Genomic DNA, 142,890 nt, shown 5'->3' on the forward strand with positions numbered 1-142,890 from the left:
TCTAGTTGCTGTAAAGTTTTCTGCTCAGCCTTTATGTAAGGATGCTCCGCTTCAGGTTTTGCTAATCCTTAGCAGTTTTTGGTGCTGCAAAATGAATCCAACAGATACAGAAGGACCTTCACCTCCCGTCCAGTGATTCTGTGGTCACTGATGTCACATTAACAGGAGTATTTACACCTCAGAAATTGGCAGTGCCACAATCAGATCTACCCCCTGCCAGAACCAAAACTAAAACCCAGAGACCGCTGCTCACAAGCTGCTGGCTGACCTTATTCTTGGTGAAACTCATCGATTAGCAGGGGATGTAAGATGTTCACCAATGATGTCCCACCCAAATTTGTGTGTGGAAAAATGCCACGGGGATGGCACCAACTCAGGGTGAAGGAATGGGGAGGAGGGAGGTGTCAGCAGAACACCTGGTGGGAAAGACCCGGGGGCAGAAAATCCACCACAGGCTGGTGAAAAAACAGGGTGGCGACTTCAAGGGTGGCGAGAGAAAGAAACTCCATGTCGAGGGGCAGTGACACTACAGGTGACAGTTCAGATCGGGCCAGACTGGGAGAGAATGAATTTTATTAGGGAGGTGATGGGGAGCCGCTGAAGATTGTTGAGAAAGAGAGGGGGCCTTATGATAGCAAAACCTGGGGAAAATTATTTCTCTGAGCTTGCGCTTCAAAAAATTGAGGTATAATTCCCATGCCATTACAATTCACCTTTTTCAAATGTACAGTTCGGTCCTTTTAGTCTATTCACAAGGTCGTGCAACCATCACCATTGTCTAATGCCAGAACATTTTCATTATCCCCAAGAAGAAACTCCATACTCATTAGCAGTCACTCCTTCCTCCCCTAAAGGTTTGCACTTTTTGCAAAACACCAAATTTGGTTGTCTGTAAAGTGACTTGAGCTTGAACCCAGGAGGGCTGTGTACCAAACATAAAGAGGGAAAGGGAAAGGGCAGAACTGGCTTTTCCAAGGTTCAGGTGATGTAACCAGACATTATCTATCCATCTGTCTATCTATCTATCTATCTATTTATCATCTATCTATCATCTATCATCTATCTATCTATCTATCATCTATCTACCTACCTACCTACCTAGAAAGAGAAGAGAGAGAGAAGAGAGAGAAAGCAGTACTAGACCCACACATGGGAGCAGAGAGCATGGGTGAAGTTGATCTTCAAATGCAGCATCTGGGTGACATGGAAGCTATGGATGTCAGAAGAAAATCCTTTTTTTTTAACATCTTTATTGGAGTATAATTGCTTTACAATGGTGTGTTAGTTTCTGCTTTATAACAGAGTGAATCAGTTATACATATACATATGTTCCCATATCTCTTTCAGAGAAACTTCTCTAGTAACGAACTATAGACATGATCCCTGAAAGTATAGTCTTAGAAGAAAATTCCTGCATGGGCTAATATTTTTATTTCCTTGGCATCTCCTGTAGCGTTCATCTTCCTGTACCCTTCCAGACATCGCTGTTCCTGGGGAAGCCAAGGGAAAGAGAAGGCACAGGAACTTTGGAAGCCCTAAGAAAGACACTTGCTCTCCGTGACAGAGGTGGCCGCTGGGAGCAGGACAGGGGCTGGGAACCCAGGGTTTTGGAGGCTGAGCCACCCCACAGGCAGGGGGAGCATCTGAGTATCAGTAGAGGACCCTCGCTGGCATGCTTTGGGTTTAAAAATCCTTCGCAGGATGGGCATGTTTGACAAAAGAGAAGGATTTCAGTAAGATTGACACAGATGGGGTGCACCAAGTAATATGTTTTCTTGGGGTCTCTTCTCCTAAGGTGGGTCCCCCTTGCCCCTCTCCCCCACCCCTCCCCGATCACGTGTGGCAGGAATGGTTGGGGGCACGTCCATGGTGGCACGCAGCTCTTCGGCTCTTTTGAATGTCTGACACGTGGAATCCTGTTTTGGGGTGGCTGGTCTAAGTCCAGAGAGGCCTCGCTTTCTAGGGAGCGCTAAATCCCACTCTGCCAGCCTTCAGGCTGATTGAGCTGTGTATTTATTTACCTTCACTTATTAAAGTCATGTGACTTTCAAACTGGAGGGGAATTTTGAATTCATCAAGTCGGACTCTTTCTTATTACTACTGAGAAAGTAGAGACTTGGAGAGATTAGGTAACTTGATCAGATTCACCCCTCCCACTAATTCACAGTGACAGAAAGCAGGTCAGGGGTTGCCTGGGGACAGCGGGGGGAGGGATCACAAAGGGCATAAGGAAACTTCAGCGGGTAACAGATGTGCTCCCCATCTTGACCGTGGGTGTAGTTTCATGGGGGTATACATATATCGAAACTCATCAAAGTGTGCACTTCAGATACATGCAGTTTAGTGTGTGTCAGTTATCCCTCAATAAAGCTGTTAGAAAAGAGTCTCACATCCGGTGAGAGCCTGAGCAGGGACCAGAGCACAGCCTGGAGGCCTTCACACTTCCCCTGAAGCCCTCAGCTGTCTTAAAACGAAAGCCTATTTCGAGTTGTGAAAATACCTTTTCCCATAATGCCATTTTTTCCTTTTTTAAATTAAAATTTTTTTAAAAAAATTGAAGTATAGTTGCTGTACAATATTATATAAGTTACAGGTGTACAATATAGTGATTCACAATTTTTAAAGGTCATACACCATTGGTAGTTATTATAAAATATTGGCTATTATAAAGTATTCCCCATATTGTACAATATATCCTTGTAGCTTGTTTGATACCTAATAGTTTATACCTCTTAATCCCCTACCCATATTGCCCCTCCCCTCATCCCACTCCCCACTGGTAACCACTAGTTTGTTCTCGGTACCTGTGAGTCTGCTTCTTTTTTGTTACATTTACTAGTTTGTTGTAGTTTTCAGATTCCACATATAAGTGATATCATACAGTATTTTTCTTTCTTTGTCTGACTTATTTCACTAAGCATAATGCCCTCCATGCCCATCCACGTTGCTGCCAATGGCAAAATTTCATTCTTTTTTATGGCTGAGTAATATTCCATTGTATACATGTACCACATCATCTTTATCCATTCATCTGTCGATGGACATGTAGATTGCTTCCATATCTTGGCTATTGTAAATAGTGCTGCTCTGAACGTAGGGGTGCTTGTATCTTTTCGAATTAGTGGTTTTTTTTCTTTTGGATAAATACCCAGGAGTGGAATTGTTGGGTCATATGGTAGTTCTGTTTTTAGTTTTTTTTAAATTGAAGTAGAGTTGATTTACAAAGTTGTGGCAATCTCTGCTGTACAGTAAAGTGACTCAGTTACACACATATCTACATTCTTTTTTTTAATATTCTTTCCCATTATGGTTTATCCCAGGAGATTGGATGTAGTTCCCTGTGTTATATAGTAGGACCTTGTTCTCCATTCTAAACGTAGCAATTTGCATCTACCAACCCCAAACTCCCACTCCATCCCTCTCCCTCCCCCCTCCCCCTTGGCAACCACAAGTCTGTTCTGTCTGTGAGTTTGTTTCTGTTTTGTAGATAGGTTCATTCGTGTCATATTTTAGATTCCACATATAAGTGATATCATATGGTATTTGTCTTTTTCTTTCTGCCTTAGTATGATAATCTCTAGGTCCATCCATGTTGCTACAAATGGCATTATTTCATTCTTTTTTTATGGCTGAGTACTATTCCATTGTATATATAAACCACATCTTCTTTGTTCATTCATCTGTCTTGGTTATTGTAAATAGTGCTGCTATGAACATAGGGTGCATGTATCTTTTAGAATTAGGGTTTTTTGGGGTCTTTTTTTGTTTTTCTTTTTTGGATAAATACCCAGGAGTAGAATTGCTGGGTCCTATGGTAGTTCTATTTTTAGTTTCTTGAGAAACCTCTATACTATTTTCCATGGTAGCTGTACCAATTTACATAATTGTCATTTTTAAAAGGTCCATAGCTCCAAATTTTCTATAATGAAAAACAGTACTGCCCTTAACAAAAAAAGTTGCAGATGCCATTTACTCGTTGCAGCCTGACCTGCTCCACAGGTAGACAGAGGTGCACCCCGCGGAGTTGGGAAGAGGGTGGGGACAGAGGGAGGCGTGATCGTGTTCTGTTTTCCTGTGTTTATCTCTAGCCATGCTTGTGAAAAGTATCACCTCTGGATGCATCCAATGCATTTAATTTAGGAGAAAACAGATAAGGATGGGAGTTTTATTCTAGGACTGTACTTGGTGGTGGTATCTGGTAGCCCTTGCTGGGCCAAAATAGTTTCCGAACAATCCCCAGTTGATGAAGAAGCAGGAAACCTTCCAGAAAAGTTCCCCAAAGTTCCTCTTTTTCTCCCTCTCTCCCGGGTCAAGCACTCAGAGCCACACCAGGTGTGGTCAGCTTCTGAGGGTCTCAAGTAGCTTCTTGTGGAGAAGGTGAAAGGCAGGGAGAAGCGTAGGTGTGGGCTACGTAGGGCTCCACCCACACTTCCTTCCCTTTATTGCTGAACTGGCGCTGACCAGTGGGTGTGCAGAGAGGGTCTGTCCGCGGGCCCAGTGTGCTCACTGCGTGGAAATTAAGGCCCTCTGAGTTCCCTCCCAGAATATGTTTTCATGAGCTATTGCCTCTCTCAGGGGAGCTAGGAAGAAACATTCATGCATCTAAAGTTTTTTTTATATATATGACTTTTTAGAATCGCCAGTGTAATACACACTTGTGACAAAATGCAAACGAGACAGAATTATATGAAATGCGAACATGGCCCAGAGCACGGGCAGTGGCCCAGGGAGTCAGGTGAATTCAACGTGACTTCTGTCTGAGTCAGGGAGACATCTGTGCGGGGTGGGTGGTGCTATCACTGAGCTGTCCAGAGTGCTTGGGGACACAAAATCCAAGATCTGTGCTCTGGGCTTCCACATTATCGAAGACATTTAACCCATGGTGCTGCTTCTTCACGATTTGCCTCCCCTAAGTCCTTCCCACCCCCAACTCTTTGCCCTTCTCTGCCTGGCTGTGTGCCCTGGGAGGCTGATCTTGACAGGCTGCATCGCCGGGCCTCTATCACCCTCTGGCTTCCGGTCAGGACTGACAAATGGGAGGCACTCAGAGGAGAGAGTTGGGGTATTTATTCCGCCAGCACCCTTTCTAGCCAAGGCTGTGTCCCTCCAGGATGACAGCCCCTGCATGGCAGCCCCCCACCAGGGCTCCGGCTCACCATCCCTCGGGCCTGGGTGAGGGCAGTGGCGTCCCACGGTTGCTCGAACCCTGACCCCTCTAAGAAGGTCTCTGCCTGCAGGCAGTCTGAGGCATCCGTCATGGAGAGATGAACTGTTGATGATTCTGCCCTTCTTCCCAGTGTGGGAGGAGGGCACAAGGGCTGAGAGCAGGACGTTTTAAGTTTTATCTCCTGAGCACTAAGCACAGTGGACTGAACTTAATTGTTGAGTTGACCAGAGGTGTTGGGACATTTTCCTGGGAGGTGACCTTGGAACTGGGGTTTAAAGGGCACTGCTGTGTAAATGACCATATCATTGTGCTTGGATGAGGTTTATTCTACAGGGGCCAGGCTCATGGAGATCCCATTGTATGGTATCCAGGGCAGCAGGACCCCCATATAGGTCCCGAATCACACCTCTGTGTTGATGAAGAGGAGGCTGAGGATGACTATAGTGATGACAATGGTGATGGTGGTGATGATGGTGGTGATGATGATTAGATGTCCACTTACCTGACCGAGTCACAGGAGAATTTCATTTTAGCACGATGTCCCTCTGCTGCCTTGCAAGATAATACTTTCTTTTTTGGGTCAGTCTTTTTATTGAGGTATAGTTTACAGACAATGTCATGCTCCAATTTTAAGAGTACAGTTGGATGAGTTTTGACAAACATGATTACCTGTGTATAACCATCACTCCCATCCAGATATAGAGCATCTTAAACAACAAGGATTTACTGTAGAGCACAGGGAACTATAGCCAATCTTTTGTAATAACCTATAACAGAAAAGAAACTGAAAAAATAGACCAGGCAGCTAGCCCAGCAGGGACTTCAACTTTCCTTCTTTATTCTTCACATCCTTTCTTTTGTTAACCAACATCTTACCAATTCCACGTAGAATTTGCTTTTCCCCTAAACACTTCTAAACATTTTAAAAAATTTAAATTTTTTTATTGGAGTATAGTTGAGGTACAATGTTGTGTTAGTTTCAGGTGTATAGCAAAGTGATTCAGTTATACATATACATGTACCTATTCTTTTTCAAGTTCTTTTCCCATTTAGGTTATTACACAATATTGAGCAGAGTTCCCTGTGCTGTACAGTAGGTCTTTCAGGATTATCTATTTTATTTTATTTTTGCCATAAATGTCCTTTTTCTAAAAAATAATTTTTATTGGAGTATAGTCGTTTTATCTATTTTAAATATAGTGTTGTATATATGTTAATCCCAAACGCCGAATCTATCCCTTCCCCCCCTTTGTCGTGCCTTGTCGCCCTTCCTAACCGAAGTCCCATCCTCCTTAATGGCTCGCCCTCTGGGGCAGAGCCTCCCACGCGGGCCCCGGGCGCGCGGGGCTCACCTGTGGCTCCGCGGGCCCCGGCGGAGCCCGACACCGCCCCCTGGCGGCAGGTGGGCGCCGGCGCGGAGCACGCCCGGCCCGCGGCGCGGCGCGCTGATTGGCCGGCGCGGATTCGGGCAGCTTCCCGGGGGCGCCGCAGGCCGCACCACCCCGCCCGCGCACGGGGACGTCGGCGCGCTCTCCGAGGGCTTCTTCTTCCCTCCGGTTGTGTCCAGGTTCCGCGTCTGCCAGGGTCCAGGATGACAGTCCGACACCAAGGCCAGCAGTACAGGCCGAGGATGGCATTTCTGCGGAAGGTGAGCGCGGTGCCATCACCTGGGCCCGGGAGAGGCGCGGGGACCAACTCCGGGAAGTGCCGGCGGCGATGCGGGGAGGGGCGGGGGGCAGCCCTTGTGGTCGGTTAGTGCCGCTTGATGTCATTAAGTGACTTACTTGCCTTGTGTTTCTGTCTGTCCGTCTTTTCAAGACTCTAATGATTAGGTTTCCTTGTTACCTATTTGTAGTGGAGAATCTGCAGCCGAGGGCGATTGCCGGCTGGAGGCTGAAAACAACCTGTTACTTGGGAGAGCAGGCGCAGGAAGGCAGTTCAGCGAGGCTGGGTCAGATTTGAGACAGTCTCCTGATACTGTTAGAGGCTCCCAGATGTTAAATTAACATGTTTGCTGTTTTTCTGATTCAACACTGCAGTATTTTAAAGCGTGTGTGTGTGGTGAGTGTATACATAGACCGTGAAAACGGTGTGATTTGCAGGCTAAAGGGACACCCCACTTGCAGCGCCCCTAGATTCCTTATTCAAGTGTGTGTATTTGTGGATCTCAGGTCTCTCTGTGCGCAGCGGATGTCAGGACCCTCCCCATGCAAAGGCTTTCTCAGAGCAAGTGGCTGGGTACAGGGTGTCCATACTGGGGACTTGCGCAGGGTGGAACGCACCTTGTGGGGTGATGTATTTGGGGATGAAATGGCTCATTTTGTTCTGGGCTTTTGAGATGACCAGTATCAGAATAGGTCAGCAGAGGATTAGGTCCTGGGTCACTTGCCCGCCCTTCCTCCCATTTGCAGCCACTTTTCACAGTGTGGTGTCCACCGTCTTAGGCTTGTCTTGAGTAGAATTAGCTGAATGCTTTGTGACAGTAAGAGCCCTGCCCTGAGCCCTTGGAGCTCAGCAAATTGGCGTAGTCAAAACTGTCCTGATTTGTCTAAGACTTTCAACGCTAAAACCTGGTCAGTCCTGGGCACCCTGGGACAGTTGGTCACCCTCGGTCCACCTGCTTCAATAAGCTTGTGGTATTCCAGGTGGTAGAGGTGTGAGGATATAAAACAGAGGCAGAGTGTGGTCTCGCTGGGAAAGAACCCTGAGAGCCTCTACTGCAGACACCAGCGCCTAAAATCAGAGAAAACTGCCCAGACTGGATCTCTGAGAGCCGTCAGTCATCTTCCAGGATTTCCCAGAACTGCCTTCTTCTCCCAGACAGGGCAGCTCTGGCGCTGAGGCTCTGAGAGCAATTGTCTGGAGACATGCTGTTTGTTTTTGAACCTCAGACATTGTGTTTCATCATGACTGTTAATGTGGTCGACGTTCCTGTCTTCACCTGGGCCTTCTGACTGGTGTCTTGGTCTCCAGCCCATCCTCCTCCACCCCAGCCTCCTCTTTTCCACCCCAGTCTCCCGTCCTCCACCCCTGCCTCCTCTTTTCCACCCCAGCCTTCCGTCCTCCACCCCAGCCTCCCGTCCTCCACCCCGTCTCCTCATTTCTACCCCAGCCTCCCGTCCTCCACCCCAGCCTCCTGTCTTCCACCCCTGCCTCCTCTTTTCCACCCCAGCCTCCCGTCCTCCACCCCTGTCTCCTCTTTTCCACCCCAGCCTCCCGTCCTCCACCCCGTCTCCTCATTTCTACCCCAGCCTCCCGTCCTCCACCCCAGCCTCCTGTCTTCCACCCCGCCTCCTCTTTTCCAACCCAGCCTCCCATCCTCCACCCCTGCCTCCTCTTTTCCACCCAGCCTCCTCTTTTCCACCCCAGCCTCTCATCCTCCATCCCAGCCTCCCATCTTCCACCCCAGCCTCCTCTTTTCCACCCAGCCTCCTCTTTTCCACCCCAGCCTCCTGTCCTGCACCCCTGCCTCCTCTTTTCCACCCCAGCCTCCTGTCCTCTACCCCTGCCTCGTCTTTTCCACCCCAGCCTCCCGTCCTCCACCCCTGCCTCCTCTTTTCCACCCCAGCCTCCCGTCCTCCACCCCTGCCTCCTCTTTTCCACCCCAGCCTCCTGTCCTCTACCCCTGCCTCGTCTTTTCCACCCCAGCCTCCTGTCTTCCACCCCACCTGCCGGCCTCCACAATACCATTCATCAGCATGTCGGGTTTCTTTCCCAAACTGACGCGGATCCCCTCGACCTGAAACCCTCCGCTGATTTCCCACCTGCACAGGGTGACGTCCAGCCTTCCCAGCCCGGCCACTGAGGATCCTGCTCCCAGCCACCCCTCTGGCTTGACCTCCCGCCGGCCTCCCGCACCTGCCCTGCAGGGACACAGAACAGAGCAGTCCCCCTCACTCAAGGGGGCTCTGGCCTCTACGACCTCCTCGTCTTTCCAGGAACCCTGTGCCCTTCAAGCCTCAGATTCCTCCACTGGGAAAGCCCTTCTGCCCCTTCTCACCGGCCGAGCCCCCGTCCCCCCCACTCCCAGGCCCAGCTCAGGGGCCCCTCGCCTGTGACGGCCGGCTCTCCCCACCCCCTCTGCCCTGCAGACCCTGCCCGCACCTCAGCGCTGCTCTTTCCCTTTGCCTTGTTGGATGGGGGGAGACCCCCGTCTGTCTGTGTCTTCCGAGGTCCTCAGTCAGATCACAGAGCAGGTCCCAAGAGCCTGTGCCAGGGGGCCCTCAACCGTGAAGCAGCTGAGAAGAAGCAGCCTTCGGAGAAGGACCCAGACCTAAGGAATGTGGACTTGGGTGCAACTGTCACCCACTACTCAATGGATATTTTTGAAGTAGGCTGTGTTCCCAGTGGGAGCCTTACATGTGTGTTCTCGTCTATTCCATGAGACAGACTTATCATCACCATTTTACAGAGCAGGAAGCTCAGAGAGGTGAAGTCACTCTCCCCAGTCGTAGCCGCTAAGTGGTGGAACCAGGAAAAACACAGGTTGTCGCCAAGTGTGATCCAGTGCTGTAAGCTTTCCTGTGATGTTGGGTGCAGGAGAGGCCATGGGAAGGCCTGACCGAAGGTGCCTGGGGGACGCGGAGCTGAGAACTGAAGGATAAATGGGGGTTCTAGGTGGAGAGAAAGAAGGCTGTTCCAGGCAGGGCAACGGCGTGTGCTGAGTGCATGTGCGTGTGTGTGTGTCTGTGTGTCAGTGTGTCTGTGTGTGTCTGTGTGTGTGTGTGTGTGTGTCTGTGTGTGTGCGTGCCTGTGTGTGTGTGTGTCTCTGTGTCTGTGGGTGTGTCTGTGTCTGTGGATGTGTCTGTGTGTGTCTGTGTGTGTGTGTGTGGGGGGGAATGACGCACAGTGGACCACCTCCGGTGGCTCCTGTGGGCTCCTGTCCTAGTGCTGGCCCGTCCCCCCTCCATGCCCCCCCCCCGTGATGTCCGGATCTCCATACCAGCCAGGAGCAGCTGCTGCCCTTGGGATGTACCTCAGGACTGACTGTCTTGGTGCCTCATGGAGAAGCCTCGAGTGCTTTGCTTTCCTGTGTGGCGTCCATCATCTCCTTTTGCTGCGGGGCGAGGGGGTGCGGAAACAAAAGTGAGGAGACCCGGGCAGAGCACGGGATCTTTCGCTTGTATCATTCTTTCATTCAACAGGTGCACAGGGTCGTGCGTGTCTGTGCTGGGCGCCGTGCCTGATGCTGGGGACACTGTGGGATTAGGACACGGCCCCTTCCTCCTGGAGCTTAGGGTCTAATAGAGAAGGACCGCTGTATAAATAAGAAGAATGTTCTGTAGGTCATGGGAGACGTCGTTAGAGGAGATGCACGTACATAAAACACAAAGCAGGGAGTGGTCAGTGCCGTCTGGGGTGGGGACCAGCAGCCTTCACAGGGGGGCTTGTAACTGAGTGGAGGTGAGAAAAATTAGTAGGTGTTTTTTTTTTTGTCAAGAGGATGGGAAGATGAGTGGCATTTGGGGGAATGCAAAGCTCGGAAGTGTGGAATAGCGCTGTGCCATGGGAGAGTCTTCAGGGGTTGGGATAACTGGCTGGGGCGCAGGGGTGGGCAGGAATTTGGTGATGGAAAGGCTGGTAGTGAATGAGGCTCCAGAACTGGGGGCTTCGCACGTCCAGCCGGAGGTTTGACGCTTTCTGTGTTCGCTGAGAAGCCATTTGACGTTTTAAAATCGGGGACGAATAAAACGAGTTGGTTCCCATGTTAGAAAGATGATTCTTATTATAGGGTAGGAGTGGTTCTCTACCCTGGCTGCACTTTAAAAAACATTGTTATCAGGTCACCATCCTTAGAGTTTCTGATTTACTTAGGAGATAATTAAGTAGTTAAGTCAGATGGAGTCCAAACATTGTTTTTTTTTTAAAAAATATTTATTTATTTATTTGACCACACCGGGTCTTAGTTGCAGCATGCGGGCTCTAGTTCCCTGACCAGGGATCGAACCCCCTGCATTGGGAGTGTGGAGTCTTAACCACTGGGCCACCAGGGAAGTTCCGAAACATTGGTGTTTTCAAAGAAAAGCTTCCCACGGACTTCCCTCGTGGTCCAGTAGTTAAGACTCCGCACTTCCACTGCAGGGGGCAAAGTTTCCATCCCTGGTCAGTGAACTAAGATCCCGCATGCTGTGCGGTGCATGTATATATATATATGTATATGTATAAAATCAAATACAGAAAAGCTTCCCAGGTGATTTGAATGCACAGCCCAGAGGAAAGCCCCAGGACATTTGGCGACATCTGGAGACATTTGGGGTTGTCCCAGCTGGGGAGGGGGCTACCCCTGGCAGCTGGAGGGAAGAGGCAGGAACGCTGCTAGACACCTACGGTGCACAGGACAGCCGGCCCCAAATGTCAACAGCACCACCACTGGAGGGCACCCTGGAGGCTGGGGACCTGCCAGGCCCAAGGCAGAGGCCGGGTGTGCCGAGCCTGACGGTCCAGGAGGGAGGTCAGACGATCCACAGAGGCCTGTTAGGAGACAGGTCAGAAACAAAAGCAGAGTCCGCAGAAGCTGACCGGGGTCATGGAGGGTGCTTCCTGGGCTTCTGGCTGGGGTGGCCTAAGCACCGATCGGAGTGTGTGTGGTGCCCCCGAGGGTCCGAGAGGCTTCGGGGTGAGATGGCCCAGGGGTCCGCTGGCCTCTGGGCGGACAGGCTCCTTAGTGGGAGCCTCTTCTGTTTGCCAGACAACCCCGTGGTTCCAGGTCACTTGCTCCCTCCCTGTACAGAAAAGTACTGGTTATTATCATCCCTTGGGGAACCTTCTCCGGCTCAAAGGAAAATCCCAGCCCGAGATCTTGCACGGGGAGTGACAGCCAGGAGTGGCGTGGGCGTGGAAGGTGGGACGTCGAGGCCTTCGGAGCCGTTGTTCCTGCTGCTTGGTGACGACACGCCTGCAGTTGAGCGGAGGCACGTGGCATCTGACGCTCCCATCCCGCCCCCAGCTCGGGGTCACCCGGGGTTCAGCACCGCCCGGTTACCCCACCGTCCTCGTGCGGCCCAGGATTGCGGGGAGCTGAGTCTGGGAGACCGGAGGGGGCCTGACGTTTGGGGCGGGGGTGGCCGTCCCTTCCTGTCTCTGGAGGGATGCCCACCAGGCGCAAGGAGGAGGGGGTGAGAGTTGGCAGCAGTTGGGAGCAGACAGGCAAGGGCTCCTCACCCTCTGGGGACCTGGGGACACAACTCGGATTGTCCCCTGTCTGGGATGGGCAGAGGGGCTTTTCTGCTGGAAGCAGAGCTGAAGCCCAGAGCCTGTATGACTGGGCTGGGGCTGCCACGGCAGAGCACCGCAGGGCCCAGGCAAGGTGTGGGCGACTGGTTTCCGGCGGCCTCTCTCCGTGGCCTGCAGATGCCGTCTTCTCCGCGTGTCCCCACGTGCTCGTCCCCCGTGGTGTCTGTGTCCTCATCTCCTCTTCTTCAAAGGACACCAGTCACACTGTTACAGGGCCGCCCTAGTGACCTCCTTTTAACTCAGTTACCTTGTCAAGGACCCTCTCTCCCAATCCGGTCACATTCTGAGGTCCTGGGGGTTAGGACCCCAACCTTTGAATTTGAGAGGTGGGTGCCATCCAGCCCATAACAGAGTCTCTCAGAGATGGGACCACCAGCCAGAGTCCCATGGTTTCCTTGTTGGGTGCCTGGGGAGACCCCTCAGAGGAACTGATACAAGGAAAGTTCTGAGGAAAATGGATCCAAACCCCAATGGGCCGAACTCCCTCAGAATGTTCTCGAGGCCCCTGTGATGCTCCCTGCTCCCCCAGCCCTTCTCTTCTGTGAAGGTGACACACCTGCCAGAAAGAAATCTGACTCCCCTCATTGTGTGTTTAAAATAACTCTCATTACTCCTCCTCTGAAGGTTATTTTCGAACTCTTTATAACTAGATTTTTTTTTTTTTTTAATGCGGAGAGAAGGAATCAAATCCCCTGACTTTCGATCGGAGAAGCTCAGGTTTCTAACTCATAACGGGGGTTTCTATTTCTTCTCCAATATATGGGCGCCCTGACTGCATGAAGTGGTGATGTTTCAGCTGATAAACGTTTTGGAGCAAATGTGGACTTCCCTCTGGCAGTTACCATGGGCAAGGGGAGGCCCGGGCTCTCACGTCAGAATGGCGGGCACTTCTGGCGGAGCAGGTGAATCCGAGGCTCACGGTCAGTCAAGAATTCCAGAAAACCATAATGGGAGAGGATATGTATAAAAAAGAATGTCTGTATGTGTGTAACTGAGTCACTTTGCTGGACAGCAGAGACCGGCACAGCACTGTAAATCAACTGTGCTTCAGTTAGAAAAACAAACTCCAGAAAAGGTGACCCCTGCCGCCCATGGGGGAAGCAGCCGCCCTCCGGCCACCTCCTGGGGTGTCCCCTTGCCCCCTTCTCCGCTGGGAGCCGCTCGGTGCCCCCGTGGCCCGAGACGCCCCCAGGCCCCGACCTTGCAGGAGGCCAAGCACTGCAGCTCCGAGTGGAGCGGAAACGCATCATTTCCGCTCCAGAAGGATCCTGCGAGCCGAGAGCGCGTCTGTGCGCACGAGCTCACGGTGGGTCTTGCACGAGGAGCCCCGGGCGCCCCTGGGCCCCGGCCGGTCCCGCGGGCGGCTGAGGGGCCGGCGCTGGGCCCGGAGCGGCCGTGACCTTGGCCCTGACCTTGGCCCTGACCTCGGCCGCTGTCAGGATTGTGGTGCTGCTGCCGGTGCTGGTTTAGCAGCAGGTGGAAATAGGACCTCCCAGCCCTCGGCGCTGACCTAGGACGTCGTGCGTCCCCCCTCCTCCCGCCCTGGGGACGTGGGGGGCCTGCCAGCCTCCGGGGTGGCGGGTGCAGCGTCTCCAGTTCAGGGCTCCCTGCATGACCTTTCACCTGCAGCGCAGCCTGGCCATCTCTCTCTCTCTCTCTCTCTCTCTTTTTAAAAAAAATTCTGTTTTATTGTGGTGAGAACACGTCACACAAGAAACTACTCTCCTACATTTTTTTAAGTGTATAATTCACAGTGTTGTTAATTATAGAAACAATATTACAGGGCAGGTTTCTAGAACTTACTTCATCTTCTTGACTGTAACCTTATGCCCAGTGATTGCATCTCCCCGTCTCCCCCTCCCCCAGGCCCTGGCAACTGCCCTTCCACTGGTTCTGTGAATTAGCCGATTTTAGGTAGTGGAATCGTGCAGTCCTTCCGAGACTGGCTTATTCACTTAGCATAACGTCCTTCAGGTTCATCCGTGCTGTCGTGGGGGTCTGGCGGGAGGGGTGGCTGAGGTGGTCTGCCCGCCCCTTAGGTGGTGTTGAGTGCAGGGGGCATGCACAGGACCCTGCTTTTGCTCCCGGCTCTTCGGAAGTGGCAGTTGGGTTTTTTTTGGCCTTTTTTGTATCTTTTTGTCCAGAATTTGCCCCAACTGGGCATGCGCGCAGTCATTTCTTGTCCCTTATAGTTTCTTTGTGTTTTGTTGCTTGAGGCGACGTGTGTCCAGGTGCGGGCACTGCAGCAAAGGGCCCCAGGTCCCAGCCTGTCTCAGTTCTATTTTTAATTTTGGGAGGAGCCTGCATATATTTTGCATTCCCACCAACCGTGCCCGAGGGTTCCAAATTCAGCCTTTCACTTTCCTGCATCAAGCGGCGCGGGGGCCCCTCACACCGCCCCTCCCTTGCAGTACAGAGGCCGGCTGGGAAAATCCTTCTCACTCTCTGCGTGTGATTTTTGGGGATCATCTCAGCCATCCTCTTCTTCTCCTGGCTCTTACTCCCATCACTGCTTTCCCTGTTTTTTGGTGCATAATTCAGTCTGCAGTTGCTGTCTAATAAATTCTTTGTGCATAGCATGGTATTAGGTGCTTTCAATGCTTCGTCTCCTTTGATCTTCACAACATCCGTCTGATGAGGTAGGTACTGTGTTCATCTCTGCTTTGCAGAGGATGAGTCTTAGTGAAGTTTAGTGATTTACCTCGCCTACTGATTGGAGGGGGATTTGAACTGAACTTTCTTCGCACGCAGATCCCTAGTGTTTATCTTAGTTCATTTGTTTATCTTCATACCAATATCTTCCCAACTCTCTGAGGACTGGGAGGCTGTCTTTTACCAACCCCCCTGCCAGGGCTGGGCACCTAATACATGCTCAATAAATACCTATATTTGGATGATTGGTGGAGCAGGGTTTTTATTCCCAGGCATCTAAAGACAGCTCTGCGTGCAAAATTTTAAAGATGCACTGATTATACAAACACTACTGATGTTAATGATTCTAACCCACAAACACTAACAAATATCTCTCCTTATAAAGTATATATCTTTATGCTTATATATCTTTATATATCTGTCCCTACAAAGCACTTTTACACAATTACTTAGATTCTAAGAGGTAACAAAACGCTATCAGTCGCGAATATACTGTCACTTTATGGTAGAGGAAGGGAATTCAGAGAGGTTGAGCGGACTCCTGCAGTTAGGAGAGAACCTTGAGGTCATGAGAATCTTGGGTTCCTTGTCTCTGGGCCACCAGCACACGCAAACTCTAAAAGGACTCTGGAAATTGTAAAGGGCTATACAGTGTGAGGATGAGTTATTTTATGAAGCCGCAGGAGAATAAGGGTCATGTAACCAAGCTAGTTAAACTGGGGGAAGTGGTGGCTCAGTGAGCCGTTTTGCTTTGGGTCGTGGTTGGGACGTGGGCAGGTTGGGTTTGAGGGGCGACCCTCCACGAGCATCTGTCCAGCCGTGCGCAGCTGCCCTGACCTCAGGAGAGGGCTTCCAGCCGGAGGAGGACAGGAGAGGTCTTTGTTTCCACCTACTCGTTCGTATTCTGTGTTTTTGCTTTTGCTGCTCACTGAGCCTTAGGGTCCTTGCCTGCCATCCTTTGCCCTTTCTGCCTCCTAATTCCTGTTCGTCTTTTTACGACCACTCCAGGAGTGCCCCTCCCGGCCACCTCCTGGCACAGGTGTGTTCTCAGGACACCGTGGCCTCACCCTGGTCACTGTACTTCCCGTGTCGTCCTGTAGTATCCTTGCACTAGACGGTGAACTCCTTAAGCTCAGGGACCAGATCTCTTTATCTTTGGTTCCCTGAGTCCACCACGGCTGCCTGTTTGTTGAATGACGGACTGATCATTTGCAAGCACCTGGGGGGCTAGGGGTGTGCACGGTTTCCCCCTCGCGAGGAGTTTCCTGGAGGAGCATGAACTTTGAAGCGTCTGCATGTGAGGCTTTGTCGATGCCTGTCATCAGCATTGACCAGAGAAGCGCTTGGGTGTCTTTTTTCAATTGTGCCAACCCATCCGGTTTGTTTTAAAATATCCTTCAGTTAAGTTTACTCCCATTAATTTTTTCAAGTGGAAAAATATTTTGTATTCATCAATGTTAAAAAAATACTCTAAAGACAATCAGGCTGTCCTTGTGGGTGTCTTCCTGCACTTCCAGCTTCCTCCGATGGTTCATGGATTCTCTCTGGTGTCAACTGATGTTTGTGAATCGAGTTCGTATCTCTGACCATCGTGTCCTTTGAAATTGGGACATTCGTTTCCAATCGCCTTCCAGACGTTGTGGCTATCTCAGCAGCCCAGAGTCAGCATTCCAAAAGCAGAAGTGTTTGCTCTCTCAAAGTGCTCCTCCTTTTGAAATTTCTATTTTGGTAACTGGCAACTCCGATCGTGTAAGTTATAAACTTTGCCGTTATTCTTTGCCACCCTGACTGATCCAGTCAGTCACTTGCATGTACAGTTAGTTCTAGGTAATTAGAGTCAGAACGAGGGCTCTAAAAGCCATGCCTTCTTATCATCTTCTCTGCCCCTGCCTTTATTTATTTATTAATTCATGCGCCGGCTGTTTACTGGGTACTGTCCGTGTGCTGGGCGCTGTTCCAGGCAGTCAGAATACAGCAGCAAACAGCAACAGACAAAAGATTTGCCCTCGGGACTTCCCTGGCGGTCCAGTGGTCAAGATTCTGTGCTTCCGCTGCAGGGGACGCGGGTTTGATCCCTGGTCAGGGAACTAAGAACCCACATGCTGTGCAGCGGGGTCAAAAAATGAAAGAAAAAAAAAAAAAGATTTGCTCTTGAAGACCTATACTTTCTAGGAGCGAGGGAGACACATGGCAAACGTTATGATCAGCAGGTAGATTATTTCATACGTTGGAAGGTGAGTGCTATAGGAATGCCGGGGGGGGAGTTGGAGGTTGCAGCACTAATAAGTAGGATGCAGCTGGGGGTGGCTCCTGAGCCTTTTAGGGGGAGAGTCGGTGGGAAGTGATCCCAGCCATGTAGACCAGTAGGAGAACTTGGCCACTGACTGAGTGGAATGGCCCTTGCGGGGTTTCAAGCGGAGGAGAGATACAGCCTAAAATAATTGAAAGTCTCGCACGGGCTGCCCTGCTGAGGACAGGCCGAGGGGCGGAAGTGGGAGGGGTGGAAGCCCCGTCATCTTGTGCCCGGACTATCGCAGTAGTGTTGAACAGGCCCCTGCTTTTCTCTGTTGGGGCGGGTTTCTTCATGCTTCGATGCGCCTCTCTCAGGTGTGGGCCACGTTTCCAGATGCAGGCCCGATGGCGCTGCTCCCCAGCCAGAGCTGCTGGGACAGAGCCCACGCTCTGGGGGGGCATCCGAGGCCCTCTGAGACCCGGCCCCTCCCCTACCCCCGTCCTGCTCCCACCCTGGGCGCTGTCGTTCTCCCGTGCCTTGTTGCTCTCTCACTTTCTATCCAACAAAACCCTTTTTTTGCTAAGTCTCATCTTCTCCTAAAAGCCTCTGCAGCATCTCCTTGTCAGAATGAATCCGTCCGAGCTCTCACACCTGGGCAGGTGTTTGTGCCTCTGATGCACGCGTTTAGTTCTGGCTGCCCGACAGCTGCGTGCTGCCCATCTAGGCGGTGGGCTTCTGGTTATAAGTGCCCCGTGTTCCGCTTTGCATCTTTTGCTCCCTCGGTGCTGCCAGAAGGGCCTCACTCAGCCTTCGAGATGGTTCTGCTTAGCCAGCTTTGGCGGTTCTGTCTTGCAGATTGAAGCCCTCGTCAAGGACATGCAGGACCCAGAGATGGGGGTCAGAGTGCAGAACCAGAAGGTCACGGTCATCAGCGTCCCTCACGCCATGACGGGTAATGTATCTTGTGATTTGGTCTTGGCCTGGAACGGACCGTACACAGAGGTTGGCAAACTATAGCTCGAGGGCCAAATGCGCCCCGTGTTCTGTATCTGTGAATAAAGTTTTATTGGAACAGATACACGTCCCCATTTATGTATTGTCTGTGGCTGCTTTTACTCTGCAATGGCAGAGTTAAATAGCTGTGCAGAGACCGTACCGTGGCCCACAAAGCCGAATATACTTACTGCTTACTTGCCGATTCATGCACCACAGGCTCCTTCTGGGCAAGGAGTCAGAAAGGAAAGAGAAAAGAATCCAGTAGGTCACCTTGTGAAGCCATTCCTCCTCCCCAGGAGGTCATTTAAAAAACCTTTACTGTTGTTTTTTATTTGATTGTCTTGTTTGATTTGTTTTAATAAAATCAAGTAGCAGAAAAAATACTATTTGGCAAAAAAAAAAAAAAGAAAAAAGAATTGGCCTTTGTTTTCTCCATCCTTCCCTGTCTTCTAATTCACATTCAGACCCTTCTTGACTCCCCCAAGGGCAGGGCACCTTAGTCTCCTTTCTCTGGGGGTGGGATAAAGGGCGTCATTTCAGGATATCGGCAGAAGGGGCTGGACCCCCAAATAAGAATGCATTTTGATCCGTGCGTTGCGTTGGTTTTGTGATTTTGGTTTTGCAGTAAAGAGTCCCTTTCCCACCGAGTCGTGTTGTTGGCAGAGGGGGGCAGCTTCTCAGAGCACGTGCCTGGGACTCGCCGCTGTGCTGAGTTCCCTGTGAGCCCTCGCTCTTGACCTCACCCATGACCTGAGTATTTGTCACTCAAGGTACTGGGGTCTCTGCAGAGGCAAGCCGGCCGGAAGGAGGCGTGTCCCAGCCAGCACAGCGTCTCCTGGGTTCCCTGAGTATGAGTGACAGAAGGCCAGCTCTGGCTGGTGGGAGCAGTAGAGGAATGGATTGGCATGAGACAGGCTAGCTCACAGAAGAAAAGAAAACTCCAATGGTCTAGACTTGGGAAAGACTAGGACCCAGAGGAGCCTGGGCGCCCCAAGACTTTGCAGGCTGTCTCTGACCCCTGACCCCACCCCCTCTCGGCTCCTGGTCGTCATGAATTCTGGCTTGAATTCTCCACTGGATTGGGCAGCCCTCGAGGGGAGAGATCTCGTGTAGCTCATCTGAGTAACCCCTGCGCTTAGTGCAGCTGGGGGTCAGGGTGGAAGTTTAATAAAAGTTTATCGAGTGCATGAATCAATCCTGGTCTCGAACTGTCCAAAGGGCGCTGACGTTGAGTCAGGCACCCTGGGATTGAATCCTTTGGGTGCCTTTTCTTTTTTTTTTTTTTTTTGCTGTGTAGCCCTAGTCTCCATTTCCTCATTTTACAAGCAGAAGTAGTGATCCCTGCCCCAGGGGATGCCTGCAGGAACCAGACAAGGCTCTCGTGTACACGTGGCCGGTGCTCAGTGACGCTCCACGGGCCCCATAGCTGGCAGTGTCCCGCGCTGTCACCCACGATGAGCGTAGGGAGAGATGTGACCCCCCCCAGCCCTTTCTTGCAGCCGGGGACACGGAGATGCAGAGTTCCAGCATCTTGTCCCCAGGTCACTAAACGCACCCAGGGCTGAGCGTGGGCTTGAGCCCAGCCACACAGCTCCAGCGTCCATGCTCCCATCCCCTGTCCGGGTTTGCGAGATGCTTTCCTTCCTGGCACATGGGGCCCCTGGTTTCCTGGATTGGGTCGGGGGGCTGCCCACCCAGCCATGTTCTGCCTTGTTCCTCCTACTCGGGTGAATCCCAGCTGCAGTTGGAACCCAGGAGGAGCCCTGTCCTGCAGCGTCGGCACTAATCAAAGCAAACTGCATCAGTGCCACCCGACTCCTCAGAGGGCAGGTGACTTAAGGGAACGACGGTGGCCGACGGGGGCGCTGAGCAGCCTGTGGTGCTGTCAGCACAGATCGCGTGGTGGACACACCAGGACCCCCGTAATCTCATTCCATCTATTTCAGGGAGCGGTCAAGTGGACGAGAAAACCTTCAGCCCCTTGGTGGGGAGCGCTAAGCTGTCTGCTCTCCGCCGGGGGCTCTCTTTCCTGGTCTGCACACCACCGTCTAGAGACTTGGGGTGGAAAGTCTAAAACACCCAGTCCTGGGATTTTTAAGTAGGGTTTTAGGTGAAGAATTTTGCTTTTGAATAAGCAAAGCGCTGACTAAAGCCAGGAGCCACAGGGGACCCTCTGAAAGCCGTCGCGGTGGGCACGTGGGCGTGGAGAGCTGTTGGCTGGATATCTGTGGCCCAGGGCGAGCGCAGGAAGGGCAGTTACAGGGGGTCCATCCTCAGCCACACTGTGGGCAGCTCCTTCAGCCCAGAGAGTGGGGGAGGGGCCCTAAGCCCTCCCACCACCCCCCCCGCGGGCATCAGAAGAAACGCCCCTTCGCCACCTCCAAGCAAAGCAAGGAAGTGTCCTTTGTGACAGTCCAGCTACAAGGACACAGGCAGTGGGGTTTCAGACCCTGACCCTCCTCCTTGGTGTGTTTCGTGGGCCGGTTTCCACGCAGGCAGGGGATGCAGCTCGGCCTCTGGAAAGCAGGCTGGGGTGGCTGGAAAATATGGTTGTTGGCATTTGCAAGATGATGTCGGAGTTGGGGTGCATCTTTCTCCCGAGATGATCCCGCCCGCCTCCTACAAGGAGTGTCTGTTCTGCCGATGGGGCCAGAGGGCCCGGGCCGAGGAGGAGGCCGCAGCTTCCCTGGGGTCCTGCATCAGCTCTGGACTTGGTGGGACCCGGCTTGCCTTGGCCCTTAGATCGATCTGAACACTTGTGAGGGGCGGGGGGGTGCACATTCCCTCCTGATCTTATACCCGTGTGCCTCCCCCGATTTCTTCCACGCCGGCCTGCAGTCTGCGTTGTTCCCAGGCCAGCCCCTGGGCCTCGCAGGGCCCAGGGCGAGAGGGCACACGGAGCCCGCGTTCCATGGTCTGAAGTTGTAAATCAACCCACAAAGTGTTCCTAAAAAAGTGTCTCATCTTCCTGCTTTGACAAAAGCGTCTTTACAACGACCTGGGAAGCCAGGTTTGGATTTAGAATTCTCTGACCCCTCAGAGTTCTGCCTGGGAACTTGGGGGTGTGGGAGAACCAGCCCTGCCCTTGGCGCACCCCTTTCCCCTCCCATCCCTGGCTCTGATTTACTCCCCTGGGTCCGGGCTTCATCCAGAGTTCCACAGACAGCTTGCTTTGGGTCTGTTTTTTCACTGTTAAGTCTTAGTCTGTTTACTTCCTACTCGGTGAATGACAGTCCAGGCACCAATTATTGTAAGGAAAGAGAATAAGTATCACAAGAGAGGTGAAACCTGAAGGGTGTAGGGGATGTTAGGCTGGAAATCTGGCCAGAGTCGGATCATGGACGGCCCTGAATTATGGGCTGCAGGGTTCGGACTGAACTTTGTTGGGGGGAGCGGGGGAGGGGCATCCCTGAAGGTTTTGAGCGGAAGGATGAGATCACGGCTGAACAGGGAGGAGGCCAGTTGGGCAACCATGTGGAGGAGGGCATGGAGGTCGGGGAGGCTCTGACGGTGGCCAAATGCTTCTGCTTTGCAGGGAGTGATGTTCTCCAGTGGATCACCCAGCGGCTGTGGGTCTCCAGTCTGGGTGAGAGCTCATCTTTTCCTCTGAGACCAAGGGCTGCTGTATGCGCGTCACCCTGGGGGCATCTCTGGAGGGTAGAAGCTAAACGGGGGCTCAGCCCGCGTCTCTGAGAAATTGACATTTTAATTGGAGAGATGAGAACTTCATGGGTAATCAAGAAAGACTTCCTGGAGGGGGTGATGCATACGTACCCTTGGTCTCGAAACAAGTGATGCCTGTGAATACTGGAGGGAAGCTCAGAGGGTCTGTCTGCCCAGCGGGGAAATTAGCAAAGACGTAAACATGGAATGAACGAGGAATGGAGCGGTAACAGGGGAAATGGGGAGTAGTGACTTCAGCTGGGTGTGGAGGGCAGTGGACGGGTGGGGTGCACCTGGTACATTCTTGGATTCCAAATTTTATCTGGGAGAGAGGCAGTGTAACCCGTGGAGGGTTTTGCAGCGTGGCGGTGTGTACAAAAATCAGATTTAAGCTGGGATGTTAGGCAGCAGTCTGAAGGATGGATTGGAGCAGAAAGACTCGGGGACCTGACTTGCCACTAGCGAAAGGGCTGTTGGTACAACGAGGGTCTGGTCTCTGATAGAGGGAGGGAGGGTGGGGAGGAAGCCTCCCCACTCCTGGGAGGCTGAGCTGTGGGATGGGATGTGGGTTGGGTCCCTGGGCCTGCAGGATGGGAGGGCTGGGATTCTCTCTTGATGGTAGAAAGACACCTGCTCTCATTGGTGCCTCTGAGAATGAACCAGAACAGTTTTCCTTTAATTGATGCAAATCCAGAACCAACACTGTGTGTCTGAGCAGACTGGAGGCGGGTGGGAGTTGCAGGGAAGCGGCAAGGAGCCGAGGGTCTGGACCCAGCGTGCAGGAGCCGAGGGTCTGGACCCAGCGTGCAGGAGCCGAGGGTCTGGACCCAGCGTGCAGGAGCCGAGGGTCTGGACCCAGCGTGCAGGAGCCGAGGATCTGGACCCAGCGTGCAGGAGCCGAGGGTCTGGACCCAGCGTGCAGACAGAGTTCAGCTTGGGGTAGAAGTTGCCCATAAACACAGCCTCCCCTTCCTGCCCCTCTCGGGATGAAGATGTTCTCTCCCTGCTCCTCTGGACTTCTCCGGACCCAAAGGGCCCAGCGATGCTCCTCCAGGATTTCCCCATCCGTCACCCCAAACGCCTGCAGTGGATGACCTGTGGCACCGTCAACACTGGGGTCACTGACTCCCCTCCAGACTTACTGAGTTGTCATTCGGGGGTTGGGCTGGGGGACCCTCCTTTTAGCCTTGGCTACCCAACTGGTACCTGCCCACAGCTAAGGTCAGGAACCACCGTCCCCACTTCTTGGCTGAAGTGCTGTTAGGATGGGGGTACCTGCCCTGAGTTTGGGGTGCTATGCGGGGGCGGGGCCATGAGCTTCTGCCCTTGGCCTCCGCTCTTAGCTTCCTTGTCTCAACCGCTTCTCCCCAGAGGCACAGAACTTGGGCAACTTTATTGTCAAGTACGGCTACATTTACCCCCTGCAAGACCCCAGGAACCTCGTTCTCAAGCCTGACAGCAGCCTCTATCGATTTCAGGTGAGCCTTGGCCTTGACCTTAGGTGTTCACAGGGGGTTAGTGTCATCTGGAAAGATAATTGGTTGGCTTCACATCCTCACAGATCTTTAGAAACAGTGGAGGGGGCTGAGGCAGCTTTATGTTTTAAGCTACAGGGCTGGGGGCCAGGGGTTCACAGCCCAGTGTGTAAGCCTGGTTCCCTGGTTTCTCTTGTAGACACCGTATTTCTGGCCCACCCAGCAGTGGCCGGCTGAAGACACAGACTATGGTAAAACTCCGCCCCTCCTCCTATGCCTTGGGGACGGCTTACCATGCTGCTTATTTACTCGCTGCATTTTGGTGACATTTGTCTTGCTGTCATCGCAACAGTCAGTTCTTTACGTCAGTTCTCGTCTGTATTAGGAGTGATTCCCAGGGGAGGGACTGGGTCTGCTGAGTGTCCTCTTCACTAAGCTGAGCGCAGCAGGCTCACGCACGGAGGGGTTCTGGAATATGATGATGATGGAAAATGTCATTGTTTTCTTTTCCAGCCATCTATCTGGCCAAGAGAAATATCAAGAAGAAAGGGGTTTTAGAAGAATATGAAAAGGTATAGAGATGCTTTCAAGTATAGGTTCTTATAATTGAGTGGAATATAGTCTTGAGCTGTTTTCCCCTGTTCCCCCCATTAATCGATTCATATGTACCCTCATCATCCCTCCATCCCTCATCCATCCATGTCTCATCCCTCCATCCATGTCTCATCCATCCATCTCTGCATCCCTCATCCATCCATGTCTCATCCATCCATCCATGTCTCATCCATCCATCCATCCATCCCTCATCCATCCATCCCTCCATCCCTCATCCATCCATGTCTCATCCATCCATCCATCCATCCCTCATCCATCCATCCCTCCATCCCTCATCCATCCATCCCTCATCCATCCATCCATCCCTCATCCATCCATCCATCCCTCATCCATCCATCCATCCATCCCTCATCCATCCATCCCTCATCCATCCCTCCATCCCTCATCCATCCGTCATCTCTCTGTCGATCCCTCATCCATCCATCCCTCCATCCCTCATCCATCCATGTCTCATCCATCCATCCATCCATCCCTCATCCATCCATCCATCCATCCATCCATCCATCCATCCATCCATCCCTCCATCCCTCCCTCATCCATCTATGCCTCATCCGTCCATCCATCCATCCCTCATCCATCCATCCATCCCTCCATCCCTCATCCATCCATATATTTAGAAGCAGCCGGCTGAAGTAAATTCTCCTTCATGTTGAGGTTCAGTTTCTCCTGCTGTAACTTAAGCCCTTGCCTCAGTAACTACTGGGCACACAGTAGCTACCACTTTCCTTTTGCTGTCCCAAAATAATAAGACTTAATTAATATGTGTGATAATGCATATTACAGGATGGACAAATTTGAACTTGAGTTTGAGATGGGAAAACAAGAGTGCAGACTTTTGTTTTAGACAGGATGAGTCATATTTCTCAGAGAACACACCCTAACCCTCAAAAGGCTAGATTTCTGGGCAGAAAGCAACAATCTTGCTGGTTTTTTTTTGCTTTTTACAAACATGTTTTTAGAAAGCCAGCATCACACCAATGTTAGGGCTTAGCTTTGTGGATTTGTTGTGCTCTGTTGTTGAATATTAAGTTCCCATATTCTCCTCCACGCTACCCCCCTCTTCCTTATCAGATTTGGGATACATTTATTAAAACAAAATCCAACCCGAGGGTTAAAAACAAAAACAAAAACAAACAAACAAAAAATCCAAGCCAACTTGTGGCTTCTGTTGTGAAGGCTTGTCGAGAATTCGGTGCTACCCTTTGAATGACTGCCTTTGCACAGCTGGGCTGGGAGACCGTTTGGCTGGGTCTCGTTGTTGACTTAGGACTTCCTGCCCTCTGCACACAGCATAGGTTGTGGGGCTCAGTGTTCTCATTTTGTGTTCCTCCTCTAGGAAGATTATAATTTCTTGAACAAAACAATTAACTACAAGTGGGACTTTGTCGTCATGCAGGCCAAAGAGCAGTACCGGTGAGTCAAAGATCCTGTTGGTCCCCTGGTTGTCTTTCCTCCTCCCTTCCTTCTTTGTTTCTTTTTAATAAAATTAACTTTTATTGGGTGTGTATGTGTTAAACAGTGGGTGAGGCATAGGGAAGGTAGAGGCATCGTCTAGGGAGCCCGGCAGACAAGCAGACAGGCCGTGATGCCTCAGTGAGTTGAGAGCCACACGTCGGGGTTTGGAGAAGGAGCTGCAGAAACAGCATTGAATCTGGAGGCTGCAGAGGGTGTATCCAGGTGAGGGATGGTGGTGGTGGATGGAGAGGAGAGGAGAGGAGAGGTGGGAGAGAGGGTGCTCTAAGCAGACAACCAGAGTCTGGGGGCATGGGAGTGCCCGCCTGATGCCATCCCTTGGAGCTGGCACAGAGAGTGCAAAGCCCCAAACTGGCGGAAGTGAGGCTGGATGTGTTAGCAGGAGCAGATCGGGAGAAGGTTCTGTGCTCAGGGCTGTGGGGAGCCATAGAAGGATCTTAAACGTGGGAGAGCTGTCATCAGAGTCACCTGTTAGAGCCACTCACTGCTCGCCCTCATTTGTCGGTTCAAAAGTGGACCTGAAGTTCCCCCTGGGGGCCCTGCCTTGTCTGTAAGGGCCAGCTGTACCTGTTGGGGAGCGTGTATCAGGACGAGGTTAGGCTGTCGTAACAAACATCACCCAGCAGTCAGAGGCATGAAACCACAAGGCTCATTTCTTGCTCGTGTCACGTGTCCACCGTGGGTCAGCTGGGGCCCTGACATGCTTGCACCCACTCCAGGACTCAGGTCACTTTTGCTCACAATTCACTAGCCAAGGCAGCTCATGTGGTTATGCCTGCTTCAAAGGAGGGTGCACGGGGTGTGCAGTCCTCCTGTGTGTCTGAGATGCAAGAGAGTCAGGAATATCTGGGGACCAATACCAGTGATCACCAGAACAGTGAGTCCAGCCGGCCCGGCCTCACTCACCCTGGCAGGTCCAGACCCCGGGAGGTCTAGAGTGGCTGGCACATGGTTGGGCTGGATGGTGGAGACCCCGTCCTCCTTAAGCAGCCCTGGAAGAAGAGTAGTGGTGGGTGAGTCAGGGTTCTCCAGAGAAACAGAATCTCGATGTATTCATCTAGCTAGAGAAGAGGTGGGGGAGGGGAAGGAGGGGGGAGAGAGAGGAGAGAGATTGAGATTGAGATTTATTACAAGGAATTAGGTCACACAGTTATGGAGGCTGAGACCACCCAGTACCTGCAGTCGGCCAGCTGGACCCCCAGGAGAGCTGATGTTTCAGCTGGAGCCTGAAGGCAGGAAGAGACCGATGTCCCAGCTCGAGGCCACCAGGCAGGAGGCACTTCCTCTTATTTGCAGGAGGATCAACCTCTTTGTTCTATTCAGGTCTTCAACTAAAAGCACCCTCATCCAAAGACACCCTCACAGACACCCCCAGAATAATGTTGACCAATCACCTGGGCACCCCTGGGCCCATAAAATTAACCATACCAAGTGGTGAGCACTGTTATGCAGGAGGGCCATCCGGGAAAAACAGAAATCCGAAAGGCAGAATGGCTTTATTGCTCACGTGGGGAAAATTTGTTCTCAGGCCTTAATTCATGCGGAGGGGCATTATGGGGAGAGCTGGCTCTGCCCTTTCACCACGAACATGCCTCTGCCTGGGTATTTTTGAGACAGAGCAGCAGGGGGGCAGTTTGCTAATCTTTTGTCGCGTGCATTTGTGTGTGAGGCTCCACTGGGTGGGTTCCGTGCACTGTCTCAACCCACGCTGGGGCGAGGAAATGCCTGGAGCAGTAATTCTTGTCGCCCCTCACATCTGCAGCTGGGGAAACGGAGGCTTAGAGGGGTCAGAATACTTGGCCAAGGTCACTTGGTGAGGTCGTGGTCCAGCCTGGCCTAGTGTTACTCCCATTCAGTGGGCGGTTTTTAGTGCCTACTGGGTTCCAGCACTGGGCAGGGCCCCAGGGACACAGAGTTGACTGGGATGTGCCCGCGTCCCACCCCTGACCCCTCTCCATCTTCCTCTGCCTCTCTGCTCCAAGCAGGATGAGCCCATGACCCAGAGGACTGTGGACCCCCGAGCTGCCTTGCAGCACAGAGGTACCCCCAGTGGCCCCCGCGAGCCCCACCACTCAGGCCTGAGTGTAAAGCTCTGAGCTGCCCACATCATGGGGCAGCCCCTTGGCCATTCGCTTCTAGACGCCTTGGGATGAGCGCTTCCTGAAAGCCACTCTCCTCCTGAGATGCTGGCTTTTCCCCACTGATTTTGTTGCTTCACTCAAAGGCTGCCTCAGATTTCAAGTTTAGGATCTGTGATGGTTAATTTTATGTGTCCGCTTGGCTGGGCCACAGTGCCTAGAGAGTTGGTCCAATACCCATCTCAGATGTCACTGTGAAGGTGTTTTTTAGATGAGATTAGTATTGAATCAGTAGACTTTAAGTAAAGCAGATGACTCCCTGCAATGTGGGTGGGCCTCATCCAAACAGTTGAAGGCGTTACAAGACTGAGGTTCCCAGAGGAAGAAGCAATTCTGCCTCTAGACGGGCTTGGACTTGAGTTGCCGCATCAGCTCTTTCCTAGTCCTCCAGCCTGCTGGTGTGTCCTGCAGAGTTTGGACTTGCTAGCCTCCTCAATCGTGTGAGCGAATTCCTTGAAATAAATAAATTCTGTCTCTGTCTCTCTCTGTTTATTCTCCTACTTCTTCTGTTTCTCTGGAGAAGCCTAACTAACACAAGTACAAGATCTCACCACAAAATCAGGTTGGCCGTGTAGTCTGGTTCATGAGGCACCCATTTCATTCCCCTGAGTCTCTGCACACAGACCTCTCTCCTGAATCCCAGACTCAGCATCGCAGCTATAAACTCAACATCTCACGTTGACATCACACCTCAGCCTGACCTTGTCCATACTTGAATGTTTCCCCCTCGCTCCCCAAGCCTTCTCTCCCTTCAGAGTTACGCGTATCAGTACAACGAACCCCCATTCACCTCTCCCCGACCCGTGTCCTGTGTTCAGTCATCCAGTCTCGCTGGTACCGCTGGCAGAATCTCTTCTGCCACACCTGTCCACTTCTGTCTGCTTCCATCACCCTGGAGCCAACCTCACTGTCAGCTGGACCATGGCAGCATCCTCTGCTCCCATATGCCCCCAGTTTTGAAACACAAACAGGATCCTGTCCCACCCTTTCGAGAGAGAACCCTCAGTTCAAATGTCATGTGCTCAAAGAAGCTTTTATTTCTTTTTTTTTTGTTTAAGTTTTATTGGGGTATAGTTGGTTTACAATGTTGTGTTGGTTTCAGGTGTACAGAAGAGTGAATCAGTTAGACATAGACATATATACACTCTTTTTTAGGTTCTTTTCCCATTCAGGTCGTTACAGAGTACTGAGCAGAGTTCCCTGTGCTGTACAGTAGGGCCTTATTAGTTATCTAGTTTATATACGGTAGTGTGTGTATATCAATCCCAATCAAAGAAGCTTTTCTGATTAGCTGTTATTCTGCACACAATCATCCTGAAACTCCATGGCTCAGAGTGGCAACAGTATTTTATTATCTCTAAAGTGTTCTGTGGGTCTGGAGTTTGGCTGGGCTGGGCAGTTGTGGATCAGAGCCTCTCAAGTGCTTGCAGCCAGAGGGCTGGAAGGTCTGCCTTGGGCTTCCTCACAGCACCAGGCATATAACACTGCCTGCAGGTGGTTGGAAGCCCCAAGGGCAAATACTTCACTGAGGAGGGTGGCAGCTGCCCCACCTTCGATGGCCCAGCCTCAGAAATCACACAGTGCCGTTTGTGATATACTCTGTTGGTCAACACAGCCACAAACCCCATCTGGTCTCAGTGGGGGAAGACAGAGACCCACCTGGCAATGGAAGGAGGGTCACAGGATGGTAGACATACTATTTCAAAAGTACCACACTGGCCATCCCTGATGCTGCACTATAGTACACTGAATGTGTCCTCACAGCTCACGACACAATTTGTAATTTTATATTTATTTCTTGACTATTTGTGGAATGTTTAGACCTAAAGGTACTCAAGGAAGGGCAAGAAATATGTCTGTGTGTCAGTCTGCTTAGGCTGCCGTATCAGAGTACCATAGACTGGGTGTCTTAAACAACAGACATTTATTTTCTCACAGGTCTGGAGCAGGGGAAGTACAAGATCAAGGTTCTGGCAGGGTTTGGTTTCTGATGAGGACTCTCTTCTCAGCTTGCAGACAGCTGCCTTTTTGTTGTGCTCTCACGTGGGGGAGAGAGATGGACAGACAGAGAGACAGAGAGACTCTTCTGGTATCTCCTATTACCAGGGCACTAATCCTGTCGTAAGGGCCCCACTCTCATGACCTCATCTAATTACTTCTAAACCCTAATTCCTTCTTAAAGGCCCCATCTCCAGATACTGTTGCATTGGGAGTTAGGGCTTCAACGTATGAGTTTCTGGGGGATGCAAACGTTCAGTCCATTACAGTCTATTTGGTTCACCCGAATTCTCCCAGTGTTTGGAACATAGTGGAGATCAGTAAATACATGATTGAATCAAAGTGTCATTGATGAAGGGATACTGTTGCTGTAAAGATCACAACATGACAAACTAAGATAATTCTTCGTTTACTGGTTCTCTTGAACGCCGTTCATCACCACTCTCCTCCAATAACCTCTGTCACACAAGAGCACAAGAGCAAAGCCAGAAAGGGCATTGCAGTAAATTAGCGATCAACTCTATTGCCAAGGTGGTCCAGCATTATGGAAAGTCCACAGTGCCTCAGGCCATCTGCAGCCCATCTTCCTGAGGACACGGGGTAGTTAATGCGGTAGAAAATCCATTTCAGTTGGCAAGGGGGAAGTTGGAGTGACAGTGTTTATAGTTAATTTCCAGAGGAGGCTGCAAAACACCCCACTGGAAGGGCACTCTCCACCCACCTGGCTCTCTGGATATTATGTTACTCACAGTACATGAGCTGGCACATAAATCCGCCGACTCTGTCTCGAGGAGGGCGCGTGCGTCATCCTGCGTTGCCTGGGCAAACAAGCATCACCGAGCGGAGCGCAGGTCGCCGTGGCAATGGCACTGGATGGGGTATGATAATGAGCCCTGCCTCACCCCTGTCATTTCCTACCTGTAATGGGAAAGAGGGAGACTGGGAGATGAGAGGGAGCATGAATAACCTTTCACAGTAATCAGCTGGGCTCAGAGAAACCCTGACTTGGTGCGAACTCTTTGAAGTGACAGAGTGGAACTGACAGAGAGAAACCAGAACTCCCCAGGGCCCGCGTTTTCCCCATCCCAGGCTCTGGCATTGCCGTTGCCTCCTGACTCAGGTGTTGATTATGTTGTTTATCAGAGCAGGGAAAGATCCGGAAGCCAGGTGGGCCCAGAATGTCATCCACGCTCACTCCAGTGGAGACGCTGGTGGAGGTGGTCTGATCACGGTGGGACGATCGCATCTCACGCTGGTGCTCTCAGGGGGAGCTGGACTCTGGGACCAGATTCCTGGTTCAGGTCCCACCTCTGCCCCCTGGTGACAGCATGACCCTCAGTGGGACATTCAACCTCTCTGTGCTTCAGCCCCTGAACTGCGAATTGAGAATTGCTCACTGGGAGGATCCGAGTTAATATGTGTGAAAGTATTTAGCACATAAGTATGATATTAATGTTCGCTATTTTCATTATTCTCGTTATGGCAAAAGCACAGATTATTTGGGCAGATTGGGAGAGTGGTCCGGAATGGGGTCCAGCAGGAAGGGGGTCCATCAGTGAGCAAAAGATGCAAAACCTTACTGGCCTTTAACGTGGCTTTTGGCTTTTCAGGGCTGGAAAGGAAAGGAAAACAGCGGACAGGTACGCACTGGATTGCCAGGAGAAGGCGTATTGGCTGGTCCACCGATGCCCCGTGAGTGCCATCCTCCCTGGTTTCACCCATCTCTTCTTGCGCCTGACCACTCCCAACCTTACTCCCCATCCCCCTTTTGTGGTTCATCTCTGCCTGGAGCTAGAATTGAATCTGCAGGAGTTGCTGCTCAGTGTTGATTAACATCCAAGGGCCTCTGGCTGGAAGAGGAAATTCACCATCTGGATGGAGTCCGCCGGTGGCCCATCCTTGCTGTTAGGACTGAGTGCATTTCCATAGCGGAGGGACCTAAATGAGTCTGCCTTGTGTGAGGGCTAGGACTCGATGCCTTAGAAGAGGAATGTAAGAAGAAAAAAGTAGGACACAGGCTCCACCGCAGGAAAAAATCACACGTGTAGGGAACCGGAAGCCGGCCTCGCCACGGCCATGCTGTGTGTCTCTTGCTGCCCTCCTTTTCCTCTCTGGATCTTGTCCCCGGCGGAGATGGGGGCCAGGGGATAAATGTGTGCTCAGCCTCATGGCTTAGAACATGTGGCGTCTCTGGCTTTGGGATGTTAGGTGGCCTAGAGGCACAAGCTGTACATACGAGATGCGACTTGTAGCAGCTCATTACTTGGGAGGGAAGCCACATCCCCAGTGCGGAGAAGCAGGCTGTAACCGCCACCCACCGCGGGGGCCTCTGCCGCCTCGGTTCCCTCCTGTGTCAGACCCGTGTGCTGCCTACCAGGCACTGGAGGTGGGAGATGTGGAAGGAATTCTGCAAAGTGGAGCATTCGGAACACACGTTCCTCTCTTCCTCCTTTAGTTTTCTTGCCTGACCGGGAACCAAGTTCTCAGAACCAGAGAGCGAACTGCGTCCCTCACAGGACCAAAGCTTCTGGAGTTTTGAACTTGGAGCCCATCAGATTTGGGCCGTTTTGCTGCTTTTCTTTCTGCATTCAAGACAGGCAACCCATAAGGTGTTCCAGCTGCGATGGCATTGGTTTGGATGCCTTGTTGCCGAGGTTAAGGCCCTGGGGTTGAGGCGTGTTTGGTTTTGCTTTGTTTCAGGGCACCTCCTCCAGCTAGACCACTTGGCCGATGCCCGACCCAGGTCCCTGGGGGCCTGAGCGGAAGGCTGGTTGACCGAGCACAGGGTCCTGGAGGTCAGAGCCCACACCCGCCGTCCCGCTGGTAGCGCAGGAGTGAGATCTTTGTGTGAGAGGGAGCCAGACCTTGCTCAGCCCATATTGTCATCTGATCCTGAAGGGGGGGGACCCTTGGTGAGGAGAATGGCGAATGGTGGATAAGCCTCTCAGATGGTAAGAGGCGCTGGTGCCCTGTGGCACCCGTGACCGAGGCGGTCCTGCTCCTTGTAGGGTGGAAAACAGCCTCCGTATCATGTGTGGAGACTCCATGCTGTGGGATGCCCGTGTGCCTGCATCCCTTGCCAGGCGACAGAGTCTGACTGTGCACGCGATCTGCCCTGGGACCCTCTCCTCCCCTCTGTCCCTGCAGCCAGGAGGTCTACAGGGACACGACGAGAAGCAGATTATCCGCGTTGTTCCCAGGCCTCCTGGGGCAGCTCTCAGCCCCGACGCCGGGCAGGTGGCCGAGTGGCTCTTCCCTGTGTGATACAGAAGCACAGACGTTCAACAGTGTGTCCCTGACAATGGCTTCTACCACCACCTCCCCCATGGTCCCCACCTCCTCCACCTCCATCACCTCCGTTGTCACGGTCACCGTCACCGCAGACCTGAGTGGAGACCTTACGGTGCCCCGGGCTGTGTGCCAAGCATCGTTCTGCACACACTTTCTCGTTCCATCTCTGCGGCCCTACCTGAGAGGCCACGTAATTAGTCCCGTTTTGCTGATGAGGAAGCAGAGGCCCAGGGCTGCTGCTGACTTGCCAGTGACAGCCAGTGAGTGAGCACCAGGGGACCTGGACCCACAGACTGCAGAGCCTTCCCTCCTGGTCTCCATGCTCCTTTGCCTCCGATGACAGTGTCACGTGATGTTGTTGTGCGTTTAGGGTCTTTTGTCACCTGCTTGGTCACTAGAGCATCATGTGGTTGCTGCCACTGTCATGCACATGGTGCAGGGTTCAGAGGTGCCTGTCCCTTACTGGCGGCACTGGGGAGCCCACGTTCAGAAGGAGGCCTGATGTGCTTGGAGCAGACATGAAGCTCCCCAGACACAAAACCTCTCTCCCCGCCCGGGCCCTCTCACCGCCGATCCTCTCTCGCCCAAAACCGGACCAGGAGTCGGGGACGGGGCCCGGTGGCCCTGGCTCCTTCTCTCCCTGACTTTCGTAAAACCTTCAGCCTCTCGGTGGCCCAAGAGCGTCAGGATGAGGGACGTGTCCTGTTTGAAGAGCATCTGCTTTGAGGTCTGTCTTGGCTGGAAACTGAGCGATCTGACTGATAACCCAGCAGCCCAGGCGCTTGGGGGCTGTCAGACCGTCTCCAGGGGCCCGAGACACACTGTCAGCTGGGCGGGAAGAAGCCAGCCGGGCAGACAAAGCGTTAGGCTGCGTGGGGTGACTGTAGCCAGCTGCCGTACTTACTGAGCAGATTCATCCCCTGTTCGTTGGTCTGTCCCTGAATCCGCGGAACCTTCCTGGGGCCCTGAGTCTGCGCCAGCCGAGGAGCCGGGCGCTGGGCGTGAGGTAACAGCTGAAGGCCGCTGAGTATCTGCCACGTGCCTGGGTTAAGCTCTGGCTTAAGTGCCTGGCTGATCCCATGGACCTGACGAAAATGCTGTGACTTACGGGTGTCATTGCCCCGTCGTTCAGGTGGGGACATCGAGGCTCGGGAAGCTGCAGCGGCCCGGGCAGCGCTGGGACGTGAACACACCTCTGTCTGACACGCTGCTGCCATGGAAGGTGCACCCACGGGTGGGCCCCTCTCTCAGCTCAAGCAGCTCCAAGTCCAAACTGCTGACCCTGGTGAGCCACGCCCTCCCGGAGCTGAGACCTCAGTGTGAGGGGCACAGCGAGGGGGGATGGATTCAGGGAGTGGGGGGCATCCTGTCATGAAGAAAAATGAGGTTCCTCTCTCATTTTTCCCCAGTGGAACAGGGTACAGATCTGGGCACGACGCAAACAACGGTTCACTGTGTAAACGAACAGAGGGAGAAACGGTTCCTTTAGAACAGTCGTCTTGGGGCCTCCCGTGCATCGTTGCCGTGGCATCCGTGTCTCCCCAGGATACAGGCCGCTGACACGTGGGCCATGGGTACAAGGAGGGTGTGGTCTGGGGACAGAGGCGGCCTGTGGCACGTGTGCTCTAAGTCGGGCGGTTGCTGGTCTGAGCGTCGAGCTAAACGGCCTTTGTTTCAACCACAAGTGCAGACACTCACCCGAGAGGATGTCTGTCCTCCACTTCCCGCTGAGGCTGGACTGAATGTCCAGAGAGGGGCAAAGTAAATTAAGTTATAGCTCCATGACTGAACGCTGTGACACTATGAAAATAATATTTTCGAAGGCCATTTGTGAACCTGGGGAAGTGGTCTGACATACAACGTTTTACCATTAAAACAGGATGGGAGAGTCCATTGACTCTGATCCAAATTAAGAAGAAAACCCCGAACATCTGTTTTGTGAATTTCCACTCTGTGCCAGGGGCTTAGGAGGCAATGGGGGTCTTTGCCCTGGGAGCCGAGACAGACGTGGCCCTCAGGGAGCTTACAGTCTGGTGGAGGGTCTGAGACTAGAACTGCTGCACAGTGAATGTGTCCTGTGCGGATGCAGGGACAGCTGTGAGGGGCGGGGTCCTGCTTCAGATCCGGGGTCTGGGACCAGCTCTCCGCGGAAGTAACGTTCACGCCAAGGTCAGGCTCCTCCAGCCCTTCCCTCCAGTTCTGTCTCTCCCTGCGTCAACCTCGTCTCTCTCTCTGTCCCCTGTTTTGTTTTGTTTTTAAAACGATCTGGTGTTTTATTTGTTATTTGTTTTCTGTGCCGCGCACCAGAAAGGTCCAAACTGTACATTAGGGGAGAGAGTGATGGTGAGAAGAGGAGAGAACAAGACAAGGGGCGGGAGGGATGTGGTGCAGCCACGTGTCACCAGGACGTGGCACCAGCGCCCACCCCGGCCCTGCTCTGGATGCTGGCTCTGGGACCGTCCCCTCCTCGTGGGCAGCCCTTGGGGGTACGAGGGTCCTTTCCCAACCTGAGTTAAGGAACCGTTAGCAAATTGTCTCTTTGGCTTTCGTGTCAGGGATGTTCTCGGGCACCACGCCCTGGCGTTCACACTTCCTCCGGCTGGAGGCGGTGGTGGTGGGCTTGGCATCTCTGGGCAGGCGGGGCTTCCTGCACTTGGCCCGGGCTGCACGCGGCTGCACGGCTCCCTGTCTGCTGACAGCCCACCGCCAGGCCACCGTGGCCCTTGTGTGCTGTGCGCTGACGGTCAGCTCTGCAGTGTCTGCGTTCCGGCTGCCTTTTGCATCCCAGAAACTGTGTCAGCGGTGGCTCTGGTGACTGTTGTGGAGAACAGAGACCCCCATGCTACCTGGTGAATGAGTGGATGAAGGAATGAGTGGATGGATGAATGAGTGAATGATGAATGAGTGAGTACATGATGAATGAATGAGTGGATAAGGGAATGAGTGAATGAATGAATGAGTGTGTGAGTGAATGAGTACATGAGTGGGTGAATGAATGCATGCCTGAATGAATGAGTGAATGATGAATGAGTACATGAGTGAATGAATAAGTGGATAAGGGAATGAGTGAATGAATGAATGAGTGCATGAGCGAATGCAGCCTGGGAGTCTCCCAAAACAGCAGCAGGAGAAAGGCAGCCCCATGGAGAGGTCTGAAGGCAGGGCCCCGGGGTGGGACTGCAGCTGGATGGGAGCAGCTGAGAGGTGAGGAGGGGCAGCGGGGCGGCCAGAGGAGGCTGGAGGGGCTGGCGGGGACCGGCCGGCAGGACAAGGCCCGCCGCGCGGCACCAGCTCAGGGTCCTGCGCCGATTACACAGGTACACCGTGCAGCAGCTGAATTCACATCAGAGTGTGGATCAAGTTCAGAGCAAAGAGTTGGAGAAGGGGCCCAAGACGCGAGCAGACGACTGCGCGGAAGCCCCTGAGGCTGGAGGGCCCGCTGGGGGGCAGGGGCCCCGAGGGCGCGGGCCGGGGGGGAGCGTGTGTGTGTGCGTGTGTGTGTGTGTGGCTGTGCCGGGACGTACGTGTGTGAGCTGCAGACGTGAGCACATGTGGCTGCGTTCGGGCGTGAGTGCACACCTGTGAGAGTGCGGAAGAGTGATGATGTGAGTTGTGAGTGGGAGGGGGTGTGTGCACGTGATTGAGTCTTTGAGTGTGGGAGTGAGTGTGTACGTGTGAGTAGTGTGAGAGTATGCGAGTGTGCGTGTGTGATGTCCGTCTTCCGTCACCCTGGGGGGATTTCTTTGTCCCAGACGGGTGCCCGCACCAGACAAACAGAGGAGGTGGAAGACCCGAATTGCTGGCCCCGAGGGTCTGAGAGACAGAGCAGGACTGGCTGGGGAGGTGGCTGCCTGATGGAGACAGACAGACGCTGAGGCCGGCTTTGGGCCAGGTGTTCACACACATGATCTTACGATGAACACAGCCTTTGCTTGGTAACAGGGACGCTCTGCTGAGGGCTTCATACTCCATCGTGCTAAATCCTCACAAGAACCTGACAGGCAGGAGGGATCGTCTGCAGTTCTCAGGGGTGGGAAGGGCAGAGAGGAGAAGTAGTTTCCAGGATCTTCCTCACAGCTGGGAAGTGGCAGAACCGGGATTGGAAACTCTGGGTGGCTGATGGAAGCCTGGACTCTCCAACACAATGAACTGTAGAGCGGGAAGGGAGTCGGGAGTCCCATGTGCTAATCCCAGGGAACTCTGATTGAGTTTGCATGTTGTTTATCCATCTGTGCACCCACCCACTCATTCATCCATCCCCCTACCCACCCCTCATCCATCCATCCATCCATCCATCCACCTACCCACCCTCCATCCATCCATGCATCCATCACTTATCCATCCATCCATCCATCCATCCACCTACCCACCCTCCATCCATCCATCCATCCATCACTTATCCATCTATCCATCCATCCACCTACCCACCCTCCATCCATCCATCCATCCATCACTTATCCATCCATCCATCCATCCACCTACCCACCCTCCATCCATCCATCCATCCATCCACCTACCTACGCACCTACCCACCCTCCATCCATCCATCCGTCCATCACTTATCCATCCATCCATCCACCTACCCACCTACCCACCCTCCATCCATCCATCCGTCCATCACTTATCCATCCATCCATCCATCCACCTACCCACCTACCCACCCTCCATCCATCCATCCGTCCATCACTTATCCATCCATCCATCCATCCATCTACCCACCCTCCATCCATTCATCCATCCATCCATCCATCCATCCTCCCTCTCTCTATCCCTCTGTTTTAGGCTCTGGGGATGCTGTGGTGGTGGAATAGCCCCATGAAACTCACCAGCTCACCTGGAGAATCGTGCACACCCCTGTAGCTCCCCACAGGCTGGGCCACGACCCTCAGCTTGGTCTCACGATTGGCAGCTTGACCAAGATCCAAAGTTGATCAGAAACTGGAGACTCTCCCAGCAGTGGTTCTTATGTTGTTTTTGTTTTTGTTTTCCCACTCAGCCGGGAATGAATGACGTGCTGGACTATGGCCTGGACCGAGTGACCAATCCAAATGAAGATCAGGTAAAACAGGTAGGTCTCTGCTGCATACGTTGGGCGGGGCCTAGGTCAGGGTCTCAGGCTGGGAAGGTGTCCACATGTCTGTTGTCTATTTGTGTCTGTGGGACACTCGTACCTCCCCTTTGAGACTGCCAAAGAGGGGAGGCCTATGGGCTGTGTGGTATCAGAGCAGGGAGGCCATGGCAGGGGTTCTGGTCAAGAGAGACCGGAGTCGGCAGCGTGCAGGTCAGAGCCAATGGGATCTAGATGGTAGGTTTTCAGACTTTTCTGAGTCACTTCCCCCTTTGAAAACCTGATGAAAGTTATGAACCCATTTCACCCAGAGGTGCACAGACAGGCATTTTGCACACAATTTCCGCCAGTCCCCCCTCCCCCGCCCCGAAGTCTATAGACCCCAGGCTCACAACCCTTGAATCAACTTTGGGTTTAAACCTTAATCCACGTGACTAGACCTGGACTGTCCCACTTTCTTTTGCATCTCGTTGGGTGGGATCTTTGCAAAGATTCTCCTGTGCTTTTTATTTTAAAAGGACCCTTTCCCCCCGGTAGGCCACCATTGATGATGGATGGCCGATTTCCTAAGATGGGTTTTTATTTAAAGAAAGGTGGTGCAGAAGCTTCTGAAAGAGTGGGCATCCGGTTAGGGTTTCCCGACCGTGGCACTGTTACTTGGGGCCAGACCGTGCCCTGGGGGCTGTCCTGTGCGTTGTGGAGTGTTCAGCAGCATCCCTGGCTTCCACCCCCTGGATGCCAGTAGCTCCGAGCCTTTCCCTGCCTGCCCCTCAGTCCCAACTATCAAAAATGTCTCCAGACTTTGTCCGGTGCCCCCCAGGGGGCCAAGATTGCCCCAGCTGAGAACCACAGATGCCAGTAAACCAGCCTAAACCCACGTAAACTAGCGGTAGATGGTTTCCTTGCTTTCTGTCTACTGTTGTCTTTGGGCAGCAAGGGGTCAGGGGCCTTGTTAGCCTAGTGTGTCATCCGTGAGCCAGTGCCTAAAGCCCTGGGTGGGAGCCGGGGGGGTGGGCCCGGAAAGGAGGAGGGAGGAAGTCGGAGGGGCAAGAGGAAGGAGCAGGCAAAAGGTGGCCAGGAGGCTCTGACTTGTGTATGCTGCCCACCGGGACCTGGAACTCAGGATGGCTTTGGGGACCCCCCCACCAGTGTGTGGGCCAGAGGCCCAGGTTTCGGCTGGAGTCCACCTGGAGGGGACGTCGCGTCCCCAGAGGGCATCCCCCGGGGACGTTGCTGGGATCCTCATCCGTAATTCAGAGTCACCCTTCCTTTGATGCACGCTTGGCACTGTCAGCCTTCAGCGGCCTTTCCTACGTTCCGCTCGTCAGATAACAGATAATTGCCGGGGCCTTGTCAGGCTTGGTTACCAAGGAAACAGAGTCATCAAGGAAAATACTGAACCGGGCTGGAAGATTTGCAGTTATTATGGGTCAGGCAGCTCTGGAAACCTCTGTGGTGTGGAGGAGGGGAGGGTGGAGGGGGAAGGCCCATCACTCGCTCTGACCAGGCGCTGCTGTGTGTGTGTATGTGTCTGTGTATATGTATGTATGTGTGTGTGTGTATGTGTGTGTGTGTGCATGTGTGTATGTGTGTGTGTGCATGTGTGTATGTATGTGTGTGCGTCTGTACGTGTGTGTGTGTATGTGTGTGTCTGTGTATATGTATGTATGTGTGTGTATGTGTGTATGTGTGTGCACGCGTATGTGTGTGTATGTGTATGCGTCTGTGTACGTGTGTGTATGTGTCTGTGTGTCTGTGTGTGTATGTATGTGTTTGTGTGTGTCTGTGTGCATCGGTTTGTGTGTGTATATGCGTGTGTATGTGTATCTGTGTGTATCTGTGTGTGTCTGTGTCTGTGTGTGTCTGTGTGTGTGTGTGCGTCTGTGTGTGTATGTGTCTCTGTGTGTGTGTGTGTATGTGTTTGTGTGTGTGTGCGCGCGTCTGTGTGTGTATGTATGTGTATGTGTATGTGTCTGTGTGTGTGTCTGTGTGTGTGTACGTGTGTGTATGTGTCTGTGTGCGCGTCTGTGTGTGTATGTGCGTGTATGCACGTGTCTGTGTGCGCACGTGTGCGTGGGGCGGGATCTCTAGCTTCAGCCCTGGCAGGACAGCGCAGATGCTGGGGAGCTGCTGCCTCTCGGGCGCTCTCTGGGGCGCCTTCCCAGGAGGGCGGCCAGGCCCCGCCGCCGAGGAAGTGTATCCAGGCTCCCTGGCGGGCAGGCTCGGGGCCGAGATGCCTCCTGCTCTCTGAGCCCCTTTCCTGGCAGACGCGGGCGATGCTCTCAGCCCGGGGTCCGTGCACGGGCCGGGGGTGAGGCTGCGGCCGCGGAGCTGTGTGACCGGGGTGCTGTCACTGCCGTTTACGCTCTGTCTTCTGTGTCTCTCTCCCACCAGCTCTCTTTCTCCTGTCTGCACTCTGGCTGCCCTGGTGCATTAAGAAGAACAAAGAACCGTAATCCTCCCGCACACGGGGCCCCTCCGTCCTCCCCTCGGCCAGCGCAGGTCACAGCCAGCTGTTAGGTGCTGGGTTTTACCTGTGTGACCTTCCCCACAGTGGGACCCAGTGTCCCCTGCTTATCTGGCCTGAGAGGAGAGGGTCCAGAGGACGGGGCGTGTGTCCAGGAGGCCTTGGGGGTGCAGAGGTGTCGGATTGCTGCCTCGTTCAGAGAAGATCTCTCGGTGTTGGTTTGAAGAGACGGCCTCTGAGAACTCGTAAATTCTTGAAAAGATCTCTTTTTTCCTTAAACAGGGGCAAATGATCCAAGAGCCATAAACACCATCGAGCACAGGAAGGAGGCTGTGGGGTTGGCAGGTGTCCACGACCTGGGGTGACCCACTGCCTCAAGCTGATGGCCGCTGGCCACTGGGGCACCCAGCCCTGGGAGGAGCCAGCCAGAGCCAGGGTGACACGTAGGGAGCGTGTCCTCTCTCAGTCCTGATGCCTGAAGGTGGGGGGCCACCTTCCCGTTATCTCAGAGAGGATTTGGCCTTGCAGGGAGGGGCTGAGTGGTGGCCGGGCCCCAGCCTGCTGTGGGCAGCAGTGCCCAGGGCCAGCCCTCCCTCCCCGACCCTGACAGGGTCACCAGGGTCATTTTGTGACGAGGGCCAGTGCCGTGTGCTCGAGGGAGCTCTGACACCAGAGTGACTACAGCTCCGCCAACCCCTGGAGCTGTGACCTTGGACAAGCTCTTGAGCTCAAAGCCTCAGTTTCCTCGTCTATAAAATGGGAATAAGAATAATAGTTCCTTCTTCAGGGGCCTCAGCGAGGTCATTCATGTGAAGTGTCTAGAATGGGATCCGACGTGTACACAGCAGCTTTCACTGTCATTATAACAGTCTCCCTGCTGCCAGAGAGCATTTATGGGGTCTGGAGGCCCTCGACCCTGCTTGGGGGACTGTCCCTCGCCAGTTTCCTTCTTGTGCTTCTCGCTTCTCATCCTTCTGCCCTGGCTGGGGGTGAGGGAGAGGCAGGTACACACCAGTGTCCACACCCCTGCCTGGTGCCTCCAACGGCTGCTGAGAACAGCACTGTTTACACTGGCGGCCACACCGGCCTTTGGGCGAAGGACAGAAGTGTGGCTGCACAGATGTAAGTACTGTGCTCTGCAGAGCCGCCGGCCTGGAGCCCTCCGTGAGCAATAACCCCTCCCGCCATGTATTCCCCCCAGCTGGGGACAAACGGCTGTCTTCCTGGGGCTCCTGCGTGACCGGTGGTAGCAGGCGCAGGGCTGAGGCTTGCCCACAGCTCCCTGTGTGCCGGCCACGGGGCCGGCCGCTTCACCCCTGGTCAGGGCTCTGAGCAGATTCGGCAGCTCACGAGGTAGAAGCTTTAGCATCTCTGCTCCACAGTTGAGACAGGCCGAGGGACCAGGCAACGTCTCCGAGTCACACGTCTCGGAGACGGTGAAGCTGGGGTTTGTGCCCCAGCGGACGGGCCCCTGAGCCCACTCCGTGTCCTGCTGACGTGCCCTGATGTCCGTCACGCAGCTTCTAGAAGCTTTGCTGGATTTTATTACCTTCTCCCAGCAGCTTGGGAAGTGAGGCTTATATAAGTTCCCTTTTTCAGAGGACAAAACGGAAACAGACAGATTGAGCCATTTGCCCAGGCTGGGCCAGCCACGGGGACATTTAGGGCCTCTGGGTACCACCTCTGCTCCCCGACCGCACCCTTCGGTGCTGCACCCAGGGCCCCTTTCAGGAGCAGACGGCCTGTGCTCAGGCCCCCAGCTCCACGCTCAGCAGGCCCGCACTTGCCTTGATGTTCTGCTGTCTTAGAATTCTTACTACTTTTTCGGACCAGGGGCTGGGCATTTTCATCTTGCCTTGGGCCCTAGAAGCTGTGTGGTCATTCCCCCCCGACCTGATCGGGAAGGACATGGCAGGACAGACCTCCTTCGGATGCTCACAGCCTCGGATTCTCGGCCCCTTGGCCGGCCGGCTGCCCCCATCTCTTTCCTGTCTGCTTTGCGATAAGCGCCTCAGTTCCCGGATTTCCTTGTTTCTGGCTTTTGACCCTTTCTCTGCTCTCAAGGCCTGTGTTCCCCGATTCCCTTTGGTTCTCCCCACCTTGCGTTTCACTCCATGGCTTGCCCGGCTCTCAGCCCTGTTTGCACAGATTCCTGCCTGGCTGCCTGACCCCAGGGTCCCTGCTCACCCCTCTCTGGGGCTCCCGCGCCTCTGTCCACTGTCACCCCAGGGTCTCCTAGGGCACGGCCTTGACCCCTCCTGCCCTGTGACAATCATCTGCAGCCTGCATCTGGGTTTCAGGGCTGGCAAGCTGGCTGCAGAGCTGTGTAAACAAGATCTTGTTGCGTCCCTATTTGGGCAACTCTGCAAGTGAAAAATCATAAGTCAGAATCCCAAGAATGCAGAGTATTTGACAATTCCTTAGGCGGAGTGTTCCTGTTGTAGCGAAATGTGTCACTGGGATGAAGGATAAAGAAGTGACTTCATCCCAGGTGGACCAGCTGCTGAGAAAGCCGGGGTTTGTGCATGCCTTCCAAGGTGCGACAAATGTTTATTTCTTATTCTACCATGAGGTGGCTTTCCTTGAATTGCTTAGAATGTGTGTGTGTGTGTGTGTGTGTGTGTGTATATTTTTTAATAACTGCACTTTAATGTTTCTTATGGCCTTTGGCTAGGTAATTATCATATTGAAAGTAGGTTTGTGAGGTTTAGCAAGTAAAATACAGGATGCCCAGTTAAATTTAAATTTCACATAAGCAGCGAATAACTTTTGTTGGCGTGACTATGTCCCCAGTATTGCCTGGGCATCCTGTATTTTATCTAGTAATTGGGGTTAATGCCGTACCCTGTATCTTCTCAGCGGCAATATCTGAACCCTAATCAGTAGCCAGGGTACGTTGAGTCCCCGCCTTATGCCAGTCACTTAAGGATTCTGTCATTTAATCCCCCCTTTTCTATTCCCTTTTACGAATGAGAAAACAGAGGCTTTGAGATACCAAATAAGTCATCCAAAGTCAGGTCACCGATTAGTGACAGAACAGGGATTTTGACCTTTCTGACCCCAAAGTCGATACTCTTTCTTATAACGACTCCTACCCCCATCAAATTCTCTCTCCGTCTTTCAGAAAAGTCCGAATCCCTCTCCGCCACTGCCCAGATACACATGCACTCCTAAAAGCACAGAGATACCCTATATGTCAATCCACAGGAGGCAGATCCTATGTACAGCTTTTTTTTTTTTTTAAAGTATTTATTTATTTATTTGTTTGCACTGGGTCTTTAGTTGCAGCAGGTGGGCTCCTTAGTCATGGCTCATGGGCTCCTTAGTTGTAGCATGCGAACTCTTAGTTGAGGCATGCATGTGGGATCTAGTTCCCTGACCAGGGATCGAACCCAGGCCCCCTTCATTGGGAGTGTGGAGTCTTAACCACCACACCACCAGGGAAGTCCCTGGACAGCTGTTTTTAAAGCTAGAAATGCTGAAATCCACACGGACAATCCAGGGTGGAGGTGGGCAAACAGACTCAATCAAATCCACTGCAGTCTGATTCCCAGGAGACAGCTGGTAATCTGGGGACTCAGAAAACCCACAGCAAGCCACACCTTCGACACAGAGCCCTAAAAGGATAGCAAAGTCAAGAAGAGAATTAAAATATAAACATTTTAAAACCCTGAAGCTTGAGATAATGACCCCAGAAATAAAGGTATTAAGCCGAAGTCAGACCACGCTAAGTAGACTGGAAATGAGTGTGCTGGAGACCGGTTTGCAAGCACAGCTCCCCGGGGAGCCCAGAGACCATCGGACAGGCTGAGAGTCTGCCTGTCTTGTCTGTGTTCGTCCACGCAGGGTCCCCGAGGCCAGAGGACAGTGGCCCACAGGATGGCTCATTCTGGGGCCTGGGCACTTCGAAGGAGGGTGTTTATGATGGTGCCTGCTTGATAGTACAATTGCCATCTTTATACCAATGTTTGTGCTTCCGGACTCCAGCTTCATAGAAGTATCATTGGCACATAACATATGTAGGTTTCAGGTGTACAATGTGTGATTAGATGCATGTAGATATTGCAGAATGATTACCGCCAATAAGGTGAGGTAACACCTCCATCCCCTGACGTAATTGCGATTTTTGTGGTGATAACAGTTAAGCTCTACTTTGTGACCAACTCCCAAGTATCGTTAATTATAGTCACCATGCTGTGCTTTAGGTCCCCAGATCTTATTTCCCTTCTAGCTGGGAGTGTGTTTTCCCATCACTAGTGTTAATTACAGAGTGTCTTCTGTGTGTGTGCTTCCTCTTGTGATTGGGGCCCTAGCACTCTTTTTTGTTTTAATTTTAAACTAAATGGCCGGACAGAGAAGACATTTCGTTTGGCGGTATCCTCAGCTTCAGGGCAAGGAGGAAGGCATTGGTGAAGAGAGCAGATCATTTTCTGTCTTTCCTGGATCACTCCTCGGCTTTGCAAAGGGCAGATCTGGGTTTGAATACTGCCTCAGCCAGTTACTGACCAGAAGATGTCAGGGCCTTGGTTTCCTCAGCTATAATCAGAAAAATAAAACCTTCCTCCCTCAAACTCTGTAAGGGCTCAGAGAGGTGTAAATTGCTTTGTACTATTGCTTGGTGGTTATTATTACACAAAAGTCCAGCTTCCCTACTCTGACCCCAGGGTTCTTTTCTACCTGAAACATGTGTCTTCTCAAACAGCCCTATGTTAGGGCTGTTAGAGAATTAGAACAGATAATCAGTGTGATTGCCAAAATATTTGGGGAGTGTTCTCAATTTTTTAAGTAGAAAAACATTCTGTTAACCTTAAAATACATCTCCATTTTTCTAGGCCTCCAAGCACACTGCAGTCATCATTTGTTTGACATTTAATGAGTACCTACTCTGTGCCATACATTATGCTCAGGAAGATAAACATGGTCTTCCTGCTGTTAATGGTGCTTAATGGGTGATACATAGATTGAACAAAGAGTCACACAAACAAATATCTAATTATACTGTGATCAGTGCTATGAAGAAGGAAGTTTGGGGGGGGGCGGCAGATTAGAGAGGCCTACCTGAGCATTACCTTTCTGAGTTAACTCTCCTTACCCCACCCAGGAAGAAGGATTTCCTGCGAAAAGCAAGCACATAAAAACAATCTAAGGATGCAAAATGAAACCCAGCGTGGATTAGAAAGGAGAGACTTGCGTATGACGTTCCAGATCAGACCTTCCTTCATTCCTCGTTAATGGGCTCTGGTCCAGTACTTATTTTACTAACTGGCTAAGGGAGGTCGTGTCCTCCTTGGACTTCTGACTCCATTTCAAGCACAAACCTGGCGGCACTCAGCAGCATGGGTTTTAGCAGCCAGCAATTAGATGCTCAGCTTGAAGTATAAGAGTCAGCACCAGGCAGCCCCTGGACCAGACCTAGGAAAACTGAATTGGAATCACCCACCGTGCCCAGCCTCCAAGAGTTGCATGGGGCAGACAGGTGGTACCAGGGAAGCATGTCAGATGGTAGGAGAGTTTAGTAGGAGACAGGTCTGAATGGTTTCCAGGAGCTTCTAAGACCCTAAACATGGAGCCCCTCTTGGAGCCATCCTTCCTCGGCTATGACTCGAAAAGTCCAGAGAGAGGATGCGAACTTGATTCAGCGGCTTCAGAGAGGATAGGGCCCGGTGTGAACTCTTCCATGTTACAGCTCAGCTCTTGGACTCAGCTTGCAGTGGAGGCTTCTCTTGAGTCTTTTAATTGTGTGCTTTGTTTTTGACAGCGTGGCTTTCCCCCCCGCAACATATGGTATTGGTCAAGTTGCTAGTTTCTCCCCCTCCCCCATTCCATTTCAGACGTTCTGTAGGCGCTACGGTGGGTTGGGAGCAATCCCAAACTTAGTCTTCAATTCATCTTGGCTTTTAGGAGAGTAGGATAAAGTTACAGTGGTAAAGCATCCCCTTCCCTCACCAAACCTCTTAGCTGATCTTATTCTCTAGTAGTTGTGTAGAATAGGGTGGAAGGAGTGGTGATGGGGAAATTCTATCTTTTAAGTCAAAAGAGACGGGCAGTTTCCTCTTGGGGAAGGGTTTTTATTTTTCAAATGGGTTATTGGACTGTAATGATTTCATGACATCTGTTTAATGGTTTTTGCTTCTTTGTTTTACAGAAACAAACAGTGGTTTCTGTCAGAAAAGAGGTAATTAGTCTCCCAGTTTCAAGGGAAGTCTGATTTTTAATCCTCTAACAAATTATATGTACTTTGGCTTCTTGCTCTGCACTCAGTGATGAAATGAAAACCATGTGTAACGTTCAAACAGTTGTTTCCCAATTAACGGACGGCACAGAATGCCAAAGCATCTCATGTAAGATCTGGATGGGGCTGATGCTGAGGCTCAGGATGTGAAATGCCCTCCGAAGGCACAGATCTGAGGGACGTGGAACAGATGCATCCACCCTGGTCCCTGCTGCTACCATTACAGGGCCGCTCAGCATCTGTCCAGGGTGACAGGCTACCTGTGTTGGCAAATCTTGTATCCGGGGTGCAAGACAGAGAGCCCTGGGAAGTGTTGGCCGTGAGGTTAGTTAGATCTGCTTCTGTGAGTCAGAGGCATTTGGGGGAAAAGCTAAGCTTCTGTGTCTATCCCATGTCTCACTTTAACGCACCTTAGAACTTTTTTTTTCCCAGTTGGTGCCTTTTCCGAGACTAACACACGATGAGATGAGTGAAGGAGGCATGGGGGCCACCCATCTGCTGCAGACCTGAGCCCTGCTGGTCCTGGGGTGGCCGGCTTGCGGGAACGGAATGGGGTGCTTTGATGGGGACATGGCTTCTGGTTTGGAGCCATATATATGTGTCGGCGTTGGCGACACCCCGGTGGGGCAGTTGGACATCTAACAACTGTGTCTCTTCCAGATCATGTATTACCGACAGGCCTTAATGAGGTCCACGGTGAAGTCTTCCGTGTCCCTTGGCGGGTACGTCCCTGCTTTGTTGGTCTTGGTGAGGTTTGCACGATAGGCAGGAGGAGAACTGCTTCAAGGTGAACTTGACAAGTCATAGATTGACGTAAGAGCCTGAAGGACTCAGAGGGACAAAAGCAGTCTCTTGGGGGTTTAGTGCCTAGTTCTTCACTCAGTGCTAGTCTCCAGGTCTCGGGCTAGGCAAAATCAGGGTTGGATGAGGCCCTAGACAAGCCTGTCTGTGTGGATGGGAAAGTGGGAAGAGTCAAAAGTTCACCGGCTGGATTCTGTGGTTCAATGTACTGGTAAGTATCCGTTGTTTATCTTTGATTTAAAATTCCATTGGGAGAAACTGGAAATTTATGTTTGATCCTTGAACGTTCAGGCTACTTTGATCCAGTCTCCCAGAGGGCATTATTTGGAAGACATGAAAAGGTTTAGTGCCCCCCAAATGTAAGCAATTACCCTTTCAAAATGTGGAATTCCTTGGAGGATCACCTTTCTAGCTCTGCCATTTTTCTGCACACTTGAAAATGGACTTGGCTGATTTCTGGGGACACACAACATGACTAGTCATTTATTCTGACCACAGGTGCTGATCGGGGTGGGAGATACTGTGTTTTGTCCAGTGCCTTTCTTCCAATGTGGTTAGGGTTAGGCTCTTGTAAAAATCTTCAAGTATCTTTTGACATCCTCCCAAACCCCTAGTTTGCGAAACTACCACCTGCCCGAAGATACATGCCCTGACCTCACCCACCTTTTGCAGTGACTTCTGTCTGTGGCTGCTGGGTCACAGGTGGGTCTGCACCCGGGTGCTCAGTGGGCGCTCACTTTGGGTTATAACGATGCTCATTGTTCTGTGATAAAGTCAGACCCACCTACTCTGATGTTCCAGAAACCCAGTTCCGTGAAACCAAATAGAAAGTCCATTAGAGGAGGTTGAAAGGCTACGCTGGATACTTCGTAGGCCCACTTTCCAAGTTTTATTTGTCTCAGAGCCTCATTACCATAATTTTGACATCATTATAGTGTTTGGACCTGTGGATGCATTTTTTTTCCCCTTCCCTTCAGCTGCTCCACTGTAAAGGTCTGATAAGAATAAGAAGGTCGTGGGGGAAATGGAGCCCAGGGGCTTGAGTTCGGCACAGAACTGTAAACCGAGAGCTCTGGTGTATCCCTCGGGCACGGTCCTGCTCTATCAAACTCTCATGGCTGTGGGCAGGCTTCGTGGCAGGTGTCTTACGTGTATACTACGGATGCAGTCCCCACCTATAGGGTGAAGGCATGCCAGGTTTTTTCCAAACTGCCAGATACCAGGACACGTGTTGACTCAGAATATCTAACCCGACTAGGAGGAATTAGCTCTTGCCCACATTTGTCTCAGTGAGACCACCGTTTTGAATACTGGGTCTGAGTTCCCAAATGCAGGCATTATTTGACCAAGGGTGGACCCCAGGGTGGCAACAGAATCTCACCAAGTCCGTGGCGACCTTGTGCTTCCAAGACGGTGCCAAGACACCTGTGTGAACACGTGCAAACAGAGTCAGCTTTGCATTTTGAAAACTCGTGATCAAATGTAAAGAGGCTGTATTTTAATGAAATACGTACAGAGAAGTTGCAAAGAACTGGTTTGGGAGACGACGTTTCATTTCACGACTAGAATAGGACAGATCTTGTTTAACACCTGCCAATCCCGAGGGCTGTTAGAGCGTTATTCTAAGAAGACAGGAACAAGTATGTAACTAAATCCATCAAGTTGAAGGAGGACAGCCTGGTCAGGTTGATAACCTGAGTGTTGATTTGGTCTCTGGGGTGTTGAACTTCTAGGAAATCGCTTTCCATTTGCTTTTCAGGATCGTCAAGTACAGTGAGCTGTTTTCGTCCAACGACGCCATCATGTCGGGCTGCCTTCCTAGCAATCCTTGGGTAACGGATGACACCCAGTTCTGGGATTTAAATGCCAAACTGTATGTATTCGAGATATCGGGGTCCTTTTAAAAGTAACTTTTTGAGTTAGAATTCACACACCATATAATTCACCCATTTAAAGTGTACAATTCAACGGTTTTTTACTATAGTCATAGAATGGTGCAGCCATCACCACAATTTTAAAATGTTTTCATCACCGAAATAAGAAACCCCCTACCCTTTGGCTATTACCCTCCAAATCCCCCTCCCCCCAAAACCCTCCAGCCCTCGGCAACCACTAAACTTTCTGTCTCCAGAGGTTTGCCTATTCTGGACATTCATATCAATGGAATCATACAATGTGTGGTCTTTTGTGATTAGCTTTTTTCACTTAGCATAATGCCTTCAAAGCTTATCCATGCTGAAGCAGGTATTCATACTCAATCCCGATTTATGGCTGAAAAATATTAATTTATATGCATATGCCACATTTTGTTTATCCATTCATCAGTTGATGGACATTTGGGTTGTCTCTGCCATTTAGCGATTGTGAATAATGCTGCTATGAACATTCGTGTGCTAGTTTTTATGTGGACATATGTTTTTCATTTCTCTGGAGTATGTACCTAGGAATGGAACTGCTGGGTCAAGTGGTAACTCTGCTTTAACAATACATAGATCGTTTTCGAAAAGAAAACAATCATCTTTATGGCTTTGCATTTTTGACTTCTGATTAGAGTAAAAATAAGTTCCTGGAAGGCAGAGCCCTAAACCTGCCTTGGGGAATTACACCCCTCACTCCTTTGCTGTTTGTGAAATTTGAACAGTTGTTGCTGCTACCTGTGCCTGCATAAATCTGTCATCTGGAAGAGGGGGCAAAGGCCAAAATGCAGAAGGGAAAAGCCCAAGCTAACATAGGGAGGAAGAAGAGAAGGGCAGCTCAGAGGGAAAGGTGGTGGAGGAGGAGGAGAGGGGAGAAGGGGCCGGGATGAGCGTGTGAGATGGGTGGGGAGAGATTGGAAAGACAGAGGGCGTCAGGTACGTGCCACAGCTGGGTCAACGCCAAGGCCATCACCACCTAAGCCATGAGGAACACCCAGGAGGCACAGATCCGGCCAGGTGAGCAGGCGTAGCTGCGGAAGCCTTTCACCCCCTCCGCGTAGCCTGCTATGGGCAGCGGACAGGTGAAGGGGGGCGCTCATCTGGAGTCGGGGGTCCACCGCAGAGCCCAAGACTCTAGAACCATCTTCTGGGGAGTCTTCCGGGGCCTCTAGTTATTAGGACAGTTTTCTGGAGCTTGTGTCTCTCTCGCAGTTATCAGAAGGGAGAGGCGGCCTGAACCTCCCCGTGCACAAGGATATGCAGAGGTCGGCTCTTGGGGGGGAAAGGCAGGGCCACCTGGTCAGGACGGGCATTGTCCTGAGAGGGTTTGGGAAGGAGGCGTGGATGCTGCCGGATGCTACGTGAAATGGAGAGTAGAGTATGGAAGCTTGAGGTAGAGATTTGCTGGTGAAGAAGAGAGGTGATGCTTATGTAGGAGCCCTTGATCAGAGGGTACTGAGTGGATGCCAGATGACCCCCCCCCCAAAAATGGGAGGCCTTCTTCTTAATGGTTTAGATTTTAGAACGGTATTAACATCACCTGGGAAGCTTAAAAAAAGTACAAAAACAGGGACTTCCCTGGTGGTCCAGTGGTAAAGACTCCGCGCTTCCAATGCTGGGGACGCGGGTTCAAACCTTGGTCTGGGAACTAAGATCCCACATGCCGCGCAGTGCGGCCAAACAAAACAAAACAGACGAAAACCCAATATCCAGCCCTTATCTCCAAAGCCTCTTGTTAACTGGCCTGGCTTACCTCCTCACCCCCATCAGCCCGTTGACCTCAGTGAGCAGTGAGGGTTCACAGGACGGGCTCGGAGCGTCCGCCCCCAGGGTTGGCCACGGACCAGCCGCATCAGGATCCTCCAGGAACTCGTGGGAAATGCAAGTTCTTGGGCCGCACCCGAGACTGAATCAAGAAGTTGGGGGATGGCACCCAGCAGTCCGTGTTTTAATGAGTCTCCCAGGGGATTCTGATGTCCGCTGAAGTTGGCACACCTGTTTGACACCGGGCCCTGCTTCTTACTGTGTGGGCCCGGGCAAGGGTTTACCCTCTCTGAGCCTCCGTCGTCTTGGAAATACAGTGGGGACGATGCTATCCAGCTGGCCGTGTTCCCTTAGGGACCCAGCGATGGGTGTGTGTGTAAAGCACAGTGCGTCACAGATGGTGACTCCGTAAGTGGTAGCTGTTATTCGGGGATTCTTACTGTTTCCACGCTGATGTTAGGGAAGTGTAAGCTCGCCTGACCGACTTGAGATCCCACAGACATCACTTGTACCCAGTCACGGTTTCAGCTGTTGCATCAGTGGGCAACGTGGTGTCTGGGACTTGGGAACCTCTGTTTCCAAGGGGCTGTGTTGGGTTACGGAGAATTCCATAAGGAATAGGAGAAAAGCCAACAGTTTTCCGGATTTTCTAGACCGTGAGACCCATCCCATGCTAGCTGGGCTCGCGTGTCCTTCCTGAGATTGAAGCATGTTCAGAACAAGGGGGGGGTGGAGTGGGCCTGGCATCGTAGGGGAGGCTCTGGGAGAGGGTGCACGGCTGGCAGGGCCTGTGGGGTGTCTGCCTGGGGGCACGGGGCCTGAACAGGGCAGGAAGGGTCACCAGATGTTCCTGTGGGGAAGGGGCGTCGAGGGGGTGGCAGTGGCCGCAGCACCCATCACTGGGGCCGTTCTGGGGTTCTCTCTGGTCTGGTGTGGCAGCCTGGCCCCCTGGTCTCCACAGGCCTTGGAGGAGGCGTGCATGGCCCTCTGCCCTGAAGGGTTAGCGTGAGGCTCTCTGCTGGGGGCCTCCTTCCCCCCGCTGGGGAGGCCAGATCCTGAGACGAGGCCCAGGGGACGTGCCTGAGGCTGCATTTTCCAAGCAAGGGGTTACTCGGCTTGTTTGTGCGGGGATGGGGGAGGGGAGGGTTGGGTCGTGCCCTGGGCCGGGGGACTCGCGGAGGTTAGCAGGGGCTGAAGCCCCCTCGCCCCACGCAGGCTGCCCCCTGGCACAGCCCTGAGTGTCTGGAGCACTTAACAAATCGTGGTCCTTGCAGGGTGGAAATCCCAACCAAGATGCGGGTGGAACGATGGGCCTTCAACTTCAGCGAGCTGATCCGAGACCCCAAGGGCCGACAGAGCTTCCAGTACTTTCTCAAGAAAGAATTCAGTGGTGGGTCTCTGAGTTTTTTAAATAAAATATTTGCTTTTAGAAATATTCCTGAACGTCTAGCCTAGGGCTCCGAGGATGCTCGGAAGGTGTTTCCATAGCTCTGCTTGGGCCGACTCTCATCCTGGACCCGGCCTCTCCATTGGCTCCTGGGGGCCCCGCAGTCGGGGGAATTGCTTTGCTCACAGAATCCACGTGGACATGACTCAGGTTTCCAAGGCTCCGTCCCCTCTGGCTGCCCTCACTGGCTCGCCCTGATCCCTGGCTCTCCCACCCCCGAGCTCCCAGGTGTGCTGCCGCCATGGGCCTGGTTTTCTTCAGCCCAGGGCTCCTCTGCCGTGGCCGCCCGTTCAGTTCACCTGGATCCCATCCCCAGAGGTTCCTTTTTAGTTGGTTTGGGGCGGAATCTCTGAAGTCTTGAAAACCCCCCACGTGATACTGACATGTGGCCATGATCGAGAGCCACTGTCTCAGCTCCTGGTCTGCTGCTTCCTTGGAGGATTTGAATGGAATGGATGGGGCCACATTTTATACCCCAGCTCTGGGCGGCTCATTGTGGGAGGCCCCTGCAGCCTCGTAAATACACTGCAGTGGGAGACACCTGGGAAAAGCAAAGGCCAGATCAGGACCAACTTCCCTAGGCGGAGCATTCCATGGGCTTCACCACCTTCCCTGAAAGATTTACTTTTATGGGGTTCCTTTATTTCTCTCCAAGTCCCCAGTCGTGGGGAGCATCACACTTGAGCCTTGACACAGCCTGGCTCCCCAAGACCCACTGGCCTGTGAGGTTGCACCTGAAAGCATCCCACGGGACTTGCCATGAGCCTGTTTGACTGCCGGATGCACACATTACATGCTAAGATGGATTCTTGAAAATCGCTTTTTTCTGATTAAGCCTAATTGCCGTGAGGTAATAAAACCCGGAACAGTTGGATGGGAAAGGGAGCTGCTTTTAGGCCGGAAGCAACTGGTGAATAAGTGGATCCGGCGCCATCTAGTGGTCGGCTAACAAACTACACCCTGAGCTTATCCCACCCACGCGTTACTTAGTGTTGGTAAGAATCCATCCCCAAGATTTCCCTGCGTTATTAAAAGAGCACTATTGGTGATCTCGGGATGAGATTCCTGAGGCTTCCGGTACGAACAGAACAGGTAAATAATCAGTTCATTTAATTAAAATTTTAAAAATTGAGATATGCTTCACATGCTATAAATTCACAGACCGTGTCATTCGCATGCCCTTTTAAAGTGTGCCGTTCAGTGCTGTGTAGTAGAGTCACAGAGTTGCACAACAATCACCACTGTATAATTCTAGAACCTTTTCACCACCTCAAAAAGAAACCCCGGACCCACAGAAGTCGCTCCCTTTTTCTCTGTCTTCCTCTGCTCCCAACTCCCCGGCCCACCCCCCCAGCTCTAGGCAACCACTAATTTACTTTCTATTCTCATGGATTTGCCTATTCTGGACATTTCCTATAAATGGAATCATACCATATGTGGCTTTCTGTCCTCTTTCACTTAGCATAGTATTTTCAAAGTCTGTCCACGTTGGAGCATGTAATGGTGCTTCATTCCTTTTTATGACCAAATAATATTCCATTCTGTGAAGATACCACATTTTGTTTATCTACTTCTCAGGTGGTGGACATTTGGGTTGTTTCAACTTTTTGGCTATTATGGGTAGTACTGCTATGAACATTCACGTACACATTTTTCTGTGCTCATTTAATTTTTTTTTTACCCTGGTAAAATATTCATAACGTAAGACTTACCATTTTAACCATTCTAAGTGTAGAGTTCAGTGAAATTAACATCATTGTGCAACTGTCACCACCATCCGTCTCCGGAACTTTTTTATCTTCCCAAACCGAAACTCTATCCCCATTAAACACGAACTCCCCACTCCACTCTCCGCCAGCTCCTGGGAACCATTCTACTTTCTGTCTCTATGAACTTGACGACTCTAGGGACCACATATAAATGGAATCATACTGTATTTGTCCTTCTGTGTCTGGCTTGTTTCACTTTGCATGCTGTTTTCAAGGTTCATCCACATTGTAGCTATGTCAGAATTTCCTTCCTCTTTAAGGCTGAATAATACTCATTGTATGTATGCACCACATTTTGTTTATCCATTCATCGGCTGATGAACGTGTGGGTTGTTTCCGCCTTTTGACTAGTGTGAATAATTGCTCATTTAATTTTACCTTTAAGCAATTAACCGTCTTGCCGTGGGCAAGGTGGTCTACGGGGCACTTGCTGTAAGACCAATGGCTGTCACACCAACGGCTGTCACACCAATGGCTGTCACTTAAGAGCACTGCTGGCCTGTTTACTCATGCTTGTGACCTCGGTGCCAAGAACACCCTGAACTTTATGCTGAAGACGAAGGAGCTCTATAGAGTTACGGGACAGAGGTCAACTAGCTTAGGATCGTGCAAACTTTTCCAGTCTAAAATGCCTGGGAGCCTTCTAGAGAATACTGGGAATGGAGAGGAGGGGATGGTCTGGTCCATTTCCGCCCACCATGGCATTCCGTGATTCACCTCCCCCCCCGCCCCACATGCACACACAGGCACACACACACATGCGCACACGCGAATACACAGACACGCGCACGCACAATGTACACACATACACATGCACACGTAAGCTCTTGCTCTCCCACTGGAGTGACCCCCTTTATTTTCTCAGGCGAACACTGGCCACCTGGGATGGTGCACCGAGGTGTTCGCACTACTGGGGGCTGGGAGAACCCGTTAGAGAAGTTGGAAGGAAATGGGGCGGGGCGGCAGCTGGCTTTCCTCCTGGGCCCAGAGGCGCAGACTCTCTGGCTCAGGTGACCAGGCCTTCCTGAGAGCCAGCCCGTCAGCATCGCCGCTTCGGCAGCATCTCCGTGAGGGTCTTTGGCTGGAATACGCCCCACGAGGAGCCCTAAGAGACGGGCTCTCTGTGCACAAAGGAGGTGGGAGTCACGTGCGTCATTGACCAGGAGCAAAGTCACCAGGACCCTTCACGGAGAAAACCTACAGAGCAGCGACGCATGCGTCCCAGCCTAATCAGATGTCACTTGTCCAAGCAAGGTGTGCGACATCCTGGATGAAGAGGAACGAGACCGCCTCTGGGGGTTCATCTGAGCTCTGACTTGTGTGCCCTGGGGGAAAGCGCAGGTTCCCGGCAGACACGTAGGGCTGCACACAGGGCACGTGCCCCCCTGGTTCACTGCCGGAGCACGTAGGTGCGCTCACTGGGGTAACAAGCCTCTCCGGGGCGCTGGACGGAGGACGGGCTCCTTCTCCCCAGGAGCGTGTGGTCCCGCCCCCGACATGCTCGCCGCTCCAGGATGGGATGTACCCCAGCTGACCCGTTTCTTTTCTTTCCTCCCTTCCCCTCCCATCTGGGCTCCTGTCCGGCTGTCGCCGTGGACCCTCCCCCCGCCCCCCGCACCCCCCCTCCTGGCCCGCGCAGGGGAGAATCTGGGATTCTGGGAAGCCTGTGAGGATCTGAAGTACGGAGATCAGTCCAAGGTCAAGGAGAAAGCGGAGGAGATTTACAAGTGAGGATGAGCCAGATTGGTGGGGAGGCCTCCCCGCGGCACCCCAGCCGGCCCCCCCAACCCCGGTTACGCTTGAGGTCGGAGACTGGATGGAGGCCCCCCCACGCCTCGCGTCCCCATCGGTCACCGCACCTCGCGCTGTGGACACCTCACCCCTGCTCCGGGAGGCTGGAGGTCCTGGGAGAAAGCTGGGGGAGGGTCACCCCACCCACTTTTTGCTCTCTCTCTGTCAGAGGTTGGGAATTCCAAAGTGAAACACAAGTTCACATTCCCGATGCTGGCAGGGCTGTTTTCTTGCTTCTAGGAAACGTTGCTTGACGCCCTGTTCAAATGCTTTAGTGTCTCCTAAAAAAAGGACCACTTTCACCCCGGGGGACCCAAGCCACGTCTGTCAACCCCTCGCTCCCAAGCAGCTGTTAACTTTTCATCCACTGACTTGGTCTGGCTACTTTTGCTGACATTTTCTTCCCCGTCTCAGGCTGTTCCTGGCCCCAGGGGCGAGGCGGTGGATAAACATAGACGGCAAAACCATGGACATCACGGTCAGGGGGCTGAAGCATCCCCACCGCTACGTGCTGGACGCCGCGCAGACCCACATCTACATGCTCATGAAGAAGGTAGGCGCGGCCGTGGTGAGGGTGCACGGAGGCCCGGAAGCCCTTCCCTCCCCAGGTACCGGGAAGGTTCTTTAGATGTGGGGAAAAGGGAGAGAATGTGTGGTTACTGCTTTGCTGGTGTTAGATGCAGAGCTGTCAGCTCTCTTTTCCTCCTGCCCGCCCGGCTGGCCCCTCCGTGTGCTCCTGAGCCCTCTGGCCAGGGAGGACTGCCTGCCTGCAGAGGCTGTGTGCCCTTTTTTTTAAAAATCTATTTATTTATTTATTTATTTTTGGCTGCATTGGGTCTTCGTTGCTGTGCACGGGCTTTCTCTAGTTGCGGCGAGCGGGGGCTACTCTTCGTTGTGGTGCGCCGGCTTCTCATTGCGGTGGCTTCTCGTTGCGGAGCACGGGCTCTAGGCACGTGGGCTCAGTAGTTGTGGCAGGTGGGCTCAGTAGTTGTAGCTCGCGGGCTCTAGAGCGCAGGCTCAGTAGTTGTGGCGCACGGGCTTAGTTGCTCCGCGGCATGTGGGATCTTCCCGGACCAGGGCTCGAACCCGTGTCCCCTGCCTTGGCAGGCGGATTCTTAACCACTGCGCCACCAGGGAAGCCCCTGCGTGCCTTCTTATGGCTCCTCACTCTGCAGTCGTCGTGTAGACCGTCATGACATAGTGGCTGCACCAATTTACATTCCCCCCGCCGTGTAGGAGGGTTCCCTTTTCTCCACACCCTCTCCAGCATTTGTTATCTGTAGACTTTTTGATGATGGCCATTCTGACCAGTGTGAGGTGATAACTCGCGGTAGTCCTGATTTGCATTCTCTAATGATGAGCGACGTGGAGCAGCTTTTCATGTTCCTGTTGGCCATCTGGATGTCTTCTTTGGAGAAATGTCTATTTAGGTCTTCTGCCCATAGCTCTCATGACTTTGACTGCTACTACTTAGTCTTTAGAATGGTACCGTTTCAATAGATTTTTTAAAATTCTCAATTGGTTGTTGAGAAATTCTCCTAGATGTTTCTGTGGGCTTTGTCCCATGTATGTCACGACTAGAGCTGGCAGTCGGCTTGCGGGGAGCAAGCGTTCAGGAAGCGACTTCCCTGAACCTGCCGAGGGTCCCAGCAAACAGCCACACGAGAGGAGTCGGAGCCTGGGGCTTTGTTTGGTTGGGCTGGGTTTGGTATTCTTTTGCCTTTCTACTGAAATTCAGGGGAGAAGGGGTTGTGAGTGGGCTTTGAAGTGGAGGTACTGGGTGGGCAAGGTTGGAAGCAAGGGTCTGCTGTTCCATGCGTACTTCGCTGAAGAGCCCTCGAGATTCTTTGGGGGTGGCTATGGGCCAGGGTTCTCTAGCGCGAAGGGCAGCAGCATCTGGCCAAGACTCAGCGTGTCCCACACCCCGGGTCTCTGATTCAGCAGGACTGGCGTGGGCCTGAGAATGTGCATTTCTAGCAAGTGGCCAGGTGAAATGGATGCTGCCGGCATGGGGACCACACTTGAGCACCGTGGCTTTAGACACACATCTGAATGCCTTGCACACAAGGATACAAATCCTCTTAACTTTGCAATCTCACTGCTGAGGGAAGGCTGGGGAAACGGCAAGTGTATTCGTTTGATGTGACACTTTCCCTCTCATAGTAACTGCTTTTCTCTTGTTCCCGCTAGGACTCTTATGCCCGCTACTTAAAATCCCCAATCTATAAGGAAATGCTGGCCAGATCAGTTGAACCTCAGGAAACCACCAAGAGAAGGCAAGTGGAATGGGTTGCAATCACTCATTGCCTGCTGCTTTGTTTACAGGGAAAGGAGGGTCTCTTTCAGCCAAATGGCTATTATCAAGATATTTGCTGGATGAAAATATTGGGGACTGGGAAGTATTTCTTAGGGTCTGACTGCCTTATTGTCTTCACCATCCTCTGAAATCATGCTGGCAAGATGTACATAGTAATTACCGCCAGTAAGTTCTGTTTCCCTGACACTGGCTTCAAAGAGTTTTGATTATGAGCTGGGATAATGACCTTTATTACAAATGGAAGCATCTCATTGGCTTTTTAATTGCTACACTTCTCCACCTCCAAACTGATGTGTAGGAATTAATTTAGCTACATCCTGGTAATGTCCTCTGTAACGGCCTAAGACTGTGGAGAGAAGAGCAGATTGCACCCCAAGAAAAATATAGACTCTTAGGGAAAATGTACAGGAAAACTCTAAGTATTCTTGCTGACCCCGGGGGACTGCCTTCTTTATTCATTCTCACCTTCCTCATTGGAGATATGGAGCATCCCATCTGGCAGAGCCCTTGGGCAAAGGATGAAATGTTCTGAGGGGCAGTTTGAACTCCTTTTTTGGGGGAAAAAGAAAACTCTACAGGGACTGAAGATTCAAAAGAGTAGCCAAACGGCAGCTTGAACAAAGACGCAGGACTTTGGCGGAGGTTTTCCCAGCGCCAGCGCATGTCCTGTCCTCCCCTCCCCAGGCCCCCCCTTAGTAGATGTCCCCCCCCCCCCCGTTTGCCAGCTCAGCCCACGCTGGGCTCTTTTTCCAGAGTCTCCAGTCAATTCAAAAGACGGGTGGTTGGACCAGAGCCTTTGTCAAAGGAGCTTAAAAAAAACCCCAACTTGGTTTCATTCTTGAGGATAATGGCCCTGTTATGAAAAGGAGAGAAAGGAGGTCTTTGTGGTGCTATTCTTCTAGGTTCACGGGGTAAGGAAGGGAGTTCAGTGTCCCTGGGGACTTGAAAGCTTTTCTTTAAGCCACAAGAAAGGGCCATAATAGCTCCAGAAGTTCTGCCAGAAAGTAGTGGGGAAGGGAGGAGAGCCTCGTATGTCTCTCTCCAGATGTTTTTTAAGTTGGCACAGACCTGAGAAATCAGCTGAGATCTTTTGTGGGGCATCCGGGTGCTTGGCTGGGGTGGCACTAGACCACAGGTGCAGTGCTCGGCTGTGAGGTCGGGTACCGCGGTCCGGTGATGCTGTCACCGCTACCGGGAGTGAGAACACCCCCGTGGGGCGTGGGAAGCCCGGCTCGGAACTATGTGGGGCTGACAGGGCGGGTATGAGTTTGTCCCGTGACTCTCAGGCGTGAGACAGCGCACAAAACTTAATTTTTCCAGGACAAGTTAAATGGAGCTCCAGGAAGTCAGGGCTCCTGGGAGCCCTGACTTACGGGTAGCGGAGCCCTCTTCCTCCCTAGGGTGGATGCTAGAGTTCCAGGGGCTTACGTGGTCCTGAAATTTGGGGAGGTCCTAGGTTTTAAGTCTTCCCTTGCTGCTGAAACGCTTATTTTCCAAGCCTGCTCTCCATCGCCTGCCTCACTTAGATACCTGGAGCTTTGTCGTGGCTCCCGAGGTCGTGGTGGAGAGTTTGGGGTCGCGGATCCACGCTTGGCTTTCGGGGAAAGGGCTGACGGCTCGCGCATGCGCACGGCGCTTTGGAGGAAGGGTCCGCCGGGTCTGGTGCATGCGCACAGCGCACGGCTCCTCATCAACCCTCTTCCGGACCCTTCCCCTTGCTCTGCCCGTGCAGCCTCGCTCTTCGATGGCCTCGCTCTTTCCTTCCTTTCCAGAACCTTGGCTTCTGAAAACAAGCGTTCCAATTCTCCCTGGAGGCAAGAACCCCTGGGTTTCCAGTATCCAGACCCTCCTTGTCCGCTTCTTTCTGGAAGGGCCTCCAGGAAGATAAGATGCCTCGTTGATTTCTAAACCTCATGAAAGGTGGTCTTACTTGGCACCATCTGAGCCTTTCTGGCCGCGTCTAAGCCTAAGATCTGATGGCAGCTGGTCCTCAGTCTGGTCCCATCCTCCCAGCGGGGAGAAAAGAGCCACGGCTGGATGTGCCTCTGAGGGCCCCCCTTGAGGTTCCCCGCGGGGATAAGGGGCCGATCCGGAGTCCGGCCTCACCTCCCGCCAGGTGTGCCAGTGTCGCTTCGGGGAGCGCGTGGCCCTCCACCGACCACCGTTCTCTCCTCCCGTTCAGATCGAGCCTCCCGTTCATGCGGCGTCCCCTGCGCTCCAGCCCAAGCCCCGTCATCCTAAGGCAGCTGGAAGAAGAAGCCAAGGCTCGGGAAGCGGCCAACACGGTGGACATCACCCAGGTCATGAGCAAGCTGGACCGCAGGAGCCAACTCAGAAAAGAGCTGCCTCCCAAATAAATCCACAGTTACTTATTTATTCCTGGGGGTGGCGGAGGCACGCGGGCGAGGGCGGCAGAGGGGGTAGGGGGAGAGTCTAGAGGGTTCTGCTCCCCATTCATGGGGCGGTGGGCCAGTCGGGTTCACCCCCGATTCCTCGGACCCCTGTCTTGGGCTTCCTCCTACCCCTCCAGATCGCCAAGGGGCCGGGCGGGCACGGGGGAGGGGGGGAGAGGGGGGCTGCACCTGACTCCGTTGCTGCGACATCGCCTGTCTTACCCTCCGGAGTCCTTGGGGGTGAGAGCCAGAGAGAAAAGCTGCTTCGTGAACCGCCATTGGCGAGAAGGGCGTAGTTAACTACCCCCAGGGCATCGTTCCGCACGTTTGTTTCCAGTAGCTTCATGAAGCTCCTCCTCCCATCTCTCCAATTTAGACTCTGCCGCTAAAGCAGCCAGGGACGGGCCCCCCAACCAGGGGCTGGCTGCAGGGCTCCCCAGTAGATGCCCTTTCCTGGGGCCCCTCTGTCACACCTGCCTGGAGAAGCTCTGCTGAGACATTTCTATTGAGCTTGTTCTTAGTCCTAAGTTTTGAGGGTTGGTGGGCTCTCTCCTTCGCTTTTGCCTCCCCATCCCCCTTTTACATGATGCCAGGGGAATTAGTAGCTTGTAGGAATGAAGGACTTAGGCCAGAGGCTTCCAGAGAAGTCCAGGTAAAATGGAGCATCTTTTTGGTTAAAGGACAAAGGTGCTGATGTCTTCATTCATGGGAGGAGGGATGGTTAGAGGTCTGTGACATTTTCAAAATGAGTCAGGGTCAAAGATAGTACTCTTTGGGATATCTAGATGTTGGTGCTTCCCTCCTCCGTAGCTTTAGATTAGGCTAGCCTGTGGTCAGGGGTGGCGGGGGGGTGGGTGGTGGTCAGGACAGTTCCATCTCTGACCTTGGAGGCCTAAAGGTAATTCTTGAAGTTGGGTTTGCTCCTGTACACCTGTGTAAGAATGCAAAAGAGATAAAACAAGTGGATGAGCAAGGTACCGACCTTCTACATCAAGAAGACTCACTCAGCAAATTAACTGAGCACCTATTATGTGCCAGGCATTGGTGAATAACATAGACATGGTCCCTGCCTCATGGAGCTTATAGTCCAGGACTGACAAAAAAATAAGGTGTATCAGGTAGTGTATCAGGTAGCTGCTGCTGTGTAACAAACAAGCACACAACTAGAGTGGTATAGAAGAATAAGTGTTCATGGCTTATGCATATAGGGTCATCTCTGTGGCTCTGTTGATCTTGGTGGGGCTCATTCCCACACCTGGTGAGGGTTGATCTGTGGCAGCCTAGGCCGAGATGAGTTGAAGGATTCTGCTCACATGTTTCTTATCCTTCAACAGCCTGGCCTGGGCATGACCCTATGAGGATGGCAAAATTGCAGGGGAGTTGGTAGAAGCACGTAAGATTCTTGAGATGAAGGCCTGGAACTGGTGCCTCATCTTAATAACCAAAGCAAGTCACAAATCCAGCCTAGAATCAAGGGCTGGGGAAATCGATTCTACCTCTTCAGTGAGAGAAATTTCAAAGTCTCCTGGCAAAAGACAGGGAGATGTGGAGGGCTGAAGAACTGAGGCCATCCTTGCAATCGGCAACTCAAACAAAAATATGATAAAACCCATAGAATGTGCTTTAATGCATATGGTGCTGTAGTAGGGAGGATGAGGCATGTGTGGACTCAGGGGGTCTCTCTGAGGTGGTGGCGGATAAGCAGAGGATGCAAAAGATTTGGCCATAGAAGGAGTGCAGGTGAGGCAGGAAGAACTTTCCAGGCAGAGGGAGCTGTATGAGCAAAGGCCCAGAGGTGGGAAATGGCTCAGACTGAAAGGCCAGGTGAAAGGAGCCTGGTAGACAAAGGAGCAGTGGTACAAGATGAGGTTCAAGAGGTGGGCAGGGCAGGCCATCGAGGGCTTTCCAGGCCATTGTAAGAGGTTTGAGGCTCTTGGTTTCATGTTAGCAAAGGGATTCTATTACTCTCCCCGTCTTCCCCAGTCATAGACTGGTTTACACTCTGGAAGAGCAACTAGAGAGATGCTTTGTTCATCTCTCTTTTGAAGAATGTTGGAGTCCTCCAACTCAGGGGGAGTGCCTCAAGCAGAAATTTCAGGTGATGAACCATTGTAAACTGAGTGACATGAGGGAAGGGACCGTATCTCACTCACTATTTGGAATCTGATGCTTTAGATCTAGTGAGTTCTGCATAAACACATTACATGGATGGATGGATGGATGGATGGATGGATGGATGGATGGATGGACGGACGGACGGATGGATGGGTGGAAAGAGCCCTGGGTTTGGAGAAGGCCTCTTAGGCTCTTGTCCTCATTCTGTCGCTAGCCATGTGGTCTTGAGCAAGTCACTTCACCTCCCTGCTTCATAATTTTTGAAATGAGGGGTTGGGACCAGATCCATGTTTCTCAAACCAGACTCAGTGAATTCCAGGAGCATACCCAGCCTGGGGCATCAGTTTTACTTGAAGATTTGCAATGGAAGGAAAGTTAGATAATTTTTAAAATTTCACATTAAAATAATCATGAATATATTACGAATTAGACTGCAAGATGTACATGAATTTTTTAAGATAAAAGCTGAGACATCAAAGATATCTCATGCCTGGCTGTGGCAGGTTCAGGCTTTTGCCCTCAGACTCCTGGGAGAGCATGGTTGCCCAGTTCGCCTGCTGTTTGGCCTACTTCTGTGGGGAAGTTTGAGAAGCATGGAACTGGAGGTATTTGCCATCCATCCTAGTTACCCCTGTATGAGCTGAGGTTACACACCTAGCAAAATGGTGGTGGGGTGGTGGGAGAGTTGAAATGCACCTTGAATTCCTCAGGACACAGAGCATGTCTTGTTCATCTTTGGCTCAACGATTCGCCAGCCCACTCCTCACTCATGAGACATGTCTGCCTCATGTGCCTGTCAACCTCCTGCAGAGTACCCAGTGTTCTGTGTCAGACGCATAGTATGTGTGGCGCACGCATTGATGGAAACCTTCTCAGTGTCAGACACACAAGGATCCCCAGTCAAAGGAGAGGCACAGACATGTCAACAGAGTAGGTTATCGTTCCTTATTGGACGGATGAGTGCTTCCACATTACCCTTCTGAAGGAAGGGAGATGACACATGGCTTCACTTCTGGATGCGTTCCACAAGTGTATTCTATATATTTTTTATTATTAAAGTATAGTTGGTTTACAATATTATATTAGTTTCAGGTGTACAACATAGTGATTCAGTATTTTTATAGATTATACTCCGTTTAAACTTATTATAAAACATTGGCTATATTCCCTGTGCTGTACATTACGTCCTGGTATCATTTATTTTATACCTAGTAGTTTGTACCTCTTAATCTCCATCCACAAATGTATTTTAAACACCTGTTTTGTGTGAGAGCCCATGGTGGGTGCTATGGCACAGATGCAAAAATGGCCGAGGTGTTCTCTGCCCTCAAGGGGCTGACAAGGGTGCATGGAGGCGATCTAGGCTGGGTGGTGTACAGCACACCCGTGGAGCACAGAGATGGGGGAGAATTGTCTGGCCTGGGGGGTCGAGGGGGATCCACCAGGAAATTCTCATGTTTGGTAGAAAGGAGCCCTACCCAGTTTTGAGGTTTTGGAAGTGTGTCTGCTTCTAGACTCCAGCCACTGGTATCTGCTCCTGCCAGCTTTGATGCACTAACAGTAGCCCCACAGGGTCCATTTGAATCTCAAATGGTGTAAAAATAGTATTTATTTGGACAATAGTATTGATACATTTAAATTACTATGATATTCTCTATTCTGCTACGTACTTAGGCACCGTCTTAATTCCATTAATGCCATATTGTAAACAGCTTGAGTTTCTCTACCCATGTGGTGTATATCTGATGCTAGAATATAAGTTATGCCATAAGGTATACCAGGATTCATTTCCAGGCTTGGCTTTTAGAGAAAAGACTGCTTTTGTTGTGAGGGCTGAGTGGAAATACAAGGGCTGGGGAGTAGAGTAGAGTGCTTAGGAAAATGCCTGGCATATAAGTGCTCAGTAAATGCTAGCTGCCGTGATCATCGTCACAACCATCATTATTATTACCATCACCACCATCATCCCCATCATCCTTACCATCACCATCATCAACATCACCATCATCAGCACCATCATCATCATCAATATCACTGTCATCACCATCATCCTCACCATCGTCATCACCATCACCACCATCATCACCATCACCACCATCATCACCATCGTCACCACCATCATCATCATCAATATCACCATCATCATCACCATCATCCTCACCATCCTCACCATCACCATCACCACCATCATCATCATCAATATCACCATCATTGTCATCACCATCATCCTCACCATCATCACCATCACTATCGTCATTGTTGTCATCAGTATCATCATCACCAACCCTAGTAGCTTCATGGTCTTAAAGTAAGCTTGTTCTTCCTTGCATTTGTCAGTGTTGCACAATACAGTGGTTCATTATTCTTTATTATTTAGGGCATTTCCTGAGGTGTATTTAAAGCCTTGTTGACCCAAACCATCTTACTTCTCTTCTCTCTCAGAGTCTAGCTCTCCAGGGACCATTAGGATATATTTGAGGGGAAGAGAGTGGGGAATTGATGTCATGTCGCATGTCCGCAGTTCCTAGGAGAGGGCTGACCAGCAGCAGTGTGGTGACTGGTCAGTCCATGGGTCCCCAGTTTCGTCTGTTCAAGATGGGAGGGTCTTGCGCTGGGCGGTGGCAGAGGAGCTGACTGGTAGGAGAAATGGGGTGTTTGCCCACGTGGATTTTTCTCCACGGGGCCAACTGTGCTCATTTGCTTTTGGGGTCAGCAGGGAAAGGGCGAGTGAGAGGGGCTGGGAAGGGGGGACCGGTGCATGGCATGCGGCCCCCGGAAGGCGGCCCTCTCCGCCTGCCTGCTCCCAGGAAGTGGCCACAGGGTCTCCTGCAAATTCTCAGCCAGTTTCTGTACGGAAAGTGAGTTGCGTCTCTGCATCATCTGCTTTGCCTTTCATGAAAAGCCTGTGCTCGTGTTCTCGTGCCACTCAGCCCACTCCGTGTCATGCTCCTTCCGCGGCAGAATAAAACAGCAGCACAAAACAAAGCCAAGCTCTCCTTCACTGTGTCTCTGTTGTGTCATTTCTTTGCCACGTGCCTCGCACGCCGCTGCTTTGCTGCTTCACACCCGTGGTGGGTATAGGAGGGGCCAGGGTCGTGGTGGGAGTGGGTAGAAAAAGGCATCTTGCTCAGAGTGTCCAGGGCCACGTGGGCTGATGCCTGTTTGCCCAGAAGAAGGGACCTTCTCAGGCCAGGTAAGTGAAGCAGGACAGTAGCCACCTTCCTAACGTGTCCTGTCATTCATCCTGGAAAAAAGCAGGCGCTGGGGGGAGGAGTGGGGTGGAGAGGAAGGGCCAGAATTGGGCGGGGGGATGTGGCGGGGCTTGGCTGTCCTAAGCTGTATCGTCTTGGTCAAGCTGCATCATCTCCATGAGCCTCTGTTTTTTAATCTGTAAAGTGAGGATTATAGCAGGAGTTGACCGCAAATTCTGAGTGAGTGAGATTTAAGGTAATGAACTGGGGGTGGGTGTGTCCTCGCTTAACTCGATGGCTCTCCAACTCTCTGAACAAAGCCTGGTTCCTAGTTTGGCGTTTTGGCCCAGGACCCCAAGTCCCATCCAAACCCCCCAGGCAATGGGCTGGCAGCGTGGACCAGTAGGAAAAGCAAAGGCTTTGGGGTTACACGGACCTGGGTCAGAGTCTCATTTGGTCACTGTATTAGTGAGCGATCACTGAGGGACAGATTAGCACCGACAAGCACCATTTATCAGCTCGTAGTTGGCCAGGTGAGACTGGGCAGGACCCTCTGTTCAGGGCACGCGGTCGAGGTGTCGCGAGGCTGTGCGTGCTCTCATCTGGAGCCTCTTCCACGCTGTTGGAAGGATTCTGTCTCTTGTTGTGGGACTGAGGGCCCCATTTTTTTTGCCAGCTGTCGGCTGAGGGCTGCTCTCAGCTTCCAGAAGCCGCCCGAACTCCTTGCTGCACGCTCCCCACCCTCCATCTTCAAAGCCAACCGTGGAGAACTCCTCCCTCGTTGAATTCCTAATCGTGCTCCGAACCTCTCTGACTTCTGTCTCTCTGGCTTCTAGACTCAGATTTGAAGGGATCAGGTGATGGGATCAGGGTCACCGGGATAATCCCTTTTTGGAGTCGCCTGTGCCGTATGCCATAGGCTGACCTTGGGGATGACTGCCCCGTGACTTCCACAGCTCACACCCATCCTGAAGGGCAGGGGCAGGCATCTTGGTGCCACCTTAGAGTTCTGTGTTCCACAGTCACTGGTTTGTGATGGGAGCATGGGGACGGTACTGAACCCCTCTGGGCCTCAGTATTCTGGTCTCTAAAATGGGGTGGTTATAGATGCGTTGAGCACCTGGCACATCATAAGTGCTTCATAAACTGCAGGCCCGTACACCTGACGGTCATCGCCCAAACCCTTCATCGGGGCCCAGCCGTCCCTCTTGTTATTCTCCTTTGCAGGCTGTGCCCTGTAGGAGACAGGTGTCGGAAGTGCAGTGCACAGCTCCCCGAACTTACTGGGTCTTGCTTACTTGCAAAGCATCTCCTTCTCACAAGCAAAGTTTGTGAGACTTTGCTTTCCCTGAGTGCCCCCCGTGAGGTTCTCCTCCAGTGGGTCTGGGGTGGGGCTGGGATCTGCATTTGTAACGGGCACCCTGCGCGATTCTGACCTGCAGCCTGCACTGAGACATCCGGCTGGCGTCACCCACGCAAACTACGGAGCCAGTGAGCCTGGTTTTGCAAAATCTGCTCACCGTTCCCCGCGTTCCTGGGGCTTGGCTTCTGGAAGCCTTAGTTTTCTCATCTGTAAAATGGGCATAATAAGAGTTGACTGCCTCACCGAGTGGCTCTGGGAGATAAATGCAATAGTCCACATAAAGTGCTCAGCCCAGAAACTCACATTTGCTAAATTGTCACTGCATGTTAACAATAATCACAATGATGATTAGTATAATAACCCAGTGGCCTCAGCTCTGGGCCTCGGCTCTGGTTTGTCGGCCTGTCTGAGCAGTGGAACAGCATCAGTGGCTCCGAGCTGCTGTTTCAGAACCGAGTGTTGCTTGAGCTTCAGGGAGCTGGTGGGAGAGAGTGGAGACGGCCCTCCCCCACCCCGGCGGCAAAGCCCCCTGTGGCCCCCTGGCCTTGCTTTTCCTCTCAGGGCTGTTCTCGGATGTGCCCTTCCCTCTTCAGGTCGGGACCAGCACGCTCCTCAGAAGCCAGGAGACTCCAGCTCAGCGCCCGGAGCTGCCCTCCTTCGGCCCCAGGGCAGTGCCCAGGCCCCTGGGGACAGGTGGCTCCCTCTAAGCGGGACGTCTGTGTGGCTGTGACAGTTTCAAAGAGGGTTTTTCTTCCCTGAAGGCATTTCTCTCTTGGAGGCAGTGTTGGTCCAGCTGTCCCGGGAGCCCTCTCCCCGCCAGGACCAGCACAGCCCCCAGCTCCGTCCACACTGGACTCTGATGTGTCACGTGGCCAGGGCAGGCCTTCGGGGTAGGGGGGGCGGGACACAAAGCAGGCCGAGGAGAGGTGAGAGCAGAGAGCCTTCCTGCTGAGGATTCGGATTCTAGCTTCCGCCGTTAGCGCAGATGAAGCTCTCTCGGGCTCCTTCCCGACAGCGTGCCTGACCCCATGCTCCTGCCCCCCTGGTCGGCCCCCGTGGCCCAGGGAGGCTGATCTGCTGACCTGCTTCCCCTTTCCCCACCGATAACCTCCTTGTCTGTGTTTCCAGGCTCCTTCTCCGCGGAAGGTCCAGGTCCTGCTGCGCTGCCTGCGGGGAAGGGCACGGGAAAGGGTGGGCCCGGTCATCCCCAGGGGTGACCCGTGGACATGGGCTGGGGCTCGGGACCAGACGGGTGGTCTTAGGCCTGGGGGGGTCAGCACGAGCGCCTCGTGCCGCCTCCGCTGCTCTGTGGAAAGGGTGTTAGATGCCTCCAGACTCGAGGCGGAACCGAGGACGGAGAAGGGAGGGGATGATGGACCGTGCGTGCAGGCGGTGCTCGTTGCGGGCGGAGTCCAAGGCCGATTGGAAGTCCAGCCTGGCCGCACCCCGTGTCCCAGGCCTGGAAGAACGTCCGTCTGTGCCCTGGGATGCAACCCCCCAGCTCTGGGGACGTGGCCAGGGCTTGGGGACGGGCAGGCCCCTTGGTGGGAGGTCTGTGTGCGGCGTGCCCTCGGCCCAGGTGGCTGGGTCAGCCGAGCGCGGCCCGCGGGCCGTGGACCAGCCACACGGCTCACTCGGCGCTCTCCCCCTCCTTCTCTGCAGCCGGGCGACCGCGTGGCCCCCAGCCCTCACCTGGCCGTGTACACCGGGACCCGCCTGCCGCCCTGTCCCTCCAGCCCCCGCTCGCCGCGGAGGCCCTTCCCCTCGCCCGGCCGCTTCATCCGGCGGCCCAGCAGCACCGTGTGCCCCTCGCCCATCACGGTGGCCTTGGAGGGCTCCCCGGGCGAGGGGCAGACGCGGGAGGCCGCCCGCGGGCGCTCGGATGCTGGGACCGGCGGGGCCTCCGCGGACCAGCCCCGGCCCCGGGCCCCTCCCAAGGCCCGCGTGGCCCTGTCCCTCGGCCGGTTCCTGAGACGAGGCTGCTTGGCCTCCCCGGCCTTTGCCAGGCTCTCCCCCAGGTGCCCCCCTGTGCCCCACGGGAAGGTGCAGCCGCTGGGGGACACGGGCCGGCAGCTGCCACGACCGAGGTCCCGGAGAGCAGCCAAGTAAGGATGGAGGGGGGGGTGTGTGTGTGTGTGTGTGAGTGTGTGTGATGGAGGGGTGTGCGTGTCTGTGTGCGCACGCGCGGGCACGTGGATGGTGAGGACCGAGGCTCTGGGGGCTGGGCTGGGGGGCAGTAGGGGGCTGGGGGCTGGGCTAAGGGGCAGTAGGGGGGCAGTATGGGGGCTGGGGGCTGGGCTAGGGGGGCAGTAGGGGGCTGGGGGCTGGGTAAGGAGGATTCTGGGAGAACAGACACCACCCACAGGCCCATTAAACTCCTCGGCCTCTGAGTAGTTTCCAGACACTCAGTGCTGCCCTCTCCTGTCTTTCTGAGGAAAAGGAGAAGAGTGCCTTTCTTTTCCATCTTCTTTTCCCCTTTTTATACTCTTCCACCCACCCTGCTCCACCCGCAAAACGTTAATCTAATGAATCCGTCGCATTTTTAAAAGGGCCGAAAAGGTCAGTGGCAGCAGTGGGACCCACAGGCGGTGCTGGGGCCCCGGCACCCCCTCCCCCACCCCCTCCTGCACACACCCGCCCGGTGGCTCAGAGGGGCTGCAGGGGTGCTGATGGCGTCCAGTCTCTGCGCAGGGGCGGCCCCTCTAAACCGCACTGTGGGTGGTGCTGCTCCCACCTCTGAGGACCCCCTGCCCCGAAGCAGCTCTCTGGGTGCAGAACAGAGGCTCTGAGGGGCGCTTGCTCACTCCCGGACCAGGGGCAGAAAGAAAAGTTACAGACAATGCAAAACAAAGAATCAGCCCCCATCTTTATTTGGTTTGGGGGGGAGACAGCAGGCGGGGGGGCAACCTTGCGCCAACCGACAGGCTCCTGCGTTTGGCCCTGCCAGGTCTATGGAGAAAGAAGGCGCCTGCTGAGGTCTCAGGTTGCCATGGAGACCCACGTATCTGGCCTCTGCTGTGCGCTGTGCATCCGGGCATGGGGGAGGGGAGGGGTCAAGATCCAGGGTGAACATATCTGTTGATTCCTCCCAACTGGCTCTGCTGAGGGAATGTTCTAGCTTTGTGGCCACAGCCAGGCCACACGTACAGGCTTGGGGCTTTTAAAACTGTTCTCAGTGGCCACCACTTCATCAGAAGGCAGTTGAAAGGGGCTGAGGATTAAGTCCTGGCATGTTCTAGAGGAACATCCTGAATTCATCAAAACCATAAAAACTCAAGCCCCTTGAAAATGAAAGTAAAGCATTTTCTGAGTTATCCTTCATTCAGCAGGAAAATAGGAGCCTCCCTCCTTCCCCAATGAAAGGGATCCGCCGAGCCAATCCCTGCACACACAGCTTTTGGCAAATGCACCTGTGTCCATGCTTCTTCAGGGATGTCAGGGTGAGTTGGGGATTTGGTGACCTCCTATCCCCACACACCTGCTTTCCTCTTGTGCCTGAAGCTTCTTCCAGATCAAAATGGATGTGCCTATGGGGAGCGGGACCTGCCTCATGGACTTGGAGGACACGGAGACAGGAGAACGGAGTGACCAGGCCATAGAAAAGGAGGTCGTCTGCCCCTGGGAGAGCCTGGCCGAGGGCAAAGCTAGCTGAGCCCGGGGCCTCGGACTAGGCAGTCGCTCCCGCACACTCGGCTGGATGGGGCCGCGGGACATGCTTGCTCTAAACCAAAGCGCATTAAGATCATACTTGGGGATTGGAGAGACAAGATGGATGGATGATGGAGAAGAGTGCTGTGGCTGGGCTCCCCCTGGCCAGCCCCTTCCCTCGACCCTGACCCTCGGTCAGAAGAAAGGCATGTGGACCAGAGGACTTGACTTGCTGCCTTAAAACCGATAAAAGGTTACCTTGTCAAAGTGTTTTTGGATTGGAATGTTAGTGTGTGTCTGGTTTTATTAGGTATTTATGAGATAATCTCAAGTCTTCTTTGGTTTTCTGGACCAAGGGAACTGAATCACTTCCAAGAACTCCCTCCCTGTCTAAACTGGTTTTTATGTGATGCTCTCATCAACGGAGCCCCCCAGGAGAAAGCCCCAGGCTGTGGCATCACACAGGAAGAGGGGGCTGGGGAAAGGCATCCTTCTAGAATGCCAGGTGTGCTCCGATCCGCCCAGAAGCAGAGGCCAAGATGGGATGAGGTGGGCAAGGGGATTGCTGGTGGAGACACCTGTGAAGGATGATGGGTGGAGGCTGGAGAACAGGGTGAGGGCTCTCGGACCACGGTGCGGGGCTGACCTCTGGGGAGGCGGTGGGCAGGGAGTCTCAGATGGCGGAGCATTTCCAAGAACGTTTTGGCCAGGCTGCCCGGGTGTCCTTGAGCCTGTGTCTTGTGAGAATGGTTCGGAACCCCACCAAGCAAGGTCATTGGCTGGGAGCCCCTGTGGGCAGCCTGGCCCTGGTGTGGACGTGCTGGGGCCCCTCAGTCCATTTGCCCCCTGAACGCACATTTTCACGTCCGCTGCACGAACGTAGGAGGCACTTCTGCAGGTTTGGGCCTCGGTGCACCCCGCCCACCTCTCCTCCAGTTATTAACTCAACACGCCTTGACGGAGCCCCAACAAGCATTGACGGAGCACCCCCTATGAGTGCAGTCTGCGCTGAGCCCTTGTGGATGCATCTGTGACTTCTCAATGCGTGGAATTCATCTAGAGCACCGGTTCTCAACCAGCGTCCAACTCTGCCCGCAGGGGACGTTGAGCAGGGCCTGGAGACATTTTCAGACGCCATGACTGGGGCGGGGAGCGGTCCTGGCATCGCGCGGGCAGAGGCCAGGGGTGCTGCTAAACATCCTGCAGCGCACGGGGCAGCCCACACCCCCCGACGGAAGATGATCTGGTCTCAAATTTCAGTGCCGCTGTGGAGGAGCCCTGGACTCGAAGTTACGGGTTACGCCCTGTGCTGCTCGACACTGTCATTGGTTTCTGCCCAAAGCCCTGAAGTGTTGCCCCAAAGGGTCCCGCTGGCCTCATACTTGGATTGGACAGGGGGTTGAGATTAAGGGTTACGTGGTGAATAAAACATTTCTTAAAAGTTGCCTGGAAAGTCCTCGTCGGAGAAAAGATAGTAAGTGATTTGCCAAACACTCATTATATGCCCTTCACCGTTTATCCTCAGCTTCAGCAGAATCCAGGTAGCAGGTAGAGCCCCTCACTTGCTTGTAACCTCAGACAACTTACCTTATTTAGCCCTTACGTACTGGGGCCGCTGAGCCATCTCTCTGCACGCCTCTGAAGATGAATGCAGGTAGGTGTGTGCCCAAGACCCGGACTCACTGCCCCTTCAGGGAACACAGATGCTTCACCACTGAAAGAGTGTCTCATCTTAGATTCTACAGAATCCACTCTTTGGGGCTCACAAGAGTCCCCCGTCTAGGGGAAAGGAAACATTTCTCCCAGAGAGTAAGCAAAATCGGCCAGATCTTTCTTGGAAGGCAAGCAGGCCAATTAATTTGATGCCTTTACTTGCAAAGCTCGTCTACAATGAGATTAAAGGCAAATCCATACCCTACCAGCAGCCAGTGTGTCTAGAAATCAGGAGAATTTCAACCCTGGACTTGCATACTTGTGTTAGGGGGCTGTACTCCTAGGCCCCCAGGGTCCTACAGAGAAACCAAGCCCAGCATCAATTATGGGAGACTGGAGGATTCCCTGGTTGGACTAGGTGAGGTCCAGGCCAAAGAGCAGTAACAAAGAAGCCTGGAAGGGAGGCAGTGGTTCACACGTGGAGGAGTTTCTGTCTCTGTCACATCCTTTGCTCAAAGGCAGGAGGCAGCCCAGGGTGAGTGGACTCCAAGGAAGAGCGGAAATCCGGGGACCGAGACGTTTTCATCTTGCTGCTCCACCCCTCCCCTCGGCGCTGGTATGATTATTCTCTGTCTTGTCTGGACATTAGAATCTTCTGGTCCAATCAAGTCAGAATCTGGAGGTGGAGCCCTGGCATCAGAGGGCTTTTTTAGAGCCTTTGCCTAGGTGATCCCAAGGTCCAGACAAGGTGGGCAACCACTGCCCTGGGGTAGTGACTGAAGCTGATTCACCACCCCCACGTCCATGGTCATGCCTGGGAAGACAGTGGGAAGAGAGGAAGGGGTGGGTGTCATTTCCACCCACCTCCCATTGGCCTGTACTTGGTCACGTGGCCGCACCTGGGTGCAAAGGAGGCTGGGAATTGTAGTCTTTCGTTAGTCCAGCTTGTGACTAGCTGAACTTCTGGAGGTTCTAATACTGGGAAGGAAGGTGGGGAGAATGGATATTGGTGGACACATAGGCACTTCCACACTGGAATGGTTACACTGTCTTGGTTGGGGGATGGGAAAATGGGAGGATGCAGGAGGTGGGGCAGGAGAGGATTGGAGTGCTGATTAGTTTTTATGTAGCCAAATAGTTTGTAAATATCTATGAAATGCAGTCATGCTCTATTCCATGGCTGGGTGGCTTTTCATTCATTCAGATGGAATGCCTGTGAGGTGCCAAACACCAAGAAAGGGCGTAGGAAAGCTGCTTACCTATGGAGCTCTGTTCTTGCTCAGAAGAAGGTGGGGAATTTGGGTCTGTGGGTCCTTGGTGGATCGTAAGGTTGTGAGATGCTTGAGCTCCCCCTGCCCCTTTCCAGCTTGGGACAGCTCCTTGATTTCTGTGAACCCAGGGTGACCATTTGACCTTCTTCCTAGGGTTATTTGGAGATACATAAAATGAGGTGATACATATGTAACTTTTTGTCTGTTCCGAACTGTGTAGGGTGCAAGAAGAAAACAACTGTATTTCCCCCCCCAACACACACACACCCCATTCTCCCTTTAAACCTACACTGTGCATTCTTTCTTTTCCTAAACCCTGAATGAAAGCTCTGGCAAGTCCTGTATCTTTTCTGGTCCCTTTCAGAAAACAAATCCTCCAAGCACTGTCCGTGACAAAAACCATCTCGAGTTAATTCTGTTTGCAGTTCAAATGTTAGCGTAATGAGCAAACTCAGAACTTCATCCGGAGGTCAAGCTCCTTCCTTCCTGCAGCCTGCATTGTTCCAGGCTGCGCCGCCTGGGGTGCCCGGGCTGCGGAGACAGGGGTCAGCTTCTTCTCTCTTGTCTGCCTTGCTCTTCTTTCCTTCCTTTCCCACTCATTGTGGAGCCTCTGGCCCCTGGAGCGGGGAGGTGGGAGAACAGGGAAGCACTTAGTTGACTGACGCAGAAACCACCCGTCCTGCTGACTCTTACTCGGGTGGGGGGTTTCCTAGATCCTTGAGGGCTTTCTGGCTTCGGCTTCCGTAGTCAGAAGGGACCACGAGTCCCCTTGCTGGTTGCATGAGGGCCTCTCTGGGCCCTTGAGCGTCCCCTGGTCCACATCTTAGTTGTGGTCGCATCTCCAGTAGCCTGGGGCGAGATTCAGATGGCTGCAGCCACTCCCTTCCGCGCAGCCCCTCTGATGCCAGCATCCTTGCCCCAACAGGGCACCTGGTCCTCCCTCCGTCCCCTCGGCTGCGTGGTCTCAACTGACCTTCACTTTCCTCCGGTCCTGCCCTTCTCACTCTGGAGCACAAGCCAAGCCCCCTGAACGGCCCTGTGACACCCCCTCACTTAACTGAAGAGAGGGCACAACCCCTCTTCCCCAGCAGGCTGGACGGCAAGGATGCCTTTTGGTCCACCAGGTGGGCACACCTGTCCAGCACCTTGTCTGGACCTGGGCGAGTGGTGGGCACCTACCGGTTTATTCTCAGTCTTTGGGGCCACAGCAGAAACAGAGACAGAATCCCGTTACCTTTGTCAGAGTTTTGGGAATGTGCTTATTTTCCTTCTTTTGAAAATTGACCACCAGGGCCATTTCTCCAGGAGTCCTCAGGCGTTTGTCCCTTTGCCTCTGGGGAGGGGACCATTAGTGACCCCCCTGGAGACTGTGAAGTCGTTTATCCTTAGAGGAGACAGTGCTGCCCGTTGCTAGTTTTCAGGAAACGGAAGAAGGATCGTGACGTCTGCGTCAGCCAAGGGCTCTGGGGTCCCAGGGTGCAGAGAAGGCAAACCGGGGGTCTGTGTGTCTGGGGACACGGGGCCTCCCTCTCCTCAGCCTCAGAGGCCCTGCCCTCCGCTCTGGGGACAGTCCCCTCCCCACACTTCACCAGAAGGGGGCGTCCCAGGCTCATGGATCCCCAAAGAGGGGTGGCTGGGCTTTCCCCTTAGGGATTCAGGGACCTGTTGTGGAGAAAGTCCTTTCCTTCTTGGAAAGCCGGATTGGGGTGGCGTGGGAAGCAGAGGGGCCTGGGCTTCCCCACGCACCCCGTCCTCAGCCCTAGGGCTCCCGGAGCCGGCGAGGTGGGAGCTGATGGTGGCGGGGGGGGGGGGAGGGGGGGGGGTTGTGTCGCCGCAGGGTCTCCTGGCTGCTGTGCCCTGAGGGGATGAGGGGCCTCTGCCCTGTTTCTAGGCTTCCGATAAGTGTTGAGACTCTGCCGAAAACCTCGTGCAGAAAGAAAACTCCCTTCCTGGCCTGTGGACCACGGCCAAGAGAATTCCTCCCTTTGAGGGTCATCTCTGTGTGTCCAGCTCCAACTCCTGGCACTGCAAACTGATCAAGCCCCCTTCATCTCCCCTCCTCAGCCTGAGTGATTCGTCAGCCCCTCCGCTGAGCAGGTGAGGTCGGGGGCTGGGGCGTCCGGGGGCGCCTGCGCCGGGTGATGTGCAGGGGGAATAAGTGGTGTCAGAAAACAAGCTTTTTCCGCTTCTGGTGGGAGGGCGCTGTATGGCCACACGATAGGGGATTGAGGGAAGAGACGGCTCATCTTCTTCTCAAGAAGTGAACCAAGGGTCTCTGAAGGCCGCTGCGGCTAGAAGGAGCGTATTAGGGACGGCGGGGTGAGTGTACAGGCGCCGGTTTATTGGCGTCAGCCACGGAGGGGAGGGAGCGTGTGCGTGACAGTGTGCGCGTTCACACGTATGCACGCACACACGTATGCACACACAGGGACCATGTGCGAACGCCCTGTCCGCGTGCGTAGGGAGTGCCTCTGTGCTGCCCACATGGGATGCTGCGGGTGTGAGCCAGGTTCCGGCTGCAGTGGGCGCACCACGTACACCCAACACAACAGCAGCTCAGCGGTGAACTTGGAGACCACGATGCACGTGGCAAACATCACAGGATGTGTCCTTGAGATGTTGATGACGAATGCCTCCGTCTTCCTTCAATTCTTTCCCTTCCGTCCCTCATTATTTAATTAATTTATTATTATTATTATTTTTATTTCTTGTGGCATGCGGGCTCAGTAGTTGTGGCTCGCGGGCTCAGTAGTTGCGGCACACGGGCTCTAGAGCGCAGGCTCAGTAGTTGTGGCGCATGGGCTTAGTTGCTCCGCGGCATGCGGGATCCTCCCGGACCAGGGATCAAACCCGTGTCCCCTGCACTGGCAAGCGGATTCTTAACCACTGCGCCACCAGGGAAGTCCCTGCCTCTGTCTTCCTGATCCCAAATGTTTAGGGAGAGGGGGCACTGCATGTGAGACAGGGTGCTGGGGTCCAGTGAGATTCAACTGACCTGACCAAGCCCATGCTCTGGGCTGGTCCTGGGCAGAATTCCTGCAGGACTCTGCTCAGAACCTTGAGAAAGAAATCCTTTTTCCATCTTCTAACCGGCTCTTCTTCCTCAACCCGTAGGCAGCCACCAAGCTGTGTTGTCCTGAAGTTCCCCGTCTTGGGGAATTAGGGATTTGGACAACCACGGCTTCCAGGCTTACATTGAAAGAGTCCCTCCGTGAATTCTTGCTTCATTTCATTCTCACTACAGCACTGTTGGGGGGGAGCATCTCTACCTTCATTTTGCAGGTGTGATTTCCCCACTTGTAACAGGTAGAAGCACTCCAATGGAATCTAATGCACCTTATTTTCTTTGTGTGTGTGTAATTATAATTCAATTTTGGAATTAAAACATACATAAAAATACAATGAATAACATAACAAACATCCATATGCACATCACCTAGAATTAACTCATGTTAACATTTTGCCCAAATTACTTCTAATACTTAATAAAAAAGCAAAACAATATTTCTATACTCCTCCCTGCATCCATCCTCCCTTCCATCTTCTATGTCAGCAAAAATGAACAGACAATAAAGATATGAACGGATGCTTAACATCACTAATCTTTATGTAAATGCAAGTTCAAACCACAACGAGATACCACCTCACCTCTGTTTGGAGGGCTACTATCAAAAACCCCTGAAAACAACAAGTGTTGGCAAGGATGTGGAGAAATTGGAGCCCCTGTGTATTGTTGGTGGAAACGTAAAATGGTGCAGCCGCTCTGGAAAACAGTATGGTTGTTCCTCAAAAAATCAAAAACAGAGTTGCCATGTGATCCAGCAATTCAATTTCTTGGTCTATACCCCAGAGAACTGAGATCAGGGATTTGGACAGATATTTGCATATTCATGCTCATAGCAGCTTTATCCACAAGACCCAAAAGGTGGAAACAACTCAAGTGTCCATCAGTGGAAGAATGGATAACTGAAATGTGGTCTATCCATACAGTGGAATATTATTCGGCCTTATGAAGGAAGAAAACGCTGACACAGGCCACAACATGGATGAACCTTGAGGACATTACACTGAGTGAAGTAAACCAGTCACAAAAGAACAAATACGGTATGATTCCAATTATATGTGGTCCCTAGAGTCGTCAAATTCATAGAAACAGAAAGCAGAGTGGTGGTTGCCAGGACCTGAGGGGCAGAGGGGAATGGGATAGAGTTCCAGTGTGGGAAGATGAAGAAAGTTCTGGAGATGGATGGTGGTGATGGTTGTACAACAACGTGAATATACCTAATGCCACTGAACTGTTAAAAATTGTTAAAATGGTAATTTTTATGTCGTGTATTTTACCACCACACAAAAAAATGGAAAAACCATTTTTACCACAAGGGCCATATGAAAACAGGCTGTTGACTGGATTTAGCTCCAGGGTCAAGGTTTGCCAACCTTGATATTATTAGTACCATCACGGTTTTAAACAAATGAGTCATTGTGACTGTTATTATTGTTTATTATAGTCAATGCTGATTTAGCTTCAACTGCATGTTTACCCAGCTCTTTGCTCACCGTCACCCCTAGGATCCCACTTCCTCTTTCCAGGTCCACTTTCTTTTCACTGGAGTGCATCTTTTAGTGATCTTTCATCAATGGCTTTGATTAGGAAACTGAGTTTTCTGTCTGAAAATGTCTCTGTTTTACCCTCATTCTTATTGTACCCTAACATTATTTTTTTCTTTGAGTATTGCTTTAGTTTTATTTATTTTTTATTTTTATTATTATTTTTTTATTGAAGTATAGTTGATTACAATGTTGTGTTAATTTCTGCTATACAGCAAAGTGATTCAGTTATGCACATATATATATATATATTCTTTTCCATTATGGTTTATCATAGGATATTGATATAATTCTCTGTGCTATACGGTAGGACTTTGTTGTTTATCCATTCTATTTATATATAAAAGCTTACATCTGCTGACCCCAAACTCCCACTCCATCCCTCCCCCAACCCCCTCCCCCTTGGCAACCACCAGTCTGTTCTCTATGTCCACCTGTCACGATTTTTATCATTACCATTAAACGATTATTTAGCTGAATAAAGAATAAGTTGAGAGTAATTTCCTCTCTGCATTTCAGATATTATTTCATCCTTCTGCCCTGTCTTGCTGCTGATGAGAAGTCCAACTGTTGTTATTTTATAGATTTTCTTCCCCATTTCACTTCCAAGAAGAGGTCTTTACCTTGAGGGTCCTGCAGCTTCCCTGCCGTGTGTCCAGAGGTGGGCGCGCGTCTGTGTGTCCTGCTCAGAATGGTGCGTCTTCAATCTGAGGAGTCACGTCTTGTTTCCATTCTCAAAATTCTCATCCACTGTCCTTTGAATAACGTTCCTCTGTCCTCTTTCGGCAGCTCCTATTATATGTTTGCTATACCTTAGGGAGAAGTCCTGTCTTTTATCTGAGCCCCCTTTTCCTGTCCTGGGCAGCCCTTCAGGTATTCCAGCTTGATGGAGGGGACCTAGGTCTGATCCCCCAAGTCTCTGAGCGTCCTGTTGTTCTCCCCCAGGGCCTATGTAATTGTTATCTTCATTTAGGATTATTTCTGCATTTTATAGCAGAAGGGAGTCCGTGTTAGCTCAGCTGTCCTGTTGCTGGAACTAGAAGTTCATCCAGGGTCTTCTTTTCCACTACAACACAGCTGTCTGACATATATATATATATATATATATATATATACACACACACATATATATAGATAGATATGTATGTATATTATATATATGTATATATACAATATAACATATATAATATATATTATTATACACATATATTTTTAAGTATACATTTCATATAAATTCTCAAATTATACTATTTCCCTCTCTATTGTAGCTCCATTTAAACAGGGATCTCTGGCTCAAGAAAATGCATCTCCAAACTTAGGACTGTAGGCACCTCAGCAAGCTGTGGATGTAATTTGGTGGCAGGGAGGTTTATACGGAACGTCTTGTGAGGCTGACTGTGGCTCTGGCCCTGATGTAAAATGCCTCTTTACTCTCCACCCCAAATGCACAGATGAGTTTATACCATCCACTTTCATCATTCCATCCACCCCTCCATCCACCCACCCGACCATCCATCCACCCACCAATCCACTCATCCATCCATCTATCCAACCATCCATCTGATAGTATCCACTTGGACCCACCAATGTGATATGAAGCCTATTTTAAGCTGAAAATATCTGAACAAACAGCAATAGCAGCAAAAACCTTACCTGATTTTTTTTTCTTTCTGACTTAAACAAAGCCTCAAAAATACAGCTGCCATAAATCCCCTCTCTGGGAGGTTTACAGCCAGAAAGGAGATGGACCACTTGCACCTGCATGAGAAATTACATAAACAAAACCTTATCAAAACTTTCCATACCCTTTGCTTGTTTCTCCTATTTGTTTCTCGTTAGTTTCCCACCATTTGCTTTCCCTTGAAGTCCTAACCTCCCTTTTGATTAAGATGACATATAGACCCTTAACTAGTTGTTCAGGAGCCATTTCTTTGTGTGCTCTCATGCTCATGAATAAACTTTGTCTTTTCTCTGTCAATCTGAGAATTAACCTCCATTCATTGATCTGTTAATCTGTCCTTTTGTCAGTTAATTTGCAGGCCCCCAAGCAATGGACATAAATTGGTAGAGGGAAAAGGTTTTTCCTTCCTATCATTTCCATCCATCCATCCATCCAATTTCATAGAAGGCCAACTAGGCATTTGGTATGTTGCCATGAATAAAATTAGGTCCTGCTCTCAAGAATTTATAGTTTAGTTGGGAAACATACTTTCAAACTAAGAATTAGAATACACTATATTAAGAGGGGGGGGGCAGAGCATGACAGCAGGAGCACACTGCCTGGTGCACAGCACCTCGGGGCAGATCCAGGTTCTACCCTTTCCTAGCTGAGTGACCTTAAACATTTAATAAAACTCTCCAAACTTGGTTCTCTCATCCATAAAATTGGGATCTGTGTAATATCTGCCTCATACAGGGGTATGAAAATTATGGGAAATTTTATGTAAAAAAAAAACTCAGTTCAGTGCCTGGTACCTAGTGAATACTTGATGACTATTTGCAATTTTTACATGCAAGGTTGTATTGATGCAAAGAAGAGCCTTCATAAAGTCTTTCTGGCCCCAGAATGTGGCTCTCTGTGAGTTGGGCTTGTATGGGGAAGGATTTCGTTCCCTTGAGGAACATGTGAAACATATCAAAATAATCTCAGAGAACTGACCTTCAATAAAATGCAAAACAACGTGGTGAGATGTTATCCGTATAAAATGAGAAGGCATAGAATGAAGGAGACACCCATCTCGGTGAGGAGCTGGCATAAAACACCTTCTGGGATCCAGTTTCTAGAGGCCCAGGGAATGAGGACAGACCAGAGCCTATTTCAGCCAGCAGGGAAGCATGGCTACCTATTCTGGGAGGAGAGCAAGCTTCATTCCCAGTAGGGCGCAAACCTTTGACCCAAGCCGTTAGCTTCTATTATGTATTGATATGTTATTAATTAGATGTTAGAGAGACCTAGGTTATGGGTTTCTACTTTCCTTGCAGCATCCCTGGTGCTGGTCCTTCCCTGTATTAATCCTCTGTATTCTCTCACTCTTTGGCTTTGAGGCAAAGAGAACTTGAAGCATTTGTACAGCTCATTACTCTAACCTCAATCAGTTTCAACAAAGGGAACTTCTCCAGGGCAGGAGTCACGTCTATAACCTCATCTTTGTACAGACCCCAAGGCTACACTTAGTTTGGGGTTTAGGGGGTTGAGGATGTCGGGTCACCTGTTAAAATAAAAATCTCCTGATTACACAGCAAATGTCCAGATACGTCACTACACATTGAGACTAATACTGTGAATTGGTGGCCCTATTATTACCTCACTTTTACATCTCATATTACTTTCTATTATTTTTGTTGAAATAGGTGAAAAGTCAATGACTTCCCAGCAGTTATGGGTGTCCAAATTTTTATGTCTTTAAAAAAAAAAATCCCAGGACTTCCCTGGTGGTCCAGTGGTTAAGACTCCACGCTTCCAATGCAGGGGGCACTGGTTCGATCCTGGTCAGGGAACTAAGATCACAAATGCTGTGCCGTGCAGTCAAAAAAACAAAAAAATCCCTAATGGTGAATTTACTGAAACGTTAGTCATGCTGGATTAGGTTGGGCCCTAAATCCAATGAATGGAATCCTAAGAAGAGGAGACGATACACAGAGACACACCGAGGGAACATGAAGACAGAGGCAGAGATTGGAGCGATGCAGCGACAAGCCAAGGGATGCTGTGAATTGCCAGGGCAACCAGAAACTGGAAGAGGCAAACAAGGACACTCCCCAGAGCCTTCAGAGGGACACTCCGCTCTGAAAACAAGGACACTGCCCTGCCTGCACCTTGATTCCAGACTTCTAGCCTCCAGAACTATGAGAGGATGCATTTCTGTTATTTTAAGCCCCCTAGTTTGTCGTACTTTGTCACAGCAGCGCTGGGAAACCAATACATTTAGTTTGTATCATGGTTTGATTATTCCCCTGTAGATGAACTTTAAGTTGTTTCCAAGTTTTCATGAAAACAAACAATGTTGCAACCAACACCCGTGGTGCATTCCTCTCTGGGCACATCTGCAAGTACCTCTCCAGGACAGAAACAAAAAAAGAATCCCTGGGTTAAAAAGTATGCATATTTTAAAGACCAATCCACCATAACAAATTGCCTTTTTTTTTTTTTTTTTTTTGGCTGCGTTGGGTCTTCATTGTGGTGCGCGGGCTTCTCATTGCGGTGGCTTCTCTTGTGCGGAGCACGGGCTCTAGGCACGTGGGCTTCAGTGGTTGGGCCGCACGGGCTTAGTTGCTCCGCGGCATGTGGGCTCTTCCTGGACCAGGAATCAAACCTGTGTCCCCTGCATTAGCAGGTGGATTCTTAACCACTGCGCCACCAAGGAAGTCCCCAAATTGGCTTTTTAAAACTCTGTACTAATTCAGATTTCTACCGACCTAAAGGTCTGCGGGCAATCATTTCCTTGCATGCTAGCCAGAGCTGATATTGACACTGTTACATTGTCTGTGCTGCATCTACTCAGCACTGAGACCACCTGGGCTCGAGCACTTTTTTCTAGAGTCTAGGGCACGAGGCCAAGTGTGCTGGGGCCTTAGTCTCTCTGAGCACCCCTGACCCTTGGGGGACAGGACAGTGGGGACGGTCACAGAGACTGAAGGACATGTGCCTCCCTGCCTGTCCTCTGGGGCATCCCAGCCTCGCTGGGGCTTTGGGTGTTTGTTGTTTGGTGTCACTGTCACCTGGGGTCCCAGCCTACAGCTTAACAGGAAGTGGAGGAGCCTTTATTATGACCTCAGTTACAACACATTTTGTGTTGTTTCAATATGTGGTTTATTTTCCCTAGAAGCGGTGACGTCCTTGGGATCACGTACACGTCAGTCATCTTTGCATGGTTGCAAAAGGTACAGAAAAGTCCGGTTCCTGGAGGGTAGAGAAGTGAGAATCTGTTTTCAGCCTTCTTTTGGGTTTTCTTCCCTTGAGGCTGCTGGTGCCTCCACATCTTCCCCAGCAATGAACTCTATGTCTGGAGACGTAAGTGTGATCCAGACGTCACACTTAACAGGTCTCAGGATATCCGTTACCAGGTTGGGCCGCCCTGACCCCAGACTCAGGTCCCTCAAGGGCACCCGGCACGCTCACAGTGGGAAGACCCACCCAGGAGAGGCTGGCTCCAGGGTTGTTGAAATAGGAGAGGCGGGTTCTGCCGATGACTGCTTAAAATTCGTGTTGCCATGGCAGCGTGGCATTAGGCCACGGGTGATCCCGGCTGCACAGAGCTTTCATCTCGGGGAAGGCAGGGTTTCTTTTGCTCTCGAGCTGGTTCCGAGGGGACTCTGCCTTGGGGTCAAGCTTTGGCTTTGCTCTTGCGCCTGGGGATTGTCCCAGGAGTGAAAAGCTGGGGACGAGAAGACAAAGAAAGAGGCCCTAAGAAGTCAGCTAAGCCCTGAGACTGAGATTCTAGTCTGGGGGTGTTGGCTGGAAACCCTCAGGGCAAGAGATCTGGGTCTGAAGAGAGAGCAGTTGGGCGGGTCTGTAATGAGGGATGCATCTGCGCTGCTTGACTTGTGAGGAAACGCCAGTGAGATGGTGTGTGTGTGTGTTTAGCAGCAGAGCCAAGGAAGAGAGTTCTTTGTCCACATATGTGGCCTGGCTCGGCAAGTCTCAACAACCTTAGTAACTTAAGGGTTCACTGAACACCCGTTATGAGGATTTACGCACGGCTGTTGCTGGAAGATTCAAGAATGGATCGCACGACCTCAGCCCTCAAGGACTTTCTGGGTAGTCAGAGCGCTAAGACCTGCATTAAAATGATACAGAGCAGAATGTGATCAATTGCCTAGAGAGTACGGAGCTTCAGAGAAGGGAGAATCACCCCACTGGTGCCATCAGGGTTTTCATAGATGAGTTTAGGTTGAAACTTAAATGATGGGAAGGGGAGAAGGAAAGCGTTCCAGTTCTAGAGGGACCCACGAGGACAATGCGGTGGCCAGAGGATAGAGGGGGGGAGCATTCCAGAACAATGAGGAGCCCAGCTTACTAAAGGACCAGGAGGAGATGATATTGTAACTTAGGCTGACCCCAGAGCCGAGCTCAGGAGGATGGACGCAACTTGATAGGTGACGGGAGAGTCACAGGAAGCTTTTGAGCCTGGCAGTGGCTGATCAGAGCTACACTTTGGAAGAATAAATCTGGGGACAGGGTTTGGGATGGATGGAGCCACAGCAAGCTTGTGAAATCTCCATAGGGCTGGAGAGGTTAGGGGACTGCATAAGGGTGACAGCAATGGGACTAGAAAGGAAAGAGCAGCCAGAGGTCGAACAGACCTGGAACATGTCATCAGGGGAAAGGAGAGGGTGAAGGCGAAGGCGCTGAGACTGGGGAACCCTGTGAGTTAGAGAACGGAGCTGCCTTTGATGGGACCAGGAAACCAAGAGGAGGAAGTGGTTTGGGGGAGATAAATTCATGACGTTGAGTCTGAAGACGCTGAATGGGTTCCTGGGAGAGGAGACGGGAAGGGTGATGTAGCTTTTGTGGGCTTCCTCAGAGACGTGATGGGAGCGTTGAAGCCCTGGTGTTCGAGGAGGATATTGAGGGACAGAGCAGAGGGAGAGAAGAGATTCAAGTGCAGAATCTGGGGGAGAGTGAAGTGAGAAAGGGCCAGAGGAATGCGGAGGGTGCCTGGCAGCGTTGAGGACCCACTGGTGGTTAGAGACCATGAGTGCACGTTGATGGCGCCCAGGGAGGATGTGTGTTGTGTGGCCACTCGATGTCACAAGCGTTTTCATAGGCAAATGCCTCAGCCCCACCACTTACTTATGTGTCTAAATATGTGTTCTTTAGTCTTTCTCCCTGTAGGCTGACTCTACATATTTGACCTCATAAGCCACATTTTTGGTGACTTTCAACTCTTTCTTCTTTTTCCCAAGACATACTTGAAATTCCCTGGAGTTATCACGCCTATGTAGAGTACAGAAAAAAATGCTTAGTCTTCAAACAACTTTTTCTTTCACCTTTCTCTTCACCCACTTGACCCACTATGTATGATGAGGGGTATACAGGTAATAATATTATTTTTTCCTTCCCTCATCAGTATTTATGATCATCTATGTTCTGTGTGTATCTCAGTGGTTCTTAAACTTGGCACTAAAGACCTTTTTATTATTCCATCAACATCCTGGTGTCCATCAACAGGAGAATGAATAAACAAACTTTGGTATATTCATACAGTAGAATGCAATAAAAAAGCAATAAAAAGAAACGAACTATTGATATATGCAACAGCATGTCTAAATCTTGATATGAATTTAGAGTTTAAAAAAATTTCTTACAAAGTATTTCCACACCTAGGAGTCTAGTTGGAAGAAATTATCTGAAATGCAGTGTTATTTCCTAAAGTAAAAACAAACAAACAAAAATCCCCAAACAAACAAACAAAAACTCCCTAGCACTTTAAGTACTTCTGTAATGTTGCCATCAAAATTATTTTCATAGGTGACATTTAATGGTGTTAGAAAACGCTTGTGATAAATGAAAATAGAAGATAAAGCTGACAGTACAATATGCTTTTAGCAAAAGAAAAATGCAGTTAAAAGGTAAATTGTGCGAGGTAGTTTTTTGGTTGGCTTATTTGAAGACCATGCCTTATTTTTCCCTTTCTATGCATTATTTCCCCCCGGAAGAACAGTGGTTGCAAATTGTTAGTCATGGGTTGAATTTGGCCCGCAATCATATTTGTTTGGCCTGGTGTTTTAAAAACAAAAAAGATTTCCAGTGTTTAAAAATTGAGATATTTTACGTATAAATTCTGATTTTCAGGTCCTCTTGAATATCTGGCAACAATGCTCCCACGTGGCAACTCCTCATTAGAGCTGTGTAGTGGCTCCTACAGGAAACGCACCCTCCGATCATTTTTGTTCTCACTGGTGCCTTGTTTACACCAACTTGCCTCCACAGGCATCCGCTTGTGCAATCCCTGATTACATGCTGAATTTAAACCTTGGATTTTATCAGAGCATCAGAGCATCTTTTCCTCAACCACACCGCTTCAGCTCTTTGGCTTCAGCTTATGGACTTTGTTACTATAATCACTGCAGGCAGTTGTTGAGGAGGTGGCTCTCTGCATGTCACAGGGTAAATTTTTCTCTGCACTCAATGCTAGAACATACCTCCGCTTCTCTCCAGCTATGTTTTGTTTTTGTTTTTTTTAAATCCCATGGATGCCTTGAATCATGTGACCAATCATGGCTCTCTCAGCACTGGCTTCTGGGAAGATCAGAGCCAAGTTGTCCATAAAGTACAGCGTGTACTTTCTCTAGATTCTCCCTTTTCACTCACCCCCAACCCCTCACAACCTGGTCACCAAACTCCGGGTTGGGGAGTTGGGGGTGAGTGAAAAGGGAGAATCTCTAATGTATAGAGAAAAGAAGGGAAGGAGATGCATTTGAGCATCAACAGCAACAATATAGCTGTTTTCCTAAAAGCAGACCCTGAGATGGAGATTCGTGTGCAGGTGATTTACTACGGAAGTGCTTCCAGGAGAACCTGGTCAGGGAGGGGGAAGCAGGATAGGGATGGGGAGGAAGCCAAGTCAGAATGCAGTCTCAGTATAGTTAAGAGTAGCTCCAGTCTCCTCCCACGGGGAAACTCAGGAGTGTAAATTATGCCTCACCGCATGTTCTACTCCTTCGCGTATAGTCTGCCCAGCCACCTCTCCCTCTCTGCACATTCGGGCAAAGCAGCTCCAGGATCCTGAAGGTAGCCCTTCAAAGAGAGTCACAGGTGCTCGTGGTGAGAAGCAAAGCCACACTGGACCCAGGAGAGGAGCTCCAGAAATGGTCGAAGGAATCCGTGGGCTCTCAGTGGAGCACCAGAGTCCACTCCCCAGTGATCATTTCTGAGAAGCAAGCTTATGTGTGATGATTACACTTTTTGTACATTTTAGTAATGTTCAGATTTCTACATGATTAGAATATATTATTTTAGAATTGGAATAAAGACTAAAATAAAATGTTAAACCATCTCTTGATACTATTTTCCTCTAGCCACTGGCCTTTCTTCTTTCCCTCTTTGATAAGCTCCCTTTAAAGAACATTTAAGATAAATTTAAGAAAATTTAAGATCAACTTTATTTTTCTTATTAAAAGCACTACAAAAGTACTCCACAGTCATTGTAGAAAGGATAGAAAATACAGATAAGTAAAAAGAAAAAAATAAGTGCCCCTGATCCTACCACACAGAATAACCACTACGATCACCTTCAAATATATTCTTCAGTGTGTATGTCAAATATCAGTACAAATAACACAGGACTGTAAATATCTGGTTTTTAAGATATTTAGACAAACTTTTACATTCGAGAATAGTTTTAGATTTACAGAAAAGTCATGAAGTAGTACAGAGAGTTCCCACGTACCTTTCACCCAGTTTAATACCTACTTTTTTCACTTAATTTGTCATGGACACTTTCCCATGACAATAAATATTCATCTCAACATCATTTAAAATAATCAGATTGTATTCAATTGTAGGGAATATAGCATATTTATTGAACTAATCCCATTTTGTTGGCTATTTGGAATATTTCTAATTTTTCGCTTTTATAGGCGTTTCTTACCAAAAAATCCCTACAAGTATTGCTTGTTAAGTGAGCGGAAAAATTTGAATGCTCTTCATACCTGTTGGTCATTTGCCTTCCAGGAAAATACTCTCAGCAGAATATGTGAGCACCCATTTCACCTACTCTGGGTACTACAATTTTAAACGTACATTTTAAAAAAACACCACTTTAAATAGAGTTTGGTTCCCTAAACCCATCATGCCACTTCCTTCTTCCAGAAATTTTCTCACTCTTTTATCATCCTGCCTGGTAAACACTCATCCATTTTTCCAAGACTCATTTCCAGCAGTACCTTCTCTAGGAAGATCTTATGTACCCCTCTTCTCTCCTCTTCCAGCCTCCTACTTGGCCTTCTTCTCCTTTGTGCTCAGCCCTTGAGGTCACCTTAGGCAAGGTCAAGTTCTCAGCTTCCAGTCTGCCAACATTTAACACATGTGCCATAGGTCCCTAAGGTGGTGGGAAGACAGAGTCTGGTTATGTGTTGAGTGCAGTGATCCAGGTAAGAAGATGGCGTGGACGGGATGGTGTGGGTGGGAAAGAGGGATTGATTCTGGAGATAATAAAGAGGTGAAACCAAAGAGTTTGGTGACCGGGTTGTGAGGGGTTGGGAGTGAGTGAAAAGGGAGAATCTAGGTGTTATTAATCAGTGTTCTCCAGAGAAACAGAACCAAAAGGAGATACACAGATAGGTATGTAAGTAGGTAGATAGATAGATAGATATCGAGAGAGAGATTTTAAGGAATTGGCTCACATGATAGTGGAGCCTTGGTGAGTCTAAAATCTGATGGGGGAGGAAGGCTGGGGAGAGCTGCAGTTTGAGTCCCACAGCTGTCTTCTGGCAGATTTCCTTCTTGCTCGGGGGAGGTCAGTGTGTTCTTCTGAGGTCTTTGATTGGATGAGGCTTACCCACATTACAGAGGGCAATCTGCTTTACTCAAAATCCACTCGTTTATATGTTCATCTAATCCCCAAACACCTTCACAGAAACATTTAGAATAATGCTTGACCAAATACCCAGGTACCGTGATCCTGACCGTCACGCAGGGGCAAGTCCTACTTCCTGACTCGGTCTTTGACTGGCTGCATGGTGTTTTCCAGCTGGCGCTTTTTGCTTAGCTTTGTCTTCTGATCAGATCATCAGTACCTCAACGCCCCGATTGCCCACAGCACCAAGCGCCATGTCGAGCATTCAGTAGGTGCTCAGTGATCCCCCCCCCGCCGTGGTTCATAAACTGGTTTCAAATTCAACTCACCCTTGGTTGAGTGGCCATTCCAGGCCAGCACTCTGCTGGGCTCATTGACCTCCACGGGCTTCTGCTGTGCCAACATCACTAACTTGTAAGGTAAATGTAGTAAGTTAGTGAATGTAGTTGATACAGAGCTTTCAAGAAAAGTCTAGAAGGCTTAAAGGATACTCTAGTGACATGGGTGATGGCTCTCCTACCTTTATCTGCTAGGGCAGGGATGTTCAGACCGTTCTGACTGCCATCCGTGATGCAAAATACATCTTACATGGTGGAGCAAATGCTGCTGTGCTCCGTGTATATTCCCTTGGTCTCCCCCAGCGTCATCACAGACAGTTTCTCTGCACTCTGTCCCATCCCTCTGCCTGAAGGGGTTCTCTGGCCACGGGGGCATATTTGGTCTACGTATGGAGCATCCTAGAAGCGACAGGGAGCTAATACCCAGGCGAGACCCTGACCAATGGAGGACAAGCCTTTGTGGACCAAGGTTTCAGCTCCCTCATTTTTGGTGGGACAACTCAGAATGTCCCCAGAGGGACGGAGCTCCAGTGGCCCATGGTGGCAGCCCAGTAATTAACATGCAGTTCATTGGCTTTCTTCCTTCTTCTCTCATTTACCCCGCCTAGCACAGAACTTTCTGGAATCACCCCTCCCCCCCCAAAATAAGCGACTTGCCCCCAGATCCTTGTCTCAGGGTTTCTCCAGTGAGGAAGTGGTGGTGGTGATGCTGTAGTTGACCCAGGGCACTCAGATCTGAAATAGAGTTTCAAGGAACAATACTTAGCCTAATACATCCAATGCATTCTGATCTTTCCTTTTCTTTTCTCTTCAATTCTGCTGGACACAATCCACTACATTGATTAGATGACTCACTCATGGGTCTCAGCCTGGAGATGGAAAAATCACCATCCCAGAGGGCGGGTGTATTCAAAGGAACTGGGTCTTGATCAGAAGGGTGGTTTGATAGCTGACCTCTTCCTTGGGGGGTACAGCGGGCAGCTGAGGTCAGCCGGGGGGTGGTGTTCTAACAGCCTGGGGACGCCTCCATTTCATCAGATTTCAAACCAACACTTCTTGTCAAGGGGCTACTTCATTGGCCTCTGCTGACCATCCTGGCACGAAGCCAGATAGAAACAATGCCCCTGTTTTCCCTGCAGTCCTTCGGGTCACCATGAAGAGGACCAGGGCTCTGAGTGAGGGTGGGGAAAGCAATTAGTAAGGAGGAGGAGGAGGAGACGTGGATTTTCAAAGGTCAGCTGGAGTATGATTAGCAAACGCTAGGAGGTTTATTCCAAGGGCCTTTCCTGACTGGAAAAACAACAATAAAAGAAAAAAAATGCCCCAAACCCACAAATGGGGTGGAAGTTGAAGAACACTTTAATTCATAAGGAAAAGGACTTGAATAATTGGTCCTGCCGCCATGCCAAAGATAATTTTGGCTCGCTCTCTATCTCACAAAGACATTTAGCATTGATTGAGATCAAAGCACCTAGAACCCCTGCTGCTGGGCTGAATGGCAGAGCTCGCAGCCGCCTTTCTCCGCTCTGATAATGTCGTCTTTATGTAGTTAATAAACTGCACACTTCAGTCAAACTACATCATTACAGAAGACTTAGGGAGCTAATAATTTAAAAGCAAAGAATTGCCTCTGTTCCTCACTTTGAACTAAACAACGGTCTGTTGAATGAGGAGCACATCAAAGTCTTGTCACTATTACCAGTGTGGATTGAGCGGAAGGCCGTACAGAGTGGGTACTTCAGTCATCGAGGGGGAGAGAGACAGAGAGAGAAACCGAGACAGAGAGAGGCAGAGAGAGAAACCGAGACAGAGAGAGAGACAGAGACAGACACAGAGAGAGACGGACACAGAGAGAGACAGAGAGAGACAGAGAGAGAGAGACCGAGACAGAGAGAGACAGAGACAGCCACAGAGAGAGACGGACACAGAGAGAGACAGAGAGAGAGACAGACACAGAGAGAGACAGAGAGAGACAGAGAGAGACAGAGAGAGAGAGACCGAGACAGAGAGAGACAGAGAGAGAAACCGAGACAGAGAGACAGAGACAGACACAGAGAGAGACGGACACAGAGAGAGACAGAGAGAGACAGAGAGAGAGAGACCGAGACAGAGAGAGATAGAGACAGACACAGAGAGAGACAGCCACAGAGAGAGACAGAGAGAGACAGAGAGAGAGAGACCGAGACAGAGAGAGATAGAGACAGACACAGAGAGAGACAGCCACAGAGAGAGACAGAGAGAGACAGAGAGAGAGAGACTGAGACAGAGAGAGGCAGAGAGAGAAACCGAGACAGAGAGAGAGACAGAGACAGACACAGAGAGAGACGGACACAGAGAGAGACAGAGAGACAGAGAGAGAAAGACCGAGACAGAGAGAGGCAGAGAGAGAAACCAAGACAGAGAGAGAGACAGAGACAGACACAGAGAGAGACAGACACAGAGAGAGAGAGAGAGACAGACACAGAGAGAGACAGAGAGAGAGACAGAGAGAGGGAATAAAGATATTGGCTGATCAACCCAAAGGCAGTGCCAGGTGTTTTATTATTATTTTTCCTACCATGCAAGCATCAGGTGGTTTGCTTATTCAATGAGCATCTTTGTTGCACGGATGTACTTGAACGAGGTCACAGTGCCCGTTTTCCACCTTGGCCCCATTCTGGACTTTGTCTCAGCTGCCTCAGCCTGCCCACCCCCTCACCGCTCCTGGACCCCCAGGTTCTGTTTGCCGGCTTCCTCGGCCTCTCTCCGTGAAGGGCAGGGAAGCTCCACGCCGCCTTCTCGTAGCGCTGGCTTGTTTGTTATTGCACGGCTTGTCTGCTCCTACTTCGCCTTGAGACTCACTGGCTCGCTGGGTGAGGGCAGCCCGTGCACGTGTGTTTGGGGAGATGCGTCCATTCAGAGCAGGGTGTCCTGGGATGGAGACCCCCATTCTACCAGCACACACGCTCGTGCTGCCTAGCTGTGTGGTCACGCGCTTTAAAGAGTGACAACCACACAATGCACCTAAGACCTCCCACCTGACGCCCCCCACTGCTATTGGATGGGTGTTTCAAGACGGATTCTGTGGAAGGGATTCCCAGGGAAATGATCTACTGATCGAGGAAGGCTCTTGGGAGAAAAGCCTTCAAGGAAGTGAAGGAAACGGGCTAGAGGAAGAAACTCAGCCACGATGTGGTTCAGCTGAAGTCCGGTCTTAACCTGATCCCGTGGGGAGCTTGGGAGCAAGAATGGAACCACGGGTTGTCCCACCTTGAGGCCAGGGAGCTGGCCTTTGCACCCTGTGTCAGTCAGCCACTGGCTGCGGCCTGCCCTGGGGGCGGGCTAACATGCCAGGCACTTCTCAGGTGGGTCTCTCCCATAGGCCAAGGGCGACGCTCCAAATGACAGTGCAGCTGTGAGCCCTTTGCAGTCAACGCGCCCAGCAGGTGGCAGACAGGTGCACCAGGCTGGCAATGGGCTTCTGGGCAGGGGCCATGGAGGGTAAATCAAAATAGTTCTCAGAAGATTTTAGAAAATGTACCTATCGTTTAACCCAGCGGTTTTGTTTTCTTGGCCCTTGTTTATCTATTTTACATATAGTAGTGTGTGTCTGCTGATCCGAAACTCCTAATCTATCCCTCCTCCCCTCTCTTTCCCCTTTGGTAACCTTAAGTTTGTTTTCTTTTTTTTAAAATAAATTTATTTATTTATTTTTGGCTGCGTTGGGTCTTCGTTGCTGCGCGCGGGCTTTCTCTAGTTGCAGCGAGCGGGGGCCACTCTTCGTTGTGGAGCACGGGCTCTAGGAGTGCGGGCTTCAGTAGTTGTGGCGCGGGGGCTCAGTAGTTGTGGCTCACGGGCTTAGCCACTCCGCGGCACCTGGGATCTTCCTGGACCAGATATCGAACCCATGTCCCCTGCATTGGCAGGCGGATTCTCAACCACTGCGCCACCAGGGAAGCCCCATAAGTTTGTTTTCTATGTGGACCTATTTCTGTTTTGTAAATAAGTTAATTTGTAACATTTTTTTTAGATTCCACATATAAGTGATATCATATGATATTTGTCTTTCTCTGTCTGACTTACTTCACTTAGTATGATAATCTCTAGGTCCATCCATGTTGCTGCAAAGGCGTTATTTCATTCTTCTTTATGGCTGAGTAATATTCCATTGTATCTATATACTACATCTTCTTTATTCCTCTGTTGATGGACATTTAGGCTGCTTCCATGTCTTGGCTGTTGTGAATAATGCTGCTGTGAACACTGGGATGCATGTATCTTTTTGAATTAGAGTTTTCTATGGATATACGCCCAGGAGTGGGATTGCTGGATCATATGGTAACTCTATTTTCAGTTTTTTAAGGAACCTCTAACCCAGCAGTTTTGTTTTTAGGTTTTTATCCTGAGAAAAATAGAGATTTGTAAGAAGTTGTGAGACTGCCATCACCATCATCACCATCTTCATCATCCTTGAATGAACACGTTTTTGCTGGGCACTTTACATCTTTACATCTACTATCTTATTTAATTCTTCCAACGACTCTGTGAGGTAGTGCCAGTGTTTTATAAATCAAGACACTAAGGCTTAGAGAGATAATGACCCTTGTCTTAAAACCCACAGCTGAGAGTGGCCTGCCCATGGGACGTGCGTGGCAATGTTATTTACGGTAATAAAGATTTGGAGATTCAGACAGTCCCCTACTTAACAGTGGTTTGACTTATGATTTCTCAACTTTAAGGTGGTGTGAATTTGGATCTTTTCCTGGGCTGGCGATATGAGGTCCGATCCTCTCTTTTGAAGCTGTGCAGAGGCAGCCACTGCGGCGCCCAGGCAGCCAGGCGATCACGAGGGTAAGCAACCAACACACTGACAACCATGCTGGATCCAGACAACCATTCTGGATTTTGCTTTCAGTCCGGTATTCAATAAATTACATGAGATATTCAACACTTTATTATAAAATAGGCTTTGTGTTGGATGATTTTGCCCAGGCTAACGTTAAGTGTTCTGAGCACTTTTAAGGTGGGCCGGGCTAAGCTATGATGTTTGGTAGGTGAGGTGATTTAAATGCATTTTCGACTTAAGATGTTTTCAATTTACAGTGGGTTTATTGGGATGTAAACCCATCATAACTCAAGGAAGATGTGTCATGTATTTCTCCAACACTGGCTGCACTAAGGTAAGTGACTGCACCCCATACAATGGCACAGCATGAAGTCAATAAAAATGCCATCATGACACAGGCATGGGTCCACAAGGCATCGCTAAATGGAAAAATTAGGCCACAAAGCTGCGTCCTCCTGGGGTGCGTGTGTGCGCGCACGTGTGTGTGTAGACAATATCTTTTCAACATTAAGGGATATTTCTGTATCTCCATTTCCTTTTACCCTTTGCTGAACTTCCTCCCAGACCGCTATCTCGGAATTAAAGTTCAGCTCTTTGGTGCTTATTGCCTTGGGGAAAGGATGTAAAACAGGAAGCAGTGGAAAAGGAGAGTCTCAGGGTTTGGGGCTTGAAAAACAGAAAGGTCTTGAGGGCTGCCACAACAGAAGGCATGATGGATAAACTTTCCCCCAGCTCCACCCCAGAAAATGTCTCCTGGGGTTAAGATTGGAGGGGGGGAGGGACAGAGGGATGCTGGGGAGGGGGTAGAGGGAGAGAGGCTGAGAGTTTAGAGGCTGGAGGGTTCCTGAGAAAAAGTCCTGGGACTTCCGCAGTGGTCCAGTGGTTAAGACTCTGCGCTTCCCCTGCCGTGGGCACAGGTTCGATCCCTGGTGGGGGAACTAAGGCCCTGCCGTGAGGCACGGCCAAAAAAAAAAAAGGAAAAAAAAGAAAAAGTCCTGAGCCTTGCTCATCTCTTAGGCCGAGCCTTCCGGGGGGCTGCATGGAGGTGGAGGAACCTTCAAAGGCTCTGAGAACCAAGGGCGTCGGAGGCAATTCCCCTGAGGCCTTTGACCCCAGAGAGAGGGTGCTTTGTGGAGAGGATCCTGTGATGGGACCTCAGACCGCCTCTATGGCATGCCCCGGCTTGCCCCCAGCTCTAGGGGACCTGCGGGGCCTGCAGATGGGAGTGAGGGGCAGTGGGCAGCAAACCACATAGATGGATGCCCAGAGCCATGGACCAGATCCCCCGGCCCCCAGTTCCTCCTCCTTCTCTCCTCCACCCACCCTGAGAATTTGGATACGACTCCAGGGAAAAGAAGGGGATTGAACTGATGAGGTGAATTCCTGCCTGCAGGGGGATGGGCTCATAACAGAATTCAAGCTGAACTAGAGGAAATCAACATCTATTTCTTGCCCACCTGAAGCTGGGGACCAGGGTGTATGGACAGGAACGGAGTAAGAGGACACACCACAGAATTACGATTCGGGGGTTATCGCTGAGCGATTTCTGTCTCCTTCTGGGTGCTTTCCTGTGGTTTTCATGTGTTTGGCAATAGAACATCCTTAATTTTGAAATTAGGAAAAAACTTATTTCAGATCCTTTTCCAACAACAACAGTAAGAGTTCACATTTACTCAGGAAGTTCAATATGCTGGGCATGGGGCTGGCTACTTTATATCATCCCATTCATTCCTCACAACTGCCATGACCACATTTTACAGGTGAGCAACTTGAGGATCAGAGAGGTTAAGCAACTTACCTGAAGCGGCAGAAATACGTTAATCATCCAGATCTGGCTCCACAGAAGCAGATCTGGTTCTCTGCTCTTTCCATCTTACCCCGTGGTCTATCAGACAACGTTTTTTCCTGCCAAACGCAAAATTAGCCAAAGCATCTGGGATGGGGTTAGAGGTTCCAAGCGAGCACAGGTGCTGAGCAGAGCTGGCCTTGCCAATAAACAAGATGAGTCCACACAAAGGGCCGGCCAGCATGGGGCCTGAGGACACAGCTGTCTGTACAGTGTGAAAGGAAAGCTTGCCATGATGAATTATATTGATGCAACAATGAAAGAATCGTTTTTGAAAGAATTGAACTGTTTTTGAAAGACAAAGGCACATGAATCACATCAACATTGATCTATTCAGTGTAATTTTTGAGCCAGGCGGTCTTTTTCTTTTTTAAGGTACATTCTCATTGAAGTCTGACATAAATAGAGAGGCTCACACAGCGAACCAGGGTACAGCTTGATGGATTTTCACAGGCATTTCAAGAACCCCAGGAGCCTCCCTGGTACCCCTTCCAGTTTCCTTCCCCTTGATGACAATAATAACCACCCTGACTTCTAACACCTTAGGTTAGTTTTGCCTGATTTAAACTTTATGTGGATGGAACTTTCTGAACATTATATAAATGGATCATACAGTATGTTTATGAGATCTGCCCATGGTGTTTATCTAAAGTTTGTTCAAGCTCATTGACATACAGTATCCACCGAGTAACTACATTTATCAACTGTGAGTCTACACAGTAGATTTTACCCATTCTCCTGCCGATGGGCATTTGATTGTTTCTAATTTTTTTCATTTGTTCGGTGAATGTGTTTCTTTGGGGCACATACCTAGGAGTGGAATTGTTGGGTCACAGGGTCTATGTGTGTTCCGCTTTGGTAGATCCCACCAAACAGTTTTCCAAAGTGGTTGTACCAGGTTACGTCCCATCCTCACAGTGTGTAAGAGTTTCTCGTTCTCTGCTTCTTTGCCAACACTTGGTATTTTCTATTTCGATGGGCACGTAGTGGTATGTCATTGCCTTATTGAAGCTGAGTACCTGAATACCTCTTCATGTGTTTATTGGCCATTTGGATATCCTTTTTTTTTTTTTTTTTGTGAAGTCCTGTTCAAGTCTTTTGTAGAGAGTGCTATTTTAAAGAATAATTACTACAGTCCTTTGTGGTATAATTCTGGTTCTGTTGATAAGTTGAACACTGTGGTCTGTGTGGTATGATTTTTTATGTCTCCTTACTTAAAATATATGTACCAACTAGTCTTTTCACTAATGCCTGAAATGTCTACATCAAACTTTCTTTTGAGGTAAGACCTGCACATGTTAGGCGGAGAGAAAGGTATGATAGGTTCTTTTAAACTGTATGGAACAGGGGTGTGTTCAGGCTGTGTTAGTGGGGTTTATGATAAGGGGACCCAGGGAATCTAGAGAGACAGCAAACATCTTAGCAGCTGCATAGCCACGCCCCACAAAGAACGGGAACATCTTATACCATAACAGGAGTTATGGGATTTTGATAGCCAGGTCTTTCAATAGGGCATTTCAAGAGTTAGGGTATTTCCATGGCAACGCCAGTCATCCAGCAGAGTGACTTGGTCATACTATTGCCCTTCAAGCAGAAGGCCAGTAGGGCCCCTGCTGCTACTGACATAGTGGCATCAGATTTCTTTCTTCCCATTTCCTGGATGTTGCCATGTTAAGCATCTAAGTCTCAGACCATCTATGACATCTCCTGTCTTCTTCTCTCTGTGTGTCTTTCAGTGGCTTCCCCCACCCTATAATCACACCTCTCTCTCTTTTTCTCTACAAGCCTCATTTTTCAGGGAGAGAGTGTGATTGGACGGCCACTGTAGGTCACTCCTGGTGAGTAGAGCTCTTCCACCAAAGCACCGCAAGGGCCACTGGCCAGCCAAAACCACTGCTCATGTCAGTTGGCTGTGCCAGCATCAGTTGGTTCAAAACACAGCAACACACGCATAGGCACCTCTTCTGACCACTCTGCTTGGAAGGAGATGGTGGCAGAAGATCCGATACACACAGATGCTTCTCCCAAAGGCCAAGACATCACGAGGCATAGATGCTGTTCCAGTTAGTCAGATCAGCTGGGCCCACAGGGAGAAAGACATGGCAGAAAGAATTCTTGTGAGGCCCTTGAGGCTGGGAGACTTTCCATATACGTTTATGTTATTTCTAATAACAATTACAGGAGGGAAACAGAGAGTGTGTTATTTCCATTTTAAAAAGGAGGGGGTTAAATTCCAGTACATTTCAGTGGCTCCTGTAATTTGCATCTTATAAACGGTAGATCTGGGATTTGAACCCACCTCTGTCGTATTGTCATCATTCATTCTATGGCATCCTTGCAATGGCTCGGGCACCTTTCTGGGAACTAGACACATCAGTGAACAAAGCTGACCTACCGGTTTTCAAAGAACTGAGTCCTGCGGAGGAGGCCAAGTCTAGGCAGGGGGCTGTATTAGTCAGCATTGTAAGTGACAGAAGCCAACTCGAACCAGCTTAAGGGAACGTGGGTCTTGATTCGAAGGATACCGAGCGGGTAACAGGGCAGCTCTGAGGACCTCAGAGTCACAGACTCGCACTCTGTTCTCATGTCTGCTTCTTCCTGGGGGGGCACCTCCTTTCTCTCAAGCAGAGAGCATGGCTGCTGGTAGCTCTGGGGTCCCATTCATCACCATGGTATGGGGTCTATGATTAGACCATCCTAGCAAACGTGTCCATCCCAGCAACCAGGGAATTGGCATTTTTCGTGAGAAGTTGCAGGTAGGGAGCAATGCTGAGAAGACAAAAACTAGTTCCCCAGGTGCCTCAGAGGGGCCCCCCTCAGTAGCTGGGAGTAATAAGAAGATGGGATTCACAAGGGATTTGACTCCAAGATGAACTTGGTCTATATTCAGGCAATATTCATTGAGTTCCTTAAAATATCAGGCCCTAGGTGTGCTGCTCCGAACAAAGGGGTAAATAAGATATTGTTCTTATCCTTGAAAAACTCAGTCCTGCCGGAAGATAGTGATATTTGTCTCACATTAAGTGATAACAGACAAAAAACTCTGTTGTGACCACATGGTCAGGACAGATGGGCCCCTCTCAGACCCAAGGGAGAAACCGTGATTGGACGAAGCCAAGTGTAATCCCCAGTTCTACGGATTGGCTTAGGGTGTGGTCGTGTGACCAGATTTGGCCAATGAGACGCTAGGAGAATTTCGTGGGGAGACCTCGCGCATCTTTTTGACTTGAGAATGGTTGTGTATAGAGATGGCATTTGGAGAGGTAGCAGCTAGATTGGGATCAAACCAAGGATGAAAAGTCAAATGCTGAGTTTCACAACATGGAAAGAGAGAAACTGATTCCTAGAGGGCCTCATAGAAATGCTGTGCCAATCCCAGAACCCCCTCCCCCTGGATTTTTTCTTAGGCAGGATGATCAGATCCCTTCAGCCACTGTCAGGCACTGTACACCTGGGAGCAGGACACATCCCAGACGTACAGAGGGCTGAGGACGTGGAGAAGGGAGGCGGGTGTCGAAGGTGGGACAGATCACAGAAAACTTCTTGGGGAGGAAATTTTTGAGGTGAACCCCGCAGTATAAATAGATGTGTTAGAGAAGTGTGGGGTGGGGGAGGGAAGAGAAGGAACACCCCAAAAGAACAAGGCAGAACTGCACGGCATTTCTGTGACTTAGCCTTTGACATCACATGGTGTCACTTCTACATCCTCTACTGGTCAGGCAGCCGTCAGGCCCACCCTGGTTCAAGGGCAGGGGGATGCCAAGGTTCTAGAAGAGCATGTGGAGAAAGAAGACATTATTGCAGCCATCTTTGGAAAATGCCGTTAGCCAGAATCCTTTACCCTGGGCCCCAGAACTACTTCACAAGTCCTAGGGCTTTCATGAAGGTAAACGTATCGGAGGGAGAAGCAGAGAAAAATACAGCTGCAGCCTGAGACAGAGCAGGTGAGTGGGTGTAGCGGCCAGGTGGCATTTCTGTATTCTCCACATCTCTCCCTCTGGACATAGAAGCCACCTTTCCATTCTGCTTATCCTCAGCCTCAGCTGCTTAACCTGGCCTGACCAATCAGAGTGTTTATTCCATTTCCCACCCCACCGCCATCACAGTGATTGGTTCAGGAACAGTCAAGGGACCCAAGGCAGGCCTAGCAGAGTCAGCCCTGGGAACTTAGCTAGAACTACTGGGCGAGTCCTACTCTTTTCACTGTGATCATTGGCTCTCAGGACCAAGCAGGCTTGGAGCTACTTGGGCAGCATCTTTTTTGAAGGCTCCATGTGTAAGAGCCTGCCTAAGAAGGAAGCCGGAATTGAGGAAAGCAAGGCTGAGGGATGAAGAGAGACAAAGATTTCTGATCACATCGTTTATGGACCTGGTTTCAGCTATAGGCAGAGGCAAATCCACCTCTGGAGTTTTGGTTTACATACACCAATAATTCCCCTCAGGCCTTAAGCCGGGTTGGGTTGAGTTTCTGGCACTTGTAACCCAAAGTGTTCGATTAACATAGTGAGCTTTGTACATAAGTATTAACATGAAGAAATTGGATCAGAAGTTTGCAAGATGCTCCTTGGAAAAAAGATTCAAGGTTCCAAGGAAATCAAATCACCTCCTCCTCCTCCGGAATGGACAAAACAGAGGCAGGGCTGGGCCTGAAAGAAATGAACCTACAGCTAAGTGAGACTTGGATGGCTAAAGAAAGATGGGACATATTGGGTTGGTTCTGCTGTGTTTCTGAACCTGATCATGTTTATTGTGATATGGAACCCTGGGCAGGAGGGAAAGCATCTGTTGGTCTGATAGCATCTCCATCCATCCATTCATCTATTCATCCATCCATCTCTGCATTTGCCCATTAATTAAACAAATATTGAGTTTAAATAACTGGCACAAGAAAGTAAGAGAAAAACAAATATAATATGATATCACTTATACGTGGAATCTAAAAAAAATGATACAAATGAACTTATTTACAAAACAGAAATAGACTCACAGACATAGAAAACAGACTTATGGTTACCAAAAGGGAAAGTTAGGGGAGGGATAAATTAGGAGTTTGGAATTAACATATACACACTACTATATATAAAATAGATAAACAACAAGATCTTATTGTATAGCACAGGGAACCTTACTCAGTATTCTGTAATAACCTATATGGGAAAAGAATCTGAAAAAGAATGGATATATATGTATATGTATAACTGAATCATTTTGCTGTACACCTGAAACTAACATAACATTGTAAATCAATTGTACTCCAATATAAAATAAAAATTAAATTAAAATAATAAAATTAAAAAATAAATAACCGGCACAAGGTGTTATGAGGGAGGGGAATTGAAGCACTAAGTCATAGTCAAATAAGCCTTCCGTGCCTGGAGGCTGGGACTCAGTCAGACGCCCTCTTTTTCATTAGAAAAATGAGAAAATCTAACTAGATACTTGCTCACATCCCTTTGAGGTTATTCTATGACGATACAAATGGTTTTCAAAATGGATGATAATTTAGAGTGTTATCTGGCCCGATTTTCTCACATCTGGGGTGAGAACAACCAAACTTTTGGTACCCAAAGACCTGACACACACTCCACTCCCTCATGACTTCATCACTTGCTGATGGCTGGTGGGCGGGGAGAGAAGAAAGACTGTGACAGAACCGCTGCTGGTTACAGGCAACAGGGCTGGTTAAAGACCAGTGGCCGCTGCTGTTGTGATGGTGCAGTGAGGGGCGGGGGGAACCCGCCCAGGCAGCAAAAGTGGAAGAAAAGAGCTGGGAGCCACAGAAAAGCTGCCTTGGGGTTCTTTCCCCCAGCAGTTGAAACACAGAGCATCTCTGCCTAGACTGGGAAAGGAAACAGGCCCAGCTGCCTTGCAGGACACGATTTCTGAGCGGTGGCCCTGGGAGCATGTGAAATGCCACTCCAGGCAGGCTCGCGGGGATGCCAGGCTGCTCTACCCAGTAGCTGTTGCCCTGACTCCCCTCCTTCAGAAAGGAAACGGCAGGCTTGTTACTGCTTTGCTCAGGACCGGGGATTATGGAGCTTAAACTCTCTCCTTCAAGCCACGTTCAAGTTTTTGACTTAAAAGGGAAATGTTTCATTTTAGGCCAAATGCATCCCCCTCTTTCCCCCTTCCTGGACCAAGAACAAAGCAATTCAAATCAGAAAACAGAGGGAACTCCGTGTGCACTGTCCACAGGGACCCGGCTCCCAACTGGATCTGAGGGAATTTGATTGAAGTACAACTGAACCCCTCCGCGTTTGTTCAAATGTCATTTCAATAGAAACGTTTCAAATCTCTGCCAAGGAACTGCCCAGGGGGTGGCGGGCAGCTTGGGCCGGAGACCGCAGGGGCGCGGGACCCAGGCGAGGCTGACTCAACCCAGCTCAAAAGGGTGGGGGGGGGTGAGTAGTGGGAAAAGGGGAGGAGGGGAAGGAAGGAAGGGGGTAGAGGTGGGCTTTCTGGGCAGCTCTTACACTGCAGAGGCAAGATATAAATGAGACACAAGATGCCTGGATTTTGGCAACGTATTTTCCTTTTTTTTTTTTTTGTTACAGACAAATTCAAAGCCTGGAAGGATTCATATCAGAAGAGTGACGAGGCTTCAAGACTTGGCTAGTCACCCCCTTGGTCCACGGTGATCCAGCGCGAATGCACCACGCTTGTCAGTTTGGAAAGGGGACCATGTGTCTGGCTGGCCTGGGCTTGTCAAGGCAACTGAATAGGATTTGGTTTGAGGTTGGGGCGAGGAGGTGGCTCTTGGTTTTCTTAGCCCGCGTGGTTGGTAAAGGTGGCCGAGGTCAGGGGCTTGATAGACAAAACAATCTTTAAAAAGTAGACCTAGGGGCTTCCCTGGTGGTGCAGTGGTTAAGAATCCACCTGCCAATGCAGGGGACACGGGTTCGAGCCCTGGTCCGGGAAGATCCCACATGCTGCACAGCAGCTAAGCCCGTGTGCCACAACTACTGAGCCTGCGCTCTAGAGCCCGTGAGCCACAATTACTGAGCCCACATGCCACAACTACTGAAGCCCGCGCGCCTAGAGCCCGTGCTCTGCAACAAGAGAAGCCACCGCAACGAGAAGCCCACGCACAGCAACGAAGACCCAACACAGCCAAAAATAAATAAATAAAATAAATAAATTTAAAAATAAATAAATAAAATAAAATAAAAAACAGACCTAAGTTGGAAGACTCATACTTTCTCGATTTCAAAATATAGAGTAAGCTGCAGTAATCAAAAATGTGTACAAAGCTATAGGAATCAGGACTGCTTGGTCCTGGCATGAGGATAGACCTGTGGATCAATGGAATAGAATTGAGAGTCTAGAAATAAATCCGTATACTTATGATCAATTGATTTTAGACAAATGTGTCAAGACAATTTGGTGGGGAACAAATAGTCTTTTCAACCAATGGTGCTGGGACAATGGGACATCTACATGCAAAACAATGAAGTCGGACCCCTCCCTCATACCATATGCGCGAATTACCTCAGCATGGTCAAAGACCTAAATGTAAGAGCTAAAACTTTTAGAAGAAAACATAGGTGTAAGTCTTTATGGCCTTGGATTGGGCAACAGCTTCTTAGACATAACACCAAAGGCAAAGAACTCCCCCCAAAACTGATAAATTGAACTTCATCAAAATTAATTGCTTCAAAGGACACGATCAAAAAAGTGAAAAGACAACCCACCGAATGGGAGAAAATATTTGCAATTCATATATCTAATAAGGGCTTCATATCCAGAGCTCTTGTAACTCAAAAACAAAAAGACAACTAACCAATTTTAAAAATGGACAAAGGATTTGGACATTTCTCCAGAGAAGATGTGCAAGCAGCCAATAAGCGTATGAATGATGCTCAACATCATTAGCCTTTAGAGAAATGCAAGTCAAAACCACAATGAGGTAGCACTTCACACTCACTAGGATGGCTGCAATAAAAAAGACAGACAGTAACAGATGTTGGCAAAGACGTGGACAAATTGGAAGTCTCCTCCATTGCTGATGGGAATGTGAAATGGTGCAGCCATTTTGGAAAACAGTTTGGTAATTCCTCGAAAAGTTAAATATAGTGTTAGCATATGACTCAGCATTTCCACTTTTTGGTATATTCCAAGAGAACTGGAAACAAACGTCTACACAAAAACTTGTACATGAATGTTCATAACACGATTACTCATAATGGCCAAAAGTAGAAACAGCCCACATGTCCATCAATTGATGAATAGATACAAATTATTCCTACAAGGGAATATTTTTCAGCCATAAAAAGGAATGAAGTACTGATACATGCTACAACAAGGATGAACTTTGAAAACATTATGCTATCTGAAAGAAGCCAGACACAGCAGGCCACATATTATACGAGTCCATCTATATGAAATGCCCAGAATAGGCAATTCCATAGAGACAGAAAGTAGACTGGTGATTGCCAAGGCCTGAGGGTTGGAGATGGGGTAGAAAGGACAATGGGTACAAGATTTCTTTTAGAGGTGATGCAATTCCTCTATAATTTTAGAGGAATTATGTAGTGGTGATGTTTGCACAACTTTGTTAACATACTAAAACCACTGAATTGTCTACTTTTAAAGAGTGAATTTTGTGGTATATGAATTATACCTCAATTTTTTTAAAAGGCCATGGGGATGAATTTGGGGGATGGCTTAGGAAAGCTAAGAGGGCACGTGAGAGCTTAGGAGGTAACAAGACTCATTTCTCTTGGCCACACTAGGGTTTTTCCTTAATTATCAAATATCAGTGAGGCATGCAAGAGGTCACTCATGCGTAGTGACAGCGGCCCAAACTAAGTAACTGAGACATGCGTGTTTTGGTCTCGTTTCTTCCACTGCTAAGGGACTTTAATCCGGTCATTGGACATCTCCTGATTTTCTCTTATACATGTAGGTGGCTCCGTACAGAAGAAGGAACTAGAGCTTCAAAGCCAGGCAAGGCTGTGTTGCATCTTGGTTCTGCCCTTTGCTCGCTGGGGGACCTTCGGCAGGTTACGTGGCTGCCCTCACCTGCATTTTCTCATCTCCAACGTGGGTTAGTGGGAAGATGCAATGGCAGCTCCGGGCACCTGGTGCATACCCAAAATGCCTTGCTTGTCCCTCCTTCTTATCTTCCCAGAGTCTTGTTTATACGTGACAGAGCAAGAGTACAGGAAGGCTGGGCGAAGGGACAAATTATACTCCCCCCGACCCCATGCACCCTCTCCAACAGGAGGGGAGGCTGATTACAGCTAAATCCTCCAGGTCTACATTTTGTCTGAGGGCAATGTCAGAATTGGGCTGACTGTGCTCTCTCTCTAGGGCTGCCCCCAAAGGATGGTGAACAATCCCATTCCAAATCCCTCAGGTGTAGACTTTGAGGGCCACTTCCCATGAGCCCTACAAGAATTCAGCTGGACCACAAGGCTCGGGGCCGGATGCAAACCACTATAAACTAGGTAACACCCATGAGTTTTCAGGAACCCAAGCTTCTGTTGCCCCCTCTCCCCCCCACCCCCGGAAAAATTCAGATTCCTTGTCAGGTTCCCAGGTGCCTGCACCACTGCAATGGCTGCCATGATGTCACTGGACTTGCCCTCGTGACCTCCCTGCCACCCCCTCCTTAACACTAGAGAGAGCCTTCGGTGGACGTGGAAACTGAGTCAGATGGTTCCTTCCAGAAGCCACTTCCCCCTCTCCCCGCCCTCCCTCCCCACTCTCTGACCGGCAAGCTGGTTTTCATTCTCCATCTCTCTCAAGCTGCGAAGGGTATGTCTTCCTAACACTTGTCAAAAATTGAAGCGAGACCTGCTTTCAAACGTTCTGTCTGTGCTTGCCGCCAGGAAAGCAAGTCTGTCTCCAAAGAATTTGCAGCTACAGTTCCAAATATGCACTGGTGCTCAGACAAAAGAATGTCTTCCCGCTTTCAAGCTGGGTTTGGCGTGACCTCTAGGTTTTAATATTTTCAACAAAGTGTCATTTGACAATGCCACCGCGTTCAGAAAGAGGAGAAAAGTGAATGTCCTTTCATATACGTGTAGCCTGGCTTGAGAGTCAGATGAGAAGAATTAGCCCAGAGCCACCTACTTGATTTTATCTTTTGCTTTCACCCTTTATTTAATTTAAAAAACCTGCACAGAAGCATTATTGTTTTCATTTCTAGGTTTTAACTGCTGTTTTGGTGAAGGGGGTCAACGCGAGTTTTTTTAAGAAGACCGAGGTGTCTGCAATTCCTAACACAAGAGCAGCAAGTCAAGCCCTTTCTCCTGTGTCTCCATCACTGACCTCACGCCCAGCCCCCTGCCACGCACCCTCTCCCCAGCTCCAGCAGGAGGGGAAGCCGATCGCAGCCAAGCCCCCCAGGTCTAGATTTTGTCCAAGGGCAACGCTGCACGAGTCCTGCAAGAATCCGGCTGACTGAGCCCTCTCTAGCGCTGCCCCTAAAGGATGGTGACCGGTGGGGTTCCTGCTCAGAGTGGTCGGCTCTGGCCACCCCCAGACAGGGAACCCCGCAGGGGCTGTGACAGGCGCAGTGCCCCGGGTGGCCAGGAGGAGGGCGTCTTGTGCTTCGGAAGGTCCTCTTTCAGGGCCATGGTCCCCGGCTCTTAGCTGTTATTCCCTCTGCCCTTCATGCACAGAAGGCTTCATCTTGACAGAAGTGGCGGCCACCGCACGGCTCTGCCCGTCCATCAGCTTGTCAAAATAATCAGCGCTGCCCCAGGCCACGCCGCCCAGTTTGACTTAGAAGTCGGCCCAGCGGTGGGTTTCTCAGCTTCACTCAACACCCCGACAGGCCTGGGGGCCCAGGCTGGGCAGGTTGACACAGATGTGAGCCTCTCGGCGCCCGAGCAGGTGTCCGATAACCTCATTCTCCACCCTCCCAGTGAAGAGCCCCCTCGTGCTGGAGGGAGGAGAGGCTGGTCTTTGGAGAAGACTCGGGGGCACCCATCCCCTGCCTTTGCTGTGGGCTGGCTGGGGAGTGGGAACTTGAGCTGAGGCTGGGGGACCGTGACTTCGGTCCAGTTTCGGGAGAGTGCGTGCACGCTTCCCATAAACCCTTCATCGATTCATCGCGGCCGCCCCTCGAGGTGTTAGTTTTCCCATCTACGTCCCCGAAGACAGGCTCAGATTCACGAAGTTCTTCGCCAGAGGTCACAAAACCAGGAGGTCTCGGAGGTGGGCCCGACTGGAGGACCTCTGAGCTCTCGGCCCAGGCCTGTCCCCCTGCCCCACCTGTACAAACAGACGTGACCCTTCGGAGGCGGAGGAAACAGCCAACCATCAACACGTGCTTTCAACCCGTAAGAGCCTTTCCACATCTACTTCCGTTATCTTGTTTGCTTCTCCTGGGAGATCTCTGATGCCGTGGCGGGGGGAGACGGCAGTTCTGGCGCTGCCTCTCCTCCCTGCTGACCTCTCTCCCCCAAGGGACCCCACCCACCGTGTCGGGCAGCCTGGTCCCCGGAGTGTGTGGGCGGCCGCCCTCTCCTGAGAAGCCCGCTTGGGCGCAGTGGCCTTCGTGGGCCCCATGAACCGAAGGAAGATGCCCGAAAGATCTTTGAAGTGTTCTATTTTATCTAAAGAAGAAATTTCCCGGAAAATTACATTCAACTTCATCACCTATCTGTTTCTCTTTTTTCTTTCTTTTTTAAAAAAAATTGTAATAAAACGCATATAACGTAAAATTGCCCATCTTAGCCATTTTTAGCTTCAGTGGCATTAAGTACATTCACACTGTTGGGAAACCGTCACCATCACTCACCTCCAGAACTTTCTTGTCTTCCCAAATTGCAACTCTGTCCATTAAACACTAACTCTCCACCGCCCCTCCCCCCAGGTCCTGACAACCACCGCTACTTTCTGTCCCTATGAATTTGACCCCTCTAAGTACCTCACATAAGTGGAATCATACGGTATGTGTCCTTTTGTGACTGGCTTTTTCACGTAACGTCCGGAAGTTTCATCAATGTTGTAGCATGTGTCAGAATTTCCTCCTTTTTTAAAGCTGAAGAACATTCCAGGGTGTGTGTGTGTGTGTGTGTGTGTACACACACTACATGTTATCCATTCATCTATACCTGTTTCTTTCAAATAAAATGTCTTAAAATTACTTACTGGTTAAACAGATTATTCGTACCGTAATAAAGCCTGGTAAATAGGGCCAGGGGTCAGCAGATGTTTCCTTAACAGGCCAGATAGTAAATATTTTAGGCTTTATAGGCCATTATGTTCTCTACCGCAATCTCGCTACTATATAACTGCCGTGGTGGTATGACCACCATGGACCAAGCAGAAATGAATGGGGTAGTTTGTGTTCCAATAAAACTTTATTTACAAAGGCAGACGATAGGGCGGATTTGGCCTGTGGTTTATAGACCCCTGTCCTGGGGGTCAATATGGTATCTCACTGAGATCACAGGTTAGTGGGATGATTGAGTTCACACAAAAAACTTCCCTCCCAGGCTCACATGGTCAAGGCCCGGCCAGCACGCTCCATCCCGAGCCACCCTCAGCCCTGATCTTCAGGTTCTGTGGCCACGTCTGCCACCCTCTGGCCAAAGTCCTTTTCCCAACGCGACTGATTCTCAGATGACCCAGTCCTTCCCAGCACCACTGCCCCATGTTTGCCAAATACATCTGCCAATGACTGAACGACAGTTGTGTACAAGAAGATTTTCCCCAAGAGGCCCTCAGTCCCTCAGGTCCCAGATGGAAATAGACACCTGTGGAGTTGGGGGTTGTAGTTCCAGATGCCGGGAGAACCTGATGCCCAGCACTGGCCCAAACAAGAACCCTAAGTCACTCTGTCCCAGTGAAATCTTTGTCGTTTCTTGCAAAGTATCCCTGTCTGTTTTCCCTTCTTGGGAGGGGTTTCACCTGGGATACTTGGTCCCCAGACTAGGCCTCTTAGAGATGCTCCCTCTAAACCAGGAATGTCTCAGGAGCAGAACACAGGAGCCTGGGCACCAGGCCGATTGTGCAACTGGGAAAACAAGATTCCAAGGGGAGGCTTTCTCCTCTGCCTTCTGGAAAGCCTTAAGACATTTTAAACAACAGCTTTCTTAAGGTGTAACGGACATATAATAGGCTGCACATAAAATGTACAATTTGACAAATTTCGACGTACATCTATATCCATGAACCATCACCACAACCAAGAGAGTGAACCTCTCTCTGCCCCCCTAAAGTTTCTTCATGCTCCTTGTTGATATTCCCTCTCTCTCCTCCCCACACCTTTCTCCCCAAGTAACCATGATCTGCCTTCTGTCTTTATAATTTGCATTTTCTGGAGCTTTATATAAATGGATTCATGGACTTCTCTGGCGGTCCAGTGGTTAAGACTCTGCACGTCCACTGCAAGGGGCGCGGGTTCGATCCCTGGTCAGGGAACTAAGATCCCACATACCATGCGGCATGGCCAAAAGATTTAAAAAAAAAAAGGATTCATAAAGTATGTACTCCTTTTTGGTTCACTTCTTTTGCTAAGCATAATAATTCTGAGGTTCATCCATTTCATTGAATGATTCATAGTTTATTCTTTTTTGTTGCTGATAGCATTTCACTCTAGGCGTATAGCACAATTTGTTTTTTCATTCCCTGTGGATGAGCATTTGGGTTATTTCCAGTTAATTAGGTCAAGTTGGTTGATAGTGTTGTCCAAATCTACTACATCTTTGCTGATTTTCTGTCTACATGATTTATCAATGATATAGAGAGGAGTGCTGGGATCTCCAACTATAACGGGAATGTGTCTACTTCTGTTCTCAGGTCTATCAGGTTTTGCTTCATGGATTTTGAAGCACTGTTATTAGAAGCATAAATGTTCAGGACCGTTACGTCCTCTTGATTCACTGATCCATTTATCATTATGAAACGATTTTGTTTATCTCTGGTGCATGGCCCAGAAGGCAACATTTTTGTTGCTTAAACTTGGTTTCACCAATCAAGGCTGCAGTGACTGAGTCAGCCCCTGATGGGAGGCTGAGTCAGTCTTGTACTTGGCCCGCCTTGATGGGCTGTGCGAGGTACCATTTCCAGTTTCCTTCCCGTGTTTCTCCACTGGGAGGGGCTTCGTGAAAGCCAGACCCAGGGTGGGGTTGGGTTAGGGCTGGGGGCCCAGGACTTGGAATTTCTTGGTTTATCACTGGGCACGATCCCCAACCTGATGACGTATGAAGACCCAGGGGTGGGAAAGAGGTCATGATGACCCTGTCTAGCCTCTGAATTTATTTTTAAGAGACAGTTTTGTTGGAACCAGGTCCCAGACTGTTCCGTGTGTTCTGAGATGGTGCTAAAAGGATCTTCTGTACGGGGGCCATGTCCTAGGTTTAGTTTCCTAAGTCCGCCATAAACTTAACTGTCTTTTCTTGGGCTTTGAAGCCCAAAGACTCCCCTTTTGGCATGGGACTCCCGCCCCCCGCACACACCCTGATTCCTGGCAGGAAGCACTGGCTGAGGATCCAAGTGCCAGGGCGTTGGCACTCTCCCTCTTCAGGAGGTGACGTCAGGGAGAAGCCACGTTGCCAACAGCACGCTGGAGCGTTTGGAAGCAAGTGCCCGGGCGTTGCTGCTTCTAGGCCCTGCCCCGAGTGCTGTCTTGAGCTCCAGGGATTCCAGCTCATCATCTCGTCTGCCCGAGCCCACCCTTCTATGGCGCAGGAGCTCTGCCGCGTCTGCCAGGTCTTACCCATGTTGTCTTAGATCTCGTGTTATTCTCACTACAACTCTGGAAGTCAGGTGTTAGTGTTCCCATTCTACAGAGGAAGACACTGAGGCCTGGGTGAAAGTAAAGGAGTTGAGCGAAGATACACAGCTAGGAGGTGTAGAGCCAGGGCTCAAACCCAGGTCATCTTGTTCTAAATTCAGGGTTTGTTCCATTACGCTGCACACCTGTATCTGTTTCCTACGGCCGCCATGAAAATTATCTCGAAACTGGTGGCTGAAAGCAACAGGAATTTATTCTTTTGTATGGTCCTGGAAGTCAGAAGTCCAAAATCAAGGTGTTGGCAGGGTAGGTTCCTTCCAGAAGGAGATTCTGTTCCACGTCTCTCTCCAAGCTTCTGGCGTTCTATGGCTTGTGGGTGCCTCGCTTCAGTCTGTGTTTGTCTTCACACGGGTCTTGACATGACCTTCTTCTTTGGATAACAAGGAAATAAGTTGGAGAGTTGGAGGCCTGGTGGGAAATGTAGTCCAAGACGGAAGGAGGGTATAGAGTCAGGGACTTCTAGGCCTGGGCAATCAACTCATGCTTTCCACGCCTGAGCCTCCTTCCTCATCTGTAACATAAGGCTAGTGATCTCACACCTCAGGGGCTCTTGTAGGAGTTAATTGTATGCAAAGTGCTTCGCCCCAGGCCTGGCACCAACGAATATGAGTTATGAAAAAAATAGGATTGATAAGATGGCTCCTATTTCCCTGAGAATAAAGCCCGAAGTCTTTGCCGTGGTCAACAAGACCTTCCATGATACGGACCCAGTTCTTTCCAACCTCACTTCTGACCCCTCACCCCTCTGTTCTTGGCATTTCAGCTGCTCTGACCTCATGGCTGTTGTTCCCTGCATCTGCCCAGGGGCTTTGCATCTGTAGCTGCTTCTGCCAGGCTTGAGTCTGGTCTCTCTTTAAAGGTCATCTGATCTGAGACCTGCCCTGGTGTCCCTATTTAAAATGCTACCAAATCAATCAATCAATCAATCAATCAATCAAATTCCACCCTGGTCCTCCTATTTGTCCCCATTTCCAGCACCCTGGCCCCCGTGGGCTGCTTTCTTTCTTCTTAGCACTTAGCATTAATTGATGTATTAAATACTGTTGACCCTTGAATAATGCGGGGTTTAGGGGTGCCACTGTGTATAACTTTGCAGTCGACTCTCCACATCCTAGGTTCCTTATTTGCTGACTCAGCCAACCGCGGACTGTGCTGTACCGTAGTATTGACGGAAAAAAAACCCCTGCATACAAGTGGACCCGCGCAGTTCAAACCTGTGTTGTTCAAGGGTCTATCGGATTTATTTATCTGATTATTTATTTCTGTCTTCCTCCGCCAGAGTGCAAGCTTTTAGGGATCCTGTTTTGTTCACTGCCAAATCCCTAGTGCCCATGACAGTGGTTGGCAGGTAGTAGCTCTCAATCTATCTGTGACATGCATGCATGAAATCCGATTGGGCAGCCCAGTTGGTAGTGTAATTCACGTATACAATCTTGCCCCACTAGCCATCTTTTGAAGAGGAAAATGACATTGAGCATCTACCACCTACTCCAGGCACTATACTCAGTGTCTCAATTCACCTCACATCTACTTTTGTAGGTGAAGAAACAGGATCAGAGAGGTTAAGTCAGTTGCCTAAGATCACACAGTTCATCAGTGGAGAGATGGAATTCATACCTGTGTCTGCCTCTTTCCTGCCCCCGGTCCCTCAAGCTGAGGTGTCCCTCAGCTTTTGATTCTAGAGGAAGAAAATGGGGAAAGATGGAATCTGCCCCTGTTAGGGGGCTCCCTGGGAAACTCTCCAACCTCGGCTCCCAGAAGAGGGTCCTGGCCTCTGGAATTCTTGGCAGGAGGCAGGAGATGTGCCTGGACCCTCCTGTCACTGACCTTGAAGAAGTGTCTTCGGAAACTCTTTTAATCTAAAATCCCCTGCAGCTTCCAGCCACCCACATCTTAAGTCATGTCAGCAGAGCCTCTCATATTTGACATTCTTTCCCCGAGTTCCTGACCCCAGCATTCTCCAGCACTGCTCTCCTCTGCTTTCTCCCCTCGGTGGTTACTGGTGCGTCGGGGAAGGAGGGGTGAAGGCCGGAGGGACCAGACCTTAGCGCCCCGCCCCCATGGGGGACGGGCGGGGAGCCGCAGGTCCTCTGGGGCTGTGCCTCAGAAAGCCCACCTCTAGGAAAGGCTCCAGAAGCTGCCATGAGAGGCTGGGGTCCTCCAGGGGATGTCTGGGGTCAGGGGCCATGGGCTTGTGGCTCAGCACGTCCTAGTCCAACGTCGGAGGCACGGGCCCACCGCATGGGCCAGCAGAGTCGCCCTCAGACAGCAGGACCCGCACCCTGGGCCTCCAAGTCCACCCCGCACGGCTCCCTACCCGCCAAGGTGTCTCCATCAGGACCGAATCGAAAACGCGTATGGAGCCAACGTACAACTTGTTTGGGGCTCTGGGCCTTCTGTGCCCACCTTCCCTGCCCATCCATTGCCTGCTCAAGACCTAGCCCAGATCTCAAAACCATCCTGAAGGCTCCCCAGCTTAACCTGCTCCAGATTTTGACACCGATTCCAGCATGTGGGGTTTTCCCCCAACCACAACCGAGCAATTCTCTGCGACACCAGCGGGGTGTCCTACCGTTCAGCTCAGCTCTGACACTGTCTACCCGGAAACAGCATTAGATCCCACAGGCGAAGGGCTCAGTCCTACAGGACTGCCCCTTGCCCTTCAGACACCAGCTGGAAGTCCAAATTGTCGCCCGCGTGTCTGACCGAATTGCTACAGATCTGAGGGTCCAACGACCCCCTCCTTGGGTTCAATTAATTTGCTAGGGTGGCTCACAGAACTCAGAGAGACATTTTACTCGCTAGATTACCCGTTTATTGTAAAAGGATATGATTTAGGAGCAGACAGATGGAAAGGATGCATGGTGCAAGGTATGGGGAAAGCTTGCGTGCCCTCTCCAGGCGCGACACGTTCCTCAGATCTCCACGTGCCCTCCGAACCCGTCCTTTTCGGGGTTTTTATGGAGGTTTCATTACCTAGGCAGGATTGATTAAATCATTGGCCACTGGCGACTGATTCAACCTCCAGCCCCTCTCCTCTTGGGGTAGGGGGTGGGGGGATGGGATTGAAAGTTCCAACCGTCTAATAACTCGGTTGGGTCTCCTGGCAACCAGCCCCCATCCTTAGGTGCGGGTCCAAAAGTCATTTCATTAACATAACAAAAGACACCTTGATCGCTCTCATCATTTAGGAAATTCCAAGGGTTTTAGGAGCTCTGGGCCAGACTAGGGACAAAGACCAAATATACATTTCTTATTATAAATCATCATATCACGTTGCTCAACTCAGATCCCTTCAAACTGCAGGCCACATGGGGGCCCAGGTTCCCTCTAGAGCAAAGATCTGATGAGGTGTCTCACTCCTGGGTCAGGCTAAGCCCCGGGCTTTCCAAGCTCCTGGGACGCCCGCTTGACTGTCTCCCCAGCCTCATCTTTACTCTTCCTGATCTCTGGAGCCACGCCACCACTCCAGCCACTTTCTGTGGCCTGGCTTTCCCTTTCTTCTTCCTGCCCTTTTTGCGTGCTGTGCCTCCTGTGGGCAGTGTTCCCCACAAACTTGTGTCCTTCCCAGAACCGCAGAATGTGAACTTCTTTGGAAGTAGGGATGTAATTTGTTAAGCTGTAGGCCTACTGGAGTAGGGAAGGCCCCGAGGAGACGCAGAAACACGCAGAGGAGAAGCCAGGGAAGACGCAGGCAGAGATTGGTGTGAGGCGGCCGCAAGCCCAGGACCTTCAAGGCTCGCCTGCCACCACGAGAAGTGAAGATAAGGGCAAGGAAGTCTCCTCCCTTTGAGCCTGGCCCTGCCAACTCCTTGAGTTTGGACTTCAGGACTGTGAGAGAATAAATTTCTGTTGTTTCCAGCCATCCGTTTGTGGTGCTTTGTGACGGTGGCCGTAGGGAACTAGTACTTGCTGCATGGACACGGCTTCTCCCCTCCCGCATCACACCTCACTTTCCGACCTCACCAGGTGGGGTCGTCCCAAAACGCATCGTGTATTTTTCCTATTGGAGCAATTTCCTTGTGGTCCCTGGAGGGCCAGATTCAGGACTGTGGCTCTCTGAGCCATTGCAGGCAGATTGCAGCCTGTTTCCCAGAGCATCTACCAGGAGAAGACTCCCCCTGAATGAGCTCTGTGGTTGTACTCGCCATGAAGCCATGGGCGCTCTCAGATCCCCTTGCCTGTCTTCTTCCCCGCTCTGGGCTGGCGTCCTTGCTCTTCTTGAAGACTGAGATGGAAACTCACACCTCCAGATATGGAATCTGGAATCACTGCTGAGGGGTCTGGAGAAATCCTGTGTGCCCAGCAAGCACACCTGCTGGGCAGCCTCGTGGTCAAGTGGTACCCAGGGAGATGACGCATCGTGTGATGACGCTTTGCACCTCTCCTTGCCCCCTTTCTCCTCCCTTCATCCTTACTGCCTTTATCCTCACAAATAAAGCATCAGCACTTTCTTCTTTGTCTCCTAGAGGGCCCAGTATAAAACAGTGGTCAAATAAGATTAGGAAATACTACCTATTTTACCCCACTCCCTGCTTCCGGAGTCACGTAAGCACATAAGCATGTCAAAGACTGAGCAATTCTGCAGTAAAAAAACAAAAAACAGAAAACCAAAAATCTGTTTACCTTCCAGGCTAACATTTATTGAACACTTACTCTGTGGCAAACATGATTCTAAGCATTTTACATATATTGACTTGTTAAAATTCCCATGGCCACCCTCTGAGGTAGGTATTATCTTTCCATTTTACAAACAGGGAAACTGAGGCACAGAGCATTTGAGTAATTGTCTAAGGTAGCACAGTGAGCCAGTAGAGAAGCCTGGCCCGAGTGCCTATGCATAGTCATAATGCTGTATATACTCTTGCTCTCAGTCAGAATTGCCTTCGTTTTTGGATGACGGATTTTAAAAAAATCATATCACCTACGAACATCGACTGAGCCGGTTCTACCGAAAACAGTTTACTCCAAGTTTATCTTAATTTCCTGCAGAAATGTCGTTGCAGCCAGCAGTGATCCTTCTGCCTTGATCTGCTCAGAGACCTACCCCAACCCCCATGAGCTCACAACTTTGCCCTATAATAAATGTTTGTAGGAAGGGAAGGAAGGAAAAAAGGAGGGAAAGTTGTCCTTATAAAAACAGCAGGATCCCTGTCTTAAGAGCAGGAACCCTGGACAGAAATTCAGTGGTACTTTTGATTCTCAACTGTGGCTCCCACATGGAAAGAGAGAGTCTTCTTCTACTACATACATCATCATCAGTTGCTCTACTACTTTGTGGCTTCTAAACATGGGGATGGCAGAGAAGAAAACCAGAAGAGGCTGCTGCGATAATGAGACACAGTTCCCTGGTTTCTGGAAGTGGCGCTGCCTCGTACAGTCGTATAGGTTGCACACTGCACAACTGTAGGGGTGGCCATTCCCATGATTGTCCATTGCACGATTGCCCTGAGCGGGAAGCACACAATCCAGCAGCCACAATGCTGAGGTTTGGGTGGGGTGGGGTGAGGGTAATTGCAGGACTATAAGCATTCCAAACACAATCTGTCTTATCTGAGTGGCTCAGGGTGTAGTCCATGCCATATCACAAAGCACCAGGAAGGTCTGACACTGGCGCCTGGAAGCCTGCCCGGTCTGAGGCGAGGCCTGAGCTCCAGCGGGAGTGTCTGCAGTGGCATCGCCCTGACAACCTGGCCCTGAGTGCCCACTTCCGCCCAGTGTCCTGTGGCCCCTATCAACGGATTGGGCCGGGTCATTCTTTGCTGTGGGCGTGCTGCCTGGTGCCTTGAAGGATGTTTAGCACATCTTTGGTCTCTACCCCCAGATACAACCAAAACTGTCCCTGGCCTTGAGTGCCCACTTCCGCCCAGTGTCCTGTGGCCCCTATTAACGGATTGGGCCGGGTCATTCTTTGCTGTGGGCGTGCTGCCTGGTGCCTTGAAGGATGTTTAGCACATCTTTGGTCTCTACCCCCAGATACAATCAAAACTGTCCCTAGACATTAGCAAATGTCCCCTGGGGAAGAAGATCACCTGGGATTTGCAAAGCAATGCTTTCGAGGTTAACTCAGTGTTGCCTAGATGGTAGCAGCCGTGGCTCTCGAGCACTTGGAATGGGACTGGTCCAAACTGAGATGTGCTCTGCGTGTAAAGTACACACCAGGTTTCAAAGAGTTGGTATTGGGTTGGCCAAAAAGTTAGTTTGGGTTTTTCTAACACAGCTTACGGACAACCCCGAACGAACTTTTTGGCCAACCCATTACCAAACACAACAAAACAAACTGAAAAGAGTGTCAAAGATCTCCATAACAATTTTAAAGCCTTGATTACACATTAAAATGACATTATTCTGGATAGGTTGGGTTAAAATATAACATCCTTTTCATCTATTTCTTTTTACTTTTTTTTTTTTTAATGGGACCCCCTAGAAAACTTAAAATTTACATGTGAGTCTTGACTGCGCTTCCTGCTGGAGGGCGTGAGGCTAGCTGTCCGCCCCCGTCATCCAGGACTCAAGGTAACACTGTGGAATGAGTGTCCTGGGCCTGCCTCTGTCTTACCCTGGCCCCCCTCCTGCCCCATCCCAGGGAACCTCCTGCTGCATCTGAACACCCAAAGACCATGCTCAGGCCCAACCCCTTTAAAAACACCCGCTGGATGAAGTGAGAGAGTTGCATGGACATGTGTATACTACTAAACGTAAAACAGATAGCTAGTGGGAAGCAGCCGCATAGCACAGGGAGATCAGCTCGGTGCTTTGTGATCACCTAGGGGGTGAGATATGGAAGGTGGGAGGGAGGCTCAAGAGGGAGGGGATATGGGGATATTTGTATGCATATAGCTGATTCACTTTGTTATACAGCAGAAACTAACACACCATTGTAAATCAATTATACTCCGATAAAGATGTTTAAAAAAACAAAACAAAACCAAACACCCTGTGCCTGAAACTTCACCCTGTCAATAGCTCCAGGGAAGAAGGACCCAATAGGCCTGCTCCTCTATCCCAGCTGGGCATGCAGGGACCTCCCCCTACCCTCAAAAGCATCTGCATTCTTGTGTCCCCCAGTCACGGGGTTCTACTCTTTTTGCCATTCTGGAACCATTCCATCAGTTTCTTAACGCTTTTCCTGCTGCAATCTTCCAGATGCATTGCTCTGATCCTATCGATTCCCCCGTTTAAGAACCTTCAATGGCTGCCTCACGACACCGAGATAGCCCAGACCCCTTAGCTGGGTGTTCAAAACCTGTTGCAAACTGGCCACAACCCACTTCAGGGGTTGGGACTTTTCGGTCACAGGGTTTCCTTCCTGTTCCAAACAAATGGGTTTACTTCCTCGTATGTCCTCTGCCCTTGGCATTGTCTCCTCCTGTCAAAGCCTATTCGTCCTTTAACACCCTTTTCAATCTCGCCTCCTCTAAGAAGCCTTCCATGTTTACACCATCCATGGTCACCTTTCCAATTGTCAGACCACGTCTGCATCACGTACTTGGGAACAGTCATTTGATTGTCTTGAGGAAACTCTGGTATCTATTCTTACATGACTGTATCACTCTTTAGCTTTTCCTGGGTTTAGATCTTCTTTACGCACAGAGTTTGTAAATTCCTTGGACTTGCCTTCTAGGAATATACTCATGAGAATAACTAGACCCGATATTTAAATATGAGGGCTCTCCCTCTTACACCGGAGATGGATGGTGATTACGTTTAAGCCTCTTGCCATTTTCTAAAACCCCAATACTGTGCAAGGTGCATCTGAGTATTCACAAATGTTGGCTGGAGAATAAGTCCCCCATTCAGAAGAACAAATCAGTTGGGAGGGGTTCAGGCAGGAGAGAACCTTGGAGATGCTTTGGGTACCTGTATTGCCACCTCTTTGCTATGACTTAGATATGCATGTGTAATCGCCCCACCTCTGATGTTCTTCTCTGAGCGGGGAGAGGGTCGGGGGGCATGGCTGGCAGCGGTGTCCTGCGTTCTTTGACAGAACATCTGAGGTGCAGTCTCCTGGCTCTCTTCTCGATCAGCGATTTCCTCGGAAGTGGCGATCCTCTCCTCCTGCCACCTTACAGCTCAATATCTGAACTGGCAAATTATGGCAATTAACCAGAATGGTGGGCCTCTTTTCTCTGCATCAAATGGTGCCGGGCCCTGGAGATGGGGCTGTAAACCCTGACTCAAAGGGAGACGGCCAGCCGAGGAGGACGGTCCTTCCTGAATAACACACTTCACGTACAATCGACCTGTGACAGCCGTCACTGCCCCTCCATTTATATGACGGAAAAACCACCCTTTGTTTACCTGGCTCTAAATGCTCTGCCCTCTTCTTCCTGACACCTAAGCTGTGAGCAGCCTCTCATCATCAGGGGCCGATGCTTTGCCATAAAAGTTACCCCTTCCCTTTGGCTTTGTCCTCAGAGCAGGACGAGAGGAAGAGAGCGGGGTCTTCCCGGGCCTTCTCAGGGACAGTCTAGCCTGGCCCGAGAAGGGGCAGGACAGACAGAAAACCCTGCCGAGTAGCTGTGTCCACCTGCCCTCTCAGGCCTGAGCCTGTTCCAGGGCCTGTTCTCAGAGCCGCCGGTAGGTGGCTCTGTGACACACTGATCACGTCCCCTCGGGTCCTGCAGGAGGACGGGCACCAGAAACCAGATGCTGAGAGGCCTTCCTCCCCCTCGGCCCAAACTGCATCACCCACCTTGCCCAGGGGGCTCCTCAGGTCCTCTCTTCTTGGCAGGAAGCAGGAGAGGGCGTTTTAGGGACTCGGAGAAGGCTGGGAGGACCAGAGCAAGTGTGACTCGATGGAGAGACCGGGGAGAGTGAGGTTTGTGCAGAGTGGAGGAGAAGCTGGGGGCGGTGGGTGCACCCTCAGTACCAGGCGGGCAGGAAGTGGGGGAGGAGGGGAGGAGCCTGGTGGAAGGGGGGGTGCTATTACAGAGGCATTAATCGCACAGCCCCTGGAGGAAGGGCTGAGTCTGGGTTTGTCTCCTAGCTCGAACTCCTACAAGCTGTGTGGCTTTAGGTAAATGACTCAACCTCTCTGTTTCCATGGATTCATCCATAAATTTAAGACACGCTACCTCATAGGGTTCTTGAGATAAGAGCTCACATGAACAGTGCCTGCCATGTAGTAAGCACTCAGTGAATCTTAGCTATTGCTTTTTTTTCTTATTTTTTTTCTTTTTGGCCACACCACGCGGCTTGTTTTCAATCCACAACCAGGGATTGAACCCACGGCCCCCCGCATTGGAAGCGCAGAGTCTTAACCACTGGACAGCCAGGGAAGTTCCTTAGCTATTTCTTATTAAATAGAATAGGCAGGCCGGAGAGGCTGGTGCAAACTTACCCTCCTCCCACCTCACACACACACACACACACACACACACACACACACACACACACACTCCCTTTAAAGACAGGAAGAGGAAGGCAAGAAAATAAGGCACTGAACAGGAATGATCCTTTCCCTTTGGTGGTACAGAGAGCTGCTACCACCAGGGGATTAGATGAAGTCTCCGTGATAAAGGAAGGCTCCCCTGGAGACGGGAGAAAACAGTTGAGAACTTGGAGGCCAGATTTATTCAAACCAGCAGGACCTGTGGAGGTGCACCTGAGGGATCCCTGAGGGACTGGTGCATGCCTGGGTGGGCCTGTTATCCTAGTGGCATCACGGAGGACGGGGGGGCCCCAAGAGTGGGACGTGGCAAATGACTACTCACCTCTGAAGGAGGAAAAGAGCAGAGAAGCCCTGTTACCCAGTGACCAGCAGGCTGAAGCTTTCCTGGGAAGATGCTAGAACTGATCAATGACCATCTGGGGGGGAGGAATGGGGGGTTACGGCTTAGTGACAAGAGCAGTGGCCCTAGGTTTCAAATCCTAATTCCCGCACTGATTACGTGGCCACCGGGCAAGTGCATTAACCCCTCCAGTTCCTTCTACCTGCCCTGAGGAGGTTGTAAGGACCCAGTGAGCTAACCTAGGAAGTGCTAAATAAAGGATGCCCGTTACCACGAGACGGAGGAAATAACCAGAGGACGCTGGGAAGTGCACATGATCCCAGACCGATTTAACTTAATTCATCTTCGCTTTAAGGCAAAAACAGGGCACGTTGGGGTTACCAGGGAAATCCAAGCATTTTGCTAAATCAAGGCTCAGACAAAAGTAACTTATCCAAGGTCATAAGCTCATTAAAGGCAAAGGTGGGATCTGGTCTCCTGACTTTAAGTCAAGTGCTTTTAAGAATTATTATTACTCTTCATCCTGATGTCAAGACTTAATAGATAACAGCATTTCTACAAATGTTTCTCGAAGAAAGAGTAATAGGTGTGTCTAGAAACAAGGTTTTATAGATAATTAAATTTGGGGAATGCTGAGTTTGAAAAAATTACATAGGATTTTTCTTTTTGTTTTACTGCAGGACTTCTCAGAGCCTTTACTATGTGTACACACATTGGGAATCTCCTAGAGGCCAGTATAGTGAAAAGCATTTCTCAAAGGAATTAACAATGCTACCCTTGTTTTCTTGGACCATTTCATGGACGTATTCATGGAGTATACAGTTAACTCTTGAACAAGGCAGGGGTTACGGGGTGCCAACCCAACATGCAGTTAAAAATCTGAGTATAATTTATAGTTTGCCCTCCCTGTCTGTGTTTCCTCCGTGTCGACGCCTCCTCCGCATCCCGGGGTCCTCTCATCCGCAGATTCAACCAACCATGGATCATGTAGTACTGTAATGTTTACTACTGAAAAAAATCCTTGTTTAAGTGGACCCATGCAGTTCAAACCCGTGTTGTTCAGGGGTCAGCCGTAGTTTGGGTTGCACTCGCATGTGTGCTTGTGTGTACACATTACATATAAAAGCTTTTGATTTGGGCACGTCCGTGTAGTAGCTGAGTATGAATAGTAACTAGCTCTCAGGTCATGCTATATGATCAAGTTCGCAAATAAACACAAATGTGTATCGTTTAATCCCCGTTGATTAATGTGTGTGTGTGTATACATATATATAAAACAAGAAGGACTCACACAAAAAGACAGCACTTACACCTGCATGGTGGGATTACAAGTTATTTTTATTTCCTTCTTATGCTTATCTGCACTTTGTAAATGTTCTACAATGAACGCACTTTCTAGGGCCAGCAAGGAAAGCCATGCTTTATTGCATAATCAGTACTATGGCATCGGCTTGAAAGGCTGCCGCCCCTCTGGGGATTAAGTGCCAGGCCTATCTTTACTAATGACTTAAACAAAAGGATGGAGGTTGTACTCATCAAATCCTCACATGATGCTAAATTTGGTGGGGTGGCTCCCACTCAGAAAGCCAAGAATAAAATTCAAAACAACCATGACAAATTGAAAACACGACCCTACAAAAACCGGATGAAATTCAATAGTACAATTAGACAGGGATCTATTTCGGGCTAAAAGCAGCCACCATATGCGGAGGATGAAGACAGGACCAGCTCCCAGTGGGTCACCGACACGAGGTGAGCACCCACGAGGTGCTTTACCCTGAGCTACGGATCAGGGCCAGACACGGGGATGGAGAAAAAGGCCTAGTGGCTATTGCTGTCCAAGTGACCACACTTTCTGAATACAGACTCCTAACAGAGTGGTCTGGCATGAAGAATAACTCCCGGTTTGCTACAGGGAAGGGTCTTTGAAATCTAGTACCGCCATCATGTGACCTCACCACATGGGGATGTCATCTGTCCCCTGCCAGGCTGGGGGACACTTTAGTGTCACATCCCTGGGTAGGAGGCACTCTGGGGCCTGCAGTGTGGAAGCAGAAAAGTTAGAAGTTCTGGGACATTTTACAGGTTTATGGGGACCATCAAATAGAATATTTGAAATCTGAACCATCTCCAAAAAGCGCGTCCTGGAAACTCCGGGGCATCTGGTCGCAGTCAACAGAGCGCCTTGCCTTCTTCAAAGCCGGCTGGATTCCACACGCATAAAAGGCCCGTGACATGCCCCGGCCCCCAAGGTATCCAGCCTCTCCGGTCTGCATTAGTCAGCTCCTTGTTAGGCCGCTGAGTTGGGTCTGTGTCACCCTCCTGAGAGGGCTGGGGAGGCTGGAGAGGGTCCAGCAGGAGCCACAGAAATGATCAAAGCAGTGGAAACAAGGGCCTGTGAGGCAAGGTTAAAGGAATTGGAACCATTTCTCTTGGAAAAAGCCAGGGAGAGTCTGAATAACTCAACTCCAGAAACGAACCGCACAAACCCCACGTTAGCCTGACTGTCTTCCATCGATGGCTTTCATCCAAGGGCCCGACCGGAAGTAATCCCAAGAGCTCCTGATCCCAAGTAATCCCATGACCAGAGCTCCTAGTCATGCACGTAGGACGCGCCAAGCTTTCTGCTAAGACCTCTGCATAGTCACCATCTCATTTCATCATCACGACAGTCCTGGGACGGCCCTGCCTGCAAATGAGGTCCAGCACAGACGTTATGTAACTTGCTTCAGTTCTTGCTGGGATCCAGCTCCAGCAGTCAGTCTCATGCTGTTCCAGACGATCTTCCGACAGCCAAGGTTCTTTCTGGTGCCCTTTATGAGAGTATCCTGATCTCACATTGTAGGGCATGAAACGTGTGGGTGACGGCTAGCGAGGAAAACTTGTGAAATGACAGAAGGTACCGGGCTGTCACCAGATTCGGTTTCAACAATGCATGCTATACAACCACGTGATAAATACAACCACGTCCCCCTACGTTACATCTGGAGTTACAGGCCGAATTGTGCCCCCGGCCCCCCGCCCGCAATTCGTATGTTGAGGTCCTAACCCCCAGGACCTCAGATCATGACTGTATTTGGAGACAGCTCCTTTAAAAAGGTCATTAAGGTAAAAGGAGGTCATTAGTGTGGGTCCTAATCCAACATGACTGGTGTCCTTCTAAGAAGAGGAGACTGGGGCACAGACACAGAGGGACGACCACGTGAGGACACAGGGAGAAAATGACCATCCGCAAGCCACGGAGAGGCTTCAGAAGAACCCTGGTGACACCTTGATCTTGGATTTCCAGCCTCCAGAACTGAGAGCAAATACATTTTTATTGTTTAAACCCCCCCAGCCTGTGGTACCCTGTGATGGCAGCCTCAGCAAACTAATATACCGAGAAATTCTCAGCCAACCCCCTTTTCAGAAGAGGAAACCGTGTCTTGGAGGATCCAGTAACTTGTCCACTGTGACAGAGGAAGCCTGCGGGGGAAAGAGATTCAAGCCCCTTTCTGTGACCCGGGTCCCACATTCTTTCCAGTATCCCCAGGGACACGGAGGAGAGAAATAAAACACGCGAATATTACACAGCATACACCAGGTGTGGGCAGGGGTGGGTGCCAAACCTCGACTGGTCCAGGCTGTATTTCGATTCCACATTTCAGTGGATTTGCACAGAATTCTTTTTAAATCAGTATATATCTTTAATTGAAGTATAGTTGACTTACTATGTTAATTTCTGCTGTACAGCAAAGTGATTCAGTTACACATATATATATACATTCTTTCTTTTACATTCTTTTCCATTATGGTTTATCACAGGATACTGAATATAGTTCTCTGCGCTCTACAGTAGGACCTTGTTGTTTATCCATCCTGTATATAAAAGCTTACATCAATTCGCAGAGTTTCAATAGCGGAGTTAAACGTGGGATGGGGCAACCCTGTTTACTGAAAAAAAAAACAAAAAACAAAAAACAAACAGGAGCCAAGGACCTGGCAAGGCACACTTACAATGTAAGCCTGAAAAAGCTTCCCCGGCTCCTCTGGGGGTGATAATACAACGGATCAGAGTGTGGAAACACAAACCTGGCCCACCTCGAACTCCAGCAAAGTTCTTGCGGATCAAAGAAGGACGCGCTGGCTATCGTCCTGCAAGGGAAAATGTGAATTAGGTGTTGGTAATTAGACCTCCACTTAAATTCAGGGCAACGATGACCACTGAGTGAAGAGAAATAGAGTAATCCACAGACCCCAGCTTGGGCTCCCTGGGCCAAGGTGGGAGATGGGGCTGGTGGGGGAGAGTGGCCCAGAGGGCTGGGGGCTCCAAAGGGACCAAAAGGCAATCAGGATCTGGCTGCCCCGGGAGGAATCTGGTTTCTGAATGGGTTTTGGGAGGGGGCTGGGGGATTTGCTCACAGACCCTGGACCAGAGCAGCTGAGTCCTCTGATTTCTGCCCACTGAGGGTGCGGCCTATACATGACATAGTGATGGCTACCACCTATGGCACGTGTGTGAGTACCAAGTACTTTATATCTGTTTTATCTTGAGGCATCCCTGATGTTCCAAGATATCCTTACTTTACGCAGGAAGAAACGGAAGCACAGAGAGGTCAAGTAACTAGTCAGAGGTCACACAGCTCATAAATAGCAAACCCAGGTCTTGAACCCTGGTCCACCTTATTCCAAGGGCCCTGTCCTCTCCAATACGCTGTGTTTTCTCTCTCCCTACCGTCTCTTTGCTTTTCAGTCTTCCCAGTGTTCAGGCTGGTACTTGGTACTGAGCGTGGGGCTCCATTCTGCCGGATCAGGTAATAGCCGTGGTGAAACACAAACCAAAGCATCCAGCTCCCCTTTGGACCAAAGTGTTACTGAGTGTTCCTCAAAGCATCTGTTTTGGCACACTGCTCCTCAAAGAAAGGTTTCTGTGGTCAGATAGGAGCAGGGACTATGCCTTTGAAGGCACCCTCTTTGAGAAGCACAAAGCACTTTGAAGGTAAAAGGCATGGAGGATGCCTGCCATCCCGGGTCCCAGGGCCCAGCCAGGCCCTGACTCCAGAGGGGCTCAGCCAATACTACGCAAGTGAAAGAATGAGTGACCGTCCTACTGGAAACGTCCACAAGGTTTAACACAGTACGTTAGTCTGCTCAGGACGCCGTAGCAAGACATCATAAACTGGGCGGCTTAAACAACAAAAATGTCTTTTCTCCCTGTTCTGGAGGCTGGAAGCGCGAGATCAAGGTGCCGGCAGGTTTGGTGTCTGGCGAGGGCAGATGGTCAGGTGGTGGTGGGAGGGGGAGGTGGGGGACAGTAGAGAGAGAGAGAGGGACAGACACAGGGACAGAGAGACAAAGAGAGACAGAGAGGGAGGGAGGAAGCCCTCTCATGCCTCTTCTTCTAAGGGCACCAATCCCATCATGAGGGCTCCCCCTTCATGTCCTAATTCCCTCCCAAAGGGGCACCTCCAAGTGCCTTCACACTCCAAGTGCCTTGGACATGAATTTGGGGGAGACACAGGTATGTGGTCTATAACACAGATTGAAAAGGATTCTGATTTCCGCCCCCCCTTGGAAATTGAGAAGAAGGGGAGAGAAAGAGAAAGAGAGAGAGATTGATGGAAGATTGAATCAGCTCAACCTGGACACCGAGGGTAGGCACAAAATGACCTGACAAGGTGGCCACCTCCAAAGATGAGGGCAGGAACGAGGGAAAGCCAGTGGGTCCCTGTAAGGAACGAATCCCGCCGTCGCCCCGCGCTGAGCCCACGGAGGGATGGCGGGTCCCTCTGTGGCAAACTTGGCGCCCCTTGTGCCCACAGAGGTTGGCAGGACGAGGGCTCAGGTCATGGAGGTGCCCACAGTGCCCTGGGTGACGAGAGCTACAGGATTCCTGGGGAACCCCATCTCTGGCTGCTGTTTCCCGGGGTGGGGAAAGCCTGGGATACCTCCCCCCAGAAAGTGCACTCGGGCAAGAGGGACAGGATTCTCATCCCGCTTCCATGAACTTGACGCATCACGGATGCTCTGTCCTCAGAATTTCATCTGCTAAGTGACCCCCCCCCCATAAGTTCCCTTCAACAGTGGCATACGATTCCATGACTCAGCATGGATCTAGGGGGTCTTGGAGCCCATCTGCCTGGAAGCCAAAAGGTCTGGCTCGGTGGGAAGGAGGAACCTACCTGGCATCCCCTCCCCTCTCCGAAGCAGGAGCCCCATCCCGGTGGGCCCATGGCCTCACGGCAGAGCCAGTTTGGAATATTTTTGTTCCATTCATGGGCCTCTAATGGAATCAAGACCGGGCTATTTATATTTACAGATGGTGCAAACTTCAGTGGAACATCAAATGTGCCAGATGTTGTCAGGACAGAGCAACATGAGGGAACTTGGCTGATAGAAATCAAAGAGCCCCCCCACCCAAGACTTCTTTCTGGACCCAAGATGCACAGGACCCTGAACAGGCAGGTGATGAGAAACGCCAGGATGCTGGACCCCTGGGGTGGAGGGCGGCCCCTGCGACCTGGGGAGGAGAGTTGGTCCGGGCTTGTCTTGCTGGAGGACAAAATGGAATCACTGTCTCTTCCATCGTTCCTTCTGAGACAACTCGGGGGACCAGGCAGCAGGCGTTTCCTCTCCAATTATTTTCAGCCAAGGGAAAAAACAGATGGTAAATAGCACTGGAAAAAAACTTTTTTGGAATTAATGTTAATAAAAGATATGTGGGCGGCTCTGGCTGAATCCCGGGGAACCAGGGCGGGGTGCGGGGGGGATGAAGGGAGAAGGAAGCACGGGGTAGGGCTGAGCTGACTGATCCCCGAGGGATACCCAAGGGGCCAGAGGGCAGGGTGGGTGGCGGGGCACCCTTGGGAGCCCAGCATCTGGCGGGGGCTGGAGCCCTGCAGCCACGAGGCGCCTGGCCAGGCCCTGAGCTCCGGGGGGGAGGACAGGACTGCCCAGTGCTCGCGAGGGACACTGGCATCACGGGGCCCCGCTTCCAGTGCACAGAGGGGGCGCGGGGGTCCTCACCTCCCTGGCCACGCCAGCTCCTCTCAGCCAGTCCCCGCGTCCACCTGTCAGCGAGTCCCATTGGCTGTCCGCCGGCTGTCCAACTGTCTGTCCTCTGAGAGTCTGGATTCCACGTTCAAGCAGAGACACTGATCGGGCTCCTTCAGGATTTGTAGGTTTCATGGGGGAGGAAAGAGTGACAGGCAGTGGGTCCTGGGTGCAGAGGGGGAAGGGCAGGTTCCTGGGGACACTCATTTATTCCACGAAAGCTCTGGAGCCCGGTTAGGTGCTTGGGATTGTTCTAAGGAACCAAGGAGATGAGGCCCCTACCCTGCAGGATCTTCCAATCCAGCCAGAGAGAAGCAATCGTCAAATGCACACTCACGTGTATGTCAACGACTGTCAAGTTCAATTAATCCATAGGAAGTGACAAATAATGACAGTGTCGTGAAAGAAAGAACAAGAATGCTGGGAGACCTCCCTGGGGGTGAGTCTGCGTTGTGTTGATTAACAGTGTCTCCGAGCTTCCTTCTCCCCTTCATCCCAGAGTCCAGGGTGGTATAAGCTTGGAGAAGAAGCTGGAAGAGGGTAGGCACCCTAGGCATTAACACTGAAAAAATAAAGTTACCCGACAAGACAGAAACCTCCACCTGGGACCACCACCTGCTGTCTTGTCTCTCTGATCTTGTTTCTTTCTTTGCTTTGGCCGATAGAAAGCTCAAGATGGAAGCATGGTTCATCTCCAGCGACAACCGTGAAGGGTTTCACACGATGTCTTTTTCTGAAGTAATCTCGTTCTCAGCTCTAGTGTTTCTTCCCTTCTGTTTCATTTCCTTCGTCGGATATTTTTAATTTGTATTTTATCTTATTATAGACGCGTGCCCCCTTTTTGGTATGCTGTTTGAAATCCTTTCTGAAACCCAGCAGAGAAAATATAAACAAAACAGGCTGCATATTGATGGGGTTCATTGAAGACCAAAAAATCATCCTTGTTTTCTGTGATTCGAGATGGATCATAAACCAGAAGTTAAACGTTGCCAGAAAGGACATTATTGGGATAATTGATGAAATCAGAATATGGACTATGGACTGTAGATTAGGTAAAAGCCTTGTTTGAATGGAAATTTCCTAAATTTGGTAATTTACTGTGGTTACATAAGAGAATGTCCTTGCTCTTGGGAAATGCACCCTAAAAAAGGGTAAAGAAGTATGATATCTGCCACCTCCTCTCAAATGGTCCAGAAATGGGGAGGAAAAAATGTATATGTATTTATATACATTTATATACAGATGTCTTTTTGTATGTATATATAAATGTATATTTATATATGATGAGAGAGAGAGAGAAAACAGGGAAAGAGGAAAGATTACAATCTCATCCTTGAAAAATGAAAGCACTTGTACATCTAAGTGAATTTGCCTTGCAATTTTAATTACAGTGGGTGTCCTTTTAAAAGGGGATCTCAAAAAACAGATTTCTTCTTGCTTTCAACGCTGCCTGTTTCCTTCTGCCCTCTCCCTGAGGATTCTCACCGCCCCTACCCATGAAATGCTAAAAGAAGACTGCATTTTGGAGTGATTCCGGGAAGAATTGTTTTCAGATAATTAGGCATGGTCTGCAGTTGCCTCTGGCATCGGTGTAGATACAAAAATCCCATCTGGATGATCAGCAAGTGTTTAAGCTTTGAAACTTTTTCTTCTGGAGGCTTTTATTAATCCACTGGGGAAACGCCTCCACCTTTCTCTCCCAGCCCCAGCTTCTTGTCATTTGCAATCCAGCCACTTTGGGCTTCAGAAGAGAGAGTGTTGCCAGCGTGGGTCATTGCAGGCTTTCTAGAATCGGAAACAAGCCCTTTCCACTGACTCAGCGGCACTGCAGCCCAGCACCGCCTCCCTCTCCCTCTCCCTCTCTCTCCCTCTCTCTCTCTCCCCACCCCCTGCACTCCAGGCAAGACGGGCTTGGGTGGAAAGCTCTGGCAGACACTGCTGAGTGCCCACCTGTACCTGTTATTCAGGAACGGTCTGAACAGGATGCTCTGGACCTTCTCTTCACCTCCTGCTCCTACTCCTGAGCCATCAAGACTCCAAGACAAGGACACGACCCTTCTAAGAAGACCTTCCACTCTGGCGATGTCCCTGCCATCCTCTCCTGTCTTCAGACCACGGGGCGGACACCCAGCGCCCCCCGCGGGGGCTCAAGCCCAGTTCAGGGACTTCAGCCTGCGTTCGGCCAGTGGAATTGGTCCCACTGACCCCTCTCCTTGGCCAAGGCTCGGCAGGGCGGCCTTCTTACGTATCTGCCTTCCTCTGACCACTGACCCTCTCACCCTCCTGCAGGTCCTGCTGCCCTGCACTTGCCGGGTGGATAGTGGGGTGACCCCCGTTCAATGACCGTCCTTCTCTCAGAGTCTCCAAGTCGTGGTCATGCTGTGAACCTGACTTGTTTAGTCCGCAGCCATGCCCGTGTGATCTGATCAGGGGTCAATATAGTCCACGTCTATGGGGAAGAGAGGCAGAGAAAACATGGTGATGGCAGGACGGCCTCCAGTGGGTAAAAACCGTGATGCGAGCGCAGAGACACAACGCGATTCTTCTCTCAGTGCCCAGCAGTGCCTCTTTATCCCCGTGGCCCATTATTTTGCTCTTTTCAGCTCTCTCCTTCAAACCCTCTCTTTCCCGCAGTTCAAAGTGGCTTTTGAACCTGGAGCTCTTTAATCCTGACACTCAGGCAGCCGACGATGACCGTGATCAGCCCCGGAGCAGAGGAGCTGAGCCCCGGCCAAACCGGGGGGTTGAGCCTGGGACACGTGGGCCTCCCGCCCTGCAGGAGCTCCTGGCAGGGGTGGGAGGGGCCGGCCGAGCAGGGCTTCCGGTTCAGGTGGAGAAATTGGGGGTGAGCCGGTGGGCCACCGGGGCCCGGGGTCTCTCCAGCCAGGGGCAGCGATGGCCGTGGGCCAGGGTCGAGACCTTGAACTTTGCTCCATCTCCCGGCCCAGCCCCTGGCTCTGTCCCCTCCCCACCCACCCTGCTCCTGACACCGTCATTCGGCTCTCAAACTGCCCAGGCCCTCCAGCAGGGAACAGAGGCCCGGGTTCAAGTCCCCTCCTAATCACCTGCCAGCTGGGTTTACTTGGATGTCTCTGGGCAGTTGGGGTGTCTGACCTTATAACGTGGTCCATCCTTGACCTGCCCAAGCTGGTCCCTCTCTTACTCTTAAACCAGTGGGTGTTTATTTTCCCTGCAGCCTCTCTGCTCTCAACCTACAACTTAACTTATATTGAGGTTTGTGTAGGCAAAGGGTGACTGTGGTCCCCCTTCCAGGGAAAATGTTTTCTTTTAATTTAGACCTTGTGGCGGTATGTAAGGGGCTAAGGGGATGACAGTCGGCATTTAGGAAGGGGGTTGAAGGATGTGTTAGGACGATCCACCTCCCCACCCCATCATCACAGTGGCGACCAGGCCCACCAGAGTAATTACAATTCACTGCTGGGCACCAGGCTCATCCTGACCCAAACCATTTAAGATAGGCTGGCATTTCCCATGTTATAAATGATGAGTCTGAGACCTGAGATGCTGCAGTAACTCACCCAAGCCCCCGTTGCTGGTAAGCAGCCCAGCAGCATTTGCAACCTCAGTCCATCAAATCTGCCCTAATCCTCCATCCTGAATTCAAGGTACTTTGAAGAGCTCCCACAAAATAGTCCAGGGGCAGCATTTTATCCATCAATTAAAAAGTGTATATGTACATATGTCAACAGGTGCCATGTCCTGTCCTGGGACTTGGGGAAAAGGAGGGTGTCAGATGGACGCAGCTCTTGGGGATTTTGCAGTTGAGTTAGTTTCCAGCCCTGTAAATCAGAGTTTGCCGTGTGGATGGTGGAAAAGGCCCAGAGTGAAGAGAGAAGAATCTGGCAGGGGAGAGGCCACTTTGGATCAGGTGGTCCAGGAGGGCTCCTCAGAGGAGGTGACTTTGGGTGGAGATCTGGAGGGTCAAGGGAGCTGAGAGAAGCAGAATCTGGGTGGAGGGGACCACAAGGGCAAAGGCTCAGAGGCAGGGCCGAGCCTGGCAAGTCAGAGGATCTGAAAGTGGCCTGTTGTGGGTCGGAGAGACATGAGCATCAAGGTGGGCTTTGCAGGTTGTAGGAAGACGTTGGGATTGTATCTTATTGGAGGGACTCTAGCCGGGGTGGGATGCTCTGATTGGTGCTCTGAATAGAAGGTTCTGGCTTCTGTTGAAGGGTGGACCCCGGTGGGGGGAGTGGAAGCTGGGAGACCCTCCAGGAGTACCTGGGAGGAGGCCAGCACATCTCACACTGGGGAGAAAGGAGTCTGGAGCCACAGACTTAGGAAAAAGAAATAGTGAGACCCCAGCACGGGTGCTGCTGCTTTGCTGAGGCCGAGAGAGGATGGACAGAAGGTATGAAGGCCCTTGGGATGGGGCTCCCCCTGGGGGGTCTAACTCGAGGACAAGGCGCCTTAGAGGCACATTCAAAGGGGTCAGCTCGGAGCTGGTGCCCACCCCAGAGTCACTGCCAGAAGCAGCCGCCCAGACAGCACCCAGGCCCTCTGGGCAGGCAGAGCCGCAAAGGGTGCCCGGCCTGCAGTAGTTGCAGAGCGGAATGTCCTGTTTCAGCTCCACTTTGGGCCCCTGGGCTGGGGGCCTTTGTGAGCTCCTGCCCCGCATCACACAGTGGCCGGTTCAGAAGATGAGCAAACCGCTCACACAGTTGTCAGGGGCACCACCCGGGGGGCAGAGCAATGACGGCTAAGAGTCGTGCAGAATTTACCAAGAACCGGGCAAGTCCTGGTTCTAAGGCCTTCACGTGCATTAGCCCTTGACCCAGCCTCAAACAACCCTATGAGGGGGGCACTATCGTTACCCCTACTTTACACTGAGGAAACAGGAAGGTGATGCACAAAATGACTAAGCAACTTCCCCCAGGTGAGCGAGAGACAATGAGAGAGACAGAGAGACAGAGACAGAGACAGAGAAATAGCGAGACAATGAGAGAGAGACAGAGAGAGGCAATGAGAGAGAGACAGAGAGAGAGAGAGAGAGAGGCAATGAGAGAGAGAGACAGAGAGAGAGAGAGAGTCAGGGCCCCAGCCAGCATCCAAAACCCCCGTCAGCTTTGGAGTTCTTGCTATTGAGGCCAACCCTACCCTGCCTCTCAGAAAGTTCCTTGAGGCGCTAAGAGCTCACATGTCCTTCAAGGTCCAAGCTCTCCACAGTAGTTGACAGCAGCCCAAACCTTTGCTTCAACAGAAGACCATGGGGCAATTCAGCCTCAAACAATAAGTCACCCATGAGGCTGTCCTCTGTGTCTGTGACTCTGTTTCTGTTTCGTAGATACGTTGATTTGTGTCGTATTTTAGATTCCACAGATCAGTGATATGTGGTATTTGTCCTTCTCTTTCTGACTTAACTTTGCTTAGTATGATCATCTCTAGGACCATGCATGTTGCTGCAAAGGGGAAGGAGGTTTGGGGGAGGGAAGGATTGGGAGTTTGGGATTACAAGATGTACACTGTTATATATAGGATGGATGAACAACAAGGACCTATTGTATAGCATGGGGAACTATATTCAACATCCTGGGATAAACCATAATGGAAAAGAGTATGAAAAAGAATGTATATATATATGTATTATGTATAACGGAATCACTTTGCTGTACAGAAGAAATGAACACAACACGGTAAATCAACTACACTTCAATAAAATTTTAAAAAAATAAAAAAATAAAGATCACATAAAAAGTGAAGAAAAGTAAGTCGATCAGAAAATGAAAACCCTTACAAGAGAGAGAAAAAGGCCGGGAATTCTGAGAACCCGTAATGGGCTATATGGCTAAGCTGGGAGAGTCCTGAGATGGTCCGAAGAGAGATGCTCCTGGGCATCCGTGACAGCCTGGCAGCCTGGCTTCCCTGGGGAGACGAGAGCTGGGCTCCAGCCCCTCCAGGGCACCCCCGCTGCTGAGTGGCTGACACCAGGAAAGCCAAGCCCTTCTGTGGGAAAATCAAGGACGGCTGTGACTGTCCACCCTCACTCCCAACAAGCCTATACTTAAACGTGATTAAGTCGGCTCTGTGCAAAGGCAATGCCCCACCGTTTAGCCAAACATGGGGGCCCCCCCTGTCTCCCCAGCACCGTTATGGTGGTTTATGCGGCGGACTCTGTCCTGAACCAGGACCAAGTCCATCAGGCCAAGTTCCAAGCTGGCTTTTTTCCAGCAGCCGGGGCCTCCCTGACGCCAAGGAGAAGGCTCCATCCCGGGTCATGCTCACAGCTTGGGGTGAGGGTGGGGAAACAATGAGCGCGCCAGTGGGTCCTTTGTGCCTCTCAGCTCCAGATGGGCTGACCTCCCAGCCGGCCTAGCTGAGCCTCAGAAACATTCAATTTCCTTTCTCCAGGGAGAAGCATTGGGAAGAACAGAATCTTCCTAGGTGAGGGGAAAAAAAACCCGGAATATATGTTTGTCCCTTGCTCATGTCAGTCAATTAAAGGAATCTGTAGGTGACTTGGTAAAACCAATCCCCTAGAAATAGAGATTATGGTTTCCAAAGTGGGCATTTTCCCTCCCCAGTGCGGTCAGAGGCAAGGCACTTCATTCTCTTAATCCTACGGACACCCACTCACATACGTAGATACCCGTACACGAGATGATATCCCTGTGCGTGTGTGTGTGTGCGTGTGTGCGTGTGTGTGCGTGCGTGCGTGCGTGCGCGTGTGTGTGCGTGCGTGCGTGCGTGTGTGCGTGTGTGTGCGCGCGCGCGCGTGTGTGTGTGCGTGTGTGTGCGCGTGTATGTGCGTGTGTGTGCGCGCGTGTGCGCGTGTGTGTGCGTGTGCGCGTGTGTGCGCGTGTGCGCGTGTGTGCGTGTGTGTGTGTGTGTTTGCACACCCTCACAATCTGCTTCCAGAGTGCTGTAATTAGCACCCCGTAAAGGACAATTCTACGCATTAGAAACCCCCAGCCTCCATCCTGGGTGACTGGCAAGCCAGAAAACTTAATTTCCCTCCTTGTAGGCGAGATCTTTTAAGCTACTGTTAGATCGCCTCAACAGATTCGGCCAGTTCTGCACTGCTCTGGAGAAATGTGTGCCTTTACCCCAGCTCTCCCCACCTGCTGGGTGATAAGGCATCTGTAAACAGTCTCTGAAGCTATCTCTCCAGCCTTCTTGGCTTTGCCACTTTGAAGTTGAACTGCAGGAGGGCCTCCGTACGAGATGCAACTGTCTTGCCAACCGATAAAGAAGTACGGACCCAGCTGAAATCCACTCGGTCACACGGATTAGCGAGGCTGAGAAGGTTTGTTTGGGTGGAAGGCTGAGTTCAAAACTGTGAGGTTTGGATTCAATCACAAACGAACGCAGACCCCAGTCACCCGGCCCCCACCCCCATCCCACCATCAGGGGTGCCCAGCCAGGCGCTGGGAGCGCACCCACCTCCCCGTTCACAAAGTCCTTCACGCTCATAGGACTTTCCGTCTGCACGGTGGTTCTTAAATTCCGTCAGGCGTGCACATCACCGAAGAGCGGAGTCCTATCTGCATGGTCGGAGGTGGGACTCGGTGAGCTGGATTTTTAGGATGGCCCCGGGGCTCCTAATGCAGGTGATGACTAGAGTCTTACAAACACTGACAGTGGTGATACCGTACAGGCAGGGCTGTGGTCTGTACTGCATGGTGGGTGAAAGTATGGAACTCTGGGGGTAAAGGGTTGATAAACAGCCCCAGCCTCTAGTCCTCCGGGTGCCGCCGGCTGCCCCGATTGCCCTCCCTTCCCCCCGGGACCTCCTGGACTCTCCCACCATTCAGGCACCAAAGAGTTAATGCCTCCTGAGCCTGCTCTGATGGGTCAGAGTCTTGTCAGCGGCTACGTGTCTTATCCTCACACCCAGAGGGCTTCCTGGCAGGATCCCACCCAGCTCTCCGTGCGAGGTGGCCGCTTCTCTCAGCTGACCCCATCAGGGGCATCACGAGCCACCCTCTCCTGCCGGGAGCATCTTCTTCTGCCCCTGCCCTGATTGCTCTCCCATCCACTCCTTGCCTTTGCTGCTCCCTTCCTTGGCTCCGCCCTCTCCAGGTTGGGTCCCTACTTCCGTCCAGCCCTCAGTGATGACTTAAGTACCACCCACAGGTCAGTGGTAGCCAGTGTGTGGTTACCTCTTCCTGGAACCCCAGGCATGTTTCATCATCGCCTGATACCCACCTGGATGGAGCACCTCCAGCTTCACAAAGACAAAGCAGAGCCCCTGATCCCTCCCCTCCTGCAACCCACCCCGTCTCTGCCGACGGCGTGTCTACACCCATTTGTTGACTCCTCTCTCTTCCTCATCGCCCACATCCAATCCACCGGCAGTTCCCGCCAACCTATTCGGGATCCACCTACCTGTCTCCACCTGCCCCTGCCACCTGGGTCCACCACCACCGCTTGCCTCCCATATCACCCCCCTTCCCCCACTCTTGCCCTGGCAGGCCATTCTCTGCCTGCCGGCAGGGTGGTCACACCAGAAAAAAATCAGATCCTGTCACCACCTTGCTTCAAGTTCTCCGTGGCTTCCTCTTGTGTTTAGAATGAGACCCAAATTCCCCACCGTGGGACACACAGCATCTGCACTGCTGATGTTCCGACTTCACGTCGCACCACTCTCCCTCTGGGCCGTGCAGCCCAACCTCTCTGGTCTCCTTTCCCATCCTCGGAACGACCTCAAGCTCATTCCTGCCTCAGGGCCTTTGCACTAGATGTGCTGTTGACCTGGGATGCTACGTCCCCGTGGCTGGGTTCAAAAACTAGCCCTGGTGTGCTCACACTTCACAAGCTTGGTAAGCACTAGCTTAGCGCACAGGCATGGAGACACCTAGTTCAGACGTGTGGGGAGAGACCTTCACTGCCTGCTCCCAGGACACGGTTTCTCAAGGGCATTACTATTGACATTTGGGGATGGATGACTCTTTGCTGGGAGATGCTGGCCTGTGCACCCTAAGATGTTTAGCAGCATCCTTGGCCTGTCCCTCTAGATGCCCTGGCACCTCTCTTCCAGCTACGACAACCAAAAATGTCTCCAGACATTGCTTCATTTTCCCTGGAGGGCAAGACCCACTGCCGCAGGGTTTCAGCTACGTTTTGGATAGCCTATAGAAGACCTCTGTAGTCAATGGCGTAAAAGATTCCATCACCCAAAGTCTGCAATAACATAGGCAACCACTCAGAAGGCCAACTTTTGTTATGCTAGACAACTGCCTAAACCTATACATGCTTATGTGCTGGCTTCGTGTACCTGGAAATCAAGAACAGCTTTTAACTAATCCAAAAGAGATATCCTGGTCAAAGCGTATCTGAAGACTGCCATGTTTTAAAACTCGATGTGACTTAAAACAGAATCCTATAAGTTCCTCTGCTAAAATACTTTCAGGATATATTAGGTATAACAATAGTTCGCTACATGAAAATGGCTTTGAAAATCTTAAAAGTGTTTTAAAAGAAAAGGGACTTCTTTTTTGGTGCAAGGCGTTAAACTGGATGTGAATATGACAGATTTCAAAGACTGTCAAAATAACAAATTTACATCATAAATGCACCAGCTTTCTCTTTAAAGGCTTTTCCACCACTCAGGAAGGCATTTAATGGTGGGCAGGTTCAAAACGTCGCCAACTCCCACTGGTACAAAGGGGAGGCGATCCCCACTAGAGTCTCCGGGATTCAGATAATGTCTCTGCCTCTTTTCAACTTAATAAACTGCACTCCTGTCAAAATGCAGATAAATGAAAGAGACGGCACCATTGTTTTCTCCCACATCTTGCTAAGAAAGATAGCCCCCAATATTTCGGGAGGACCAGTATGCCAAAAAATAAACCTGAAATAAATCCACCCCGCCGTGACTTTACCAGATCAAAGACAACAGAATTTCCACAGAAGCACTTTTCTGAAGTTTGCAGCGCTTTAGTTCAGAGAGCGGCTCCTTAAGAAGCTTCTAATGTGTTTGATTGTTTCAAAGTTAGCCATCTAAATTTTTAATCATGTGTGGGTGCAAGATAGTCCTAGGGTTGTACCCAAACACTGCAAAGCCTTTATATACTAAAGAGTCGTGTCAATATCATATTTTCCTGAATAATCAGCAGGTGGCTTGGGGAGAGGGTGGCTTCAAACAGCTCCCTTCTTTGATGGAAGGGTGGACAGTTTCTGAAGTTGCCTTTGGAAAGAGAAATAAGTCTGAGTGTTTGGAAATCTGGATTCCTTTCTTTTTTGAGGGAGTGAGGCTGCCGCTCTCTGTTCTCCCCTGTCTCCTTTTCTGTCCGCAGAGATGAAACTGCTATTCGTAATAAGGAGGAAAATAGGGTTTAGCTGGGAACCCAGCCTCTCCACCTAGAGTCTCCTGGAAAAGAAGCACGTTCCCTTGTTCGGCACACTCGGGTTAAATCTCTTCCAGTAGGAACCACAGACCGGTTTTTGTTGCTCCCTCCTCTTTGGGGACAGCCTGTCTTTCCTTCTCAAGAGCCTGATATTTGATGGGGAGCATGCAAGGGCATGGGGGCAGCTGACCACAGCCCTTAGCTCTCGGGTGCTGGCCCCGGGTACCAGCACCTCATGCTGATGGAAGCGGGAGTTGTACTTAACTATGGGCAAAAGGTGAAGGAGAGGAGGGGGCTGCAGAGACCCTGCTGCAGCCACCCTGGAGAAGAGAGGGCACAGCTCACCTGGATGGGAAGGAGCTTGGGAACCCTTGAGATAGCTCTGAATCTGCTCCTTATTTCTTGAGCGTTTACCTATCTCTGTTCTAAGCTCCTTATCTGGAGCCTCACATTTAATCATCACAGCAACCCCGGGTGGTGGGTTCTTTTATGATCCCCATGTTACAGGTGAAGAGGCTGAGACACAGAGCCAGTGAGTTGCAGAGGCAGGATTCGAACCTTGGTCCTCGGGGTCCAGAGCCTATGCTGGAAGTAGCTTCCTTGTAGCACCATCTGTAAGAGTGAAAACTTCAAAACAACCTAAATGTCCAAAAAATGGAATATTGCTTAAATAATTTGTAGCAGATCCACACCAGTGAATATTCTATGATAAACACATTACAGCCATTATATGGGACATGTGAAATAATAATGACATACAGCAGTAATTAACACAACACTGTAAATCAACTATACTTCAATTAAAAAAAAGTAAAAAAATTAATGACACAGAACACAATTCATACTATATAGTTAACATAAGAAAGCAAATTAGATGAACTTATCTACAAAACAGAAATTACAGATGTAAAAAACAAACATGGTTACCAGGGGGTGGGGTGGGATAAATTGGGAGATTGGCATTGACATATACACACTACTATATATAAACTACATAACTAATAAGGACCTACCATACATCACAGGGAACTCTACTCAATACTCTGTAGTGACCTATATGGGAAAAGAATCTAAAAAAGAGTGGATATGTGTGTATATGTATAACTGATTCACGTTGCTATACACCTGAAACTAACACAACATTGTAAATCAACTGTACTCCAATAAAAATTTTAAAAAAAGAAAGCAACTTAGACAGATATATATAAGATTTTCCATTTTAGTAAATAAAAATCAATATTCACAGAGAAGGAAGGGCATTGAGACTGTGTTAGTCTACCAGGTTACCATAACAAAGTATGCGACTGGGGGGCTTAAACAACAGAAATTAATTTTCTCTCAGTTCTGGAGGGTGGGAAGTCCAAGGTCAAGGTGCCAGCTGATTACATTTCTGCTGAGGGCCTCTTCCTGGCTTGCAGACGGCCACCTTCTCTCTGTGTCCTCAGGTGGCCTTTCCTCAGTGTGTCCACGTGGAGGTGTGTGAGAGGGGAGAGAGCTCTTTTCGTCTTCTTATAAGGCCACCAATTGGATTAGGACTGGTCCTTATGACTTCAATTAACTTTAATTACCTCCTAAAAGCCCCATCAGAACTTCCCTGGTGGTCCAGCAGTAAAGAATCCGCCTTCCAATGCAGGGGACACGGGTTCAATCCCTGGTCGGGGAACTAAGATCCCGCATTCTGTAAGGCGTGGCCTGCCCACCCCCTCCAAAAAAAGGCCCCATCTCCAAATAAGTCACATGGGGACTTGGGGCTTCAGTATATGAATTTGGTGGCTGGGACACAATTGAGTTCACAGTAGAGACCAAATTGTTAAGAATTATTCTATCCAAGTGATCATGATAGGAGTGATTTTTAGTTCTTTTATTTTTGATTTTTTTTTTTACAATGAACATAATTTACTTGGTGTAATATTTTTACAAAAACGGTTATAAACATCAGATTTTTGGTCCAAGGTGATTTTAATCCATTCTGTACAGATGAATCTTGAAAGCCTCACCTCTAGCCAAGCCACTGACCCATCCCCCCATGTCTGGGGTTATTTTATGACGACACGCAGCCCGTCTCTCTCTGCCCTGGAGCAGCCTGAGAAAAGCCCAGACCTGAGCATCTTCGTGGCTGGCTCCCAAGCAAGCCCTGTGTGTGACTGGCATGGTTGGCCCAGGCAGAAGCGGGCGGGAGCTCCGTGTGGCCGGGACCTTGGTAGATGGTCGCTTTTCTGCAGCCCTGTTCCTTGGAGGTAGAACGAAAGCATGTTAGGTAAGCAGTAACTTGAGAGACAAAGCCCCAAACCAAACGTCTGGGGCTTTGTCCAGAAGGACACCAGTGAATCCATAGCGCGCATGTCTGGGAGGAGAAGTTCACTGGACGGGAACAAACCACGAGGCAGAATTGCCATCGGGAGGCCCCGGCTGCAGCCCCCCACTTAGCACTCAGTCTCCACACCCCCCAAGCCTAGAAGCACCACCCTGCCAACCTAACGCAGTATCAGGGGCAAGATCTAGATTTCCATGTTTCTGAAAGTGTTTCTTTCCCCAAAGCTGAGTTTCTTTCTAATGTCTGTCCGGCAGACTTGAACTCACTCGCACAAACGTGCAGAAAGCATGAACGCTGACTCAGGTATGTGCAGTGGAAAGCATGACCTAAGCTGAGAGACCTGCACCCCAGCCCTCGTCTGCCAGTGACGGCAGGTGCAACTTCGAGCAGGCTGTTTGACTCGATTTTCACATGGGAGTACAGATGCGTGCCCTGCCTACTTGATGGAATTACTTTGAACGCGGGCTCTCTCTCTTACAACTGTACCCCCGGTGGCTTGGGCAGACTCTGGCAACAGGATGGATTTGGGGGAAAAGAATCCCATGATTCAGAAATCGAAAGCCCTTCGGTAGCAGAGCAGAAGCCCAGCCAGGGGGTCTCTAAGTTGGACAAACATGACAGCAGAGAAGCACCCATGAGTGCTTCTGGGGGGATGATGGGGCTTCAGAAGACCCCTCACATCTTAAACTCTTTAACACCCATTGAGGGCTCAACAAATATGTTCAGAGTGACCACATCAAGAAAGACTGTGAGCCAAAAAGAACAATACGACCACAGAGAAGTACTGAAACACGATGATGAAAGAATACTAACCGAAAATAATGAATATACAAAATAGTATTAAGTAAAACACTTTTCAAATTCTCTGGATGATGGGGTTGTAAATTTTTTTTTACTTTCTTATCGAAATTCTAAAAAACTAAATATATTTTTGAGAACTCTGCCAAAAAAAATAAAAAGAAAAATGTGAGCTAATCTCTATGAAAGTGGTTTTCAAAGTACAAAGAATATTACACTTTGTGACAGAGACGGACACGCTGCTTACTGACTCTTTTCTCCCTGGGTCCACAGCTAGACAACATCTCCCAGACTCTTTTGTAGGTCAGGCAATGCAGGAGCCACGGCCATCGAAACATCTGGAAAGCCAGGTGTTGAAGATGGTGCAGCCATAAGGCGGAAGGAGATTGGATCCCTGAATGAGAGGAAAGAAAGCCTGTCTCCCATTAGGCAAACCTGTTTTGACTTTATGTAAGTAAGTCATAAACATCAATTTTGCATGAGCCCGTGTACATCTTAGGGGTTCTTTAGCATCTGGTGCTATCCGAACCAATATACGGTCTCTGGTATAATTTATATCCAAGAAGCTCCTAGAGGCTGTGTGATGTTGGGAACACAGCCCAGGTGCTCAGATCTGGAGTCTTGTACACAATTCCACTGCAAGGGCTGTGACAGAAACAAGCTTCCAGAGAGTGGGAAGCTTGCAAAAATGGCGTGCTGACAATGCAATTTCAAGGGGTCCCAACGAGGAAGCAAAGTGGGCGGGGGCAGTCTGAGGAGACTGGCTGCAAAGGGGGTGTCAGGAGAGCCGAGGTTCTAAAAGGACACATACAGCCCAAGATGGAAAGAAGTTCACTAGGACAGAGATACCGAAGTGGTCTAGAATTCGAAAAATGATGTCTGCTAGCTGAGACTTCTGAAAGGTACTTAGGATGACTGTATTAGTTAGGGCAAGGCTAGCCGCCAAAACCAACAATGCACAACATTTCAGTGGTGGGACATCATTCAAGTTAGTTTCTCACCCGTGTGATAGTTTAACGAGGGTGTCTGGGTAGGCAGGTGGCCTTCCACACAGTGAAGCAGGAATCCACACCAGGAGTTGGTGGAAGTGGGAAAAGCAAAAATGAGGAAGACCACTCATATCCTGAGCTCTTTAGCCCAGAAGTGATATTCATCCCTTCTTCCGTACTCTGCTGGAAGCAACTAGTCATACAGCACACCTGGATGCAAAGGGGGCTGACAATGTGGTGTCTGGCAGGCCAGCCCTTCCCAGACACAACCCTACAGTATGAAAGGGAAAGCATAGGAGTTCCCTTGCGGTCCAGTGGTTAGGACTCAGCGCTTTCACTGCCAGGGTTTGATCCCTGGTCGGGGAACTAAGATCCCGCAAGCTGTGCAGCACTGCTGAACGATAAAAATAATAATAAATAAAAATTATTAAAAAAAGGGAAAGCGTAGATGGTTGGTGAACCTCTCACTGTCTTTACTACAGCAGTATAAAGGGCTTTTCTTTTTTTAAGTGATAACACAAGAAGATGAAAGGGGTGGACCTGCTTTTTCAGCCTAATGGTCCAGTACTTATGCTGGAAAGGAAATGAAGTTCCTCCTCTCCTCTTGCTTCTCCGTCTGGATTTCTCTGGGAAGAGAATAAGCAGACTGAACAGAGTAGGACGGATGCTGGTAAAAAAGGAGTGAAG

At 50.7% G+C, this 142,890-nt stretch overlaps 1 protein-coding gene and 1 pseudogene across 1 annotated transcript; one reads left to right on the plus strand and one right to left on the minus strand.

Annotated features, from left to right (window-relative positions):
• Positions 1-1,317: 1,317 nt before the first annotated feature.
• Positions 1,318-1,399, minus strand: LOC133081024 (small nucleolar RNA U3; annotated as a pseudogene).
• A 5,359-nt stretch (positions 1,400-6,758) lies between these two features.
• On the plus strand, positions 6,759-71,780 carry RGS9 (regulator of G protein signaling 9). Its single transcript, XM_061174688.1, has 19 exons — positions 6,759-6,815; positions 18,141-18,237; positions 21,817-21,867; positions 23,316-23,422; positions 23,619-23,670; positions 23,933-23,991; positions 25,371-25,447; positions 31,254-31,335; positions 37,931-37,993; positions 46,615-46,644; positions 47,362-47,423; positions 49,262-49,375; positions 52,457-52,572; positions 56,038-56,125; positions 56,604-56,742; positions 58,380-58,465; positions 60,689-60,806; positions 69,231-69,673; positions 71,070-71,780. The coding sequence occupies exons 1-19, from the start codon at positions 6,759-6,761 to the stop codon at positions 71,218-71,220; spliced, it is 1,992 nt and encodes a 663-aa protein (XP_061030671.1). The 3' UTR covers positions 71,221-71,780.
• The last annotated feature ends 71,110 nt before the right edge of the window (positions 71,781-142,890 follow it).

Source organism: Eubalaena glacialis, chromosome 19, assembly GCF_028564815.1.
Source record: "Eubalaena glacialis isolate mEubGla1 chromosome 19, mEubGla1.1.hap2.+ XY, whole genome shotgun sequence".
In the NCBI taxonomy this organism is placed as follows: domain Eukaryota; kingdom Metazoa; phylum Chordata; class Mammalia; order Artiodactyla; family Balaenidae; genus Eubalaena; species Eubalaena glacialis.

Coding starts and splice junctions, on each gene's coding strand:
- RGS9 (XM_061174688.1), top strand. CDS start 6,759: ATGACAGTCCGACACCAAGGCCAGCAGTACAGGCCGAGGATGGCATTT. Junction 21,868..23,315: donor GCTGTGGGTCTCCAGTCTGG/GTGAGAGCTCAT, acceptor GCTTCTCCCCAG/AGGCACAGAACTTGGGCAAC. Junction 56,743..58,379: donor TCTACATGCTCATGAAGAAG/GTAGGCGCGGCC, acceptor TGTTCCCGCTAG/GACTCTTATGCCCGCTACTT.